Source organism: Macrosteles quadrilineatus, unplaced genomic scaffold, assembly GCF_028750875.1.
Source record: "Macrosteles quadrilineatus isolate MER2022 unplaced genomic scaffold, UCM_ALF_1.0 Scaffold_9__3_contigs__length_116548681, whole genome shotgun sequence".
Classification (NCBI taxonomy): domain Eukaryota; kingdom Metazoa; phylum Arthropoda; class Insecta; order Hemiptera; family Cicadellidae; genus Macrosteles; species Macrosteles quadrilineatus.
In genome coordinates this window covers 46,282,923-46,427,101 of record NW_026542602.1, presented here as the reverse complement: position 1 = coordinate 46,427,101, position 144,179 = coordinate 46,282,923, and the positions used below count along the sequence as shown (strand labels likewise).

The window sequence follows — 144,179 nt, the reverse complement described above, 5'->3', positions numbered from 1 at the left end:
GTCGCTAATCATAATTATTGTAATGATTTATTGATAGAACTTAATGACTCACTTATCTCCAACAATACTTGGTTCAACACCAGAGAAAAAAAAATTAAACATTTTTTTCAATTTTCAGTATACTAAATACAAGATACATCCCTTCAAGAGAAGAAAATACATCAGTAATATTATTAGCACACTCTATTAAGCATAGTTAAGTGAATCAGTCTTACACCCTGCTGCAAAATCTGACACACTTCTGCGTTGGAATGAAATGTGTAATTCGTAAAACTAAACTAAAAAAACTCAAATTGTAAAATATCGTTCACAAAGGTGTTTTATGTCGAAGCACAATATGTGACTGTAGGTTACTCTTCTGTTTCGCTCGATAGTCACAAAAGGAACATTTGTATCTCGGTTCCTTTCCACACTCCAGACGAACATGGCGCAAAAGATTCTCTCGATATTTATATTGACGTCCACAGTTCTGACAGGGAAATTTGTCAGCATCGACACCTGGAAAAGAAATAAGTTTGTTTGTATTGTTAACAGTAAACAAAAGAAACTCTTTGAAATCCCAAAATTATTGAGTGATTAAATTAGATCTATTTTACTAAGGATCTATTTTATCCTAATATTATGTACTCAAAATTACAAATTCTTTGAAACAAGTTTTTGGTTGACACAAAGTTAAGGAAATCTAAACAGAATTTCTGATTTGAAGTGCTACTTAAAAACTACTTGTCGTTCAAAATTCACCTTGAAAGTTGCAAAGCAGGCTGACTCAGGACTCAAACTGTGTTAGTATCTTCTGGTAACAATTACTCTATGCTCAGACGTGGTTGATCGAAACTAATTCTATGTCCCACAAACAATACTGAAAAACCAACATTCCAGTTATGTTCTAAAATTACCCACAGCTTGCTAAATGCGTCAGGTAAAGTTTTTACAGTTTTTGTTGATCTATAGCAGTTGCCAACGAATAGAAATCTATTCTATCCGCAAACAATACAATCAATTTATTTTGTAAACAAAAACAACTACCCAAATAAAAAAGAATATTGGGTACCGGTACCTATCTAATAAAATTGTGGGATAAGAGATTTCCAAGATCAGAGGGATGTTCACCAAAGAGTGAACTGTGAGGATCTTATTAAAGTTTTTCAGACTTTTTAGAATAATATCACAGAACTCTAATAATTCATATTAACTAGATTTGGCCGAATTACCTACATGATAATAAAATTGTAAACACATCTTATACTTACCGGTACTGATATTTTATACTTGTTGGATAATTTATTTGTAAATGGTATCCTATTATTGTATCCTATACTGTAATATGAGCAATGTTTGCTTGTATGCTTGCTTGCTTACTTGCACAAAGATCTCGAAAACGTCTTTGGCAATTTCCTTAAGATGTTGTAAATGGCCTGAAAACTTGTTTACTGCAGTTAAAACTGCCAACAAGAATCTAAATTTGAAATTGAATGTCAAACTGTTTTAACATTGGCCTTATGGGCTGCCAAGTAACCAAGCTGGTTGAACAAAATAACAAGGAAAAAGTAAACAAAAGACATGTAACATGTGTTCAAAAAGCCATCTACAAGATAATAGCAAATTACAAAATAAAGTGTAAAGGGGAAAACATCAGTAGTTGTGTTGCAACTATTAAGCAAATATTACACTGAAGATTACTCGATATAGCGGTACAATGGTAATAAACTATCAAGCCATGGCTTGGTCCCCAGGTACTATTATATAATGGTTGATCTTTTGGTACTCACGATACCCCAATAAAAAATACTAACTGAAATTAAATCAATACTCCAAAATATTCATAACATTTCATATATTAATCAACTTAACAATGGTATACACCAGAGCAATTTTAATGTGTCTACAACTGTTCAACAAACAGCTGTTTATGTTTGGTCATAACATGTATTTTGAGGTTACTCTTCTGTTTACACTTGTATTCACAGTAGGTGCAGTGAAACTGGGGAGATTTGTTACACTCGTAACGTATGTGCCGCATCAGATGTTCTTTACGTTTGTATCGTCGTAGACATGTCGGGCATTGGTGCATTTCTATATCTAAATATACGGCCACTGGGCCTGAAAACAGAACCAAATTATGAATATTTATTTAAAAATACAACAATAAAAATAGGATCAGCTGATAGTAAATATTATAATACAGACTTCCCATCTATATGGACCTGCTGTAGCAAATTTTTGACTAAAAAAGAATGTAGTTGTGTGAGCCAGTCACAGGAATCGATTGTCCACCTTATTTTTCGTTATAGGTCATAACAGTTGCTATAGCTCATAATAAGTCGTTTCATCAGTTTGACTTGGTAAAAAACGTTCATTTAAAAGAAATTGGTAATTTAGATCAGCGCAATCTGTCGGTGGCTCACATAAACTACGAAAATTTTGATTACAAAACCGTCTACAACATGGGGATGGAATGTCTAGTTCTAGTTGTATCAATAGTCAAAGATAACACCCAATAACTCATTGTCAATTACTAGTTTGTAAAAAGAGTTTGCATTTAAGTATGAAAGATACTTTGTATACTGGCAGTTGACATCTATTTATACTGTAAAATCTGCCTTGGTGTTTATTCAATGCCATGAAAAAGCTAAATTTAAAAGTTGTTAACTAAAAAGTTTCTCTCTTACTTAACACTGTGCTTAGTAGTGGTAGAAGAGAGTCTTTAAATCTTGCCAGTCCAAATTAGATTCAGTTTTGTTCAATTTATTGAGAACTATTTGAGATGTTTTTAAAAACGTCTATGCCTCTATCAAACAAAAGAACTAACCTTCTTCAACCTTGGGAAGACACAGAGGGAAATCCTTCTGCTACTGAGTGTAAACAAAATTTTAAAAAGGTAAGCCTTTGAAGCTCATCCTAACTTGGTGCAGAAAAATGCAATCCTCAGGAAAACCACAGTACTCTAATTGAGACTATGTGCTCCTTTGCTTCTGAGGAGGTTTGTTCAATTTACTTCTGATGTGAAGAAAGTCACCAATAATATATTCCCTTTAAAGCAAAAATAAGATATAGTGGAAAAATATCTGTGCTCAAAGCAGAAATATACCGGTAGCACATATTGACTTTCTTCATATTTTCAGATTCTGCACCCTTCCCAGAATGCTGAAATATTGATCACCAGTGTGTTCCAATGAAATCGTCTAATAATTACACCTACTAACCTAAAAATAAATAAATAAATAAAATAAAAACGTCTTTATTAGCCAGCGTTTCTCTGATACATGTCAGTTTTTCAGAACAACTTTTGTCATTAACCTATTGCACTTACAACTAAACATTCATATCTTTTAAAAACTTTTTAATCTTAATCTTAAAGGTATTGTTGGATGCAACGGTTTTTAGGCTCTCGGGTAATCCGTTGTACAATGTGGGTCCGAAATATGAGAAACTTTTCTTTCCCAATTCCAAGGTGACCCTTGGAAAGTGAAGCCTCCCACCATGACGTGTCCTACGTTGTATGACCTCATCCCGGACAGAAAGCCTCTCGCAAAGATAGTCGGGCTCACGGAGAGTCAGTACCCTGTGAGTCATGCAGCACGTCAAAAACCTGCACATGGCTTCCATGGGCAACATCCCGGCTGCTTCACGGAAAGGGGAAACATGATCAAATTTTTTTAAGCAGAATACAAATCTGATTGTTGAGCTTTGAATTCGCTGTATTCTGCACATGTCTTCCTTAGTGATACTATTGCCATATGCAGGGAAGCAGTAGTAGACTACTGACAATATCAGTGACTGCATGAGTTGAAGCTTTGCAGCCTCAGGCAGCATACCTCTGAACCTGTACAGACCTCTCAGTCTTCCTATTGCTCGTTGGGAGACATGCGTGATGTGATCTTTAAAATTCAAATTTCTGTCAATAATGACGCCAAGAGTTTTGGCTTTGTCACAGACTGCCAGACTCCTGCCATCAAGATTGATGCTCAAGCCATTATCTCTCAGTGTCTGTACTAGGTTCACAGGGGCAGTATGAAGTACAGTGCACTTGTCTGGATTTAGCCTAAGCCCATTAATGCTAGACCATTTGGAGATGTTCTCCAGATCAGTGTTGATCTTGTCGATGGCCTCACTCATGTAACCAGGCTCATAAGACAAGTGCAACTGGGAATCATCTGCATACAAGTGTGCAGTACAATGTTTTACACAGCTGGGAAAGTCAGCTGTGTAAAGCGTGTAAAGTACAGGCCCCAAACAGCTACCTTGAGGAACGCCCCGTTTTTTGACGAGGGGATACGATGTTTCACTACCCAATCTGGTAACCTGCATTCGGTCAATAAGGTAAGAGCGAATCCAGGTAGTGATTCTATCACTAAAACCCATATATTTCATTTTTGCAATCAGCATACTATGGTCCATAGAATCAAATGCTTTGGAGTAATCAAGCATGACAAGTGAGCTATGTTTCCCTTTGTCCTTGGCATCAATCATGTCACAGAATAAATTGGTCAAAGCTGTACATGTGCTGTGGTTTTTTCTAAAACCTGACTGTAGTTTAGGTAGCAGCCTATTGTCATTCATAAATTGGGATATCTGGTCAATCACTATTTTCTCTAATATTTTAGATATTGCTGGAAGTATTGATATTGGTCTAAGATCTTCTACCTTAGTTGGTGCAGCTGTTTTTGGCAATGGCCTGACAATACTTTGCTTCCATGCATTCGGGAATACTCCACTGATGAGTGACTCATTTACAAGATGTGTGATTGCTTCAATAGCAAACGGACTCACAGCTTTTAACATGTCTATTGATATCTCATCACTGCCTACAGCTTTAGACTTTATTTGATTCATCTCTAGTTTTACAGTTGCTTCGGTGACAGCACTAAATCGACATTCGTTTCTTGTTTCATCTTGTTTATTAGTCATATAAAATTTAATAACTTCTTCATCAGCCTTGATACCAGACCCCATTTTTGTAAAATATTCATTAATGTCATTAGCTTCAAAACCGTCAATAGTTTCTATACAATTGTTCTTATAAACTTCGCAATTCTTTATACATTTCCAGAAATCTTTGCTGTTGTTTGTTGTCGACAGTTTGTTGGTAAAAAACTTTTTTTTCGCATGCCAGACCATTGAATTCAATCTGTTTCTTATTTCCTTATACTTATGCCAATCAGGATCACTTCTTGACTTCCAATATCTATTCCTTAATTTATTTTTTTCCCTCGTCAGTTTCTTAATTATATAATTTCTCCACGGAGCTACTTTCTTGGTTACCCTTTTACACACTATAGGTGCGTGGTTATCATATACTTTTCTAATTTCATTGGTCAATGCATTTTCAATATTATTTACTCCTTGTAAGATCGTTATCTTTTTCCAATCTATTTCAGAAAGTTCTCTTACCGCTTGGTCAACATTGAATTTTGAAAAATCCCTATATCTGATCATCTTTGGTTTCTTTTGTTCTTTTCTTAGGATCAATTCACAAAAAATAAGCTTGTGGTCCGTGATTGACTTCCCTCTGTGATCTAATATGCTAGGTGCATTTATAACGCCGATCCTCTTGACTTCAACCGACCTGTCCACGAATATGTGGTCTAACAAGGTGGCTGAAGTTGCTGTCACCCTCGTAGGCTCGTTTATTAACTGGATTGTATTTGATTCTCTCAAGAGTCGGCATAAATATTTAGAATCACTACTTGTTTTTGACATAAGATCAACGTTTGTGTCACCCAGACAGATCACAGAGTCGACTTCAACTGCTAAGTCAACAAATAGGGAGTGAAACAAAGAATCAAGGTTAGTGTATCGTACATTGGGAGGCCTGTATACTACACACAGACCCAGTCTCTGGCTTTTTAGCCTGAGGACAACAGAAAGTGTTTCTATACCAGGTGGAAGGTTGGCTGGAAAAATATGTTGGTCATACATAATTCCTTCCCTGATGTATAAAGCAATGCCCCCACCGGCTTCCTCCTCCTCAAATAAGCCAGAAATGTGGTGGCGATCAGAGCGCAACAAACTGTATCCTGGTATATTGAAGTTGTCTGAGGGAGTGTCAGGGTGAAGCCAGGTCTCTGTCACACCAAAAATGTCAAAATTCGAATCAAGGACAAGTTCACACATTTCAGTGAATCCAGTGTTCAAAGAGCGTATGTTTAGGTGACCAATTCTGACATTGCCCACACCTCCCCCTCCGACTAGTTTTCCGACACAGTGACAACACTCTGACTGCCGCCATGGCCACAGTCAGTTGCAGCCACCGCGTCATGGCCCAGTACAGGAGAAAGCGGGGTAGGCAGTAAGTTGACATCACCCTGACCAGAGACATGTGGGTCATTCTGAGACTGCAAAAGGGTCCCAATCACATCCATGAGCAAATGCCCGAGGCGAGAAACAGCTCGTCGGCTGAAGTGCACTCCATCACGGGCGAGATCCCCTCTGCCAACACACGTGTTAGCCTCCACGAATGTAACACCGAAGTTGTTACACACCAGCTCAACCTGGGTGTTAAAGTCGTGGAGTGCTCTATAACTAACGTCTCGCCTAATCAGAACACTGTTCAGAACTAATTTTGAATTTGGAAAGTGTGTTCTGGCAGAGTACAAAAGGTCAGCCATGCTGTGGAGAGCCTCACGTTTCCCATGACCCCCATTGTACCCCGGGCCCCCCCGATAGCCACGTCTGAGATTGTTGCATCCAACATGAAAATATATCACAGACAAACTTACACCTAAATAACCTAACAATACATTCTTAATGTCTAAAATCTTTCCCCCTGGACAGCATTCAACATATGCCCCCTTCTCTTTGCACATATTTGTTGAGTACCTTAAGTGTGAGTCCCCAATTACAAGTACATTTCTTAATGTCTTGTGTTGTCCGTCCGGCTTCTCCTCCGACCTAGGTGCAGGTGAAGTGTCACAGTGTGGAGTCGTAGGCCGAGGAGGTGTGCAGGGAGCAGCAGAGCAAGCAGGGGTAACAGTGCGGAGTGAAGCTGGGGTAACAGTGTGGAGTGAAGGCTCTTGTTTCTCCGCAGCTGATAGCTCCGCTAGCAGGCTCATGTGGGATGAAGATCTTCTCTGCCTTGCACGACTCTCAGCTCTTCTCAGTTCTCCCCTCAAGCATTTTATCTCTGCCTCCAACACTTCTATTGAAGTCATCAAGCGCTGGCGGTCAGCGGTCAGGTCAGCTACTTTCTGTTGACTTTCCAGCAAGATGCCTTCATGGTCCACATTTGACTCTGCCCTCTTCTTCAGCTGTTTATTTTCGGCCTTGATCTTCTCCAGGTCAGCGGTCAGACTACCGATGTCAGCATCAAGTTGATCCTCCAACTCACAACAAACCATGGATTTTTCTTTAAAACTTTTGTTTAAGTCCATACAACGACTTTCAGCCATGCTCAGTTGATCTTGTAGCTGATTAATTTCTCTGAGAGCTTCTTCGTTGGACTTACACACGTTGTTGAGTTTTTCCATTAAGCTGGTCACATGCGGAATCAATTTTTCTACCGAGTCCTCACCAAAAGTAGCAATGGTTGATCTCAGCTCAGCATAAAAACCTGAAGCAAGGTCAATAACTTCCTGATCGATAAAAAATAATCCATCTGTGAGATTCAACAAGTCTTTAGAACGTGTGATTACAGGCATTTTACTTTTGGTTTTGTTTTTAAATTAGAATAGTGAGAATAATAAGTAACAAGTATAAGTAATGGATAACTTGGAAATAAATAAATAAATAATACATGAATAAATTACTAATAACTAATACAATAATAACTAATACCTAATAAATAAAAACGTATACCAATTTAATCAACAGTAACAATCACAATAAATAGCATAACAATTAATAATAAACAATTTTTTAATTTACAGTAAAAATTTTAAATAGGCTATATAAAAAAAATTCTAGCAATATTTTAACCTAATGATTTATAACCTAATAATATAGACCAATAAATATATAATAACCAAACTAACTATCTTTTTACACCTAAAAATCAATACAATAATTTTATTTGCCAAAAATGAACCTTAACAATGAGTTTTCTTGAACAAAAAGTATTAGCCCTCACTAGGATTCGAACTTGGATTTTCAGGTGGGTTGATTACTGAAACAGTCACTTAGACCACTCGACCACCACACAGCTGATAAGGTAGAGTTCAGTAGAACAACAAGAAGTTCTGAGCGTGTCCAACAATGAAGCGTGCGTCTTGTTATCAGACAGTATGTTGCAGCTTGTTAGTCCATTAGTTAGGTTATGTGTTTGTCCACATCACATTAACATCTACTTACGATGCTCAGCTACACACAATGAGTTCGTAGTGTCCGTAAAATATAAACTTGGACGTCCCAATAATACTAGTTATCACGTTGTAAATACAAGTCCTACCCAAGTCCAAAACGGTTGAGTATAGTAAAATTGATTAAAAAAAGGTTTGTTCATCTACTTTTACATTTTAAGCATGAAACTTTTGAAGTCTCTCATGGATATTATTAACTTATTATCAAGGATGATTCATATCGAGGTTTGAAAAAGATGTGATTAGGAGTAGCACAAAATCAAGGATAATTTAAAAAGCACATTTGTTATCAAGAGTGACCTTTTTTAGGGCCCTGCTATAGAGGTTCCACTATCGATTTTGACCTTAAAAGGAGTCCTATCTTGAATGAAGTAGTGAACAAATCTCTCTATGACTCTGTGTTTCAAACAGAAATACACTACCTATATGTACTCGATATTTTGAGACTGATCCCACCCACAAGAACGATCGTACCCATCCAACCCTCTCACATCGACATCCCAGTCCAAAAACGATCGAGTAAAGTCCAGTACCAAAATGCTAAGAGGAGAAACAAACCCATAAGTAACATAAACATTTATTGCGACTAGAGATTGAGATATGCCCGTGAAGGCTGAACTTCTCCGTGTTTACAGTACAGGTGGTACTTGAGTTTACTCTTCTGCTTGGCTCGGTAAGGACACAAGTGGCAGGAGAACTGCGGCTCTTTGTTACACTCTAGTCGCTGGTGTCTCGTCAGGTTGTGCTTCAGAGTGTAAACTTTCCCACAGTCCGGACACATGTGCTGGCCTGCAAACAAACTGGCGATCAGCAGAATAATATCCTCAAGTAAAAGATGGGTGCCCTAAATATTTACTTTGAAAATATTTTGGTTTCAAAAAAGATTGGAAGAATGAATGGATGAGTTTTTTTAATAACACTAGTCACACAGTATTTTTTTTCATAGATTTTTTATATTCTAACTTTAATTACTTGATATTGATATACGTGCTGGATAGATATAATGTTTAAAAATGAAAATGATAAAATGGGTATGTATACTACAATGATAACACACCAGAGTTTAATGTGATTTAAGACCTAATGAAGATGAAAGTTTAATTCATGAATCATATCATCGAATATAAATATTAAATCAATGATGATAATATGTTACTGAGATCAGTTGGCTCTTCAGAGAGAATGATTTATCCATGTTTGCCTCCTGGATTGAATAATAATAATAATAATAGGGTAAATACCTTGTATACGTCCTCAATCCAAGTAGTCTTTTATAATGACTATAGTTTCGGGGCCAACAAAAAACAAAACAAAACAAAACAAAACAAAAAATTCAACGGTGACCAATGCTTTAAACAGTAATTAACAAGACAGAAAATTTGACAATGGGGCCCCTAAACTATAGTCATTATAAAAGACTACTTGGATTGAGGACGTATACAAGGTATTTAACCTATTATTATTAGAATGATTTATTAAATGCTTAATAATCAAAGTCAGCTGGGTCTAGAGTTAAACAATCGTTCTAAGGATTGATCCGGGTAAGTTTTAGTATTCTAAGAGTGGTATAGCCACACAGATACCCAAAAAGACTACCATCAACTATTGAAGGTCACAGTTATGATTTTGCTGTTCAATAACATAATACAGTAGACTCCCTCTTATCCAGACACCATTTAACCGGACTACACTCAACGGAAATGACATCTCTTAAACCGGACAATTTTTATCAGCACAGTTTAACCGGATTAGATCGGCAGGAAGTGGGCGGCACTGAAACTATACTTTTCTCGTAAGAAAGATTTGAGACCAGTGATCACGTATCTAAATACAATGCTCTCCTAAATTTCAATCAAATACTGTATACAGTATTCATTTAAACGGTTCGTTTTAACCAGTGTTTGGGGACGTCGGTTTAACCGGAAAACCCGTTATCAGGACTGACCTCGGTCCCGAGGAGCCGGACAAGAGGGAGTATACAGTAAGGAATTTGACTATGGGTGTTGAAGTTATGTTTCAAAATGAGATTAGTCGCATAAAATTCCACATAACTTGGTTGTAATAAAAATTTGTTAAGGGTTTAATAAAAATCTTACTTTATTTAAAAGAAAATGTTATTACAAATTCAAGAAACATAAGATTACAGTAATAATTTTTAAATCAAATAAAATTTATCTAACATGTAAAAATATGTATGTAGTGTAATTAAACACAAGTTGTTGTGTAATGAAGGAGTATAATTCCTTCAATTGAGAAATGATTCTAAATTTTCTTCCACAACTCTGACTCATCCTAATAGTGAACGACCTTTTTGGTTTCCATCAAGCCTATGTCCTTCTGAGTGCACTGTTGCCAACCGTGTAACGTTATTGTTCGACTAATAATCCAAGTTTAGTATTCGTTATGTCAAGTAGAGTTTTATGTGTTCTTCGTGAATGCACTTGACGACATGAATTATTTTATGGCCGTGCAGAAGGATGCATGGCTTGATAGAAGTTAAATCCTGGGACAAATCAATTATATAAGGACTAGCAAAGTTGTGACGTAACATTTGGTACCCACATAAACAAAAGCTAGTCCTTATACACAGTATTGTGTTTGGTGAACACATGTAGTTTGAGTGTACTTTTGTGTCTAGTCCTGTAGGAACACTGCGTACAACTGAACTGCGGAGGAACACCACATTCTAGTCTGATGTGGCGAGTGAGGTTATGTTTCAGCGTGTACTCTCGTCCACACTTCGGGCACATGTGACGGCCTAGACAAAAAACACATAGTTAGCACTTAAAAAATACATAGTTTAGGGGGCAAAAGAAAACCTTGGCTAATTCATATGTAACTTTAACATCCCTGAGTGATAAACTCATCAAATTGTTGTTTACAGAGGGTTTCTTGTGACATCCTACAAAAAATATGGTTAAGTGCATAAGCAAAAAAGTCTTGACTATACTATTTATCTTACTTATTCAAATTCCATTAGCTGCCCTCCAAACCAGTTTTTTAACAAGATTTTACAAATATTTTGTAAAACAATGTAAAATGAAGATACAATAAAGTAAATCAATGAGAAATTAGGAATGCTGTACTTAATTTCTGATCTTAAAATTTGACGACAAAATTTACAAAAGATACAAAAATATAACAGCTTAGGTCTCTCAGAAATACGAAGTGAAAAAGAAACCAAACCCACTGTATTGTTCTTTGTGAAAAGATATATTTATAAAAACAAATTATGGTAAAGAATTACAAATACCACAAAATACAATCAATGATTTTTAATTCACTCGAAGCCAAGTATAAATTAACACCAAAGATAACAATATTTTAACATTTTGTTTTTAACGAATTACTTTTAAAATATTTCAACCACAGAGATGTAAAAAATAAAGAGGAAACACGCTTGAATTAAAGCTTTTCGGCTAAATTGTAAACAAGATGTATACCATGTGAAGTGGTACCAGTTACTAAACACAGAAAAATATCTGTTGGCAAGTTGTCTGTGCTTTCTGTTAAAAATGAATAAAGAATTGATTGCAAAATTTTTACCGGACAAGAAAGCGAGCTAATAAAAACGTTTTAAAATATTGAAGTATTGGTCCTGTTGTATAAACCCATCTCTCTGACCCAAGTTAGGCTGCTTCACAATTGTGAAGTTGCGATACCACATATTAATGCTTGCATAGGACAGTTATATACCAACCTCACAGTCATATGATAGATCTGGGGGTTCTAAAAACCTATCACATACTCAAATTGGTACAAAACAGTTTAACAAAACCTACTCCTCACAAGGGTACTGCGTATCTTCCGTGTCCTCTGAATTTTTTACCTCTAAGTTTCAACTAGATTTTAGATCCATTTGGAAGAAGATGTTTCATATACATGTGAGTCTTGAGGGTTCCTTTCCGTTTAGCCTTATATGGACAGAGAGTACACGCGAACTTCGGAGGTTGGCCGCACTCCAAATTCACATGACGACAAAGATTTGTCTTTAACGTGTAAACTTTCCCGCACTTCTGGCACTTGTAGCAACCTGGACAGAGACGGAAAATCAGTGGACAGCAAAGTATTCATGGTAGAAACTTTGATAATGATATAGACATTAGATTTCAATGCTGCTAAGTAATTTTTGTTGCAAGTTTTAACAATGCAATGAAAGTAGTTGAATTTGGCCGCCAACAGGACTGTGGATGTAAATTAGTAAGGAATTTTTTGCAAAGGAATATAGTTCAGCTAGCTTACCTAAGAACATTAGAGTCCAGGGCTAATAGATGCACAGTAAAGAACACTGACCACAATATTGGTATTTTCTCCTGATGTAGGACTTCCAAGAATTAAAATTATATTACTTTTCAAAATTCCTTACTAGCCAACTGTCTTTTCTTTAAATTATGATGTAAATTACTGAATTCTACCTCATCAACCGCCACAGTAACCAGAACTAAGTGAGAAAGAAAAATTGTAGACTGTATTACATTCTACGTAGCTGATTTAAGTATGTTCTTTTTGAATAAAAAATTAGCCAATAGCTGGTCCGTATGAATCAAATGTTTAACTGTAGAAGGCCTATCCAAAATTCAATGAAGTAGCCTAATGGCAGTGCTAATGATCTCACAGTTAAAATCCTTTTGAAGCCCCTTTGTATGGTATGTAAATATATGTAATACATAAATCATAGCATCTGCATAATCTTAATAAACCAAAATTTGTTATGAGAGTGTAGAATAAATTGTTAAAGTTGAAGCTTTAACAGTTATTTAATTCTTCTGATATTTTATTAGTGGCTGGGCAACCCACATTATTTAAACACCAAATACAGGCTCGGTTTTTGGTAGTTTGATACTGTAGACAATCTATAGGAAAATCATTACAACCACTTTCAATTACTTGAGAACTTTATTGCTAGAACTTTTATAACAAAACAACGAAATATTTAACTAGACGACATCACAGCAATAGGAAATGCAGTAGAATAAGATTATAGTTCGGCCGCTTAGAAAACGACCTGCGCGCTAATGCTAAACCAATGCTGGAGGAGGTCGCTTTCTACGCGGCCGAACTATAGTATCAGTATCACATCAATTATATTTAACATATTTGACCCTGTGTTTTGGCACACTATTTTAAAGGTCAAACAAAATCAATATTTATAATAGTTAAAATTATTTAATTTCTAATATCTCAAATTAATTATTGATTGTTATAACCTACATGAGTTAAACAAATGGTATTTAAGTGGTAACTTTTGGGGTAAAATTGTTCAGGAGGCCCTTCTCTATAGGCAAGACTGCAAAATTGCCAAAAATTATAGGCATACACTTACATACATTTACTTATTTTCTATCATTAAAACTAACGTTCTATTTTAAAATTTATAACAAAACAATTAATTATTTCGATGTTACCATTTATACAGTAAAAGGTAAGGCTCGAGATTTCTATAAAGTACAGCTAGATAGTCTGAATCTGTTCTTTTCAACAAATTCTAAGCATTGACAACATTGTAACATCGAACACATTAATCTCATTTCATATAAAAACACAAAACTAACAAGGTTTAATGAAATATTTATTAAACTCTTTCAGTTTTATACAATAGGAAAAATTCCAAAATGTAAGAGGGAGTGAAATTGGTATGTATAATATAACAACATCAAATAATCCCGCCTCCTTTTGTATAAAAGCGCAAGTAAAAAGTTTTCTTTATTATAACAGTAAAAACACATGAGGACAAATGATTACACAATAGATTAGTAAAATCTTGTAAGAACTATGAGGTATTTTGAAGTACTATAAGGTTGATTTTATACTTATTACTTCACAGAGAAAAACTTCTTTGAATGTTAAAACTATTTGTAAAGCAAAATAAGGGACCATGAAGTTGAATTCTGGGATAATAGCTTATACTTCATAGCTATGAAGTGATATATGAGCTTGCTAAAAATGGAGTAAATGGTAATCCTTGATTTACACCACTTTAAATGCCCATTGGTAATCCAAAGATTAAAACAAACGGAGCTTAAAAATGTTGATGACGGCTAAGTAGATGGGTTTTCAAAGTGCATTTCTGTTTGGCGCGATATGGACAAAAGGTACACTGAAACTGCGGAGTCTTTCCACATTCCCAGCGGAGATGTCGTGTCAGATGATCCTTCCGTTTGTACGATCTTCCGCACTTGAAGCAAGGGTGCTTCTGGGACGAGAGAAGAGAGACGGACGCCATCCATGGAGCTGTGGGTCCTCCCACGGGGTGTGGTGGGTAATCTGAAAAATTTAGGAGATCTACATAACAATGGAGTATACAAGGGTAATACAATGAAGGAGACCCTTGGAAGATTCACTGAGGTAGTTTAGCATGTGTGGTCACCCAAAAAAAAAAAAAAAAAAAAAAAAAATTCTAAAGATTTTGAAAACTGCACTTGATTAGTTTCTACGATAAACCAGCAAAATCAGTTATCTTGATTGAGCTCTTTGGTTTTCAAGTTTTATGGGTGTGTACATGATGTACTTTTTTAAGAATGAGAATACTTTAGCAGAAACATGCCAACATTTTTGACAAATCCCTACATTTGTCCAAGTACAGCCTAAGGATCATGTGTTGATACCAGAGTGCAATTTATGTACCTTTTTCCATCTAAGCAGGTATTTAAAACATTTGTTATATTTATTGATAATCTGCAGGTTGTTATACCATCATGAATGCATAACTATACTCCGTTAAAACAATTTAGGCTGTTTTAGGGGAAGAAATCCATCCCTCTACTTAATCATCCTACCATGAACTAAAACGTCAATCAGCTGCTGCAATAAGAAAAAAAGTAGTGGGGGAACTTACCCTCAAACCGTCTAAATTTTGTGAATGGAGTTCAATTACATTAACATTTATTAATAAAAAATCAACTTACAAAATCATTGGGAGTGACACAGTTTCAATAAGATAGTCAAATAAATAATGCATCTTAAATGCCTTGGTAATAAGGTTTCTTGTGCCAAAGGAAAAAAGCCTTTAAAACATGTGTTACTTAATATTTTTAAACTAAGGATTTATGAAAGCAATGAGACACCAATTAAAATCAAAGTAATGAGAAAGCACGATTCCAAAAACATTGAGAATATGTAAGTTTTTAATAGTTTCAGTAACAAATATTTAAAATCATGCCACAGTTATAACCATGGAACAGCTTCAAAGCAACTTATCTTTTATACAAAGTGAATTTGAGGAACATTTTGAATAAAACACTTACCATTGTTTGAGTTGAGTTAAGTAGATTAAGAATATTGTGCTCCGGAAAAGAGATTGGTAAAAACATCAATCTATAAAACATTATTAAAGAACATGCCAAATACAAATAATGCTGAGTGTTTTGTAGGGTTCTGACACAAAAGCTACATGCACAAATAAATTGTAAATGAATGATGAATATACAAAAATTCTGCTTTATGTTTAGTGAAACAAACCTTTCTTAGAAGAAAAAACAGACCAAATTAAACAAGTTTTGTTATTTTTTTAAATTTTTGCTGTTGTGTTATTTAAACAAAGTTTTTTAGGTGTTTTAAAGTATTCACATGGAAAGGGAACCAATGCTATATTCTACTGATACAATCCTTCCAACAGAACCTCCCCCAGTAAAGATACCACTTTTGGTTTAAAAATATCTAGATAACACTTAATCTTTATATGTTGTTACATCTAGATGTCACCAAGCAATAATACTACTTTATGTGGATTAAAACAATGAATAACACAACTATAAGTCAATTGGTAGAATTTATTGTCTTAGAATAGAATAGAATAGAAACATTGTCTCTTGTTTTTGTAATTGAATTTAGGGTAAATCAAACAGTGTCTTTTTAGTTGGTATTAAAAGTGTATAAAAATATGTATTGCATGAATAACAAATTTTAATTACTGCTTCTTATAGAATTCTATGAAAAATTACAGTTTTAGAAAGAAAAAAAAACCTTGGGGAGGGTAAAATTCAAGATTAAACACATAAATTTACATATTTTTATTGATGAAAAATCAAAATTAAAGAATACTTGAATACACAAGAAAAAAAATACTCTACATACAAGAGTCTAGTGTTCTAGTCTTAGTGTAGTGATTAGAATGTTTAACAAAAAGAGTAGACGTTATACTTTTAATAGTAAAATATAACTAGCAAAACCTAAAATAAGGTCTCCTTAAACAAGAGTAGTGTATGATCAAACTTGTCTAAGAAGTAAAAAAATATTCAAACAAAATTACATAGCAAAAGCTTAAATTGTAAGGAAGACTTGAAAGTCACTTGGTCAATTTTTATTTTTGATGAGTTCACTGAACTATTGACTATAAGGTATATATAGTCAATGACTGAACATTAAGCTAATAATCCAGGATCTTTTTCAGGACGTTTATATCTCGCCACGTCTCTCATCACTTAAGTTTGATATTTCAACAAGACATTGATATATCATTGATCTGTTGATGTTTAAGCGCCATGTGTGTTCGCAAGTTTCCCTTTTGTTTGGCTTTATAGTCACAATAAAGACATTGAAATCTCGGATCCACGCCACATTCATACTTCAAATGCCTTTGAAGGTTGTCTTTCCTGTTGTATTTTCTACCGCAGTTTGGACACACAAATACCGACGGATTTTTTATTCCTTGTATACTCTTCATGAACTCTGAAACTAAGACCGAACCAAATTAGGTTTTGTATAATATTGTATAATCCATTTAGTACCTTTTTGTTTGCCTTTGTTTTTGAGTGGTAGTTGTTTATTTGAGCTATATTTGAGCCAGGATGAAAAAAGTCAGTAAACTTATTTACTCTATACAACAATGAAAAAACTGCTTAGTTGGCTTGCGTCTTCTTCATAAGAAGTAACCTTTGTTAAAGTATTAATTAAAAAATATCTGTTTATAGAACAAACAAACAAAAGTTTAACAAATCAAATTTATTTGTGACTAAAAAACAGATTTCCAATATTAACTCTTAAAAAAAACCCTGAAATATTATTTTTCATGGATCCATAGACAATCCGGTACTTACGTATTAAACGGAGGCCACATTTTGTCAGCGCGCTGCGGCGGTTATGTTAGGTTGGGTTATCATAATAGAAAGTATAACTCGTCTGGTATCGTTCGATTCATAACGAAGCGAGAAAAGTCCTACACACATAATATTTACGATAACCCAACCTAACATAACCGCCGCAGCGCGCTGACAAAATGTGGCCTCCGTTTAATACGTAAGTACCGACAATCCTAGCAAAAAAATCATAGATGCACTCAATGTCACAAGATTTATTTCGTGAGTGTTAAGCTGTGTTGTTGCCAGTACTCGGGATGTATCAGACTAATATGTGTATTCCGAGTCCCTTTCCGTTTGGCTCTGTATGCGCAGACTGGGCACGCAAACTGACGTTCAGTGTTGCACTCGTATCGTTGGTGTTGACGCAGATTGGGTTTGCGGCTGTACGATCGTCCGCAGGACACGCAAACAAACCTTTCCTTGCCATCCTTCAAGACCACTTCGTATCCAGAGTCTGTAATTTGTAACAGGGGTTAAAATTATTAGTGAACCGTAAATCTAATTATATCTGATGGTAACAAACTAGTAACAATAAGGACTAAGTGAAGGTTGGAGAAACATGATGTAATATTTTTGATTTAGGTTGTGTATAGAAAAAAACTACCTAACATAAATGTAAAAAATATTTATTAGTTCATAACAGCAAAGTATTTTTAAATACATATAAATCATGTACAAGTATGCACAAATATGATTTTTTAGTTCATAAAGTAATGAATTAACAATTTAAATTTTCATCGCCTAACCCAACAATAAGACCATAAAAATTGTCAAAAAAGTTAAATTACTGCTAGCTAACCTTATTGAAAATTGAATTAATGATATTCGAAAATGTTTTACACCGGTAAAACACAAAATTTAATTAATTTGAGTAAACAGTTTGGTCTCTTATATGAACAAGTGGGAGATATTTTGCATCCCTAAATAAAAAAATTATTAGTTTTAGCATATTCTACGTGTCTTAGGCAAACATGTTTGCGCAGGCTACTCTTGTGTTTGGTCTTATAAGGACAAACCGGACAAAAGAAGCCTGGATCTTGTCCACACTCCAATTTCTGATGTCGCTGTAAGTTGTCTTTCCGGTTGTAAGATCTTCCACATTTCTCACAAGAGAATTTGTCTTTGATCTTGAAGGATGTGTAGCCAATCACTGGAAAACAATTAAAGGTTGGATAAACATTCAATACTGGAGTAAGTGCTAAAAATATACAAAAAATTTATTAATACCCCCGCCGCAGCAAACCTGCAGTATAAGCAAATTTCTATTTGCCTGATTGGATTTACAATGAAATATCTCCAAAAAAAATATCCTATTTATTCCCTATCTAAATAGCATTATTTTAATGAGTACTTAGGTTTGCTGCAACAGGGAGGGCAAAAAGTATTTCTATTTGTGAAAAGTTAATGGTTTAGCATAAAATAAATGAACTTTCCAAATTTGATCAAAATATGTCCATAAACAGTCAAACTACAACAGTTTATTTATTCTCCATAATAATAACATGGGAATTTTATAATTACAATTTTTTGGAATTTTCTCTGTAAGCATTAGGCGCATTATAACACTTCAACATGGGGACTGTGACTGCCTATCTTATATAATGTTATCTATATGTCACATAGGCTATCTAGAGAACTATGACAGGTAGAGCCTTAATTTTTTTTTTATTTTAAAGGCCATATGTTTATCTAGTTCCTCCTAGAAGATTAAAAAAAAATATTTACACCAAGGGTTTTTTTTTTAGTTTTCAAAAAATTACAATTTTTTTCATAGAAATTTAGTACAAAAAAATTTTTTTTGTGACTCGTGGGTGTAATAAATCAAAATCCTTCTGGGAGGAACTAGTATATTAAGTATAAAATATGTGGTAAAAATTTGGATACTCTAGTCCTACAGATAGCTGAGAAAAGTGACATCAAAGTTATAAAAAGCTAACTTACGGGAATCGCAGAAAACGTAGGCCCATGTGAAAGAGTCTGAGCAGTTAGTAGTTCCCAGCACAATACGAGGGATTGTCTGGGTCTTCATTTTCCTCAAATAATTCTTCTAGCTGCTTCCTTTTTAGAGCTCTGCTATTTCTTATTTTCTTCGCTATTTCTTGTACTTTTTTTTCTGCTTCTTTGATCCGAATAATATCAATTTTTTTCATAGCGTTCACAAAATGCTTTCCCGGACGAAGGCCCAAAGCTTCCACCACTCGAATTTTACTTGATGAGCCATCATTGAAACTACTCACTGCTGAGTATACACCATATTTGAGTGTAGGTAGGGTAACAAATGACCTCTTGGGGATTATGGACCATATGACGTTGTTTAGCGACTCATTTTGGTTTTGAGTTTTGCCTGCCAAGCATCGTTCGAGCAACTTTGGGTCAGACAAATCTGTGAATATAGGTTTTATGTAGGTCATAACTTCTTCAGGAAGGTGAAAGTGGTCTTTATGATGGTAACTTTGCTTTGTGAGAACACTCAAGTTATATTTACACCACGTGTCTTTATCGCGAGGGCAAAGATGGTGCATAGGATTCTTATCCGAGGACATAGTGTGATAAAAAACGGCCCATATAGCATTACTCATGGCTTCCACGCTTTGAACATTCCTCCTGATAGCCAAGCCATAATATGTTTGCAGTTTTTGCATATTACTCTGGCTAAGGCGACCCTTACCACCTAAACCCTTGCCATCCGGTAGCGCTGTTTTCGCAGTTTTAATTTTTAGATTCATAAGCCGCTTGCCCATCCTCTTCTGCACATGTCCTATGCACTCTAGTTTATTAAAATCAACATCATCACCATACACTTTATCTTCCTTCACAGTATCAAACGCTTTAGAATCGCCGTCCCCCAAAAAGTTCACGTACCTGGCTCCATTCACTTCTTCAGACCGGCGAAAAATTTCCAACGCCCCATGCACCTCCATACCTCCGCTTGTGCCAAGGTAGTTTGCTGCACAGGATGTCTCATGATTGTTTATTTCTCTATTTTTACAAATACAGAACTTAGACATCACTGAAACATCAAGGACTTTGCTAGTGTCAGCCGACGTTACCGACAAAACCCCATTTAGCGAGGTATGTCCCCTCTTTTGCCACGTTCCGTCCACGGCCACAGTCAAATCAGGCCCACCATTTAGTAAAATAGCTTCCTTAGCAGCATTTCTCATACTCTTCTTGGTAACTTCTTCAACTTTACTCAACAATAAAGCTCCATGCTTTTGGTACCTACTTGGTAGGTGGAGGGGGCAAATTCATACATCCAAGGAAAGTTAGCCCTGCCGTATAACCTTTGCCTATTTGTCGTAAACCATGTACGAGACGAAGGTTTAGGTCATAATAGGACACTGTCTTTTCATTTATTGTTTCTTCTACCTTTATACAGTTCAAAATGTCTTTATTTGTTTCACAATTAGTGCAAAAAACTTTCAGTCGCATAGCTAAGCCTTCAATGGCACTCTTTTTCATCGACAGACTGTGGAAACACTTTTTACAGACAGCAATTTCACTGATTTCATTAAAAACTTGTTGTACATCGACTATATCAAATTCCATTTCTTCTCCAGACCATAATTTGTAGTAATCTAAGTGGCTACTAACCTTAAACTTCCTATTTGAACTTGGAGGAGTCATAGGCCTAGGACTAGATACTAAATCTTCAGAGGTTACAGTTTCCATTGAAGGCCTACCTTCTGATGCTTTATGAGGAATACTTCTCTTCTGTTGTGGTATCCTTTTATACACTCGATGTCTAGAACCTATTTTCTTTTTATTTCCCATATTATATAAAGAAAACAAACTACAATCACTAAAACGAACAATCTCTACTGAATCTTATACTACCTATTCAAAATGTTTACAAACACATTATTCAAAATGTTTACAAACACAGCATGTAATCACTGAAAGCAGAAGACATATGATTTTCACACAGCCAAAGCAGCAAACACAATAAAACAGGTTAGCCAACCCTCAAAGTAAAATCACTGCTTGAGATTAATATTACCCATACATATAAAAGTGTTTGGCTAGCTTTCAAGATAACTAAACAATTTTTTGTTGCTATGAGACCGGGTAAAAACATTTTCTTTTATTTTTTTTACTAACTTCCAGTCAAGCTGGAAAAAAAATAATTATACCGTTGTAATCAGAAGATTTTAATTAATAATAAAAGACCAAAAAATAAAAATGGCAATTTTTGATAATTTTTACGGTCACAGTCCCCTTAAGTTTGATATTTCAACAAGACATTGATATATCATTGATCTGTTGATGTTTAAGCGCCATGTGTGTTCGCAAGTTTCCCTTTTGTTTGGCTTTATAGTCACAATAAAGACATTGAAATCTCGGATCCACGCCACATTCATACTTCAAATGCCTTTGAAGGTTGTCTTTCCTGTTGTATTTTCTACCGCAGTTTGGACACACAAATACCGACGGATTTTTTATTCCTTGTATACTCTTCATGAACTCTGAAACTAAGACCGAACCAAATTAGGTTTTGTATAATATTGTATAATCCATTTAGTACCTTTTTGTTTGCCTTTGTTTTTGAGTGGTAGTTGTTTATTTGAGCTATATTTGAGCCAGGATGAAAAAAGTCAGTAAACTTATTTACTCTATACAACAATGAAAAAACTGCTTAGTTGGCTTGCGTCTTCTTCATAAGAAGTAACCTTTGTTAAAGTATTAATTAAAAAATATCTGTTTATAGAACAAACAAACAAAAGTTTAACAAATCAAATTTATTTGTGACTAAAAAACAGATTTCCAATATTAACTCTTAAAAAAAACCCTGAAATATTATTTTTCATGGATCCATAGACAATCCGGTACTTACGTATTAAACGGAGGCCACATTTTGTCAGCGCGCTGCGGCGGTTATGTTAGGTTGGGTTATCATAATAGAAAGTATAACTCGTCTGGTATCGTTCGATTCATAACGAAGCGAGAAAAGTCCTACACACATAATATTTACGATAACCCAACCTAACATAACCGCCGCAGCGCGCTGACAAAATGTGGCCTCCGTTTAATACGTAAGTACCGACAATCCTAGCAAAAAAATCATAGATGCACTCAATGTCACAAGATTTATTTCGTGAGTGTTAAGCTGTGTTGTTGCCAGTACTCGGGATGTATCAGACTAATATGTGTATTCCGAGTCCCTTTCCGTTTGGCTCTGTATGCGCAGACTGGGCACGCAAACTGACGTTCAGTGTTGCACTCGTATCGTTGGTGTTGACGCAGATTGGGTTTGCGGCTGTACGATCGTCCGCAGGACACGCAAACAAACCTTTCCTTGCCATCCTTCAAGACCACTTCGTATCCAGAGTCTGTAATTTGTAACAGGGGTTAAAATTATTAGTGAACCGTAAATCTAATTATATCTGATGGTAACAAACTAGTAACAATAAGGACTAAGTGAAGGTTGGAGAAACATGATGTAATATTTTTGATTTAGGTTGTGTATAGAAAAAAACTACCTAACATAAATGTAAAAAATATTTATTAGTTCATAACAGCAAAGTATTTTTAAATACATATAAATCATGTACAAGTATGCACAAATATGATTTTTTAGTTCATAAAGTAATGAATTAACAATTTAAATTTTCATCGCCTAACCCAACAATAAGACCATAAAAATTGTCAAAAAAGTTAAATTACTGCTAGCTAACCTTATTGAAAATTGAATTAATGATATTCGAAAATGTTTTACACCGGTAAAACACAAAATTTAATTAATTTGAGTAAACAGTTTGGTCTCTTATATGAACAAGTGGGAGATATTTTGCATCCCTAAATAAAAAAATTATTAGTTTTAGCATATTCTACGTGTCTTAGGCAAACATGTTTGCGCAGGCTACTCTTGTGTTTGGTCTTATAAGGACAAACCGGACAAAAGAAGCCTGGATCTTGTCCACACTCCAATTTCTGATGTCGCTGTAAGTTGTCTTTCCGGTTGTAAGATCTTCCACATTTCTCACAAGAGAATTTGTCTTTGATCTTGAAGGATGTGTAGCCAATCACTGGAAAACAATTAAAGGTTGGATAAACATTCAATACTGGAGTAAGTGCTAAAAATATACAAAAAATTTATTAATACCCCCGCCGCAGCAAACCTGCAGTATAAGCAAATTTCTATTTGCCTGATTGGATTTACAATGAAATATCTCCAAAAAAAATATCCTATTTATTCCCTATCTAAATAGCATTATTTTAATGAGTACTTAGGTTTGCTGCAACAGGGAGGGCAAAAAGTATTTCTATTTGTGAAAAGTTAATGGTTTAGCATAAAATAAATGAACTTTCCAAATTTGATCAAAATATGTCCATAAACAGTCAAACTACAACAGTTTATTTATTCTCCATAATAATAACATGGGAATTTTATAATTACAATTTTTTGGAATTTTCTCTGTAAGCATTAGGCGCATTATAACACTTCAACATAACAAGTTATTTGTTTTTTCAAGCTCTACAAAATGGTTGTAAAAACATTGCAAAATTTTATGTTTTTATAGGGTGAATATGGGAAAACCCCCATTTGTACCCGATAAAACCCCGTTCCTATAGTCCGATCAAGCTGGTTTGCGAACCTGTTAAGTAAATGTGGGTTTACACGTTCATACCAAATTTCATCGAAATCGGATAAATTTTGCTCGAGTTATCGTGCTAACGGACACATATATATATAAGAATTTGAATGGATGGTGATTTTGGCCTCTAGGGACCTCGAAACAAAACATTAAATTAGTCGCAAAATGTAGCAAAAAAATAAAAACTATGCACAAATGTAAATATGGTTGTGAAATTATGGAACTAAAACCATTGTCTTTAGCTAGCAATTTAGCCATCGCGTAATATATATTATTCCTACAGTCACCTGACAAAGTGGGCTTCCTTGCACTGATTAGTACAGAAAGTTGCTAATTGATGCATTCACTTACTTTTGCCGCACAGTTTTTTTTTCCGCACACCAGTATTCCAACCAAACAACACAAAACAGCGCGCTTTTATCATGCACATAATCCGTGTACGCTTGGAAATAGGTTGGCAGCATTTAAAGATACTACAACTACGATCAGATGGTGCATTTGTTTCCCATTTCGTTCAAACGCTTGGATTTATAACCTAAGCATAAACACGATATTTACTGTTTGAAAAACTAATTATTTCGATGCTTTATAGTAACTGTAGGAAAATATCATTTGTAACAAGAGTGCAAAGTGCCATTGGTGTACTCGAGAAAACTTTCCACACTCGCCTGTGGCTGGTACGTAAACGTTTCTCTCGTGTGCAGCAAAGTCCTGCTTCGCACACGAGTTACACAAATAACAATTTTAGGTTGTGTATCTGTAACTAAGCAAAACACAATGCTAAATATAACAAATGTTTATTTGTTCACAAAATTTAATTATTTAAAATGAATGCTAATCAAGTGCCAAAATAAGTTTTTTTTTTAGTTTCTAATTGCATAAACTAACAATAAGGCCATCAAGAAATCCTCCAAAAAGATCAATTTTCGGTCAAGCTTTTTTAAAGTTGAATGAATGATAGTAACAAATGTTTTACACAGCTTAAATACAAAACTTAAACAATTTGTGCTCACAAACATTTTTATAGTACACAGAATAATTCTTTTAGTCTCTTATGTACAAGTCTGATACATTTTGCATCCCTAAATCACAAAATTAATAGTTTTAGCATATTCCACGTGTCTTAGGCAAACATGTTTGCGCAGGCTACTCTTGTGTTTGGTCTTATAAGGACAAACCGGACAAAAGAAGCCTGGATCTTGTCCACACTCCAATTTCTGATGTCGCTGTAAGTTGTCTTTCCGGTTGTAAGATCTTCCACATTTCTCACAAGAGAATTTGTCTGTGACCTTGAAGGATGTGTAGCTAATAGCTGGAAAACAATTACCATTTTGTATGAATGTACATTTAGATTTAAAAAAATATATACAGTTCAAAGGATAAACTTACGTAGGTACCTAAATTCATTATTAAATTGTGAAGAAGAAATTTATTCATTATTTTGCCTCCTGAACTGTTATTCAAAGTATTATCTAGGTTACGTACCTTATACAGTCAAAACAGTTCTGATACAGTCACTAAAGGACGATGCGCATTTCAGAGCTTTTAAGCTCTATCTTCAGGTCCGTGGATACATTTGTCAATTCATCTTGCAGATTCGTCAAAATATTTAAACATTAAAAACACATAACACAAACACATAATTCATTACGTTTATACAGGTACTGTACATGTGCCGGCCGGCTATAGATCCCGACTCTCATTCGGGATCTATAGCCGGCCGGCACATGTACAGTACCTGTATTAACGTAATGAATTATGTGTTTGTGTTATGTGTTTTTAATGTTTAAATATTTTGACGAATCTGCAAGATGAATTGACAAATGTATCCACGGACCTGAAGATAGAGCTTAAAAGCTCTGAAATGCGCATCGTCCTTTAGTGACTGTATCAGAACTGTTTTGACTGTATAAGGTACGTAACCTAGATAATAAGAAGAAATTTAGCTTAAACAACAATTAGGTTACTCTAAAAGCAATAAACGTTGAAACAGTCTATACCACTAACAGTGGATCAAGGAAATTGAAATTAAGGTATAATTTGATTTACAATTATAACAATTATTTAAGATGGGGACGCCACTATGTGCATATTTTAACCCAAATAGTGAAGATCGAGTGTAGGATGAGATTTGTAGTTTTGTTTGTGACTAAGGCTGAAGTTTTCCTTAGACACAGCTGTTAATTAATAGCCCATACAGCCAATGACAACTAAGGGACTTACAGTTTAGAGTGGAATCCGACCAGATTTTTTCCTTGTAATTAACGAATTGGTCTAATTATCAGGATAGCACTGTGTATAGTCGTAGTACTCACTAGTGCGGATGTTAATCCACACCAGGGAGCATCACATCCACAGTGCATGTCTATAAATATCCCAACATACTGGGTTTCTCCCGGAGTAAAATGTTAATTTAATACTTATTAGTGCATACCAGTTCAGTATATTATTGACCAAAGTTGGGAGTGGATTAAAAAATCAACAGCAGTATATAACATATATTTACATTATAATAATTATGTAAAAAAAACTATATATATTTGTCACGTTTTTGTTTTAAAAAGAAAGAAAGAAAGAAATAATAGTACAAATGTAAAAAAAAATATTAACATATCAATAGTTAATTTTTATTTCATTTTCCTCAGTTCTTATATTTTTCTTACCATGACAATTATTCTTAGAGACTTTTGTGACAGAAAAATCTAGGTACAAGACTCGAAGGTTTAATAGGATTTTAATGTTGGCCATATATACACTGTGAAAATAGGCACATACATGTAAAAATAAAGTGAGGGTTTTCACCTGTTTAGCTAAAAACCTCAATTTAACCACTTGATGATTGAATGAGTTAAAAATTGCCTCAAGATATATCTTACAAGTTTCCAGAAAATTTACACAAACAAGCCCGGTAAACTTACAACAATTTATTCCCAAAATCACTATGATAACCAACCTAAGTACCATCTTTGACTATTAATGGAACGTTAGTATCCAAAAGTGAATGTTTAATAACAGTACATTGATTCTTCCCAATGACAACAAATCCATATAAATATTTATTACAAACAAATTAGTGACACAAAGGCAGGTTTGCATCCAAAATCAAGTACTAAACTTCAGTAGTTAGAGCGACGTCCATGTGTTTACGACGAATATGTGCCATTAGGTTCGCCTTGTGTTTGGAGTTGTAAGGACAAACGTGACAGAAAAACTTGGGATCTTGACCGCACTCAAATTTCTGGTGACGAAGAAGATTGTCTTTGCGGTTGTACGATCTTCCACACTCAACACACGGAAACTCTTTGGATACAGCAAAGTGGTGAGCTGAAAAATAATGATGGATTAAGTTGATAAAAATATTCAAAGAAAATTAGTTACTAGTAAAATGTGTGTGTTCGATGTTCTTCGAGATATTGGTTGAAGAATTGAAGATAATTGATCGAATTCAGTAGAAAGGCGTTTTTATACTCCATCACAAAAAAAAAAAAAAAAAAAAAATCAGAAATTCCTTTGCTTAGATTAATAAAGTTAACATCCTGATCAAACGTATTATTAGCCAATATGTTATGGATAACATTTCCATAATTTATGAAGATTAAAATATTAGTAACTACTCAGTATCAGACGCTTGAGTTCCTTCTTTAAAAAAAAATCAAACGCAAGATCAAAATTGTATAGAAAAAAATTTTAATAAGTTCAAAATTATATGACAACAGAATAGTATCTTATTAACAAGACCCACTGTATTTCATAAGATAATTGTGCTGGGCCTAGCCCATAGATGATAGAATTATATTTTTGTTTTATTTCCTGTATATATTATTTGACACTTGTCTCCTATAATAAATTAGCAATACTGATCTATGGCTATTGAGATAACTATAGACATTCCACCCCAATGTAAAAATTGTGCCAGTAAAAAAAATCAAAATGGACGAAGTTGAATTGATCCACCGATAGATTGCTCTGATGTAAATTACAGATTTTTGAAGAATACCCAAACATTTTAACCAAGTCAAACTTAAGACGACCTATAGTAAGCTAAACCAACTAAGTCACATCAACAATCTCATTAACAAAGAATAAAGTTTAAAACAAAAATATTGACACTAGTGCATTCTGTGACTGGATGATTAAATTATTTTTAATATAAAAATTGAGACTGGTCTATTTAGATGGGATGCCTACTTCAGATCAAACAATCCATGGTATCATGTATTGAAAATAAAATATTATTGTCACCTTAAAATACCTTAAATAGTGTGTTTGCGTGGATGAAAAAATAAATAAATAACTGTGTAACTTACGTGTTGCTGTTACTTAAGTTATAAAGGACAGCTGGGCCCAATTGTGAACCATCAAAAAGCTACTGTCTTTTCTTTTAGGACCTGGTGACAAAGCGAGCACTATCCAACTAGATAACTAGCTACTCAGTTAAAAGTTCATCTATCATAAGAAAAAAATACCATCCAACTCTTTTAAACAGGAAAGGAACGACTACATCGAGAGGAACTAAAAGAAGAAACCGTTGTTGTAAATCTTGTTTTATTGATACTGCAACAGATATTATTTCGATACGTGTTTGAAAAGCATATGGCTTTGTAGATTTGACTTCCACTTGGTGTGGTATGGACAGAAGGGGCAAGGAAATTGGCCTGCTGTCCGTTGACACTCGTAGCGTTTGTGGCGCAACATGCTGCGACGGTATTTGTACGACTTGCCACACACGTCGCAGGTAGATGCTGCAAAATAGGAAATAAAGAAATAATATTCTAAGGCTACCATTGGTGAGAAGATTATTCTAAGGATATTTTACATAAAAAATTCTTCATAGGTTTTTGCCGGAAACAAATTTTGTAAAAAATGGCCTGCACATGTTTTCCTAGGTAAAAACAAATTAGGGATCTGTCCTAATCATATGTTCTGCAACAAAATGTCTGAAATTTGTATTTATGGATATGAATCGTAGGGGATGCACTGTATTTTTGAGATTTAAATTGTGAAATTGAACTTGTGTAATGTGGTTAATTTTTGTTTAACCTAAGCGAACATCATTGCTTTAAAGTCCTATACTGGGCAAGATAGTTTCTTTTTGAAATGCAGAGGTGTGTTTGATGGGATAAAGAATGTAGCAGGGGGTGGTAGTGTTGGTAGGAATAAATTTGAGTAAATTTCTGGCGTGGTGTTTTGTGCAGGTATCTTTTTTATCTGTGGGTTAAAGATTAATTCACAGATATATATAATTTGACTTTTCTGGGAACTGAGACCTGCGAGAAATTTTAAATCCCTTTTCTGCTCAACTAATATTTTTTCCAAGGTGAGTCCCTCCCACGGTGGAAAACCATAGGTGAGGTGGTATTTAAAATAAGATATCCGTTTTTACTCTGCTAACAGGTTTATACACTTTATAAACAAATAAAATAAATAAATAAAATAAATAATTTTTTATTGTGACATCAACGTTTTAAATCATAGCACAGCTAAAAAACAGATGACATTGTCAAAATTATTACTAACTTAACCTAATGTACAACAATATGTCTTATGCATAAAAAATGTTTGTAAACAAGTTGGCAAAATTAGTTAAACGATGACAGAAAAAAAAATTAGTTTCTATGTCATACAAAATAGAGTCATATTGATTGGTTAGTTTCATTGAGGTAATCATTAACACTGTAATACGTTTTGCTAATCAGAAAATCAGCAAGGCTGCTTTTAAAAGATTTATTATTAATTACATTTTTTAGAGTTGAGGGTAGTTTATTAAAAAGTTTTTTTCCCATGTATTTAGGTGTTTTTTCTACAAGCTTCAGTCGGTGTCTCGGATATTGGAAATTATTTTTAAATCTAGTGTTATATATGTGGTCAAAGTTTTCGCTAATGTAGTCATCAAAATTTGAATGCACCGCTAACAATGTTTTGTAAATAATCAAATTTGGAATAGTCATAATATTCAATTCTTTAAAAACTGTTTTGCACGAAGATTTCCATGGTAAAAAAGTCATAATTCTTATAAACTTTTTTTGAATTTTAAAAACTTTTTCAATTTCAGAGGCGAACCCCCAAAATTCAATTCCATACTGAACTATTGAATAAAAGTAAGCATAATAGAGCATGACAGAAGTTTTCAGGTCTATAGAATTTCTTAAGCATAACATTTGAAAACAGGCTGAATTTAATTTTCCAATTACCGACTGAATGCACTTACTCCAGGTCAAGTGTTTATCAATATATAGCCCTAAAAATTTTACATTATCATCAGTTGGTTGAGATTGATCAGTGAGTGCCATTGATTGAGGTGTACAAAATCTTACAAATTTGGTTTTCTCTTCATTCATTTTCAATCCATTGATCTCAAACCACTTCCCCAATTCGGTTAGGCTTTCTTCAATTTTATGTTTTAATCCCTCATTGTTTTTTGTTTTAACTACTGCAGTAGTATCATCTGCATACAGAATTAGATTATTTGAAACATTTTTTGGAAGATCATTGATATATATAAGAAATAGAAGAGGTCCCAAAATCGAACCTTGAGGCACACCTATTTTAATTTTTTGCCATTCTGACTTTACTTTTAAATTATCTTTACAAATGACTGTTCTCTGATAGCGATTATTTAAGTAAGATTTCAACCATGACACTGAATTTCCAGAAAAGGGATACGACTCTAGTTTTTTAATGAGGATATCATGATTGACACAGTCAAACGCCTTGGATAAGTCACAAAACACCCCCATTGTGCTATGCGACTCATCCAAGGCCCATGACACTTCCTCAACAAAGTCTGAGAGCGCTCTCAAACAAACTCAAACAAACACATTATTATCCTATGTTGTTAAGAGTACCGGTACGTCAAATAAAAAGTTTGAAACTAAGTACCTACATAAATAAACGTTCTGAAGTGATACCAATATATCACCGTGGATAGGGTATGTTGGTACTACTTTCAATCCACCTAAATTGCAAATCCAGCTGATTCACTGATCAGAGGATTTAATGAGCCCTAAAGAGGTAAGGAACCACCCAAATAACTTCAGAACATACATTAAATTTGTACATTCTTTTGTAGAGACATACCACAGGGAAATGAATACAAGCATATTAGAAGATTCATTTAACTATTCAAGTTGCACTTTTACAATGCCTGAGAGCAATATGACTCATCAAGTGAGCCTTCTGCTTCGCTTTGTAGGTACAGAAGCTGCATGGAAACAACCACTCGGCTCCGCATTCATACCTCAGATGACGAGTCATGCTTCGCTTGTATTTGTATCTACGGCCGCACTTGTGACAGCAATGTTCTGAAACTGGACATAAGATTAGTACCTGCACCGAGTAACAAATCGTTCCACATGCCATAGCTTCGAATTTATATACTGAAAAAGTGCTTTTATCCTGTTGTAGAATATGAAGCCTTATTTTTGTTTTTCTTGCAGTTTTACGGTGTTCCATGTTTGGTTATGTTTGACTGTGCTATTGTCAACAAAATCCTTAAGGTTATCTGAGGAAAGTACTGCTATGAGCGCTTTAATCCAGGCCCGCAGTTGTGGGGGATCTCTTCATTGCAACACCAACAAACCTAAAACCTCTTGCACCCTTGGGCTCGGGCCCATTTATTAAAGTGGCCCTGATTTAATAAATTAGCTACCAAATATACTCACCCCTTAGAAGCAGAGGAGTGTGACTGTCGGTAGGGAACGTGTTAATCTTTGATTAAAATACCAGAGAAACGATGATAATTGTATTAAAAGTTGCAAAAATAACTATAAATAAAGTAAAAATCAAAACATGCTCTACATAATGGTCCGAGACATACCTTAAGATTGTGTACATATTATCTATCCAGTACCTGGGGACCGAGCTTTGCTCGGGGAAAATCATTAGTCCACTCTGAAAGCAGTCTTAGTACTGTATTGGAGACACATAGATCCATTCCCAAACTCCAAACGGCTCGCCTTTACTACGTCCTACACCATTTCCTACGTCATGGACCTGTTTCCCTCCATTTCCATAGCACTTTAGGATTGTAGATACCTTAATCTAATCGTTATTAACAGTTCCCACACTCCGGACAGCTCGTCTTTACTACGTCCTACACCATTTCCTACGTCATTGACCTGTTTCCCTCCCTTCCCATAGCATTTCAGAATTGCAGATACCTTAACCTAATCGTCATAAACAGTTCCCACACTACGGACAGCTCGCCTTGACTACTTCCTTCGCCACTTCCTACGTCGCGGACCTGTTTTCCTCCCTTCCCATAGCATTTTAGGATTGTAGAAACCTTAATCTAATCATCATAAACAGTTCCCACACTCCGGACTACTCGCCTTGACTACTTCCTTCACCACTTCCTACGTCGCGGACCTGTTTTCCTCCCTTTCCATAGCATTCTTGGATTGCAAATACCTTAATCCAATCATCATAAACAGTTCCCACGCTCCAGACAGCTCACCTTGACTACGTCCTTCACCACTTCCTTCGTCACGGACCTGTTTCCCTCCCTTCCCATAGCATTTTAGGATTGCCCATACCCTTATCTAATCGTCATAAACAGTTCCCACGCTCCGGACTACTCGCCTTGACTACTTCCTTCACCACTTCCTACGTCGCGGACCTGTTTTCCTCCCTTCCCATAGCATTTTAGGATTGTAGAAACCTTAATCTAATCGTCATAAACAGTTCCCACACTCCGGACAGCTCGCCTTGACTACTTCCTTCACCACTTCCTACGTCACGGACCTGTTTCCCTCCCTTCCCATAGCATTTTAGGATTGCCCATACCTTTATCTAATCGTCATAAACAGTTCCCACACTCTGGACAGCTCGCCTTGACTACTTCCTTAACACCTTCCTACGTCGTGGACCTGTTTTCCTTCCTTCCCATAGCACTTTAGGATTGCAGATACCTTAATCTAATCGTCATAAACAGTTCCCACACTCCGGATTACTCGCCTTGACTACTTCCTTCACCACTTCCTACGTCGCGGACCTGTTTCCCTCCCTTCCCATAGCATTTTAGGATTGCAGATACCCTGATCTTATCGTAATAAACAGTCCCCACACTCCGGACTGCTCGCCTTGACTAATTCCTTAACACCTTCCTTCGTCACGGACCTGTTTCCCTCCCTTCCCATAGCATTTTAGGATTGCCCATACCCTTATCTAATCGTCATGAACAGTTCCCACGCTCCGGACTACTCGCCTTGACTACTTCCTTCACCACTTCCTACGTCACGGACCTGATTCCCTCCCTTTCCATAGCATTTTAGGATTGCCCATACCCTTATCTAATCGTCATAAACAGATCCCAGACTTCTCACTGCTACCCTTGACTACAATGTATCGAGTAATCTTCAGTATAATCTTTGCTAAATGATGTTTTTCCTTTTGTACTGTATTTGTAATTTGCTAGTATACTGTGGGTAGTTGGCTTATTATGAACACATGCTACAACTTCAAGTCTTTTGTTTACTTTTTCCTTGTTATTTAATTCAGCCAACAAGGTTACCTAGCAACCCATAAGACTAATGTTAAAAAAATGTGATTTTCAGTTTCATTTTTCTACGTAATTAGATTTTTGTTGGCAGTTCTAACTGCAGTAAACTCGTTTTTAGGCCAGAATTAAACTATTTACAACATTTGAAGAAAATCGTCGGAACCGTTTTCGAGATCTTTGTGCAAGCAAGCATACATACATACATACATACATACAAGCAAACATTGCTCGTATTAGAGTATAGGATTAAGGTGACAAATTATCTATGACAATGGAAAAATTTAGATTTACTCGGTTTCAGATCAAATTTAGATTACGTAATGCAAATACAGGTTTTTTTACAACTTAAATTTTATTCGGTAAATGACTGAATAGTCCATACAATATTCCACAGTGATCATATTTAAACATGATCCTCAAACTGAGAACTTTAGTACTAATATATATATATATATATATGTATATATATATATAAACAATATTTGAGGATCAATGCTGAATAAACTCATGGGTCTTAATATTACTTTATGATACAAAGGGCACAAATAATCCATAAAGTTCAAAACCAATAAGTAAATTTTATTTTCAACCGAGATATATAAAACTATATACAAAACGCAGACAGTATGAGAGATATACAACCAAAAACTTATTTTCAGACTAAAATGGTGCTGTGTTTTTTGTTCAAGTGAAGCACCAAATGTTCTTTACGTTTTGCCCTGTAGTGGCAAAGTGTGCAGGGGAATTGTCGCTGGTTGTGGCATTCGTAACGAGCATGACGCACCAACGTATCCTTGTATTTGTACTTTTTTCCGCAGGAAATACATTCGTACATCAGCAGACCTGAAGAATATTAGCATTATGTAAAATAACACAGCATAATTGACCCTTTGCAATCGGAAGGAGTATCTTTCAAGTTGTCTTTATCGGTTGGCCAGATGTATTTGTCACGGTCTTCAGAAACAATTTTTTTCACCAAATTATCTCCGCCCACCCCTTAGCCAAGACCTGACCAGTTCTGGCCTCACGTACAGAATTTGGGGCATTTTGGCCTATCTGTACTTTGGGTGCTTCAAGATTGAATATTTTCTCATTCTTGCTTATTAAAGGGAAGAAGTAATAGCTTAATATTTTGTAGGATTCAGTAAGATATAGACCAGTAGAAACCAAAACCTCCTATGCATTTAAGGTTGAAATACTAATTGTGAAAATAAGCAAAAATATGAGTCAGAATTACACAATTGTGTTAAACGAGTAGAATCCTAAACTGGACCTTAGGATACAGTTTTCCAACAGTTAATACTCTTGAGTTCCCCAGACTGGGGAACTCATAATTTTTTACATATTTAGCATAATTTACGTTTATGCTAGGTTAAAATTCAACAAAACAGTTATTTGTTTCTGATTGTGTTATATTTTAGTTGTATTGCAACAGAGAGATATAATAATGAGGTAACATTCCACATAAACCATTTTGGTAAATTACAATAATATAAAAACTATGAACTAAAATTGTGGGGCTGGAGAAAACTCATCACTTAAATATAAAATAAGGTGAATAATACTTTTAAGGTAATTATAGAAATAATAGAAAATATTAAAATTATTAAAAATTAAAAATTTATAAATGACATAGACTGAAGAATCTCAAGTGTTTCCTAAAGTGTGATGTTTGAAAGCCGTATGTGCCAGGAGGTGTTCTTTTCTCTTGGCTTTATAAGGGCAAAGTCCGCACGCAAACTTCGGCTCTTGTCCACATTCTAGCCGACAGTGCCGCAACATGTTGCACCTAAGGGTGTAGGTACGACCGCAACGATCACATGCGAAACCTCCTGCAAACGACACATGAACATTGATGAATCAGAGCAAGTGACTTGCATGAACAATATTGTTCAATATGCATTGATGAGGTTTGTTACGTAACCTTTCGCAAGAGAGTGAAGTTGGATATTTCATTGCCCTAATCATATACATTCATCGTTTGTGAAATCATATACAATTATACAGAGTCATATTTTGTGTTGCAACTCCAACCAAGGCCCCTAGAAAAAAAGGCCATGCAGCACTGCAACACTATGTCACAGTGGTGGTTGTACAAAGTTGTCAGACGTAATAACGTTAGAATCTGACAAACAGCGAGCTATTTTACCTAAAACATATAGGATATGGCAGTGAATCTATCTACAAGTGTGACGTCATGGATCCTGCAGCATGGCCTTTTTCTAGTGGGGCTTTGCTCCAACTGATTCCTGGTTGACCCTTCAAATAACAAAGGAACATTAGGGGCTTAGATTGATCCGTATTGTGTCCTTAAAATAATGATGTTGTCTAACACAAGGTCGAAAGATATTATCAAACCCAGTGTTTGGATGTTTTCCCTTACACAAACCATAAAAAATACCAAAGGTGTTTAGAATACAATAAAAAAGTGGATGGCACAAATAAAAATCTAATCTACTAAAACATTATTACTTTATACAGTAAGACAAAGTCTTCATTGAAATCCGTGTACATTATCTATGTTATAGCTGTGCCATTCGATATACAATATATGTTCTCTAGCTTTCAAAAATGTGATAAATGATTGATCTTTACACTGCAAAAATTTACTGTTTGAAATTGAATATTTTCAGTTGGGGATAAGCAATGTAAAAACAAATTTTTAGAAGCATCTTCTATCGTTGGCTCGGTTAAATAAGTTACCACCTTCAGTTTAGGGATCTTTAAAAACTAACCATTGATAAAAAATCACAATGTGGGAAATGTATATTTCAAAATAAAATAAATTATCCACAAGTGTTGTAATTTTTGTTCAACTAGAAGATGTAACTTAAACTAAAAAAAAAAACAAAAAACTTACCGGTATTTTAGATTGTGTATTTAACTAGTTACACAGTATTACACCATATTGTGATGGTAAAAAATAAAAAAAACAGTTTTTTTTTTCATTTGAAGGTTTGCAGGACTCATACAAAACGCCACAGATTTAATTGACAGTCTTTTTTATCCAACAATAAGACAATATAACAAATACAGAGTGAACATGAATATATTAACAAATATCAAACACCTAACATAACCTTTTAAATACTCTAGTAAGAAGACATAAAAAGGGTTCAAAACCGCATTACAAATAAAGAAATTATTAAAACAATACCAACCAGTATTTGATACAGTTTACATATCACAGAAATAGTTATTTGATTCTTGAGATAAGTTAGTAAAATTAATGATTCTTTAAGTATGTACAAATATTTGGCTTGTGTATATAAATGTCAACAAAGCTTAAATTTGTAAAAACATAATTTATAAAATCTGATCTTTTATCTTACTTTTCAAAAGTATTCAAATAAATAATAAACAAACTATTTACAATTTTGAAGTTTGAAACCTCGTAAGTCCGTTGAATGGTGAACACAGAGATATTGCTTTATAGTAAATATTTTACTAACTAAATACACTAAGAATACATAATTCAATTTTTCTCATTGAACCATAACAATTTTTCTCATTGAACCATAACAATATTGTTTCGTTTATTTGATAAACATTAATATTTATTGTATATATTTTTTTTTTAATTAGTCACAATAATTCTAGCGTTTATGGTAAATGGAGTAAAAAAACGTATAGATTAAGGGTATATAAAACCATTATGAGCTATGAGGTTAAATATAAACAGTCAAAAGTTGAGTATACTGACTTCAGTATTTGTACATGAAAGACACCAAAATTTGTATTGTTACCACACTATTAAATGTGTTTTAAGTATATAAAGTAAACAAAGAAGTCATTCAATAGAGTATCTCCATTTGTATATCCCATTAAACTGTTTTAAGAGAAAATGTTATATATATTTTTTAGGTGAAATCTCTAATAAAAAGATTTAGCCAACCACAGACAATTTGTTTTGTTACGTTATACAAAGGCTATACTTACTTTAACTGAAAAAAATCTGAATTATAAATCTTTGCGTGTTCTTAGTTTAATTATGTGCCTTTTAGATTATTAATTTTATAAATGTGATGTTTTCTTTCTTATCACAGTTGGTAAGCCTGATTTCTTTCTTAACATCAGGTTTGTTTATCAAATGGTTTGCAGGTTTTTGTTGTGGGGTGATTTTGTCAAGGGCGGAATTCAGTTTAGTTATGTTTGGGCTATGCTCAAATCAGAACCATAAACCGTATAGAAACATTTTATGAGTTTGAAAATACTTGGAGGGTTCCTTGGAACCCTCCAAGTATTTTCAAACTCATAAAATGTTTCTATCAGTGCTTTACTGTGCTTTACTAAGAGGAAATTTTATTTGACCTCCACAGCTATGGTGTTTTGCCACTAAATATGGTTTTAGAATAAATAATTTTTTTATTTAGGTTTCTTTTATTTATCCTGGAAGCACTCCCCAGCTTTATCCAGACAAAAGTTGCTTTAAAAGCCTTTTTTTAGAATTATAAAGAACACTACGTAATTTATTCCTTGTTGGTACCACTGTTTCCTCCTGTTTACTTGCTATATTTGTTGATAAAATGTCTCTGCAGATGCTCCATGATGTCTTTCTTCCTGCAGTTGATATCACTGTTTCCTCCTGTTTACTTTCTATTTTTGTTGATAAAATGTCTCTGCAGATGAAAAATCTCTGAAAAATCCTGTCTCTGCAGATGTCTCCTGGCTCTGGAGCATCCATGATGTCTTTCTTCCTGCAGTTGGTATCACTGTTTCCTCCTGTTTACTTGCTATGTTTGTTGGTCAGAAGTCTCTACAAATGCTCATGATGTATTTCTCCCCACAGTTGGTACCACTGTTTCCTCCTGTTTACTTGCTATGTTTGTTGATCATATGTGTCTGCAAATGTTCCTTTCTCTTGGCTCGGTAGCTGCAGTGAGGACACAGGAACCGAGGAGGTTGTTGACACTCGTATCTCCGATGTCTGTGGAGATGAGTCTTGTAGCGGTAAGCTCTGCCACAAGTCTCACACGGAAACAACGACCCCATCCATGGATAAGCTGGAAAGAAACACTACTGTGAATTTTGGGTTTCACAAAAATATATGTTACTTAGAATATATTTTCTTTTGACTGCAGGCTCTATGAGTTAATTTTTGTTTTAAAATTAGTTTAAGAGTAAAAATATTGTTTTTTTATGTTAGTCGGAAAATCAACAATGAATAGTTAGTTTTTCTTATACTCACTTTAATTATTTGCTTAATTTTTTAGGATTGTACAACCCAAAGTAAACTAAAAATTGGTACTCACTGGTAAAAGTAGAATCCTAGTTGGTAATAAATGTTGGTTATTCCTGCTAGAAACAGTTTGTTAAGAGTGAGGTTCTAAGATTATAAACAAAATTTAATTACTGTGTTTCCTAAAAAATCAGCTTATACAATGATTTAGGATTATTAATATTATTTTTTCTGATATTCCAATAACAATTTAAATATCCCATCCTATAAGCAATGAAAATTAACTTAGGGATTTTCATGAAGGTATATCTCCTTACAAAGACATTTCTCTATACAAATATATATATATTTTTTACTAGCTTATCACAAAGCAAAATATACTTGGAAAAATGCTTAACACATAGTCATTGGCAATTTTTGAAATTCGAACTTGGACCTTGGACTTCTAGGACAGAGAACTTAAACTCTATAAAAACAATTAAGTAAAATAATTTAGATAATTTTATAAAAAAAAAAAAAAAAAATAAACGGAGGAAAGTTAAAAACCAAACTGAGAAAAACACAATGTTTATTGAATAAAGCACATTTTAGGATATAAGGATTATGAATATGCACTTAAGGTTGCAATGTACCCCAGTTAAGAAATTTAAAGACAATGTTTGTAAAGCTTAAGTTTAAAAATTGTACATTCAGGTTCAGTAATTAAGGTGAAAATTTGTAAAAGTGTAATTAATTGTCTGAGAGTATTTGTTTACTAATTTTGTACCCAAGTCTTAAAATACTCCAACAATCCATTAAAAATAAAAATCTAAAACAAAAAAAAACTCTTATAATTTTATTTTTAAGTGACACTGTAGTGTTATCAAATAATAAGATTTTATATGATGGATTGCAGCAAAGGTACATTGCATTTTCAAGGAAAATTATAAATGTGTATTAATTAAACACTAATAGCTAGGATAAGGCACACATTTAATAAAGGAATACATGATGAAGCTACATAAGCAAGATAATAAAGTCATTTGTCTAAACAGTGATAGACTTGTTGGTTTGTGAATTGGTGGTGGTTTTATACTAGAACAACAAAGATTTGTATCACAAAGTAAAAGCTAAAGTAAATATAGCTTTGGAATGTTTCAAAGTCTCTTTGTTCATTGACTACAAAATATATTTGGTAAAGCTACAAAATCAACTACTTAACCACCACTAAAACAACTTTCCCTCAACAAAAACTTCTCATACAAAACAATAAGGCTCAACACAAAAACTAGCCTATAACATAAGTGAAAAAAACATTTTAAACCCCAAATATCTATTTGGCGTTTTCACTTTTGTTAATAAAATAGCAAATAGAATGGAGTAAAATAAAGACAAAAGCATTTTAGCGTAACAAAATAATAAAATAAAATCTATGAAATTACATATTTATTTTTTGTTATCTTAGATTCAAAATTTTATTACCTTTGTTGTTGTTGACTTTAAAGAACAGGTAAGATGTTGTTTGGATGACACAACCACCTTACGTAATCAAGAGCAGGAAACAACAACAAAAGCAATTTAATTTAATTTTTTTTCTAGGGGTTACGACAATATCACTTAGATAAAATCCATTGGTGATTTGGCGGGGTTTGAACCCGGGACAACAGGAACCGGTCAGTAACCTCTTTTCTCCAATTAATATTTTTAAATTAAACATTTTTATCATATAAGACACAATGGTTATTGAGCTCAAAATCAGTATCTTGAAACTGCTAACAAAACTATGCTTAAGTACTATGCATTGAGTACAACATTAATAAGCACAATTAGTTGCACCCCTAAGTTACTTATGTATAAGGCAAGTCAAAATGGCAGTATTAATAAGGCAGTAAGTAGTGCTTTAATATTTAATGCAATACTCAAAGTTGTTTTAAAGCCTTCCTCACTTCATAAGCTGGCAGTGGTTGATATGAGAGGCTGAGAAACAACTGAGTTTTGAAATGCCCTAGCAATAAGTAACAATATGCTATACTTAACTAATATATACTATAAAGTGAATTAAACAATATGACTTAAACTCTTAAAGTTTTCGTCGTTTGGATAAGTATGTAATAATTTGTAAGTAACTAAAAGCAAACACTAATACTACTACTAAAAGCTAAACATAGTACAAGTATTATAACAAAAATCGGCCTAAAGAACTCTCCCAAACTCATAGATTTTATTAACCTAGATAACTTAATAATTATACATGTAATGTTTTGTGTTAAATTTTGTATTGTAGTTTTTTACCTTGAACTACTGATATTAGTAGCCTTGGTATATATTAACCAATTTTAATATGAGTTTACAATAAAAATAGCTTTCGTTCACATTAATATACTAATTAAAATGTGAAGCAACATTCTGTATATATAAGGATACTTATCATTTCGCTCTTACAGGTGTGCATTCTCTAAACCACCAAATTTAACTTATGGTGTTAAACAAGGTATTATTTTGGATACAACACTGTTTTTAAAAGTGTTATCCTTGGCTGTGTTAAAAGATTATTTATTAAGGAAATACCACTTTAAACTAAAGATTATAAGAAGAATCTGTGTGTGGTCACCAAGAATCAATTCAATTCAAGTTACTAAGATGATTATTAGAACCAAAAGTATGTATTGTGCAAACTTCTCTATTTCCACCCCACACTGTAACTAAAACATGTGATAGGAAATTAATCCATTTGTTTTGATTTTCTGTTTATATTTTGTTGTTATTTTGTCACCAACATGGGAACCCATAAGGCCCATGTTAATTTTTTTTAAATTTTAAATACATTTTTTGTGCTTATTTTTGAGCCTTTTTTAATTTATAAAGGGATTCTGCACATCTACAGGCAAATATCTTTCTAACAGTATGTAGATTTTCCCTGCCATGCACAGGAGCTGAAAAAAGGTTTTCAATAAACATGCTTGTCTATAAATATATAGAATTAGCCCCATGTTAAATCTCCATGAGAAAAGTTTAATTTCTATTTTAGACCAAATTAACTTAAATATTTTCAAAATACAAATAAAACCTGCACATAGGACCGATAACCTTTCTTTTGGTACAGCTCGTGTGTAATTCGGTCCAGTAGTATGGTCTGGCTAGCTGTCATAAGTTTTGCAAAAGTTTTTAATATACAAGATTGTTCCAGCCAGAGTTGGGAGAGCATTGGCCATTTTGAAAATAATACAAAGAACAAAGGACTATAGCATTTTGAACACTTTTAACAAAATATTATACTAATGTTTAATCTCTAAAACACTAAGTGCAATATTTGGTTTTACTCAAGGATGTATTTTGGGTTCGTTGCTGTTTTCAGAAATGTTGTTCGAGACAGTGTTGGGAAAGTTCATTCTTGTCGTAACTTGAGAAGTCACAGATTCCACATAGAATCAGTTGAGGAGCGGCAGTACACTCACGAGCGTGTCGATTGGCTGAGGTTTTGTGTTTGTAAACACGAAAGCAGTAGGGGCAGCAAAAGTTCTCTGAAAGCAGAACTTTCAAAAGTTTTTCAAAATTACATTCAACCAAATAACTTGAAACACAGGAGGATTGTGATGGATTAGTGTTGTCCAAAGAGTAAATAGAAGTGCCACAAGGTGCAGAAGAACATTGTTGCTTTAGAATTTGACTTATGGACAGACAAATTGGATATAGTTCAAACTATGTTATTTTGCTTTCTGGCACTTCTTATTTTTGGTGAAACAATCCTTTGGGGTCCAATACAATAATTAGAAAACTATTTCAAAAATTAGTTTTTCTCATTAATCTCAATCAATTTATCACTCAACTGAATCTTGATCAAATTTGAAAGTACTTAAAACAATAATGAGACTTTTTAAGTTCTGTACAATTTTTTTGGATATAAAGCCTAACACAAATCCCACATGCAAATTTCATACCCCCAAGCGTTTTACCCACACATAACCTTTTCATACAATTTATAATTTTCTAAAAAATGTATAGGATTTTCTCATAAAGTAGATTTCCCTTTTTACATCATCACATACAAGCTGTTTGCCTTACAAAACATGAACACACACAATAAGCCCACACATTTGGAAAAATGAGTACATTTTCAAGTAAATGATAGAAATGTGATATCATTGACTTTAGATAGTAAAATAGATGTTCCATGCATAGAGCCAAGATGAGCCAGTATTTACTCGGAGAGAAGGGTGTTAAATAAGTCTCTTACAGAATGTGGTAATTATTTTGTAGATTTTGATTTTTTTCATCCCATAGTACTGAGAGGGGAAACAGAGAGATGCTATGGTTTATATATTCCACTAATTCCTTGTAAATTTGGCATGGTTAAAAAGTTGCTTCGCTCAAAAACTGGCTACAACTTAGCATGGAATATATACTTCACAGGAGAAATATCTACAGTCAATGGTGCAATGAAAATTATGAAACAAAGTGAATAGACACAAATGAACATTTAATAAATGAAATAATTTTACACACAGATTAAGTTATAGATGATTTGTAGATTGAGAAAAGTTTGGGAAATATCTTTTATCCCCATTAAAAAAATACCATAAAAAAATATTTCTTATATTTTATTCCTTTTCCCACTCTTATCCTCAAAACCAGTAAGTCATCAGTGTCAGGCTTGCGGTTTTCAAGTGACACGCAATAGGGCCAGGAGATAATTGCGCTCTTCCTTTTTCCTTGGGAGGGAATCTTTCCCTTCCTTGCGTTTCCAGCAAACCTAAAACCCCTTGTGCCCCCGGGCTCCAGCCCAGCGAGCCCATTTACTTAATCAGTCCTGATCTGTGTGTAATCAAAAAGATTATGGCAAAACAGTAGGGAAAGAAAAATTCACAATGTTACTGTATTTAAAAGCTGTGTTGTATTTATTACAAATACAGTACATTATTTTAAACAGACTCAAGTACACATTTTAAATTTGCTGCTGGCAAGTAAAATAAAATTATAATTGAAATTAAAGGAAGAATAACACTTCAAACCTTAAAAATAAACCTAAATACACTTTACTCTAAATGTTATAACATAAAAATTGTTTACTGAATAAAAAAAAATATTACACTTGTACAATATACTAACTGGAAGATAATGATAACATTGGTAAAAATAAGTACAGTATAAATAAAATTTACTTAACAAAAATCATAAAAATAAGTATTTACACTGAGTGGGATCAAATATATTTGTTAAGAACTATAAATTGGTTGTACGTGGTTAGTAGAAATATCAAAATTCAAGTCCAGTGATCTGTCAAAAAGCGTTATGAAGTAAATTATGTCAAAACAAAATCATTTCATATTTTTGTATTTTTGCCTACGGAAAAAATGGAACGTTTAACAAAGCATGAACATGTTTTTATATATTCAGCGCTAAAAATACATTAGGCCTAAAGCTTAAAATTTTGTATCATTTCAACATAAAAATCCCAATCAGATTAATCTAAAATTGTTAAGGCACTTTGCACAAGTAAACTACTAAACAAAAATACTGTAACTCCTAATAAGAAACATAAAAAAATAATAGTAAGATATTTTTTAGCTTTTATTATAGTACTATTCGTTTGGTGGTATAGTTTGAAATAACTTAACAAGATGTTTTATAATTTAAAACGTCAACTCACATAAAAAATTATTCAATCACAGGCATATTAGTAGTTGTAAATTGGGATTTCTGCTACAAAACACTTAAACTATATTTAGATATTTGATTTGTAGCAGATACCTCACTTTAATACTTATAAAAATATTCAATGATCTTCAAACCGAAGACTTCACCATTTCCGAGTGTTTGCAGACTATATGAGCTCGTAAACTGCTGCGATACTTCGCCTTGTAGGAACAAAAGTCGCAAGCGAACTTGGGCTCTTTAAGACACTCTTGTCGCTTGTGACGCAGCAGGTTGTCCCGATACTTGTAACTTCGGCCGCAAACATCACACACATGTGGGTGTAACTGGCGTCTATCATGCAGCCACGGGATGTCTGCGCCTGGACGGTAAATCACAATTAGTTTGTGTTTCAGACAAGGACCGGAGTGTTAAGAGGTTTAGTGTAGCTGAAATTTTGCCTGTTTAAATTTAACTGAAAAATGTATACATTGTTGAATTCAGGAGAAAAAATCTTTCTCACTACTAAACCCAAAACCTTGAAAATACAAAAACAAACAAGTCCCCTTGTTGGAGCAACGCTGCACACTTACAGGACTTCTAGTTGTGTTATTGAAATAGTCATTGTTTGTATTAAGTAGAGAGCTAGTATCATGTCTTATTTATTCTCTAATAAGCTTAACACAACAATAGCTATTTTATTATAGAGAAACTCATTTTTGAAAAATATAATTATATTAAAAAGTTTATTTATCTGTTAATATTAACTTCTAACTAGTTATAGTGCTCGCCTAGTAATCAAAAGGTTACCGGTTCGATCCTGAGAAAAGTTAGTAGCTTATTGATGGTTCGAACATTGGGCTTTTTACTAATGGTCCTAGCTAATGAAACAGCTGATTATAGTCAGTAACAAAGCTATTGTCGGGACCACGTAAGTTTGCAGTTGGTGACAGCCAATAAAAAGACAAGGCTAGTGTGACGTTGCCACATCGCCTGTTGACAACACAAATTAAAATATACTAAGCATTTTCAAATCAGCTGGTATTATTAGATTTGGCAACACCGCACGGTTCTCATTGGTCCATTCAAAACCATATGGTAAATAGGCTCCTCCCTCAACTGCAAACTTAAGTGGTCTCGACAATACACAAGGCTACTACACTGTGGGGCACCTAGGTGGCCACCATCTCAACTGGTAATAAGTAATAATAATAATATTAAATAATAAATAAATGTTATTAGTTGGACTTATTTTTATATTTATTACTAGCAGTTACCAGGCGCGCCTTACTGCGTTAACAACTATTATTTTAAATGGTGATTTATTCTTTACGATAATTAATAAAAATGTATCCAAAAAACAAAAATATAATATTTATTTTACTTAATTGCTAGTGGATAAACAATGTTTTTTGTTTTTCCATTAGGTGTATAATATAATTGAAGCAGCAATGTCCAAATAAATCTTTATTAGCCAAAAAACAAGGATTTTTTATATTTGTTATAGGATAAACCAACAGCATTTTAAATTTCAAAAGCGGAAATTATCCTTGTAAAACTCAAAACCAATTAAGTCAATCAGTTAAACCATTATACTAAATAGTTTTTCTTCCAACATAAGAAAAAATTCTTCGCCTTGACCGTCTCCTCACAGTTATGTTTTTTAACGCTTCGCACATTTTTCTTTGGTGCTGCTTGAGACGGACTTGATTGAAGAATAGCAAGTTACAACTCAGACACTGATATCTTTTTTTCCCACCACTCCATAGGATGGTGAACTGACCTGAAAACTTTCAATCATAACTATTTCAATTTAAGGACATGGTTCATGGTAAATGTGTAATAATTATTAACATTACAATCTATAGAAATACTAGAGTACACATTTTTACCAAAAACGGTTAAGGACAATAGCATTAGCACATTGATAAATATGATTTTTTCAATTCTCATCGCACTTATGCACAAACCAAATACAATTTCACTACCCTTTCAGACTTTTGGTTGCTAAGAATATTATTTATAGAGGTGCCTAAGAAATGTGATACTGCAGACATTATTTGATACCTTAGAAGAGATGTTTTATTTTAGTAAGAAAATGTATTTAAATGCTCATCAACTTAGCCCTTCGGTTCAGGGAGTCATTTTATTTTATTAATAAAGAAATTATGAGTTTGAAATTTTCAGTTACAGTTCACATTTTGACTGTAGGGATAAAAAAAATTAAAAACTCATAAATTCATAAATATTTTTTATTTTTTTGTATTTTCACACACTCTATTCTTGTAAAAAAAACAAACAACAATCATACAAAATTGATAAAAATGCAACTAAAACATTATTTTATAGTTCAACACTAATATGAAATAATGAACACATCACTTATTAGACTTATTAGACCTTATTATACTCAGAAAGCACAATAATACTTAAATATTAAACAAGTTAAAAATTTAACAATTAAATAAATAAAATATGCTTTAATTGAAAGCTTACAAAAAAATTAAGATATTGTATAAGAACTGTAAAAATGCCTATTTGACCAGAAATTGTTTACCAAGTTATGGATGTTTATTGCACAGTAAGCCTTCATGTTTTTGGACATCACAAACTCAAAAATGATGTCCTTCCCTGATGATGAGACGTTTCACAATTGAGACCAAGTATGTCCAGGATGTTTCAAGACAATGTGCCTCTTAAGATTGCCTTTCTGTGATGCTTTATAGTTGCAGATATTGCAAGAAAATCTCCTTTGACCATCACACTCCAGTTTTTGATGCTTATGTAGACTCGACTTGAGAAGATATTCTCTGTCACAGTTGGCACACCTGAATCTCTCGCTGCCGTCCGGTTGAGCCACAAAAATCACCGAATCTCCTGCGACGCAAAGGCGTAAATATTGAAAAAAGTGAGAATACCACAAGAATAATTTACAAAAACTATAGCTTTCTTTTTAAATTTAGTTAATAAATTATAAAGAATAATAAATTGGTTTTAGAATGCATTTATGTAAGATAGCGTTTACAATGTCTTGCAAGTTTTTTTCTGAGAGAATTATATTGAAAGTAAAGTTTGATTAAGACTAAATTATTGGATACCACCTATAAGCTGTGACACTCACATTTGAAATTATACTTGCAAGGTTTAAATTGCTACACATTTGTAGAACAGTTTGTTCCTTTTATAACAGAGAAAGAAGGCAAGTCTTCAACTTTATTTATATTAGAAGTAGCTAAAATGAGGATACTAAGATAAGATTCCGACTTTGGTGACATTTGTTTTATAATAAGCTTGTTTCTTAGATTCTTTTATTGGATTAGTTAAACAGTTATATTTTCTGTATAAAGGCCGAAGTAATTTTTTTTGTTTCGTCTTTTTGTTGTTGTTTGTAGGTGATTGTAGGTAACCTTGTTCAAATAAATACAATCAATTAGGGGATCAATTATTTCAAGCAGTAATTAAATGTTTGAGAGAGCACATTCAGTAAATTTAGTAGTTCAAATTATATATTGTACCGGTACGTAAAGAAAATGTATTTTTTAAGTATGGTATGTAAGAAATGTGATCACTATAACTAAACACTGTAACAGTTTGCAGTTAATATCCTGTCACTTTACAAAAATAATACCCTCTTAAAAACGGTATTCAGAAATAAATTAAAAAAACAAATGCTTAACTTTAAAAGATAAAATTGTCAATTGTAGGTTAGAATTGGACAGTAATACCAGATTCAAAAAGTGAATAAATTTAATACATTGCAAGATCATGAAGATTTTAAACAAATTATTATTTAAAAACTAAGTGAACATTAGACTTTTGTGTTTTATAACCACATGACTCTTGAGAGTTCCCTTTTGCGACGCTTTATAAGGACAATGTGGACAGGAGAATGGTCTTTTGTTTCCGCATTCGAACCTCATGTGCTTATAGAGATTACGTTTATGTCTGTAGGTCTTCTGACACATTAAACAATTAAACTGGGCCTGCTCTTCAGTTTCATCGGGGAACACTGGAATTAAACATTGCATTAGGACAATTGTTGTATTGTTTGTTAAGAACAGAAGAGTTTTGGAGGGAAATTAGGAGGATGATGAAGAATGTAGAGGAGTCATTTAAGTCATAACTCCTGCTAAGATTTAATTGTGGTACCTTCATATTTACAAATCAAACACATGGTACAGTCATAGTAAGATAGAGATTATCCCTATTGGTATTGCAAAAATTGCTACCAATTTGTAGCAACCCCCCTGGCACAGTATAGCTTTCTTTCACCAAAATGTAAATTATAGTTTGAATTTGATTTAAAATAAGTGTCTTTTCTGACTTGTAATAAAAAGGTTCTGATTAATTATAAATAACTTCTTGATTAATTATAATGTGTGAATAGTGAGAAATGTAATACTTTGATTCAACAATGGAAAATACAATAAATTTAAATCTTTACTCTTTAAACGTACATATTTGTTAGTGATTTCATGAACACAAGCCCATGAATGAAACTTCCATGGCAAATAACCAAGATTAAGTAAATCTTTTGTGAAATTATATTGATTAAAGACATCTCTCATCTTGTAAAGTAGAGAAATCAAGGGCAAATAAGACCAAACATATAACCATTGCATATCTATTTTCAATCTACATCACCGTTATAAGCGTCATTGTTGTGTTTGGCAAGAGCAGTCCTTACGACTTTCTCCGAAATGTTTAGAGTATTGATAAACATATTTTGACACACATTTATCTGTTCCCCGTCTTTGGGCAGGTAGTAGTAGTTGGTTTGGCGTTGGAAAGGGTTCTGCCGTTTTGAAGTGGTCTGACGGATATGTTGAACAATGAAGGATCTTTGACGGTCTTTGTCGGCCAATCCGTGGAAGATTAGGCAGATTTGTAGTCTTTCTTCGTCACTTATCCGACTACACTGACGTGATAATTTGTTGCAGTTTGTACCACAATTTCTCTGTGGGAAGAAGGTTTCCCGTGCTGGTATAGTTCTCTTTGGTACGGTGTCAAACAGAACTGAAAAGAAAGAGTTAGGTAAAAGATACAATAAGATCTGTAAAGTAATAAGAAAATCAAATGCATCTTTGCTGCGATGCTTTGATTTTCAGTTTATAGAAGAAACCTGTTAAGGTATGTTCTAACAGTACCTCTTCAACTGTCTAAACAACTGTTACACTACACAAGGACAAGAAACCTATCATTTTACTATTTAAAGCTACATGATAAGGGTAAAAATCGCTAAAGACTGTGCAAACAAAGCGAAGTTTTACATAATATCTGTGTAATTTTATAAAGAAATCAACATGTGTTTTGAGTTTAAAATTATAATACTTACAATATAATCTGTGTGGGTTCATTTCAGTTGATTGAATGCAAATTGTTCAACATTTTACGAGTACAGCTATTTTGAAATAAAAGACAATATCAAATTTGAATAAGGAGAACCTTTACAGTATTTGCGTAGCCTTAGCTAACAAGGCTGTACTTAAGTAACACATTTCATTGAAATGATAACAATATAGGTGATACAACCTAGAAAGTATTAAACAACTGCAGCAATAAAAATTATATGAATACAGATTATTTTATTTTTTAAAGCAAAATCTGCAAGAAAGAGCAAATGTGATCTATGATTGATCATTTTCTTAACATTAACCTGGGGATTCTTACCTTGATTATAAGTGGAGTACTCATTATAATGTGATGCATAAAATATTGTCGAAGTTTGATTTTATGGTTGGCTAAAATCAATACTTTTGCACTCATAATACGGTAATAGTAAAATAATTTACCAACGGTTCTTAAATGTTAGTAAAAGGACTAACATTCCAACATAGCAGCATACAATGATTCTTAAAACAATGGTATTCATTGTTTAAAGCTGAAAAGTATATTGTAGTAGGTATGTATAAATTAACCATTTGACTTGGAAAATATAAACAAAATGATCATCTTGATAATAGTGGATCTCTATATTACTAAACAAGATATTTACTTGTTCCAATATCTCAATAGAGATAAATAAAGCTAATGAAGATAGTGTTTTCATAGCAGTATATAAATAAAAATGATAGAAAATGTGTTAGTTGTGTACGGTACCATAGATAAAACACTCCCTTAGTAGATTTCTCATCCTTATGGAACAGCTGAAGACAATTTTATTGTTAGTCGTGTTTTGTTTACAATTTGTTTCCCATTATTGCAGCCATTTAAAACCTCATTTAACCAAATAATACGATCTAATCATAAACAATAACTTGTCCCCTAGTTATATAACCAAACAGTAAAGCACAAATCAAGAAATTAACTCTAAAATAATAGAAACAAAGTTTCGTCGACACTAGCGCCCATGTGTCACGTACATGAACTAGACACGAAAAACGTGCTTCAAAATTTACAATGGGATGAGAAGTTTACTTGTGTTGGTTAGTCTATGACGGTACTAAAAATTCTTTTATCGTGGTTAAAATCAAATCAAAAACAAATAAAATAATCCTACCAGCAACTAAACTCATTTTGTGTTTTGCATTTATAAATAAAAGTGGCAACGTTTAAGTCTCTAGGAAAACAAGATTTTTAGATCTGTCTCAGAAACATTGACAGTAAATTTAACTATTTGTTTTATCTTTCTTATAAACATACTTGCCAGTACCATAAATTTTCAAGTAGTAAAAGTCTAGATAGGTATTTGTTAATTTTTTATACAGTATAGATTTAAGTGCCTAAAACCTGCTAAGAATTCGAGGAAATTATGATCGATACTGACACCTATTATCAAAAGAAAGATACGGAATTGAAAAATATGAAATTAATTAGATAATTACAGTTTGATACTTAGCTGGTGTTGTATGGATTTACTGGGTTAGTTAACTCCATAATAAAATAATGGCATTAATTTTACATACAATATCTACATTACGTTAGGTTAGGTTGGGTTTGTATACGGCCAAAAAAATATTTCAGAAACGTTGAAATACATGGTTAGATTATACAAATAATAATAATTTCCAATGACATATAGCCTAAAACATAACATGAATGTATGAAGCGAAGTATGGTTTTTAGCTGTTTTTGATTGAGTAACACCTTTGGCTACTAGAAGTACACCCCCACTTCCATAACAAAGCCTTAAATAGTTTTAGGATAAAAATTGAATTAGTTGAATTACACTTAGGCCTACTACTAATATAGTGCAATGAAGTAATTTACTGTCTTCTAGTGAACAGGAAACCATCGAAGTAAAATAAAATACAACTGTTGTATGTTTACTTCGATGCAGGAAACACACTATAAAAATACCATCTTTTATTGTCTTAGGACGTTAGGTATTGTTTTTCACATTACTTCAGACTAGATCTAGGGGTTGGAGCATTATCACTTAAGTCCACTGGTGATTTGGTGGGATGTGAACCCAGGACCTCAGGGACCGAAATCCCGCTCTGTACCACTAAACAAGTTTGCTCCTCAAAATAAATTGAAAAGGCATCTTACAGTAATCTGTAGCATCTAACTTAAATGTCAGTTCAAATACCATAGAACTAAAAACTGAATAAGAAATTGCATTTTAAAACAACAACTCACACTGTGAAAGATATTCTATTTGAGTAAAAGATTTGCTACAACTCGCCCATATACTATACTCCGTTCAAATAGCCGTGGTACCTGAGGGATTAGGAGGCCCCAAGGGTTTCCATGTGGTCTCCTAATCCATCAGGTGCCACGGCTGTTTGAACGGAGTATAGTAGATAGGACATACTTCAGTATTCAAACGTCAAAACGTATACTCACATAGGTGGTTGTAAGTATAAGTTTGGTTATTCCCGATAACCAATCTATCTTTAATAAGTTACTCAAATGCTTCAAAATTTACCACAGCAACTAAAGGTCTGGTGTAAACTCCTATATTCCTAAGGGGAACTTCTACATTCTAAAGGGAAAAGGAATAGTGAAACCTTAATCGATAATTAAAATCCATATTCACATCACTTAATAGTACTCATACTTACATAAATTCCCAACGTGATACCGGTAGTAGCTGTACTTAATGTCAACTCAGTTCACTGAATATTTTGAAACTACATTAGTCAATTTTTACAAAAACATTTTTGAAGTAAAGAAGTGAAAATATTGTGCACAAATAATAAGTGAGAACAAAAACACAATACCGTTCTTCTGTCACCACCGACCTCATATACAGATACTTCTCGTGATACCAATCATGAGCTTGTCGAACTTTATAATACATTTGCTTGCACTTCTCCCAAGCTAAATCCTGCAGCTCGTCATCTGTTGGGAAACTGAACATTTTGTAAATAAAGCAACACACAACTAAACAAACTCCAAGACTTGAGATAACAAAACTGTAGAAAATGCATGAATAATAACCTATCTTTAACTCTAAACATTATCAAATTGATTTATGTTTACCATCTGATTAAATCGACAGCTGTTATGGATATTACTCAATCATTTTAGTAAGGGGAATTAGAAAACGGTTTTAAATAAACTTAATTGTTCATTATAATAATATTGAATCAGAAATAGGGGAATTAAAATTTAATTATACAAAAATATACCCTGGAAAATAAAAAGACACTGTTCTAGGAAATTAACATAAAAATTACCTATACATATTGCAAATTTATAATTATCATTATTAAACGTTTGTATTTATAAGGAAAACAAAACAGATATTCTGGAGTAGAAAATTATGTTTTGGCTCAATTAACTGAAATGTTTTTATTCTAAATTGGATTTTACTAAAACATGGGAATGAAATGTGTTGAACAGTAGTGTATGAATAGTCAAAAGTTGTAAATAATAGTTCTCTTTGTAAGTTAAAGATGGACCAAATCATCTAATCTGAAACTGTGCTACAAATTAGTCATTTCCCAATCAAGAATAAGCTAATCTAAATAACATCATCACCTTTCTTTTTATGAAGGAAAGAAAAAAGTACTGCATTCAAACTGAATAAAGATATTTAATAAAAATATATTGTCTACAATTGTAGCTTATCTGGTGAGGTTATTTTTTCTCGTGTTTTATGTACATATGCGTCTTCAAATTGCCCTTCTGTTTAGATTTATAAGGGCAAATCGGACAGCAAAACTGCGGCTCTTTACCACATTCGTATCTCATGTGCTTCAGGAGATTCTTCCTGTAGCGGTAAGTCTGTCCGCAGTCGGCACACTTGAACCATTCAGGGACAAATCCTATGAAAGATTATGTGTTGTTCAGACAAATTCATAAAAGAATCCTCTTAGGAACAAGAATATAAGGTAGAGACGGTATTAGATAATCAGGGGGCAAGATTTGTTGCATTTAGGACTTGATTACTCAACGTTTGTTTAGAAATTCATTTACTCAATATCGATTGTGGTATGATATTTTAAGAACTATTGGCTTTTGGATCAATTATAGCTGAATTTGCTGTTTCCCAAAGATTCTTTAGTTGATTTTTAAATTCCTAATTTACAAAGTGCTCATAAAAATTGTACACTTACTATATTAATTTTATTTCACAATATTTTTCTAAAATTAAACATCTTGAATCGTAAGACGGGAAACTTTTATAGCCTAACTGGAATGTTCCAGAAATAGATTAGTAAAAAAAAAACAAAAAATCAAAAGGAGGAAATTTGTAGTAATCTAATTCTTTGAACTTGAATAGTAAAATGACAGATTTTAGGTGCAATTCACAAAGAGTTCACACACTGTCAATTCCAAACCTGAGCCAGCCACCGTTACAGTGGGCCTACCCACCAAGCGTTGCTACAGACGTGAACTCCTCATAAATTGCACAACAATCCTGAGATGGGATTCAAACCTACGACCCAAGGAGACAACACGTGTTAAACCGCTCAGCTAATTATGAGACCTAATGGTATACTATGATGAAAAATAACCATAATACTTATAAAATTGACTTCCAGATTGCAGCACTAGTCAGTTATAGATTTTAACCGTTTTGATACACCCCATGGGTAGTTGCGAGAGCAAGTTCTGTCATATATTTGCCAGAACTGATATATTTGCTTGATATATTTGAGGCTGATATATTTGCCTTTGAGTCTCGAAAGGTAAAAACTGCAAATAAAATAGAGGAATTTTATGTCAAAGTAGAAATTATTTTCTAATTGGATAAATTAGTTATTGAAATATTTAGCTGAATTTATTACCCTCTACAAAATATATAGGGTGCTAACCCCCCCCCCCCCAGAAAAAAAAACAGCCACTGATTTAAGAGATGTGATAAAAAAATATTTACATTGTTGTGAGTTTGATCGGTTAATTGATTCATGCTCGTTAAAACATGCACAAATTAATTATTAAACCTTTCCGGTTATTGTTGTTATGGAAGAGGAAAAATGAAAACAAACAATTTCATGGTAGTTAAACTAGATTATAAAATAATTTGTACAAGCTACATCCAGCAAACTCACTATTATTACAAATAAAGAATGAAATAATGAACTATATTGAAAATGAGTTGCAAATTTTCATTTAATTATTATAATTAGACGTATATATTTTTGTTTTTTTCAGATAAATTATTTAACATGAAATGTACAAGAGCCACAACCTAACTGAGTCAATAATTAAAACTGTAACAATTAACTGAATTACAGCTGATTACTTAAAATTAAGGGAAACCACAAATAAAAAACACACTTTTTTACTGTATTTTAAACACTTTTTTAGATTCCTTATTTCTCTTTACACTTTATTTTTCTTATGTGTATTTTTTTCTTTTGATTCTTGTGAATTTCAAACATTTTTCTTTCGGTTTATGCATTTTAGCAGTCAAAGGGTGGTGTCCATGTAGTTTTTTCATGTGAGCAAGCAACTGATACTTATATTTTACTTTAAAACCACAAAGTTTGCAAACAAAATTCATTTTGTCTCCGCAATAGTACTTTTGATGACTCTTCAAGCTGTCTATTCTGTGATAGGTCTTGTTACAGTCTGGGCATTGATAATTTAATCCTTTTGATTCTTCTATGATTACTTCCAACGGCATCAACATGGCTATAACAAAACAATGGTTAACCATTTCAAAACTATCAACTTTCCAGATTACTACTACATTTATCACAAAAATGAAAATAAGGATAATGTCTTAAATAGTGCAATGTTTGTAATGCCTTCTAAGGACAAAGCATTAGAATATGGGGTTAGTTAATTTTATTTACCTACTATAGTTACAATTTTGATTACAATGTCAGCAAATGACGGGAATAGCACACATGTGTATTTTCCTTCCACCATGATTTCAACTAAGTCAGAAAATGTTTGTGGCACACGTTTCCTTATGCAACTAAAATATTAACAGCAATTAAATTATCTAGCACTGGTACTGGTGTCTAGGACAACTCCTACACCACCCCCCTTGCCATCATTTTCAACGTTAATGTGGAGGAAGTCCCTGTGCCCTGTGCGATAGAAATTTTCATGCAGCGCTCGCAATCTGATTCTTCCTTGCTTGTCACAAGTATATTTCCGGCCTAACATACCAGAGCTGAAAGCGCACCGTCGTCCCATAAGCGTTTTTCTTCTGTACCTTACTTCTTTGTGAGTACCCTTAGTTGTGCAGGTAAAAATAAGAAAAATACACTCTGAGCTCAAATTGTGGAGAATAAAACAAGAAACAGGAGTATCACGTATATTTCACATAAAAAATATATTTTCCAAATTTGGCAAAACTGGTTGCTGGGGAACTGTGTCCTTATGTCTATGAAACATGTGTTTCTTGAGATGGCTCTTGTGTTTGGCTCTGTATGGACACATGAGGCAAGGAAACAGTCGCAGGTCGCTGCATTCGTAACGAAGGTGGCGGTTCAGCAAGAAACCCTGGATGTACGACTTTCCACATATTAAACACTTATGTCTACGAGTCATATCTCCAGGCTTGGATATACCTAGAAATAAAATGTTGGTAAGTTTATTAACTTCAATTTCTAATACAGTAGAGTCTTAACTGGCCGCAGCAAGGTTCGTACCCACTTCAATGTACGTACATGGAAATAACACAATTTTTCGGTACTGGACCCTCCGAATGGTCGATGACAAGGAAGGCCGAATAAATTTAAATCAGATAATCGAGTATAATGAAAACGTTTGACGATCCCTCCTATAGGCTACCTTGTTCAAAATTAATATCGCTAATAAAATACTTATCACTTTTTGTCCACCAGTTCCAGATCTTAGATGTACGGGATAAAACTTGGGGATAAAAAAAAAAATAAAACTTAGGGAAAGAACTAAATAGCTGGTTTACTTGAGCATTACCAGTGTAAAAACGAATCAATAATAGGTAACTAGTTGTCAAATTAAAATTATGTAAAGGGAAACTTGGTTTAATAGACATTTTATCTATAAAAGTTGTTTATTAAACAAATTACTGTACAATGGTAAGAAAATATCTTTGTAGTTTATTCTTAAATTGTATATTGTACTCTCTAGTAGAATTTTTCATCTTTGTCTGGGCTAACTAATGTGCCAGTGTTCGTTGAGGATCAAGATTTATTTAAGAATTCTCTACTTTTAAATGTTTGAATCAAAGAAACAATCCATCATAATGGATTGATTATTTAAAAAAATCAGTTTATCATAAACTAACATTTTCTTATAAATTTAGGAACAAGAACAAAACCTATAAAATACCATATAAACTGTAAAACAAATATACCTTATACAAAAACTGAGCTTGATCTGTTAGAATGACAATGTATAGCCTAGTTTTTAAATATAATTTAAATGAATATCACTTAAGTATTTCCATTTTTTTTTATTCCTTGTCCTCCAAGATAGAAGTTTTTCCATCACTTCACTAGCCATGATCCATTCAACACATGTCATTACTCAACATAATTAATCAATTTTGAGATTATCATGTTTGTTCAAGACGTGAAGTTTCAGATTCCCTTTCTGGTTTGATTTGTAAGGGCAAATTGGGCACGAGAAAGGTCTGATATTCCCGCATTCATATTTCTTGTGTCTGTTGAGAAGAAATCTTCGCTTGTACATCTTTCCACATGATGTACATCTGAATTTCCGATCCCCTTGTTCATCAAGAATTCCGTATACCTCTGGAAAAATACGTTCTGGGTTAAATTAGTCAGTAAATATAGTACATTAATTTCATCACATGTCACTATTATGGTTGTGGACTGGCAATTGTTCACAGGATCTGCAGCTACTCACTTATTATAACTGCTTGACTGACAAATCAGTTAAAAATTTCATATCCTTTTCCTGTACTTTGTGCCAGTTCACTTGAGCAGCAATTGAACATTTGTCAGTTCAGGGCATGGACCCAATCCCTGAATCCATGTTTAAAAGCTCAAAGAGGTAGAGAAGTGAATCTCTTTCGACACCTAGTAGCATCGGTCCTCCCTCGTCTTGTTCATGAATATAACATGCTGTTCTAACGTTCCAGCTTTGTTGAAGATGGTCTCATTCAGGACAGCAGAGCAAATACTATTGAGATTACAAGACAGAAGTTAGTATAGTTTGGCATGACTGTTACACCACAGGGTGGTCACATTCCGCTGAGTGGGTTAGGGGCTGAGGGTTAGGGGGGATAGGAGCAAATTTTGTAGCTTCATGTTAATGGTGTGCCCATAGTGTCGTTTGAAATTTTCTAGGGGTGTTGTTGACCTCAGTAACTCAAACAAAATTGCTAGCAACAACTTCCTAGAAACAACAACCCAGGGAACAATATATCTAGAAACAATTTCGTAGCAACAACGACCCTATCAATACCCACCAGCCCCCAACACTACTAACACAACGCTCCTATCCAACAGAACCACCTAATTAATAATACTCCTATTGCCATAACAGCAATGAAATTCCCAGCAATACAATCCCCACCAAAACTCTAGCAACAATACTCCTTTTAAGAATAAAATACAATACCTCCAGCAGCACAACACCGCGTCTCATAGCAGAATGTGGACCACCGTGAAGAGCTTCATGCTAATATAATCTGTCCTCTTGTAGCCATCCCTAGTAGTGCTTCATTACTGTTCTGAAGATGGTCATCTGCAACAAGGCTGACACATTGGTAGACCATGGTAGACATTGCTTGATGTGACACGGTTATACTGCAGAGACCAAATGTTAAGAAATAATTTGTCTACAGCTTTTCTCATATTAAAAGACAGTTTGTAACAAACTATGTTTCCATTGCAGGGAGATCTTCTTTCAGAGTGGCTTACATGCTCGCCAAGACTTCTTTTTGACTAAAGCAACTGAAAATGCTAATTGGTTAAATATTTGTTAAGTACTAATGAGAAAACTTAAGTCAGGAAGTATCTAATAAAAAGCGTAAAATGTAAAATACATGTTTTATTTGTAGTTAGTAAAAAAGTTAGTAGTCAATCCACTAAAATTAGTTAGTACATTGTATAAAATAATACTCTAAATGTAATACTTTTGTTATCACAAGATACTTGATAAAAAAAACCTATAATAAGTTTTTTTATGACCTACTTTGGACGATGAACATAGGCTCTTGCATTGCAATGTTTTACACATCACTTCAGGCAAGTCCTTGAGGATTGTGCCATATTATCACTTGGATAAAACTCATTGGCAGGATTTGAACCCGGAATTTTGGGGACCGAAAACATTTCCCTCAATTTGTTACTAATCCGTATTTTTATATTTTCCAAGGGAGCAATACAAACAAAAATGGTATTGTTATAAAAAATGAATAAAAAACAAATACAAATATTTTGTTTTGAGTAATAAATTTATATGATTTATGACAGAATGCTATGGTGGTTTGAAATTCCGGGGGTAGGTTAGTTCCGCATTTGCTACCTACACTAATCCGGGTCCCGTAGGGTGGGTTATAATCCGGTAGGTTAGTTCCGCATTTGACGGCTTGAACAATAGATCTCTTGAAATTCTAAAGAGCAGTGAAGCATACAAAAAAGCCAGTCAACCGAAATAATCCATAAAAATAAGCAAGTTCTGGATGAGTTAAAGTTGAAGTAGCATGTTTCAGTTGTAGCGATGTCTCTAGTTTTGTACCAAAGCTGATGCAGATATTTCTTTCACCGATCCCAGCCAGTCAAATCATTATCAACTCGGTATTAAACTATGTATTTCCAGCAACCTGTCTTGTGAAGCCGCAATCTTAAAACTAAAAAAATTACACTACACCAGCTGTTGCTTAAATACGTATATGTTACAAAATGCTAATATCTCAAATGGTAAACTAAACCTGTCACAGGAAAAAAACTTTAAACTTTGTAGGCATCTTATAAATAATTAAAAATATAAAACAAAACTAGTGCACCTGTTGCTCGAAATCGAGCAGTTTTCTAGTACCGGTACTACAGAAGCTATATTAAAACTAGTAGTCATAATTTTCTATGAGTTTAAAAGACCCTACTAAAAGCGTATGCAACTCATGGAAATACCTACGCTCCTACGCTGATAGTACGGCCGCTTAGAAAGCGACCTCCTCCAGCATTGGTTTAGCATTAGCGCGCAGGTCGTTTTCTAAGCGGCCGAACTATAGTTTATTTACTCTGAGATTGTGTCATTGATTATAGGAAATCAGGAAGATTCTATAACCATTGCTGTATACGAATCGAAGCTCACGAATCTTAAAAAAAAACCTTATGAGAATTATTTTACTATTAGCCATTTTGAGGAAAGGTTGGGGAAATAATAATGATCACATTTTTTAACTCATCTTGGAAGCTTTTTCTTTACTATCAATTTCGAACTGCTTAAACTATGCCTGAATTAGTAATAGACACACTATATACAGTTTTAATGGACTGCTCGATTCCCGTACGTAGGACGGGCCAACAACTCGTTATTAATAAAAATTCAAATTATTATTATTACTAAGGTCATTTTTGTTAACATTCATGAAAGAGGTGAATTTCCTTACATCCCAAACCTAAAATTTGTAGAGTTTTTATTATTAATATTCCGAATTACTTATCGGATACAAGCGTGTCCAATCTTTGGATATTTAACTTCAATATCTTCAATATTCATTCTACGTCGGCTTTTAGTGAGGCTAATTACGCTTGTCTAATGAAGTGTAACCCACCATTTTCAATATAAATGCGGAACTAACCTACCTACTTAAGGGGCCCACCAGATTCAAATGCGGAACTAACCTCCCCTTTTATGGCCCTAGGGTCATTATCTGCGCAACTAACCTACCACCGAAATTCCAATGTCCTTAGTTTACATACCTAGTAAGGGTCAAAATAATATAAACAACAATAATTAAACCCTGAAATGATAGAAATTTGAGTTCACTAACACTATAAAAAAATTCCTAAAAAACATAAATTCAATTTTAAAAACTCATTTATTTGCTCTTAATCTATATCATAAGGTGGGCTTTTAAAAATGTGTACAGTAATACTAATCATAAGTTAATACGGCTTATCAAAAATATTAAAGCATTGACATTCATGATGAGGAACTGAAATTTCTCTATATTGACAAGAGGCAAAAACACTTTTACCCATGACCATTTTTAAAACTAGCCTTTTCAATTCAGTTTTTAGAATTGAAAAGATCCACTGAATGAGTGGTGCAATGAGTTTTTAGTACAATGATTCGTAGCATCACTGACAGAGGCAATGAGGGGTTATTAAAGAAAACATAAACTACTGTATACAAAAAAACATACGTTATGAGTAGTGATTGTTAGTAACTATAGGTCGGCCGTTTAGAAAACGACCTGCGCGAAATTTTTAGCGCATGTAGGGGAGGTAACGGCGAGGGAGGGTACGTTCCCCCTCTCCGCCAATTGCTGTTTTCACAAAATGTGTGCATTCACGTGCTAGCTGAACGTGTTTTATTTTACCAAATCATATGTTTTCTTGTAGTTTCCCAAAGACTTTCGAATGACAATCATTACGAATTAGCATTGAATATATAAAACTATTTAGCGTTTTATATCCAATATATAGTGTTGTATTCAATATTGAATATAGTCATAGTGTTATAAAGTACAGGGTGTGGCAAAAAACCGATCCATTTTCTGCAGAGCACTGTTTAGTGACAGGTTGTCTGAAAGTGGTGGAAGTAAGCTCGTTGGAAAGTCTACACAATGCCATTTTTTATAGTCACAGAGCAGTGGTCGCCTGAGCTACGTGAGGTTGTTATGGAGTTGTTTTTAAAAAGTATTGAATTCATTCATTGCAACTCAGCAGCATAAGCAGTTTCATGCGTTCTTTCAATTAACACTACTATACACTAGTATACCAACTATACTCATCCCTCAGTAACAGAGTAGTGTGACGGTCGGTAGGGAACGTAAGGCGACATGGAGAAGTTCCGTTGCGTATAACAATTAACGCGGTGGGTTACTAACTTTAGAACAACGGCTTCTGCGTTGAAAAGGAAGCTGAAAGGCCGACCAAAGTCAGATCGGATGCCAGACAATGAACATTCGACAGAGTTCGTACTGCTGTGGAAAACAGCCCCTCGCAGGCCCGCCCGAAAACAAGAGGCTTGCCGAAAATGTCTGACTGCTCAGTTACACGAATTTTAAGGTTAATTTTCATCCCTACAGATTAGTTAGAATAATAATCTGTTTAATGGTGTTATCCATACAGATAATCACGACGGAACCTTTTTTGCAGCTCCTACTTATGTTTTATATAATTGAAAATCTCTCATTTAAGTAGCCTTAGTGGAAAATAAATAGTTACAAATAAATTGACAAGGTTCTTTTTACATATATTTAACAAAAACAGCACAAAACGACATATAGCGTAAGTTGTCGAGATTTTATTACACTAAAATGACATACACTAAACCCAAGCACTAAACCACTTAACCCGTAGGATCCCCTCGGACTATGGTTTTTCTTAATAACTTCAAAGATTTACTAGACGCTTACCGAATGGCCTCTCTCGTTTTAAGAAGTAGAAAATCATGACCACAGCAAACAATCATGAATACAGGACCCACCGCAATGGCTGTTGCCGCGATAGGGACAATCATCACGAATCTCGCCGCGATTAAGATATGGCCGCAATCACAAAGAGTCATGAAAGCTGAGATAATCTCAGGAGATTATCGCTGATGTTGCCACGATTGTGTAAGACGCATAGTTACCATAATTACCATAATTACCATCCTCTTGACCGTTGACCATTTCTGGATAGGTCGCGTCAGTAATGATACAAATATCATAAAACTTACAAAAATAAAAAAATACTTCAACATATAATTATCATTAATTACTTGAGTGTCAGGCGGCATAAAAAATATTAAAAAACTAACTGGGCTTTGAAGTAATCCTCCAAGGAGTAAAAGCTTTGTTGGCAACACCACGACTTTAACATATAACGTGATTGCAATTATAATGGCGTTGCCACCAACGATCACACATCTTAGTGACGGCCTTTTAGTGAATTTCCTATAAAGGGTATAAACTATTACCGTAGAACTCATGGTAATACCTCTGGATCCAGGATGGCTAGGCGTATAAAAGAAGGTGTGTGCACGCACATCCCCCACCCGTCCAATCAGCCAATCAAGTATTTACTGCTTTCCTGTTTTTCGGTTAAATGGTACCATATAACTGTACAATATAACTAACTGTAGTAGTGTTATATTGTATAACACTACTACAGTATATTCATTCAATGTTGAATACAACGCTATATTGGATATATAAAACTAAATAGTGTTATATATTCAATGCTGATTCCTAATGATTATCATTCGAAAGTCTTTGGAAAATTACAAGAAAACATTGTGGGGTGGTAGTGGAGTGGGGGAAGAGCCATATTCTGTCTCACTCCCACAGCTCGGTATCTCTCTCTCGCACCAATGCTACGAGGAGGACGCTTTCTAAGCGGCCGACCTATAAAAGACGGTTGTAGGTAAAGTAATGTACACAACTTGCGTAAATAGTCTTTACGCAATCGTTGCGTAAATTACTAATTTTAGTTTAATTTTGTTTTGATAAAAACAAAATTAAACTGTTCACTAAGGCTAATGCCACACGAGGCGGTTTTTACAGCCAACGATAGCTGTTTTTGTAGCTGAAAGAAAAAAAATAGAACAGATGTGAATGGTGTATGCCACATTGAGCGCTAAAAGCCGCCGAGCGGAAATTTTAGCTGGCGACTGTCGCGGCAGCTGACTTTACCCTTGGCTAACCTGCTACACTGGTGGTGTTCAGTCGCAACAACGTAAGTACGGCTGTTTTAAACGCTTGATGTGTGATATCCTGCAACGAGTATTTTAGTCGCGATAAATTCCGAGCTGAGAAAATTGCCTCGTGTGGCATTACCCTAAGGTAAAGTAAAATTCTATAAAATAAAATATTAATACACTATAAATTAATATACTTAAAACTAATTATAAATAAAAGTATTCACAAACATAGACAACCAGTTATCACAACAGCATCAGAGACTCTTATAATTTATCAGGCAAATGAAAAATCACAGCTGGGGTTTTTTGTATGATAAAAAATACTGACTTTTGTCATAATCGGTTCTGCGTCCTCCAATTTAATAGAGGAGCATGATAACGAATCAGCTATCCAGCTTAATCCTTCTTAAAAAGCTAACAACTAAGACACTATGAGTATTGACAAACCAAGAGAGCTAGGCACTTGTCTACATGAAATACCCTTTTACATGTTGGCAACCCTGAACGTAATGGAAAGTAATACATTGATTTAACATATACAGGACATAAAATTATTGGCGAGACTCTAGCCAAAAATAATAAAACTATTATTAGTAATCAAAATAATGATTTAACAGATAGCCTTCTTGTTCGTAAATCCCTCAAAATTCATTAAGCTAGTAGTTGCTGCACCAAATTGGTGTAATCATGCTGCATTATTACCATTTGGGGTGGGGACGCCTCCTACGTGCGTATTTTAACCCAAATATGAACGAGGGATGAGTGTAGAATGGAGTGTGATGCCTTGTGTACTGTGTAGCGTTGTTACTGACCAGCTGTTTCATTAGTCAGGACCATTTATTGAAATCCCAATGATCAAGGACAGCTGGGTCTAGTTTCGAACCATCAAAAAGCTACACACCTTTCTCAGGATCTGAATCTTTTGATTCATTTCTGGATCTTTTGATTGCTAGGCAAGCACTATCACCACTGATCTACCCAGCCATTAATAACATAGTATGTACAGACATTTTTTTGTCCTAGGATGCTAGGCAAGACGATTGTTTTTCACATTAGGCCTACTTCAGGCTAAACATAGGGGTTGTGGCATTATCATTTAGATAAAATCCATTGGTGATTTGGCGGGATTTGAACCCAGGACCTCTTGGACCAAAGTCCCAAGCTCTAACCACTAGACCAGCTTGCTCCCCATGTACAGAACATAGATATACTGTAGATATTTGTCATCCATTAGATGGACAAGGATAAATTAGTTAAAAATCAATTTTAAGAAACTAACAGTTATTAAAAAATTACCTTAAGCGGGCTACTGTATTTACATGGTTTTCAATATCCTAAAATCTAATAATACCATGATGAATAAAATAATCATATTAAGGCGTAGAACTTTCCACTTCAGTGTAGTGTAGTGGGGTCTTGCTTCAGTGTGATATTTTAAAAAATCTACTACTGTACAGATAAAAAAATACTGATACAATACAAAACAACCCTTTGATAAAGACTTGAATTTTTTGTTTACTAACTCATTCAACTTATCTAAAAAGTATAAAAAAACAAAAAAAATATATATACTGTATACAATTTTAAAGCTGCAAAGAATTTTTTAAATATTCATAATTTATCTGGGACGACTTGATGCTTTAACATAATATGACTCTTCAAATTCCCTTTTTGTTTGCTTCTAAATCCACAGAAGCTACACTTAAAGAGTCGTTTGTCCCCACATTCATATCTTTGATGTTTGACCAAGTTTCCTCTGTGGAAGTAAACTCTATGGCATGTCGGGCATTGAAACTTCAGTCCCTCTGAGTCTTCTATAATTAGTATTCCTGGGTCTGAAAAAAAAACACTTGTTAGTATGTGTTAACGATCGTGAGTAAAATTTCAGAGATGTATTGTGATAAACTTTAAACCTAATTCAGCCATTTTATACCTGTATATAGTCTCTTTTTACTTATATATAGTAGGGCTGGCCATCTACTAAGGAAAGAGGACGACTCCTTAGTCAAGAACGTCCTTTTGAACAATCCGGAGGTTAGAAGACCACCAGGAAGGCCCAAGTTGAGATGGCGAGACCAGGTTAGAAAAGACCTAAGAAGACTGGGAAGAAGGGAAGATGAGGCAATGGATAGAAAAATCTGGAGGCAGTGTGTTGGCGAGGCAAAGTACCACCTTGGGTACCAAGAGCCACGGCAGTAAGTAAGTAAGTAAGTATATAGTCTCTTTTAGTTTTTTTCAGGGTCAAAGTATCTAAATTACCTTTTCTTACTCAAAACATTGATGGATTTGTAACTATGAAAGGGGATGAAAGAAAATAACTTTCCTATTACAAATACTTTATTAGTTTTTACCTGATGAGGGTGTTTTTATGTTACAAATTTCTTACTTACCCTCTTTCCCTTCCAAATTGAAAAATGATAATGGCTATGTATTACAATTAGGTAGATAACAACATGATAAATGGTACAGTAAAATGTAAATTAAAGTAGGTAGTAGGTGTAGCATAATCATTTTGTAGTATCACAATAAATTAAAGAGCGCAACGTGTCCTTATTTTGTATTTATTCAACATTGCCTCCACGCATGAATACAAATCTTGACAAGAGGCTTGAAAACTAGATTAAACTAGGATTGACGACGTTCATAAGCCTATTTTTTATTGTCTTATATTTAAGTTTATTTAAATAAATACTCTTTTAAAGTTTTTGACAAAAACATTATTGGAGGTGCTTATACCAAAAATAATAGAAAATAAGTTTCCACAATGACTTGAAACCTTATTCTTGATCCCAAAACCTCTCAAACTTTTGAAACAGTAGTGTATACCATGAGGAGGCCAGAATTTCCGCAGGAATTCCCCTGCTTAGCATCACTAAGAGCTACAACACCAAAGTTAGTCACAGTTTTAACACATATAACATAAAAAACAGCATAACAGAAACATTCAAAAAGTTGATTAACATGATAACACTCCTAACCTCCCTAAGCACACTGCTTTTTATTGCAACTCTGCATGAAACTTGTCAAAACAAGCCAAAGCACACAAGTGCGGTTCTTCTTTACACTGGGCACACATAAATACGGTATGTTTGCGTCTTCCTTCTCTAAGGCACTGAAGGCATCTTTTCCCTAGAAGGCGTCCTCTCTTGTCTAGTTTTGTTGTCTTTGCCAGAACATGATTTAGTTTGCGCATCGGTGGAAGTGCTGATTTGTTTCCTGAAGAACTGTGGCATGTCGGACATTGAAACTTTAGACCTTCTGAATCTTCAATAATCCCTATTTCTGGTTCTGAAAAAAACTCGTTATTTTACCATGTATTCACAATCTCAGTTTTAAGGTGGATTTGAGCCAGGTTGTAGTATTGTGATAAACTTAACCTAACCCAGCCCATACCGGTAAAGCTTCAAAAAATATACCTATTCTTGTTTGTTTTCTTTATTAAATACAAGTTTTGTAGCTATATCTTATTTGACGAAAAAGAAGGCAATATTATAAGTAGATAATAGCACAAAAAGGTAATATCATAAATGAGTAAGTAGTATTAAACAAAAAGGTACTGGTAAACGGATCACAATATATAAAAAAACATATTTTTTTATTTTGAATGTTTCTATTTAAATCAGAAATATAAATGTTTATATCACATCATATGTCCTAATATATTTATCAGAAACATTCTGAATGTTAAACCTAAGTTGGTTTATTATTTTAAAAGTATTTTACATTTGATACAAATTTAGTTAGGCATTTGTATTAATTTAGTTTGTAGAGTCAGAGTGAAATGGGAGTTAATGAATCATAAGTATCCTTAAATATGTACAATGGTTACAAAATAAGGAATTTGGTACAGTAATAAATGTATATCAAATTGTTAACTTATTTATTTGTATACTTATGATGAAGTATGAAGCTCAACAATCAACTCATTGATGAGTAAAATCAAAACAACAGTGAGAAAACATAAAATGAAATACAAACAATTCAATTTATTTGTACTTTTCAATTACCGTATTAAAAGCTTATAAATATAAGAAATTCAACACAAATCAAAATAATTTTATTTGATAATGCTCAACACAAACACAATGAAAACAATATGTCCAAACACACAAAAAAACAACATAATAATAATACTTAACATTTTGATCAAACTGCAAACATATAAAGTGTATATGGTTGAAAAACATTATAAAACTGAAAACTTTTTCTATTGATGCACTTATAAGTTGAGGATTTGGATACTCCAACAAGGTGCCCTATTCCAAAACTTTATTTGATCTCTTTTCGTTTAAGTTATGTTTTTAATAAATCCTCAAAACTTAATTCAACAAACAAACACTTGAAAAGAAAACTTAATTGGTTCTTTGTCCTATAGCCAACACCTAAATCCATCACTGAAATTTATTAATGCATAAAATAAATGTATATTAAACAATAAGTCAATGAACTTTTACTTAAAGTTGGCAATTTGATGCTTATTGAACATGTGAAGCTTCAAATTGTTCTTTTGTTTGGCCGAATAGCTGCAGAGAGTACATGCAAATGGACGTTTATCCCCACATTCATATCTGGAACAAGCAAAACATAGAAAATATAGATGCATACTAGGTTTTTACTGGTTCTCTTACATTCTAATATTAATTGTCCATTCAACATAGACGGATTTTCAATCTTTGTAAATTTAATAAACTTCTTATCACTTTCGCACCACTAGATGAATACTCAAATTTTGGTATTATACAGTAATTACTGAAGTGAACTTTCTTTAAACATCATAATTTTTTTCATCCAAACAAAAATTGTGTTCATTTTGTATTAACAGTAGTCTCCGGTAGAGAGGTTATCTGACAAAGAAACTAGAAATTGAATTTGGATGTAAAAAATTTTTGTACATGCAATTCTGAAAAAAAGGTTCTTAAACACTTTTGATGCTCAGTAATTACATTTGTAATTTTAATTTTCTAATACGGATTGTGCTGTCATGTTTTTTAAGTATTTTTAATCACGTTTTAATCCTAACAGTTTGTTGTTTATGGTTTATTTTTATATCCTGCCAAGTTTTGTTTTAATATACCCTGTATGATGGAACCAATCTCCTGATCGCAGGTCTATCTGGGGAATGCACAACGATTGGAAGGACTGGGCTAGTCCCAGGTAGACAAAGGATCAGGAGACGGTTCCAGACTGTAGCATTCAATTTGAAAGAAAAAATCTTTAGTCAAGTAATTTTCTTACACTTATCATAGACATGATATGTCTGAAACCACTTTTGGCCATTCTTTACCAGATTATGTGTGTTTGCCTTTACATGGAAAATTAAATGACAAAAGTGATCTGTAGGTAACAGAAGCAACACTAGATATAATCAAATGAATGTACCTCTGATGCTTAATCAAGTTGCCTTTCCCTTTGTAAATTTTGTTGCAAGCAAGACATTGAAATCTGTCAGTCTCTTTACCCTCTACCACAATGTAACCTGGAAAAAAGTTGATGTATCAGTTGTAAGCACTAATATTATCACACTTTTTGGTGTGCACTAAAGAGGAGGTGGCTAAAGAACATAATAAACATGCTGCCTGTAAAACACCGTATTTTTAATTTTAAAAACCGTCCCAGCGACTATTAAGAATAAAATCACTTTCAGTTTTTTGTGAATAGATTGCAAACTTTGTAGACAATGGACTACAAATCCATGGCCGCAAAGATGTAGGCTCGCAAACCAGTGCCACAACTAATATTTCCCAGGCTAGACAATTGTTAAAATGTATCTAGAAAAGTCCTTCCATATCTAGCTCTAGAACTTCTTTGAACTGGTCAGCTATATAATCTTCTTTGTTACTTACTTCTGCAGAACTCCATTTTGAACCTGACCCATCCTGTCTTGACTGTCATCTAGTCCTCACACACCTTCCTACCAACTCATATACAGGTGAGAGAAATTCATATTGAAGAAGGAAATTACCTTCAGAGGAAAACAATTTTTTCGACACTTAGTCACTATAAATTAAAATTGATTGTTTATAAAAAAATAGAAAACATATAACATTAAAACATTTGCAACACAAAGGAACAAATAAATAATCATAACCCTCCATAGGACCCAACTATTGATGGTTGCTAGTGACAATTTCAGGTGTTTTTGTTTGGAAGAATAATAAAGGAAATTTATCATAAGTATTCTAAAGAAAAAAAAAAGTCAGATGAGATTCTATTAAATAACGTTTAACAATTTCTTGACACTAACGGTTACCATCAACTGCCAAAAATCTTATCAGACCATCTTGGCGCTTTCCTGCTTTCTTTTATAGCTATTGTCAAGGCCCAAACTATTACGGTAATTAAGATGGGTGATTTTGAACAAAAATATATTTCTAATAACTTTTTAAACATATCCACCTTTTTATGTCCACCTTCACATCCTAGGATGGCAGGCTCTAGCCCTGTTACACACATTACTTATACTAAAGGGTCACAGGATTATCACTTATAAGTCCATTGGTGGTTGAAGGGATTTAAACCTGGGACCTTGGGAACCAAAGTCGCGTGCTCTACTACTAGACCAACTCACTCACACTGTGTCTACACTAACACAATAATATGTTGAGTAAATAAATAAAATTTATGTTTATTTCTCACACAGAATTTACAAAGGAAAGAGCTTTTATTACTACTTTGTAAACAAACTTTGGTTTTTATTCAAGGTCCAGAAGAATTAACAGTCTATGGACATTTACGTTTTTATTTATTAACTGGTGACACGGTGTTTGGTGAAAAGATGTGCTCGAAGGTGAACCTTCTGCTTGGCGCTGTACGGGCACAAGTCGCACACAAATGGCCTCTGGTTCCCACACTCGTACTTCATATGTTTGTTGAGGTTTTTCTTGTGCTTGTAAGACTTTGAACAAATGGAGCACTGGTAGATTAGATCAATGTCTGAAGAAAAAAAAGGAATTCATGAAAACAGTGTCAAGAGATGTTGGAACAATTATTTGGTACAACATATTCCCTGAGTTACCGGTATTATCAATCTAACTTTATAGCATTCTTGTATTTGTGGAAGATTTATGTTAAATAACCGGTAAGCTATGTAGTTTTTGAGTAGATTATTACTTTAGTCAACTTACATCCATAATAATTGTAAGCATACCAACAACTTAACGTCGACTTAAAAATGGGTCCAAACATTATTATAAGACTTAAGCCATTGGTGTTAGGCTGGATTTGAACTAAGGCCTTAAGGACCAAATTACTATACCTAATCATACAATAAGCCTTATCCCAGCTAAAGTAATCGTCATTGATAATGACAACACAATGAATGTTAAGGTCATAGAATTAAATCTCTTTAAAGTCGAGGCTTTGATGGCTAAGTTTATTTTCAACTATTTATCTTATCTTGAAAATTTAAATGAACATTTTTGCATGTGTTCATAAGTTTGTATGAGATCTAGTTGTATACAAAATAAAGTTTGTAAATGGTATGAGAGAAGGAATTGAGGATAAAACATAAAACACATTTATGTATGAAATATTTTTTACAGTCATAACTCTGTACGTGCATTTTTAACAAAAACAAAACAATTATAACACGACAATATATTAGTAATTCTTTCTTTTTCGATTTTTACAAGAAAAAGAAGTAGTATACATCTGAAACTATTCACATCCCTTAAACGTCTCAATTTATTCTCTATGCTTGTTGAAAATGTGTAGTTTCAAGGCATGTTTTTGGTTTGTATTATAAGAACACAAATTACAACAAAACGGTTTTTGGCCTCCACAGACATATTTTTCATGTTTCGTCAAGTTGTATTTGTACTTGAAAGTTGTACTGCATTTCAAACATACAAATATTGCAGGACTTTCTCCTTTGCCATTCTCATATTCTGGAAAATAATAAAAAATTATTGTTATGTTTACCTACTTATTTACTTCCTAATAGCTACTTTATCTACTTTTAGTGACTTTAATAGCTAAATACATATTATTAAATTTTTTTAAGGCTACCAACTCTGCTACTCTACTTATTTAAAATAATAAATAACTGGTTTTTAATAATAACAACTTTAACCCTGGAATTATAAAGCTCTTTCAAGGCAGCTAGAAAACCAATGTGATTGTAAATGTTCAATAAAATTTGCCACAGACATAAATAAACATATAATTTAATTTTGCAATAGTATATTTCGTACCTAGGGCCGAAAATGAGGTTTTGACGGCCCGAGATAGTTTTTAACCCTCCAAGTGTCCATAGTAATGGTATTAATGTCCGCCCATTTATTGCACAATTGCAGGGTTTTATTAAAATGTATCTTAGAAACTTAAAAACAATGTAAAGTATACTGTTTTACATATCATTTTGTTGGGAAATTATGGGCTTCAATGTAATATATAAAACATTACAAAAATAATTTTCAACAATTTTTGTGGGGTTAAAAATTCTCAAAAATTATAAAATAAATTAAAAAATTTATGTTTGCGCTCAATAAATTTTTATAGTTTATAAGTCTACAAATATTTTAAAATAGCCAATTTGTTCTAAATTTTATAAGGATTACAAAAATATAATAATATAAGGAAGTAAATTTGCAAATAAATAAGTTATGGGTGAAAAACAGATTTTGTACATTTAGCGTTAGCTAAGAATGCATAGCCTAACCATAGCTAGGAATCTGGCTGATAAATAAATCAATATCACTACCTACTTCTTCAGGATCATCAACCAGCCCTTCAAAATCACTTAAATCTTCTTATAATGCACCACGTATATCACTACTTTTGATTTTTAACACTAAAACAATGATAAACGTAATAAAACACATCAGTCATCGGTGCGAGGTTAACCAAGTTGTTTACAAATACGCACGTCAGCTGTCTGCTACAATATTTTCGGAACTAAAATGAAAAGCGTCTAGAAACAAACATCAGGAGAAAGCTTAGAATCTGCCGAAAACAACGATACCAATCTCGATCCAGTTCAATCTGATTATGTCAGTTCCAGAGCCTTCGCCGTAAACGACGTTTGTGTGTCGCAAAAGCGACGCATAACACCACGGCGGGTGTGTTGTGCGTCGATTACGCGACGCTTAACACTCGGAGGGTTAAGTTCGAGACAAAGTCGAGAACTTAAAACTATCGGGAGCTGCCAGACCATTTCGGTCCGTGGTACGAACGCTATTTTTCACCACACTATATCCTATTTATTCCACCATTCACCACAATGCACACTGATAGTCAACACAACTAGAACTTTAAGGTTATGTGAAGAATTATTTTGAGTAATCAGCAAAAAAAATAATAAATAGTTGCTAGGCAGTGGTGACAATAAAACAGTTCTATTGCAATGCTATGGATACTGATTGTGTAATATGCATTCATATTTTTAATAAAGTAAGCGGGCCAGCTGATTTTGCGGCTCTGTATGTAAAAACCTGCTCGGTCCCCAAATGACGATGACATCTGGCATGGCCAGCAAAACGTAACTTTCAGCCACCAATTAGCGTATGTAAAACAGCTAAAAACATCATAGTGTGGTGAAAAATATTTTATTTCATTTGTTTAAATGAGCAGTGTAAACTAAATAATCAATGTTTTTTTAAACATCTCAAGTTTTTAAGTTGTTTTTCATGTAAAAAAGTCATATAAAATCTTTCAATGGTAACATTGTTAAGCCACTGGGGCAGAGCCCTGAGTAATTAAATATCATAATGAGAAAAGGGCAAAAACTTTCACAGTCCTAAAAAGAACAATATCTCAAAGTTTTGCTGGGATTGGATGGACAATTAAATAATGTAAAGGATGCAAAGAAAAACAATGGTAGATTATATGTAAGTAGATTTATTAATAAAGTACAATAGTCTTGCAAAAGTGTGGCTTAAATAATCGATTAACTGCACCCCTATTTGAACAAAATTAAACATGAGATTCACAAATGAAAAAGTAATCAGTACACATTTCATTCTGAAGATTTGGCTTCTAAAACTTTTTTTAACCACAGTTCATAGAATAATTACTGAACTGCACTTTTTTGAGAAAAGAGATCCACAACTTAGTTTTAATAAGGTTAGGAAACTATAAATATTTTGGACTGTCAAAACACTAGGATTTTCTATCAACTAGTGGTTTTGGTGAGTGTTTATAATGAAAATCTTCAAATCCAATGGCTGATTCATTCCTGGTGGTAGCCACTTAGATGCTAATTTTGGACAGTCCTCTAGCAAAAAACATAAAAACACAAAAAGAAAAACAGACGAATTCATTAAGTAAAGTAAACTTTATTTGATCTAGTAATAAAAAACAAAAATGTTTATTTTACATAAAGATTTGTATTTTCACAACAATATGTAATGTATTGATTTATATAATGTTTTATTCAAATATAATTAATTCAACACTGTACAAAGGCTTGAATCCAAAATATTAAATTTCCTTGTGTAACTAATCAATACAATTTTTGTTATATAAACTCCTTTTAAAAATTTTGTAAATTTTGAATTGAATACTTTACTATAAAATAAACATAAAAAAATTAATTTTCCGCGGTAATATTTTGATTAGTTTTTAATGTGGAACTAAATATTTTCTCCCACACCTAAAATTACCTGTAACCTATACAAACGCAAACCTATAAATTAAGGACATATTTTATGTTTATTGATTAGATGTGTTTTCAGGCTGTATTTTGTTTTAGTTGTAAAAGAACAAAGATGGCAGGTGAACGGCCTTAAATTGCCACACTCATATTTCTCATGTTTTGTAAGGTTGTACTTATATTTGAAAGTCTTCTTGCATTGTGAACATTGGAAATGATTCTCAGAAGTAGTTAGATGTGGGAATAAATTACCTGGAAAAAATAAAATAAAATGAGTTAACATGAACAAAATGTTTTAGTTATAAAATAAAATATTACTGGTAATTATTTAAAATCAGAGAAATAAAATAAAATAAACAAATTAAAATTAATCATAGTATATGGTTCCGAATGTGTTATAGTAATTTTATATATTATGTATGTGTATGTTATGTAGGCCTCCAATTATACTGGTGTTGTATGAGTCTTAGTGTTACTTGGAATTTATTGGGAAAAAGACTCAACATGGTGTTTTCACAAGATCAAAGAGTGTGTTTTATTCTACAAAAAGTAAATAATTGGTTTTATACCAAGAAAGGTTTAATATTAGATTTCGTGGTGGAATTCAAGTACCTAATAAGACATCTATTTATTGAATACTTAGGAATTTTTAATTAAGGGAACTGAATCTTTAAATCTTATTATCTTAATTTTTAAATCTATAAAAATAAAAAATAACCGTAGACATACTTGAATACTCTATTATGCTTGTGAAAATGCTATGTTGAGTCTTATTCACAATACATTCTCAAACTCTCAGATAACTATGCAAGCTTCTTTTGTTGTTAAAATGTATCTTATGGTACACCTGTAATTTGGATTGTGTAAAAAAACCTTTAGTTACCATTCAATCCTGACCTCACTGAAAACGGTGAGAGGTATTACCTGCATGGCCCCCACATTAAATTGTGGGCCCTGTAACCAGAATCGAGCTCGGGCCCCCTTCCACTATGTTGGTGTAGTATGCTATGTTACATGGCAATTTTTCAACCATTTATAATTTTTTCAATGTAAGTAAGGAACAAGACTATCAAATCAATAAAAATACCCCCGCTCCAGCAAACCTGCCGACGAAGCAAATTAATATCAAATTGCATCAAAATCGGATGATTTTTGCTTGAGTTATCGTGCTAACAGATATTAGACGTATATATTGTAAGAAAGGGGATTAACCCCGTACCCACGGTGCTCATCTATGCAGACACTCTGTTCACATTACACTTAGTCGACCAGTTGGTGTGAACAGAGTTGAACAGTAGCATGAGCATCGATTTACAAATTCCTTTCCCAGCTGATGTGAGCTAGGCAATGACCGTTAGGGCTGACTTCCAAGAAACATTGTTAACCTATAAGCCACACACCCTATCGGTAATCAGCCAATGAGAAGGGCTAATGAAGAAGATGGAGGGGTGACGAGTCTTGGAGCTGGAGGACCTGGAGAGGACAATCGAGGAGATCACCACGGGCCACCGGAGAAAGAAGATCGGGAGTTTGGGAGTGCGTGTATCGGTGCGTGTGCTTCTGGGACAATTAACAGTATGTAAAAGGAATAAAATATATAACTAAAGTTTTGTCAAACATACAAGTCATGTAATTTGTCAGTAACTAATTCTTTTAAATTTTTAATTGATTTTCTTTTCTTGTAAATTTAACGTTGTAAATTAATTTATCTTATTATTGTTGATTTTTGCCTTTTCTAAGTTTTCTTTTGCTGTCGTAACACTTTGTTACTTTTGTTGTTTTTCTAAATTTAAATTTTTTGTTCATTACACGTTGAGTAACACCCTTAAGCAGTCTTATGTCTCATTAACCTAACACCTCTTCACTAAGCTAAGCGAGTGTGAAACCTTTAGGAAACTTAATTTTTGAAGTGAGGCATGGGACTCGCAATATATATATATATATATGCATATGAATTAGAACAGATGGTGTTTTTAGTCTCTAGGGACCTCAAAACAAAAAAGTAAATCAGTCTCGGGTCCAGGTCTTACCATGAGTACCACGGTAATAGCTTATTCCCTATATTGGAAATTAGCTAAAACAAAATTATGAAACATTAAAAATCTCAAACCCACTTTATAGTTCGTGAACTTGATTCAAGATCATACAGCTATACACATTCAAATTCAAGCTAAAATTTGATAAAGGTTAGGAAACTATAAATCTTTTGGGCTGTAAAAACACAAGGATTTGCTATCAACTGGTGGTTTTGTTGAGTGTTTATATTGATAAATTTTAAATCCAATGTCTGATTTATTGGTGGTCACTTATAAACCTAGATGCTAATTTTGGACAGTTCTCTCACAAAAACATAAAAACACAAAAAAAACACAACAAAACACACAATAAGTAAAGTGACAATTTTATTTTATCTAGTTGTAAAAAACATAAATGTTTATTTTACATCAAAATGTGTATTTTCAAAACAATATAGACTATAGAGTATAACAAGTTCAAAACTGCACAAACGTTATTATTCCAAAGTATTGAATGTGCTTGTGTAACTAATCCATGAAATATTTGTTATATAAACTCGTACTTTAAACTCTGTTAAATTTTTATTTGAATACTTTACTATCAAATAAACACAAAATCAATTTGCTGCGGTAATATTGATTAGCTTTTAAGGTAGAACTAAATATTTTCTCCCACACCTAAAATTACCTGTAATCTATACAAACTCAAACGTATAAATTAAGGACATATTTGATGTATATAGCTTAAATGTCTTTTAAGGCTGAATTTTTGCTTTGTTTTAAAAGAACAAAGATGGCAGGCGAATGACCTTAAATTGCCACACTCATATTTCTCATGTTTTGTAAGGTTGTACTTATATTTGAAAGTCTTCTTGCATTGTAAACATTGGAAATGATTCTCGGAAGTAGTTAGATGCGGGAATAAATTACCTGGAAAAAATAAAATAAAATGAGTTAACACGAACTGAACAAAATGTTTTAGTTATAACATAAAATATTACGGATAATTTAAAATCAGAGAAATAAAATAAAATAAAAAATTAAAATAAATCATAGTATATGGTTCTGAATGTGTTATAGTAATTTTGTGTATGTTATGTAGACCTTCAATTATTCTGGTGTTGTATAAGTCTTAGTGTTACCTACTTGGAATTTATTGTAAAGAAGACTAAACATGGTGTTTTCACAAGATCAAAGAGTATTTTGTATTGTACATTAAAAGTAAATAATTGGTTTTATGCCAAGAAAGGTTAAAAATTAGATTTCGTGATGGAATTCAACTACCTAAAAAGACATCTACGGTATTTATAGTAAGGAATTTTCGGGAACTGAATCTTTCAATCTTACTAACTTATCTTAATTTTAAAATCTTTAAAAATAAAAAATAACTCTAGACATACTTGATTACTCTATTATAGCGTGTAAAAATGCTATGTTGGGTCTTATTCACAATACATTTTCAAACTCACAGATAACTATGCAATAATGGATAAAAGCTGATTGGTAATGAAGTAAAGAAAATAGGAATACCAACATATGAGCTTGTTTTGCTGTTAAAATGCATCTTATGTACTTGTAATTTGGATTGTGTAAAAAAACCTTTAGTTACCATTGAACCCTGACCTCACTGAAAACGGTGAGAGGTATTACCTGCATGGCCCCCACATTAAATTGTGGGCCCTGTAACCAGAATCGAGCTCGGGCCCCCTTCCACTATGTTCGTGTAGTATGCTATGTTATATGGCAATTTTTCAACCATTTGTAATTTTTTCAGTACCTAGCTTTGATGCTACAAGGAAACGAATAAAATGTGTTTGGAAAGAAATTGTAAAATTTTGTCTTTTTAGGGTCAAAAATAGGAAAAACCTATTTTTACCCGATAAAACCCACCATAAACCCCCGTTCCCATGCTGGTTCGCGAACTCGTTCGTATAAATGTAGGCTTACACGTTTATACCAAATTTTATCAAAATCGGATCATTTTTGCTCGAGTTATCGTGCTAACGGACACATATACATGAATTTGAACGGATGGTGTTTTTGGCCTCTAGGGACCTCAAAACGAAAAAGTAAATCGGTCCCGGGTCCAGGTCTTACCATGAATACTACGGTAAGGTAATAGACTATTTCCTACATGGGAAATTCGCTAAAAACACAAAAAAAACACACATTCATTAAGTAAAGTGACAATTTTATTTGATCTAGTTATAAAAACATAAATGTTTATTTTACATCAAAATGTGTATTTTCAAAACAATATAGGCTATAGAGTATAAAAAGTTCAAAACTGTACAAGCGTTTTTATTCCAAAATATTGAATGTGCTTGTGCAACTAATCCATGAAATATTTGTTATATAAACTCCTACTTTATAAATTTATTTAGAACAGAAGCATACAATATTAATTAAAGGGGTTATTATGTTTCCTGTCATAAAATACATTAGTGAAAATAAACTAAAGCTATTTTGTGCTGGGGAAAATGGAGCACATTTTCAGAATTATGAATATTACTAGACATTCCAAATTGAAGATGTGCTCTATTTTACGCAGCACGAAACAACTGTAGTTGATAAACACTACAGCGGATTGTTCCGTTAACAGCGACACAGGTAACATAAACCTTTTGCAAAGTGTCCATCAAAGTTTGGAATTCATTTCTCGTTAGTTTAACAAGTGTCTTCTTCTGAAAATCCCACAGGATTCTTCTGACCCATCAGTCTCTCGGTTTAGATATTTATAGTTTCCTGGTGTTTGTTGATCATATGTAGCTTGAGGTGACACTTCTGTTTAGCTTTGTAAGAACATCGGGGACAAGTGAAGGGTCGTTGGTCTCCACATTCGTATTTCTCGTGTTTATGAAGGTTACCTTTGTGTTTGTAAAGCTTCAGACAACGTTTGCATTGAAACTGCCCATGCTCTTGGCCCTCCGTTAGATAACCTGAAAAAAACGCTTTTTATTACATTTAAATTTTTCAATGAAGAAAACTGATTTTAGTCTGTGGGACTGACATGTGGACTCAAATGTAAAACTATTTCCCTATGTACATTATTAGGTGAATTAAATTAACTCAAGAATATATAATAAGAAATAAGTAGCCGTAATTTGAATCATTGAGTTAGTCGGCTTTATGACAACATTAGATTCCAAACAATTGAAATATACCACTACATCTTGTATATTTTAAATTTTAATGTGGTTAAAACAACTACTTGTACCTTTCGCTTAGTTTAGAAAAAGCATAATATCTAGATTACACTTTGTACAGGATCTTCTACTTGTTCAACAATGATGAAGGTTTAAGTACCATGAGATTAAACTAAAGTGCTGTTTCAGCAAAAGTCTTACCTTAAAATGTGTTTTAAAATACTTTAGTTGCCTTTGATTTTTAGTATAATACCTGTCTGCTAAAACAGCTAAAATGATATACACCCCTGTTACAAAATACAAATAACAACTATTTTAAGGTAGGTAATTAAATTAATAAAAATAAAAGTGTAGGTATAAATAAATAACATGTACAGTGTATGGATAACATTTTTATTTTGCAACGCACTCCAAGTTAACAAAATATAGTGCTTGATATCAAAATCTATACACACCAAACAATGAAACAAAATATTTACAGAGTAAATTGAAATCTTGATTGGTTTTCAGTTAAAATAATTTTTAACAAACCGACATATTTACACAACTTACTGCTACATAAGGCAAAATCTTTTGGTTTGAAGAGATCTCAACCATACGGTACGCTTCAACTAATAAAATTAAAATAATTAAAGAAATTTGGGAGGAATTTTTAATCAGCTGGAGATTTATATGCCTTTGGCTTTATTTGCCTTTGACTTTAGACCTTAGACTTAAAATTAGATGTTCCCTCGTTTACCTTTTATTGGTTTTGGGGATAAAAACAACACTCAATTTAATTAAGACCCATTTTTGTACTTACACACGACTAGTGTATATTTAAGTTCATAGTAGATAGAAACGTAAATAGAACATGAGTGGTTAATTGGACTATGTTATTTTTGTGCCAAAAAATAGCAATATCTGGATCATATAGTTGAGTAGGTCTATTTATAATTCAAAGTTAAGGATAATACTGACTAGGTCATTACAATTTAGAAAACATCTAACTAAATACTGAGGAAAAAGTAGAATTTGAATTATGAGTGTACCTTATGTTACAGTTGTAAGAAAGAGTAACAATAATTTCTGCAAATTGGAATCACAAACAATGCAGAATATTACAAGTGTTAAAACAATTAACATTTTGAGCTATAAAAGTGGTAAAACTTCATTGCATCCAGTCTCCTACATTTGGTTTGACAGCTATTTGGGAATGCTTGAGAAACATGTGCCTCTTGAGGTTATTTTTCTGTTTGCAACTGTACGAACACATTGTACAGCTAAACGGTCGTTGGTTTCCACACTCATAACGGACATGTTTGTTCACGTTTCCCTTGCCTTTGTAAATCTTCTTACAGGACAAACATTGATATCGGTCGAAATCACCTCCGTTGACAGGAACAAAGCCTAAAATTGAACTTGTTCGGTTAATTTTTTTACAATAGATTATTATAATAGCAGTGAATTATTGGTATATACTCAATAAATGAGTATAAGATGCAAAAAGATGATGATTATAAAACAATTTAATAGAAGTATTTTGTTCAAAATATTTCTCAGGTTCATGAACATGAGGATGTGGCAGTTGCCACAAAACATGTAGTTCATTAACTACAAACAAGGATTTTGTAAAGGTGACAAAACATTTCTATTAATTTAAATCAATATCCAGAAGTGGGGCAATGAATTCTAAAATAATTTAGGTTGGAGCTATAAAAAAAATTGGTATAAAGTAAAATAAGTTGGGCAGATGTATTTTCAAATCAAGATTGAAGATTTTACTACAGTTGTTTGATAAGGACATACTGGATCAACATGATTGCCAAATATGTTACATATTGTTGAGGCAATGATCAAGAAATTGACTGGAACGCTCTTGTTACACTGAATGTTTAAAGCATAATTGAGATGTTCTGCTTTGTTCTTGTATTAGGCAAATACCTTTTTGGAGAAGAATAGTTCACTTAATCAATTGAGTTATTCATCTATATAAATAAATCACCATTAAACTTTTAAGATTTGACCTGATTCCATGCTAAAACAAAAAAGTTTTAATATTATGAAGTGTACTATGATGAGAGAAAGTAGATTTTTTTTTCACAATAAGATCTAGATTGTAGTTTTATTAGCTTACGTACAAGTAATTTGACTTTTTTTAAACAATAACATTAAAGATTGTTAGGTTACAGAAATGATTGGTCAAAAACTACTTGAAAAATAAACACCACAACTTAACACAACATTATTTATTTACAAATGCCACATACACAGAAAATAGCCCTGTACTTATTAAAATTAAGTATTCAACAAATTAACTTTTTTTCCAATTAAAATAAGTCAAATCAAACAAAAGGAAAACACAGCTATGAAATGGAGATAATAAAAAATATAAATATAAATAAACTAGTTTTACTGATAATTTTGCAATTTTATTGAAAGGCTCTGATAAAAAGATAGACACATAGAATAGAACGCAGAATTTTAACCAATGAAAAAAAGTTGATACTTCTTTGGTAATAAAAAAAAAATTGTAGGAGCCAAAAATCAGGGAGAAAATATTTATTGTTTTAAGTACTGGCCACATTTTGATGTCTGTTGAATACGTGAAGCTTAAGACCAGCCTTCTGCTTGGAGCTGAACGGACAGAACGAACAAGCAAACGGACGCTGATCTCCGCACTCATAACGAACATGTTTGATCAAGTTTCTCTTGTGTCTGTAGGTTTTGTTGCAGATCAAGCATTGGAAAATATCACCCTCGGAGTCCTTGGAGATCCTGAAATCTGCAAAGATTGATACAAATTTAGCAATAGTTGCTGCACTGATAAGACAAAGTATATAAAAAGTCTCAAATAAACACATCAAGTTATCCTAGCATATTAAAGCTTAAGATATTTTTAAAGGAGGAACCATGAAAAGTATTCAAACACAGTAATTCAATTTTCCAGTTTTTACATTTTGTTAACTCTAATCAAAATAGTTTGTAATGTCTTAATATTATGGTTTTCCAAATTGAAGATTTATGATATAAGTGAGTAATTATTAAGTTACCAGATCAAATGCATTCCTTATCAATAAATTACACAAGAGCTACATAGTTTAAGTTTCCCAAAAGTGCATTGTTCACTACAGTAGGAATAAGAAGAACAACCACATTTTACACAATGTCAATTTTATTAACATAACAAATTCATCTGAAACTACTTTAAATGATTGTACATTATGAAATAAAAAACGTATTGTTAATTTGATTGTTTTATGTTGTAATCAACAAATCGGCAAACATTAGTATTAAGTAAAATTGTAAACAACAGAACTAAGAGCTGTGATAAACTTTATTCAAAGAGATTTTCAAGTATGTTTATAATCAGTAACAAATTATTATCCTTAATCTGACAAGTACAAAATCCAAAAACATTTAACGTTAAAAATAATTGATAACCTTATATGCGTGATTTATTGAGTAACTCATTCCTCAACACTTAGGTAATCATTTTACCACTTCTAGAATCTTGGCAAAAGGATCAATAAAAAAGATATCGGGTGAAAATGAAATTGTAAAACAAAATAATCTTGAACAGAGTTCTAGCTTATGACTTGGTTGTGTATTTTGAACATATGAATTCTGACGTTAGATTTTTGACTGGAGCGATAAGGGCAGATTGTACAACCAAAAGGTTTCTGTCCCATGCACTCATATCTCGAGTGTTTAGTCAGATTTCTCTTATACCTATAAACCTTCAGGCAAACCTGACATTGATACTTCTCTCCTTCATTGGTGTTGAATTTTACATCTGTAAGCAAAATATTTACGATTATTAAGTAACATTTCCGTAACAGAATTTTCCAAATTATAATCAGGACAGGCCCAGAGGTTGCGACATTATCACTTAGATAATTGGTGCTTGGCAGGATTTGAACCCGGGACCTCAGGGATTGAAGGTCTGCGCACTACCTCTAGATCAGCTTGCTCCCCCTCTTTACTCTTTACTCTTTATACATAGTCGTTATACTAATCACAAATTGTTCATAGGATTTCTAAAAAAGCAATTTGAAAATAAATATACAATACACTTATTTTATTTTATTAACTAATTCATAGAGACTGACAAAATTATCAGTAGATTGACATTTCCAATTCCAACACTCATAAATATTGCAAAGTCACTCTTGAATAAAAAGTTCAAGATTTCTTCAGTTACCGTCCCTTGAAAAGTATGACGACTGTTACACTAAAGAAAACAAAGTCAAATTCTGTCAATTACAACACACAGCAGTAAATATAGTAAAATATGTGCTTTAATTGAAATAATACTTCAGTGAACTGTAACATGATTTATTTTAAAGGAACTAAACAATAATTTTAAAATATATTCATTAACATGAATCACATAGGAAAAAAGTACTACCGTACTGAAAACATACTCCTAAAAAATTTATATTTATGTTTAACATATTAATCAAGTAGGCCTATCTTGTGTTTCAGCAGCATGTGTGTTTTTAGGTTGCCGTTTTGCTTGGTTGAAAACGGACACAGAGCACAGATGAATGGTCGACGATCGCCACATTCGTACTTCATGTGTTTGCTTAGCGAACACCTGTGTTTGTAGATTTTATTGCATTTTGGACATGAAAACTGCTTAGAATCGTCATCTTGCAGTGAAAGATCTGAGAACAAAAAACATCAGATAATCAAAAATACATATAGTTCAGTAGGATCAATGTCAAACTAATTTAAGGAGTATTTTGGTAAATTGTTGGATTGAACTTAGTGTACCATGTCTTAAAACATGTAGTAAGCTCATAAAAGTAGCTTGTTGAGATGTTTAAAAAATCCCATACTATTTACTGAAAATTTGTTGTTTTAATTTAATCCAATTATACAATACGAGGGGACCCTTTCATTGGGTTAAAAATGCAGGACAAAGCCCTAGGAATGAATGTTTAGTTACCATTTATCATTACACTATATCATAAGCTTTATAACACACTAAATAAAACACAATTCTGTCATGACACTTATACTGTATTGAATTTGAAGATAATAAATTTCGGAATTAACTATAATATTATAAAAAATACTAAAGTTTTGTATAGCATAATATTTGTTTTATTTAGTGCATATTAACAACATGTTGTGCAATTTTTGTTAAGATGTTAATAGAGTAAAATTAATGTTTAACTGAAGATTTTACACAGAAATGTAACAAATCACTTTAATTTCAACAATTCGCAATAAAATCTGTATAACATTGCACTTCGATGCATTAAATGTCTTCAGAAATGTTCAAGAAATATTCTCGGACTCAACAATCTGATGCTGGTGCTTGTTATAGATGTGAAGTTTGAGGTTGCCCTTCTGCTTGGACCTGTATGGACAGAACGTGCAGACAAACGGTCGTCGGTCGCCACACTCGTAGTTCAGATGTTTGCTGAGGCTGCCCCGGTGTAGGTAGATTTTGTCACAACGCAGACACTGGTATTTCACTGAGCCGCCTGGGACTTGGAGAGTCCTGAATGCTAAAGGTAAATAAATATTAGTAATTACATTTTTTTTTATATTATAGCTATAGTTATACTGTATTAGTTTTTTAACACGTTCCCCAAGTAGCACACATCGTTGGCCCAACGTTGGGAAATGGTCGGCATGGTTGGGAAATGGTTGGCAGAAATTTTAACGATTTGCCAACGTTGGCCCAACGGAAACTGGTATTCGTTGGCCCTACAAAGGAAAGAATCGTTGGGCCTTCGTTGGGCATTCGTTGGGCATTCGTTGGGTTTAAGTATAAAACATTCTAAAATGAAATTTTAACAATTTGATTTATTTAAAAGTACATAAATGTTACGGCAGCAGAATAAAAGACAAATATTGTAAAAATTTGGATCAATAATTAATGTAGTCAGATGATGCTATAATAGACACAGTGGGGAACACCTGCTTAACATATAATAATTATTATAATTAATTTTTTATATATTCTTTAACTTATTTAAACAAGTTTTTAATAGTTATAGAGAAAAGATTAATTAATTACCGTATATAACAATCAATTATAGTGTAGCCTACTAATCTAATGGTAATTAAAATAATCTATATTCAAATACTAGTATCCTCTCCAACTACCAGAAAAACAATTCAACTACTTGAGGCCTAAACAGATTAACAGAATCATATTATACTGTAGCATCAAAAATATTTTAAGTATTAATTGTGACCATTGCACCTGTCGGCTACTCTTTCACCACTTGAAAACACTACTAACCAACAAGCACAGTTAGCTCAGAGGTAAGGCGTGAGGCTCACATGTCGAAAGTACCGGGTTCGAGACCCGTCCTGGCCGAATAATTTTATTTCGTTTTATTTTCAAAATAAGTTTTTATGAACTATTTAATCAATTTACTCAACTCATAATTATGCTTTGCAAACAAAATCTTTATTATTTTGTATTTTTTATGTTTATGCCCAATGGGATGGTTGGCCCTTCCGCAAAAATTGGTTGGTTGGCCAACCGTAAGACTGAGTGCCAAAACATACCGTTGGCCAACGATCGACCGAAACGTTGGGCCAACGATTTGCCAACGATTTTTGCTACTTGGGTCGCTGCCGATCACCACATATATGCGACGCTATGGTCACTGCCACGAACCGGCAGACTGAGGTATACATTTTAATATTACACATCTAGACCGAGTGTCCCTTGGATCACAGTACCTGCAGACCACGGGCCAGTGATGCAGCAAAGTAAAAAACAGTTTTGCTAACTATCATATGACAACACTAATCATCATATCCACAGACTAAGTGACGCACATACGTGACAGACATATCTGTAGACCACTGCAGAGAATTCAGGGCTTTCAAATAGACCGTTTTTGAAGATATAAGCTTTTTAATAACATTGGGACATCGACGCAAATATGTGACATCAGTCTATTTTAATGTGACCAGCTGTCGCATATATGTGACGGCTGTCTATGAGAAGAATCCAGCCGGCGCATATGTGCGTCGCTGGTCCATATAAATGAAAAATTCAGTACCTACTATTGCGGTAGCGAACGTTTGAAATTGAAGTTTTGACTGTTGGTAGAGATAGACATTTCATTCCCATTATTATAAAAAAAAAAATTTAAACTCGCATAGAGTGTTCTACTGTAATTTTTAAAAATCTATCAGTTTTTGATACTTTGTTCGTTTATGTAACGTAAAAAGGTGCTAGTTTGTACTAAGTTGTCCTTTCAGATAGTCTTGGTTCTAAAATCAGTGTACATGAAATCAATCAGAAATGCAGCAGCATGGCCTCAATTCAACCATGTATTTTTTAATAAAAAAACCTGTAATTACTTTATTCAATTCAATTCAAAAACTTTTATTTCATGCAACATCATTCTAAATATTTTACATCCTCTTGTGCACACGCACGTGCGAGGAAATCTTTAGGTACATACAATTTTACAATGTTGTTACTGGCAGAGTCTTTATCATGGGTGGGATATTCTACTTACTATGGTTAAAGTCTAAAGTAGCCTTTTTGGGTATTTTCATCCTTAAAACGTTGTTCTGAATTATCTCTACCGAGACAGTCAAAGATTCAGAGATTACTTATACTAAAACAAATTTTATGAGGATATTGAGAAGTCGTTATGATATGGGTGTGACAGAGAAATTTTTCAGGTTAGTATAAATGTGAACAGAGAGACCTGGCGATTTTATAATGTTAGTAAGTATTAAAGTAATATTGTCATATAATTTTTTACTATAGAAACAAAAAAATCTAGGAAATATAGTTTTTTGTTATAAATTACGGTATTTGAAAATACATGTCAATTCATTGGAGTTAGCTAAGACTTGCGACCGGTGGCCTTAATATGGTTGGACCATAGGACATTCTCAATGATACAATAGCTAATAGAGGACCAGGATAAAAAATACTATTCATAGGAGCAAAAGCATTAATTTACTTTTATTTACATATCTTAAATTAGTAGTTAAATCATAATCTACATGGCACCAAATATATTCCAAATTATAGCCTATGTTGTACAAGTTTATTACAGAAATAAAATTCAAATTAAAACTCTCCGATATTGGTATTGACTATTGACACCAAAGTGTAACTGATTTACAATTTGATTATAAAGTACGGTATGTTTTTGTTTTAATGTGTATTGATTTACAGAAATATTCTAGTGATATCTGTACACAATTAACTTTGTTCTTGCTAGTTTTAGTTTTTTAAGCACAATTTATTATAGTTACCCCAACACTTCTTGAAACAGTACATAAAGAGGTAAGGTACCTAAATAATTATACTAGGTTTTAGCAATGAGAATCACATCTTGATACAAAAATGTCTGTGGTGGATTTCATAATAATTCAAACCTCAAGTATATTGTTGAAAACAGAATTGTAGGCTCAGTAATGAATACTTAATACAAATCATTACAATTATACTCCATTCAGAAAATTTAGGTGGTTTAAGGGGAAGGTTTTCTGAGTTCCCTCGCCATTTTTTTTTTATTAATGTATATATCAGCGGCTGTCAGTTGTTTCAATGGTAGGGTGAGGTGGAGGGGATGACAACACGTCCCCTCAACCCGCCTAAATTTTGGGAACAAAGTACAGTTAATAAAGTATACTAGTGCACCTGGTGCTCGAATTCGAGCAATTGCAAGGTATTACATAATTATGTAGATTGTCATAATTTCCGATGACTTAAAAGAGTCAACTCAAAGATAGCGTAATCAATCACTCCACTCCAGTCATAGAAACTGAAAACAAACTCACTCTGAAAGCGAACGCTCACTCCACTCCAGTTATTGAAACTGAAAACTCACTCTGAAAACAAACCTCTTGTGTGTATCATGTGTTTTTACTATGAACAGCTGTAATAGTACAAATTATTTGTCTGTTTAAGTGAACAAAATCTGTTCATCATAAGAAAAATATTGGGATTTGATGGCCTGTGGGGCAAAGCCCGAGGACTTCTATTACAGGAATTGGTTTAATTGGTCTACACAAAAAATACTAAATTTTGACACATCTTGTAAAAACCTGTTCGTTATTAACAGAGGAGTAGTGTGTCGTAGAAATTTCCTTCTTGTGTAATTAGGATTGCATGGTTTGGGAAGATTTAAAGAAGTTACAATATATTGCTTGGAATACAGCTGTTTCGAACAGCTGTGAATAGGCCTACGTTAAATTTCAGACAATTACCTCTAAATAAATTCATTCCAAATAGTTAGTAACTAAATTATAAATTATCAGCTAATATCTACTTAAAATACTCATTATACACTTACATAAATAATACTGTTAATATTACTGACTAATTTACAATGTCATGTTTGTTATTCCCTGAGATAGTATTAACCTAAAAGACATCTCGAACCACATACGGTTATTAACCTTAACTGCAGTGTGTTGTATCTCTGTGTTCCCTACAATCTGTACCAACTGCTATGCTTTTGTTTGTCACCTGATTGAGTATTAATATCTTCTCTGGGTTGAAGGCTGATTTCTGCATTTTCCAGATCATTATCCTTAAATGTCACGTCCCATTGTTGAGAACTGGTATTTTCTTTTATAGGAGATGAGCTGGAGTGTGTGCTGTCTGGTGTTTCTGGCACTGATGTTCTCTTCAATCGATCGATTTCTCTCTTGCCAATGTAACCATTGTCCAGTTTGACTTTGTAGTGCAGAGCTCCAAGTTAAAAGATAACTTTTCCGAACTTCCAACTGTCTATGGAACGTACCAAAGTTTCTATTATGTATTAAACGAATATTAAAAATACTGTAGTTGAATAAATACAAGTTAACATGAGCCTAATTGTATCTCTGGTTTATTTACATTATTTTAAACACATTAGAACAATGATAATAACATATGATTGAAAATAACTAAAAAAACATAGCAGTTGGTACAGATTGTTGGGAACACAGAGATACAACATAGGAATACGTTTAATCCTTTTAAGAACTACAAAATATGACTGAAAGCCATGATCAAGATACTCAATGATATTGTCATGGGATAAGAAGTGGTCTGTTTGCATTTTCTACAGTTTTAAGTTTACCAATGGAAATTACCAAGTAAACTAAAGTACCTTTGCTGCACTCAAGAAACTTTTCACACTCGCCTGCGGCTTGTGCGTTTACATTTCTCTCATGTGCAGCAAAGTGCCACTTCGCACACTAATTTTACAAGTAACTATTCTTGGCCCTAAACAATCCTCCAATTTGATGTCTTCCTGCACTTTCCCTCAAACTGATTTTCACCCAAACTGCACACTGGGCTCTGCACTTTCCAACAATTCCTTGTGTTTCTTGACAATGTGTAGTTTGATCTGAAACTTCTGCTTGGTCCTGTATTCACACAAAGGACAAGCGAAAGGTCGTCTATCACCACACTCGTATCTCATATGTCTTGTTAGCGTAATTTTATTCTTGTAGAGCTTCTTGCACGACGGACATTCTAATTTAGGCCCCAGAGACATACCTGGACACAAAAACATTGTAAATGTTTAACTCTGGTCATATCTCATTGTCAATGTAAAAGCTAATTTAGAAGTGGCACCATTTCCATACTTTTGTAAGATACAGGAATATGGTTGATAATATATCCCCCCTGAAAGTAAGGTTTTGTATTTTAAAGTTAATTACAGTAAAAAGTAAATTATAGTAAAGTTAATTGATACTTGTGATACAAAAATGAAAAAATTGGAACAATTTAAGGTTTACTAAAATTAACCTTAAAACCTCCTAACCATCAAAAACTCTAAAATTTAAGGTTATTGGATTTAAGGAAAATAGTACGATCAGCTGTTCTGGGTTAAAGAAAAATAATGCAATCGGCTATTCTGTAACTCAAAATCTATGTCAGTAAACACATTTTTGGCTTGAGCTGAATCTAAACTACTACATCAGAAATACTTGCGTTGGTGTCTTTTTATCCAAACTTTTCAAATTTCCGTGCATCCTACTGGGGATTGAGCCTGTTCACACCATCGACATATAAAACTAACTGGATCGGCTGCTAGGCTCCGCGACCCGAGCCAACGACCGGGGTTGCGTTTTAGATTTTGCAGGCGTCATGTGGGATTAAGCGTCTCGCTGCGCCACATCTTAGCATTGTCGCGGCCAGGACGATGCACTTTATCCAGCCCTTTACTCTCTACTAAAACGATGTAAGGCATTTTAATAATCAATTTACATGAACTTTTGTACTAGTAATAAAAGTGTAAAAATAACCCTGTAAATAACCGAGTTTTTTTAGTTAATAATTACAACAATTAATAAATATTAACTGACGGTGGATATTTCACACTGAGGTTCCTTAACAAATATAATTTAAATTCCGATTTTAATTTTTTATGATGGAATCTATATAAATATAGATTAGATACAAATAAGTTATAGTTGGTGTTGCACCTTATTACAGCCGTATTCAATTTAATTGATGTCTTAACTGTATAAGTTTTGCTTTTTCTGTCTGGATTCCAAAATGTTCGTTTATGCTAAGACAATGATAACTCATTTTAGTAAAACATTTGTTCAGCAAACCATCATGAATCGTTACGATTTACGTTGTTCATGTATCAATAGTTCGTGGCCTATTTTGGTAATTTGTATTATAAATTACCAATCTAAATCGTCTAATAGTACTTCATTTCATATTGTAAGCCGTCATTTTGACAGCATTTCGGGTCATCTTCGGTCTAAGCAAATATAAATTGTTATGATAAAATTGTATGATTTTGAGAAAGATTTCAAATACTAATTTTATATGTACTTGTTATGCTTGAAGCGTTGCAAATTCCTTAATTAAGTTCTGTATTTTTGTGTGTATGTCTATTGCTAACGCATTAGTGTCCTTTTTCTCAATGTCACGAAAAAAAGGTAATGAAAATGTCAACCCGAATAAAGTGTTAAATGGTGAGGTTGAGGCAATACTTTAAATACTTTTAGCCATTGTGGAACTAACTTTCAACTATAGACTTGCCTAAGTGATATGCCTCATAGATCTAGGCCTATAAAGCTCTTTTTAGTTTAATCATTGGATTTAACATATGGACCAACACGAGCCGCGTGACATTTAATTGCGAAGCATTTGTTTTGGCTTGAAACTGTCAGATACTGTATTTGCGAAGGTTTATTAGGTAATAGTTTTGCCATAATCTGAAAATATGCAAACCAACTGCTGTTCTTAATATAAGAAGGTTTCAACTGACTACTATAAGAGCCCCGTGCGTAAAACGGGCACACAGCTGGTAAAAGTAATAAAATATTACAATTAAGAAACCTTTACGACTTTGTTCTTTCTTCACTTACTACTCTAACGAAACCAATTATGTTTCAATGTTACAATACAAAATAGTTTATGTTAAAATGGGTTTTATCAGTTTCTCGTAAAATACCAAATATTCTGGGGTAAGGTATTAGGTATTAGTAAGAACGAGGTTAGATTGTATAAGAACATTTTATTTAGGAAACTTTGTAAAACAAAGAAACATATTTAGCCTAAACATTGCTAAAAAGAATAAGCTTATTTAATTTCTGCCGCATACCAAGCTTTGACAGAGAAGCTTCTGCTGTTTTACGCTTAGAAATGCTGTGGCATATAATTTTGTTAAACATAATACCAATTAATTTGATTAATTTCATGTCATGGCTTTCCTCGCCAAATTCATTATTACCTTTATGATTAAGAAAAACGTTACCAGCAAAGGTTCTACATGCTAACAAAATAGTTTTTGAGGGAGGTTTTTGTAACACGCACGTGCGCCCAAGGTCAAGTGTCGAAGACACGGTTTCGCGCGCTATATCCCACATGCTGCCTTCAATTTGCTCATGCGGCAACCCCGATACACTCCTGTATTGGCTCGGAAAGTTCTACACGACCCTTACGGCCTGCGCGCAATCCAGTTAGTTTTATATGTCGATGGTTCACACCGAAGTCTTACTAGTCTAAGACACTAAACGCTTAACTAGTCTCAGACCAGAGCTTCTTTTAAGATGTAATGAAATTAATTCCTTAGACTACCGACTACTACCTGTAAATCTCAATCATTGTTATATATATAGATATATAACTATATTATATTGAATGTTTTTTTTTCATAAACAACTTTTGAATCGGAAATATAGACTCTGTTTCAGTAATACATTGAGTGAAAAATTAATAAAATATTTAATTTTGTGTGGGGAAAATAATTTACATTAAGCAAAGCTTAGTCAATTACTATTATATTGAAGTCCAAAAATTCACTATGTGGAAATGATGCCAACTTATGTTCTTGTCAGTTGAAAATTAGTAACATTTGAGGTTTCATTAACATCATGCAATTAGTAAAGGAAAAGACTAATTTTAATGTTTACAGTAAATGAACGATGCTATGTTTGGTAAAGCAGGATGCGCACATATTATTTGTTTTACTTCTTGGGAATAGAGGAAGACTACTTAAAAGATGACACTTACATCTACACATGTTCAAAACGGAGATCGGCTGTTACGTGAAGACATCTTTAGTCACTGAGCTATAATAATATAACTGGAGTAACCACTCTGTGTTTTAAAAACGTACCACTGTTTTTGCTGGTTTTGTTTCAGAGTTTCGTTTTGTTAGGTTGGCCGGGTGATCGGGTTGGTGGGACTTGTCAAATTAGAGAGGCAAAATCAAGATGGCGTCATCCTGTTTTGTTGATGATAGTAAACAAAAATCTGCCAACTCAACATTATGATTGCAATATAAGTGTATTTGTCTATTTTACGAGCAAGAGCAACCCATTTTAACAAGATCATAAACTGATGGTCGTTATTTAATCAAATGCTATAAGGCTATTGGCCTAAACCAATATCTCCAAACCAGGAAACTTGACTAGCCTATTTTCACCACATAGCTTTAAAAGAGGTAAATAAGTTAGTATTTATTTACCATCAAACAAAAACAATTTATAATGTTTCAAAATAACTTTAAATACAGCGGTTTTAACGTGCAATAACTTAAATAAGTTTTTGATACAAGTCCCTGAAATAACGGATAACATAACCCCAAATAAATAGTATGGTTAGGTTTGAATGAATTGGAATTATTTGATAGCATCCCACCAACCGATCACACGGCCAACCTAACAACACGAAACACCAAAAACAAACCAGCCAAAACAGTGGCACGTTTTTCTCTAACGTTTAACCAGAGAGTAGTGACTCCAGTTATAATCTATATCTCAATGTCGTTAGTAAGTAGCACAACCTTAAAAGTTAGACATAAAAAAGGTCTGCCTTCAAAATGAGATCAAAATGTAAATTCACAAAATTGTTGTTTTAAAGTAGGTCTCTTGAAGTAAACTGTGCCCAATAAAAAAAATCATCAATATACTCGTAGATTTTAAGTTCCTCAAAACATGAGTAAGAATGATAAATCAAAATATTAAATATGACATTGCTTTAGTGAGAATAAACCACAGCGGCTATCGTAGTTAATTTTGACACATGTACTGAATATATCTGGGGAGCGAGCTGGTCTAGTGGTAGAAACGTTGGAGTCCGAAGTTCAAGTCCTGAGTTTATCCTCCCTGGGTTTAAATCCCGCCAATCCCCAATGGATTTTATCCAAGTGATAATGCTGCAACCCCCTCAAGACCTAGCCAGAAGTAATGTGGAAAAGAATTCCGGGCTATAAACCTAGAGGATAAAAAACAACTCTACAGATCTATACTCTTTATTCTGATATAAGTTCTCCATGGAAGGAACCAAACTTTTCCTTTTCCTCTACTTCCCCCAACCCAAAAACAGGATTATGTACCAGCTTCCCACAGCCAAAACATGGCAACTTAATTTAATGTTTGATTTTTCTTATAATCCTCCAAATCCTTCAGATCTTTGATACATCCAAAAATATAATTGTTGAAGCTCCATTAGGATGTGCTTTGCTGTCTCGCATTTTTAATAACACGGTCTGGTCTAGTACATCCTTAAATTACTTAACAATGGAGGCTAATTAAAAATAAGTAATATAACTAGAAGTTTGAATAAAGAAAGGGATTATTATATTTTTAAGTTATACACTTGGTCATCTTAAGTACTATTTGGTAACAAATGGTTTCAATAAAGTCAAAAGACATCATTTGTTATAGAATTTTATTTTGAGTTTATAAAACATAAAAATCAATTTAAAACATGCGTCACATCAAGAATATTTCTGTGCAGGGTTGCCACATGTCTTTGCAGATGCACTTTCTGTTTAGCCGAGTAACTACAGTGCTGGCAACTGAACAATCTGCGATTCTGGCACTCGTACTTCTGATGTTTGTTCAGATTGAACTTATGCTGGTAAACCTTGCTACATTGAAGACATTGGAATTTTTGTCCACTTTCAAGCAGAAGAAGCCTGTAGCCTACAACGCACAATGTTAATTAATTGTGGGAAATCTTTGTAAACATGAAAATGAATTAAATAGAAAAAAAATTAACAGGAACCTACAACAGTTAACAGATTAATTACGGTGAAGAGGACATTTAATTTTTGGTCCTACACTCATCCCTTTTCTCACATTTGGGTTAAAATATGCACATAGTGGCGCCCCATCTTAAATTATTGATATAATTGGTTTTAAAGCAGCCAGTTGCTTCAGAATGAGAAATAACCTAGTTCAATTATTGATCCACTGAGTATGCTGCTATAAAACAGGTGATTTCATAAACCAACATTGATTTATATTGTTATGTGAAACACTGACAGAAGTATATTTTATAACTACATCAACAATCGTGGTAACTATAAGTGAACATGCCAAACAGAACAGAAACAGAACACATTCTATAGTGGCTCGTTTAACTATGCTCCCTAACAATGGCTATATTTGTGTAAAAGAATTTGTGTTTAAGAGAGAAAATTTGAAAAGAAATTGTTATTAGGTTTACAAAATAAACTAACTGGGTAGCTGAGTAGTTATAACGCTCGCCTAAACAATCAAAAACATGCCGGTTCGATCCTGAAAACAGTCGCAGTAGCTTTTTGAACGTTCAAAACTGGACCCAGCTGTTCCTGATAATGGGTTATAAATAGATTATCCTTGCTAATGAAACACCTGATCTTAGTAACAAAGCTGCTAGATCGTTACACTTCATGGGCACCTAGGAAATATCATCTCAATTGGTATTAATAATAATAATAAAAAACCAGTGAATACTTAGTTACAAATCAAATAAAGATGAACAATAAATTGATAGGATTAAAATCCTTCAAAGCGGTTTGATTGTCTCAAAATTGTCTAAAATTGTATTTGGATGTGTATTTACGACAAAGCCCTGTTCTAGGAACAAATCAAGGAAAGCAAGGGGTGAGCTAGTATAGTACAAGAATGTACTAACTGTACTCATATACGAGTAATCAGGGCTCACCCCAGAAATACAGCTGCCTTGGAAGTTTGGGAGTTTGTGGTCCATGGCACTACTGAGCCACCTACTCACCTAAAAATTTAGGATATAATTTACTAAGGATAAAGAATCCACGTCCAAACTCATATATTATACATTTTAATTATCATATATAACTTGTCTACAAAACTAGATGGTGTTTAGAGTGCATGTGAGATTTGAGGTTTTGCTTTTGTTTAGCCTTGTAGTCACAAAGAGTACAGCAGAAGAGTCGGAGATTTCCACATTCGTACTTCATATGTCTTGAAAGTATAAACTTGTGTTTGTAAACCTTGTTACAAGTCAGGCATCTGTACTTCCCATCTTCACTAACATCTAGGAGAAAGATACCTGTGAAAACAACTAACAATATAATTTAGTTCATTAATATTTTAACTTTATTAATGTTTTTAATTTTTTTATGGATATTGTTATCTCCTTAATTGTAAAACCCCAGAAAATTAAATTGCTATTTTTAGATTCACACAAAAAACGGATTTTGTTTTTATCTTACTACATCGTTTAAAAAAAAGGCTAATGGTTTGGTACAAAGTATTAAAAATGAAAGCTGAATTAAGAAGTGCTTCTATGTTATTCTTATCATTATTTGTTCCTGTCATAGAGCGGCTGAGGGTGTATTAATATCCAGAAATTGTCTTAGACATACTGTTAAATCCTCCATAAAATATGAGGGATAACATTAAGTGAAAATCAACACATTTAATCGTTACCGACATCAAACACACAAAACTAGACTTGAGAGTTTAGAAACAGCAGGAGAAGTCTATACTTGCATTATTCAAAATCAATGAGTATAGTTACCTACAGTATGTCCAATAAGAATGGTTTTCAAAAATGTCTGTGTGGGAAAAATTGTTAAAATCTATAACAATTAATCTTACAATTAATCTCTTCGATGACAAGGGCTTTTTTTTAGAACACCTGTTTTAAACATTTTGTCCCACACTTTGGTCTAAGCAAGGCTTAACTATGACCATTTCAAATAAATTCACAAAACCATGGTATAATTAAAAACACCACTCTAAAGTCAAAGGGTTTAACATTGGTGAACACATACTTTACAAAGTACACATTTATTTGTAAATCACACACTACATCATGAAAACTCTCATGAAACTCTCATTGAGCGTTACTGTAGGGTTGACATCCTTGTCCTCAACCACGGAATTGTGTTTGTTGAACATGTGAGCCTTCAGCGTGTTCTTCTGTTTAGCACTGTACGGACACATCGTACAAGCGAAGGGACGCAGGTTGCCGCACTCATAACGAATGTGACGGTTCAGAATGAACTTGTGTTTGTACGCCTTCTTGCAAGACGGACATTTGTATTTACCATCTGTAACTGGCAGACGCCTCGTCAGAGCTCGGACTGTGGAAAAATTATATGTTAATATCAATATTGATTTTGAATATGACAAATACTTACACTATAGTAGGCCCTAAATCAAAAGTGTTTACAAAAATTCCTTGTAAATTGATCATTTACATAAATCCAATATAATGCAAGTTAAAAACATGCATAAATATTATAAATTGGACGAAGAGTCTACTACACTATTTTAAGTCAACAATAGTAAGGCTAATATATTTCATGTGTTTCAGTTGGTTTAAAATCCTGTATGCTGATGCGGTATGCCGACTGAACTTTTCTTTCTTATTTTTAGAGTAAATTCTACAATTTGTGTTCAAATTTTTGATTTATTTTCAGAGGATGAAATAGTTCTCTATATACTGGTATTTAGTTTAAATAGTTTTACATGGTAAATAACAAGAAATAGTAGTAAACAAAAAACTGTCTATTAACTACCTATAGGGAAACATACTTCAAGAAGATTTTTTATAAACATACTTTAAAATCGCATTCATAACTTATATAAAAGGATGATACAAATATGAGAAAGTATGTGTATTGTTTTTATTCATAAAAAGTAGTGGAATGCTGCACTTAAATATTTTGTGTTCAATTCACTTATGAAGCTTTTTTTGTGATTTTTGTCATACATAATTAAAATTTACTGGAAAAGACATAAAAAATATCATCAAAGACAATTAAGTAATCAATTATTGCATTGTAAATACAAATACATGTCAGTTATCTTGTAGTAGGTATGTATAATTGGTTAAATACAAATTTATTACTAAGAATTGGTTGGAATATTAATAATTATAAATAATAAACAAATTATGCCTTTTCTATATGTGTTTTTTGTCAAGGGCTAGTTGTCACAATGTTTTTTAAGTGATATGATTCAGGAGTCATGTAAAAAGAATAAGCTTGCACAATCAAATTAAAAACCTTTATTTAAATTATTATCGGATTGTATACAAACTGTAATAATGTAAATAATGTCTTTTTACTACTTATAGTAATTAGGTAAATAATGTTTTTTTACTACTTATAACTTAAGACCGATCTCAAATATATAAACAGGTTGTATTCAAATTATTTGTTTTAATTTTAAGGCTTAAAAAAGCTAAATTGTAAATTGTGTTAAAACTAAACCAAGAAAATGTTTATTTAACAAAATATTATCAAAATTACAAACTAATGACAAACACCACTGTAATAATCCACCTATTGATGTAAAACCTTGGAAAAAAGTAAAAACCAAACTAAAATTTCATCTTGAGACATTTGTCACTCAGAACCCTGACTATCTGCCATGAGCCTCTGGATGTTTCTTCATATGAAGCTGAAGACTGCATTTGTGCTTAGTCCTGAAGTCACAGAAGGAACAACCGAAAGGCCACTTGTCTCCACACTGGTACCTCTGATGTTTTCTCAAGTTTTGCTTGTGTTTGTAAACCTTCTCGCAGTTCTCACACTGAAACTCTTCCTGAGTGTAAGATCCTGTTATAAACAGTAATTGATTAACTGTGGGAAAAAAGGATGTAAAAAGACTTTGGCATTTCCAAAATGCACAACTCAAAACTCTGGCAGCACTGTGAATCTCAAGTATATAACTATTATACTGTAGACATTGTTAATTAGATTGGCAAGAAGGATGCGCATGCATACAAGAAACCCTTCCCCTTCTACCGTTGATTTTGTTAATATTTTGTACAGTAATAAACATTAAGTGATTACCGTTGGATTAATTTAATACAATTAATGGTGTGACTCTTAGTGCCTTTGGAAGCTTTTTCCTTACCCTACATGCCACCCTAATTGCCGTGATCTAAGTTTTCTTAAATTACAGTTAACCCTTAATCCAGATTATGGTTAATACAAATTGCCGTTTTATTTGTAAAAATATCATAGTTTTGCGGATCCCAATCACTCTCAATTTAATTAGGGTTTACTGCATATCAATTTATATAATTTTTTAAAATCTCTATTTAATACCTTTTAAGTGAAATTAATTCTCTAATTTGTGTCTTTGTGACACATTTTTCTATAGAGTTTTAGTTACAAAACCCATGCTTAAGCCGCATTTATACACGGCCAGTTGGCTGACAGGCTACTTGCTACAGATAACTTGAAATAAATTAGGCAAGTATCCTAAAATCTAAAAATGTACTTTTTAACTCTACCCTTTACTCAAGGAATGAATATTTCCTTTTACATAATATATTAGAATAAGAACATCTTCAATAGTGATTATATCTTGTACTTTTTTAGGATTAGGCATTATGATTTTGATCCAATGTAATGACACCATTCGTGCACATGTTTGCAAATTATGAATAAAGTTGATCTCATTTCATTTCATCCTGACCCGGAACCTGCCTGCTCTACTGCCTCGTGTAAACACGGCTTTAGGGTCTAAAGATAAAAAGCAGGTTTTCTCAGTTAGATGAAATATAGTTGTTTGGAAGCTGAAAAAAGGATTAGTCGAAAAGTCCAAGCATAGTTAGAAGAAAAGAAAAATTTTTAACTGATTATAATAGCTTGGAGGAACCAAACGTTGGTAATAATGTAAGTTGCTAAAAAATGCAAATTTTATCTCCTTGTAATATTTTTTTCTTGATGAAAAAAGACCGCAACTATTAAAGACTATACTGATATGTGCAATGATTCAGTCAAGTACAGCATAGGGACCGTAACTGCAGAGATTATAGTGCAAAAAGCTGGTCTTGAACCGGCAACCGTTACAAGCTATAACTAATCAGCAGTAGATTATACCACTGAGCTACAATTAACTATGTTTGGTAAGCTAGATTGACTAGATGGATCTTGAAATATTAAAACTTTTATGGTTAAATGAAAATTGTAAAATCGCTATTTATTGAAAATTCAATGTAAGCAAGTTTTTCACAAGCATTGTCACACAACTAAAATAAAAGTTCATACACGCACAAAGAAATTGACAAAATATACACCTATAAACTTTGCTTGATAAGTTCAACGCACAGGCTAAATGGCAGGTTGTCAAACTCTTATTTAAACAAGGAAAAAATAAATACTATACAAATACTATACAAATATCACAAACATTTATTTAAACAGCTATTCTTTGGTTTAGAACAATGACTTGTCCGTGGACATTCCTGAGATGCTTGGTTAAGTTGTTCTTTTCCGAAAATCTTCTTTGGCAGAAGCCACAGACAAACGAAGGCTCTTTTCCACAAACATATCTTTGGTGTTGCTTCAGGTTTCGGAGGTAACGATAGGTTCGCTCACACAGAAGACATTGAAATTTCGGACCAAGAGATGTCGTCAGTTCTGTGTAGGCAAATTCTGAAAAGAGGCTTTTGGTGATTGTTTGTTCTGGAAAAGTGATTACTTATCTTGTAAAGTCATCCAACTGGTTTATGGTAATTCGTCTTTGGAAGTTATTTATATTTTATATTTAGACTATATTTTTGCAGTTAATTAGTTTTCCTTTCTTTTAAAATTTTTTTATGAATATTCTTCATTGTGTTAAAATACTAAAATTACTTTAATAAAACAGATTTAAAAAGTTGTCAGCATTAAATATATTTTCTCATAATCCTAATGTCTTTATGGTACGTCTTCAATAACTAGTTAATTTACTACTAACCATTAACCACAAACCATCCAGGTTGGGCAGTTAAAGATGGGCGATAGGAGTTCCAGCATTCTTTAGAGACTAGAGTAGCTCAAAACAGGAAATTTTCAAACTTATAATAACAGTTGAAATTGAACCAACTACCTTCAGAATACAACGTAAGCTCTTTTAACACCCATAATCCAGCTAACTCTAGAGCCAAAGGTATACCAAATAATGTACCTATTAGAAATGTATTTTAAAATCTTTTCTATATAAAACTCTCAATTGTGTGTTGCTCTATGTTGAATAACTTAATACCAACTTATCTCAGAAATTTAATTTGTTAATTTCTCTATAGGTAAGTATTACACTAAATTAAGTGACCTTATTTTTGTTGAGTGCGTTCTTGAGATAGAAGGTTGTGTAACCTACATACACCTTCACTGATATTACAATCAGGTAATAAAGCGAAGAACGTGACAATGGCATCATCATGTTGGCAGAAGTTCTTTCTTCCTTCGTTTCATTTCTTGGACTGGTGGTGTTGGAATTTATGGTGTTTGACCAGTGACGATAGTTGCCACATAAGCTGGCAAAACGTACGCATGGTAGTACACAAACTTCTAGCTCAAGAAAACAATATATAAATATAACACTATAGAAAAAAACAAGGCCTAGAAAGTTTAATAAAATGAAAAATATAATGATTTATAAAAGACTACCATTAAAAAACATCTCAGGCACTCTTATAACCATTACCTATACTACCATTGCTGATTTAATCAAGTAGACCAATAATAAAGCATCAGGTGAGTCCAAATCTCAGTGGGTGGGTGCAACAGATTATAAAACGATGGCAGCGATGTCTTAAATTCATGTTCAGGTAAAACCACTAAAAGTTTCATGTATAGTTCATTCTTGTGCTTAACTGGCTCACCCCTTACTTTGCTGGATACCTTCCACGCACAGGCCTTGAGGCCCAAACGAATAGGTTAAAAGAGGCCGCCAACCTCTTATTTGAAAAAAGGTAGAAATCAAATTAACATAATAAATTTTACAAAACTGTATTCAGAAAACTATACTTTGGTATAATGAATAATATTCTCTAACAACCCCTTTTCTGAACGTGGACATTTCTGATGTGCTTTGTTAAGTTGTTCTTTTCTGCAAATCTTCTTTGGCAGAAGCTGCAGACAAACGAAGGCTCTTTTCCGCAAACGTATCTTTGGTGTTGACGCAGGTTGTAGAGGTAACTGTAGGTTCGGTCACAAAGGAGACATTGAAACTTCAGACCGTCTGGCGTTATCAGTTCTGTGTATTTAAATTCTGCAAAAAAGGGGTTTAAAAGATTGTTATTTCAAAAAAATTTTGTTACGTTTCTAGTGAAAGAAAGTTTGAAAGAACCGAAAATGCCTCAATTTGAAAGAAGAAATGTTGAAAACAGGAGGGGACAATTAATAAGAGTTCTTATACAGTAAGATTATTAGAGTTGTCTGAAAAATGTATATAAATTGGGTCAACATATCTCTAATTGTGTCGTGAAGGTTCACGTAAATTTCTGATCTCAGTGTTGAATGATTACTTCTAATTGAGTGCTAAACGTTCTCCTCAATTCAAATGAACATGTCTGTAATACCTGTAGATTGGAAGAGTCATAAAATATACAGACGAATACAAACACAAGTGACACGGTTACTCCTTATTATGTAACCATAACTCATTATTATGTGTTTGTGTAAGTCATAACAAACCATTATGTCTTTGAGTAAAATATGGTAAGAGGATTTAAAATTTAGTGAGCAATTTGAAAACCTTTATGTTAGTAACCAGAACTTGTCCAAAGGAAATAACAGAATCACCTGACCAAACACAGGTATCATAACCATTTACAAACCTCTTCTAAGGAAACTACATCAAAATATACTTCAGTTGATGTATTAACAGTTTTTATTTACAAGCCTTTGATCATGTTGACATGGAGCTGTGCCACTTGTATAGGCCTTTGACACACTCAAACCTCTGGTGGTCTATGAGATTCTCCTTGTGCAGGTAGATACGTGTACACGCAAGACACTGGTATTGACTGTTGCTTCCGCTTTTGTCTTGGAGCACTTCAAAAGTTACACCTGCAGATATAACAGGTTGAGTACTTCCTAATTATGTTTTAACTATAAAATTGTGACAGTAATTGTGTCAATGAATATCTTAAAATATATGTATAACTATATCCACAAACATAACTATATAACCCACTAGTATAATACGGACAATAATTTTTTTTTCAGATATCAATATAACACATAAAAAAATGGTTTGTGAAAGTTTTTCAATAATAAAATGTACTTCTTATTCACTAATGTGAGACGGGATACAACTAAGGCTATTCTAACTCAAATACAAATTAAATATGAGAGAAGGATGAATGTATTACTGTAATACTCTCAAACAAGGATTTGCAATTAGGACAACTGTAAAAAAGTTACACTTCCACACAAGTAAATTTATTTAGAAAGGATAAACAAATTATTATTCCTTCTATAAGTTTAATGATATACAACTTGATTCTTCAATGAAATAGTTTTTCCTATAGTCACCTGACAAAGTGGCCTTTCTTGCACTGATTATAGCACAGAAAGTTGCTAATTGCTGCATATTAAATCAAAATCTATCTGCTACCAAAATGGTCACACAATTCCTAACCGTCAGTCATCAATTGATTATGCTTCAAACACAGGTGGCGTTTTAGCGACCCTTTCTGAGTAGCCTTGTAAGAGCAATGAGGACACGGAAACTGAGCTCCTTTGCCGCAGTAGTGCTGAAGATGCTGAATCAAGTTGTGTTTGTGCTGATACACTCGCTGACACCATGTACACTTGTGACATTCGGCTGCGGACAAGGTCAAGTTAGTTATATAACATGCATTAGATAATAATTTTGCGTACCAGACCAACACCTAGTAGGAAACAATGGCGGATCTAAAACAGTCATAAGGGGGGCGAACCAGGGGGTCTGGGGTTACCCCCCCCCCCCACGAAAAATTAATGTAATCTAGTCTCCAAAATGGCAGTTTTATACAATTCTTTACCCAAAGTTAGGACAAATTATTTTACCCAATTTGTATGCACTACTGTATTACATGCAGTAAAAAATATATGTATATACATGCCCGAGGGGGGGGGGCGGTCGCTGGATCCGCCACTGGTAGGAAACGCTGAATACACTCTATTTTGCGGGAGATTGTGCTCAATTGTTGTGAAATTTTCATTTTGTTTTGCCCATATCTCTTTATCTTTCGTATTTTATCATATTTTTCCAAAGGAATAGTCAGAACCCTGGTCTTTATTTTATCTAATGTCAATGTCAACCTTTTTGTTGGGTAGATTTATTAATTGATGGCCCAATGAATGGGATCTGGAGCCACTAGACCAGCTTGCTCCCCCAAACGCCATCCTGGCTCTATGGTAACTGCACTTAAAACCAAATAATACCCCTTTAGATTTGAGGAGGACCATTACCACTTGGCTACCCAGGCAATTAAAATATAACTATGTACTGGTGTAGGCAACTAAGAAAAAAAAGGAACTGTTAGGAATAGGATATTTAAAGAAGCAGTAACCAGTAACCGAAGTAAAATAAGATTTATTTCAAACAGGAATAAACCCTAAAAATTTCTAAAATCACAAACCTAAAAACCCCAAAACATATTTTAATTTAGACATAAAATATATCAAACGTAAGACACAAACATCTTGTGTATCAGTCGTTAAACAAGTAATTAATTGATAATTTTCAAGCTAAAAATAACATCAGTTATCCAGTTTTCATTCGTGCGCCATCGTGTTTAAACATCAAATGTTTCTTGAGGCAGACTTTTTGAGTGGCTCTGTAAGGACAAAGAGGACAAGGGAATTGTGGTGGTTTTCCGCAAGACAAACGCTGATGTTGCAGAAGATTCTTCTTGTAGGCGTAGGTTCGATGACAAGACGAACATTCAAACTTCTCTCCGCCTAGGACTGCATGCCCGAAGATACTGTACTGTCCTACGACACAAACTGGTGTAAGTGAAAAATAATAATGTGTGGCGAATAGTGCTGAAGCTTTAATTGAAAATATTATTAGATCTTTAACTGGGTTTATATTACATTGGAGTTTATAACAAGTTGTTAAAAACTTTTATTGACAATTGTTGCCAAAAATATTGTACACATTTCTTTTGTAAATTTAGGTGTAAAACAAATGCTGCAAACATATGTTTTCAACTTAGTGTAAAAAACATGCCTGTTGTTAACATTAAAAAACTATTTAAAATAATTGACATACAAAAATGGTGTTCTTTGGATGAATTGTTTGAAACTGTTGTTTAAACCATATGGGTTTGCAGCACCAGTGTAATGGTGGTTTAACATCTCACTGCAGAATTAGAAAACATAAAAAACATTCCAATTTGTTTACTATTTTAAGGTCACAAATTGAAACACTAAGGGCCATTGAGAATAAAGTATTTACTCATTTGACAATCCAAACTTTCAAGTCAATTTAATGAAGTTATCTTTTGGTATCAACTATCAAGTTAACTGATTGCCAAATATAAAACTGTCACATATAGATACCTATTCTTTGTTTGAAGTTCTGTTGGTGATGGTGAGTTAATGTTGTTCAAAGGTTTATTGTGGACATTTTCCGATGTTTCAGATGTTTTTTTTTTACAATTGTGATGGAAAATGTCCGCAATAAATCTTTGAACAACATATATACCTATGATATACAAAATAAAGTTGTAGGCCAGTAGGCCTATTTTAACTTTAGTTTCCTCCAAGAATTATACCAATAAATAATTCAAGATTGTAAATGACAGCTTGACTATGATTGTAATTTTATGAATGTACTGACAACAAGCAACTAGTTTTTTAATTTTTTTATTTTAAACTGGCTTAGAATTAGGTAAATAAAACTTTTTTTTGCAACAATTATTTATTAACGATTTTAGTATGACAAAAGATTGAGCTATTGAAGGTTTAGAGTGATTTACAAATAAAACAGTCTGCAGATATGGAAGACAATCTTCATCAGATTTTAAGAATGTACATGAGGGTGTTTCTTGTGGCAAAGCTGATTATTAAAATTTTATTAAAATCAATTATCTGAGCTGATTTAATTTATCTGTCTTTTGAATCAAAGTTCCTCGTAGAAAATCTGCATTAGTATATTGTTTTCAGCATGAAGAGTTAAAAAAATGAATAAAGAAACGATGATAAGCTTCTGGAAAAACAAAGAAATATTTCAAATGGTATAAATACCAATAACTTATGGTAATCTCTAAATCAAAATAGTAAACAACTAGGTATTCTCGACAGTCGAAACCAAAGTAATCCTAAATTCTCAGGCTGTATTTATTTTTTTTTTTTATTTCCCACCTAGTTTTTATGCCCAGACATCCTATGTCACTAGGAACTAGCCCAGAACTTCTGTACACATGACTTCAGATTGGCATTATAAAATAGATAAAATCATTGATGTTTGCAGGGATATGATCTAGAGACCTCGAAGACCGAAGCCCATAGGCTTTATCTCACTTTATTACACATGATTATGTGGATGAGGACGTCAAATGTACCTTAAAAGTGACAATGCTCAACAGAAGATGACTAAATAAACATGTCCAAGTACAGCCTAAAAATAACAACACTAGTGTCTCAGTTCAATTGATGGATTATCACAAGAAGGTACATATCAATTTTAAATAGTACAAAATAGTTTCAAAAAATCAAATACTATAACAAATCATCAGGTAGAACCAAAGAAGAGTGTTTAAGGGCAATATGATTAGTTAAGTGTCCTTTGCGTTTGCCCCTGTAGGGACAAAACCAACAGGCAAAAGTGGGAGCTTTGTTGCATTCAAGCTTCTGGTGACGATGGAGGTTGTCCTTACGAGAATACGATCTTCCACAGTCCTCGCAGATATACGGACGTGGGACCGATCCTGCAAGTTGCAGAAACATTTTAGTGGGAATCACACACTGAGGAAAAATATGTGAGGTAAACTGTACATTTTTTTAGTAGAGGGTGTTTTATTTTTGTATGTGCAATTTTGTATATTTTGGCTATTGTTAATTAGGCGAAGGAATAATGCGAGACTTTAGGTATGTATTTGATGTCATTTTTAGTCCGAAACAAGATACACGGTATTGTTGAAGTAAGTGAATGAGTTCTGAGCTCTCTTTCGATAGTTTTTTTTATATTGTGGGTTTGTCTTCAGAAAATCTGTCTTAACTTGGTGGTCACCAATTTAAAACTAAATATTACTCTAATAGTAGTTGCTTGGTATTGTTGAAGTAAGTGAATGAGTTCTGAGCTCTCTTTCGTTGGTTTTTTATATTGTGGGATTGTCTTAAGAAAATCTGTCTTAACTTGGTGGTCACCAATTTAAAACTAATTCTTACTCTAATAGTAGTTGTTTGAATATTTTTTAACTACACTTCAGATATTGCAGAATTAACTTTTCATAAAGGCTAAAATGATTACATGATTAGCCGTTGATGCGTTTATTACATGTTGTTATCTAGGTATTTGCCATGCTTGATGGCCAAGTGCGATTTGAGGTGAACCTTCTGTCGAGCACGGTACGGGCACTCGGTGCAAGCAAACTGCGGCTCAGTGAGGCACTCGAACTTCTGATGACGAGTGAGATTGTCCCTTCGAGTGTATGAGCGACCGCACAGTAGGCATCTGAAGGGAAGCTTTCCACCTAGACACAGAGGATGATGTAATCTGACTAGTAGAAAATTGTCCTAAAATATCGATGATCGGAAATAGTGGTTAAACAATCCTTGTCAGGTGGTTAAGTAGCTTTTGATAAAACTTGCTACAAACTTTTTGACGGTTACGTCAAACTCCGCCATCATCAGGATACAAAAGTATCAAGTTTTGAAGGTTATTTGGATAACCTAAAACTTATTCTGATGACACCTTAAGAAGTAGATAATTTTGTATTCTGATGATAGTGGGGTCCTAAATAACTGCCAAAATAGATGTAGCACGTTTTACCTATTACTATAAATCAGTGGCGGTTCTAGAAACTTGTCGAGGGGAGGGGGTTTAGGGGTGTTAAAGAAAAGGAGGGGGTCCGGAGTTCCTCAATAAAAAAACATTTGTATTTTTAAAGTCAAATCTAAAAAAAACCTCAAATATTTGGTGACTTTCTAAATTTATTTTAAGGTCAAGAACTGTATCCAAAAACATTCATAACATTTTTGCGATATATGTTTAAATTTATCTTTCCAGGGTCCAATGGGGTGGTGAAGCCCCTATAGACCTCGCTGTTGACCTGTGAACCGCCACTGCTATATAAAATGTCAAGTAATGTCTTACAAGTATGTTTTGGCCATTGTCCAATCACACAACCTTGGGGCAATAAAGATAATCATAATTTTAGAATTCCATATGAGGATTCAAAGTAAATGATGTGTACCTATTTTGCAGTAAGAGTGATAGAAGCTAACAGAGATGCCAAACTTTCTTCATGTAGATAGCAGTCAGCTAATTATAAAATAAGTAAAAAAATTAAAAAAATAAGTTTAAAAACAGAAACTCTTTAAAACATTAAAGCCTCTTTTAACGAAAAAATAAAAAACATTAGTTAAAGTACTTTGAAATAGACCTTTAGTTTACAAAGTTAAGTATCGTTCCTCTAATTAAAATAACCTGACAGTACTCCAGTTAGTTTAATCTAAAATTAAAATTGTAACTAACCGCTGGGACTTCAAAACGACAAAATACAGAAATTACTAAGTTTATTAAAAAGTTTCACAAACTTATTACATTTCAAAAAATTAACGGTTGTCCGACGTGTTTGTTGATAAAGTGGCTCTTGAGACTACTCTTCTGCTTGGCTTTGTATGGACACAAAGTACACGAGAACCGGGGTTCCCGACCACACTCGAGTCTCTTGTGTTGGGATAGGTTCTTCTGGTACTTGTACTGTCGTCCGCAGTCACAGGTGAACGGACCGAGGCCACCTTTGCCTGTGAAATAGAGGTTGTAAGTAGGGACTTGGATTTCAATATAGAAACATGCAATACTTTATCGGTATAGAAAGATAAACACAATATATTAAAAATTAGTCTTTTCTAGAACGTATATGTACTGTATATTTCTAAATGTTGAAATAACCAAACTTATTTGTCTCTCAAACTGATATTTTATTGATTTAGACATATCATTTCACTGGCGTTGATTATATATTCTTCAGGATTTCATTTCATTCTTGTAAAGAAAATGCATTTAAAAATAGTTTTTTTTTTCAATACGAAAAAGTTTTACTCAGTAAATAATTAAATGAACACTGATGCAAACACACAAGATATTGTTCTTAAATTTAAAAAATAATATTTATTACCTCTGATAACAAAAAGACAAAAATGGAAATAAAAACTTAAAATTCAAATAAAAAAGGCAACTTTGTCAAAGATACAGTTTTTATGTAGGTTTACTAGAATACTCTTTTAGAGCATTAAAGTAAAATAGTTTAGGTTAAACAATTAAAAAATCCATTCTTATGACAAATTACTATTATTTTAACTCTGTACAGTACTCTATTGGTTATATTTTACTAATCGTGCCACTGATTCACAGTTTTACAAGAAAGCTACCTTCAAAGTGTGAAACATCAGTTCACAGGTCCTAACAATCATTCATAAGCTTTCAGGTTTTCTTTGAAATAGTAAACATTTGCAATACTTAATTTTGTTGTGAATGACCATCCAAGCCTGGAATTCCCATTCTTATTTTCCTAAGTATTGTGAGGGAATATACGTCCATGGGAAAATAATGTGTATGATAACAATTATTTCAAAATCGATTCAAACATGTTTAATAATATCAAAAAATACAAACACTTACTAAAATAAGGTAATATGTTCAGATCTTACAAAAGCTAAACAATTTCTGCAGAAATTTTAAGTTATTGTTTCGTTTTGTCACAAGGTCATCGCTTGAAAGGGTGTGGTTTGTGTTTATGTTTACTGGAGTAGTGTGTTTTTAAGTGATTCTTCCGTTTACTTCGGAATTCACAGTATATACATGAAAACTTAGGTTCGATTCCACATTCATTCCTCTTGTGTTGGTTCAGGTTGTATTTGTATTTATATTTTCTTCCGCAGTCTTCACAAGGAAATGTCCCTGGGGTTCCTCCTACGAAAAATAAATAAATAATAAGCTTCATATGTAACAATTTCTTGACAATTCAAATTAGCTGGATTAAATTTAGTGCATGTCACCATTCAGTTACTATAATCATGGAACTATGTTAAACATATGTGGCAAAGGGGCCAAAATCTATATTAATTCTTTAAAGAATAAAATAAAGGGTAATAGAAATCTGACACATACTTGGTCAGGTGGGAGTAAGGCCTTTTCACACCTGCGTACTGGACGTACTGTACGTTTGGTACGTATTTTTTTCAACAAATCGCTGCCCATGTTATCATATGAGATTGTTCACACCGCGCGTACAGAACGTACTGATCGTCCAGTACGTATGCGATGGTTTTGTGTAAATCGCTCTCAGAGCGATTTTTCTAAAACGTATGTGGCATACATGGGCTTTCGCTTTTCGCATGCGAAGTGAACACTTCAAAACTACGTGCTCAGCCAGTGTTACTTGTCTGACTGCAAACGAACAAGTGTACGTTTTGGAAGTTTCGGTGCGGTGTGAAAGGGCCGCGTACTGGCCATACCAAACGTACAGTACGTCCAGTACGCCGGTGTGAAAAGGCCTTAACTATGATATTTTATGGGAAAAATCACAAAAGTTGCAATAGCTTTTCAGCCATAATCTACAGCAGTAAGCATTTTCCTGTTTTGCTTAAAGTTTGAGTATGTATGTATAGGTGGAGAAAGTAAAAATAAAAAAAAAATGTTTTGAAAACATTGGTTATTCCACACTTTGTTCGATTTCTTTTCTTTTTTAGTTTTTACGAGGTGAAAAAGGTAAAAGATATTTTGTCTGCTTGCTGACTCCTGCGGATGAGTGTGTAACAAAAAAAAATCCGTCTGCCTGCCGGAGTTTGTCCTCATGAGTCCCTATGTCTCTGTGTGCACCGGCCTTAAAAAACAGAACTGAACTTTGTTGAAGATTCAGATTTGATAGTATACTCTTTTAGAAATTTATAGGAAAATAGTTTAGGTGAAACAATTTTAAAAATCCATTCTTATGACAAATTACTATTATTTTAACACTGTTCGGTACTCTATTGGTTATATTTTACTAATCGTGCCACTGATTCACAGTTTTACAAGAAAGCTACCTCCAAAGTGTGAAACATCAGTTCACAGTTCCTAAAAATCATTCATATGCTTTCAGGTTTTCTTTTAAATTGTAAACATTTGCAATACCTCTTTTTGTTGTGAATGACCACCCAAGCCTGGAATTCCCATTCTTATATTCCTAAGTAGTGAGGGAATGTACGTCCATGGGAAAATAATGTGTATGATAACAATTATTTCAAAATCGATTCAAACATGTTTAATACAATCAACAAATACAAACATTTAAAATAAGGCCATATGTTCAGGTCATACAAAAGCTAAAACTTTCTGCAGAAATTTTAAGTGTTTGATTTGTTTTTGTCACAGGGTCATCACTAGTAAGTGAACGGTTTGTCCTTATGTTTGTTGAAGTGGTGGGCTTTTAAGTTATTCTTCCGTTTAGTTTTGAATTCACAGTATATACATGAAAACTTAGGTTCGATTCCACATTCATTCCTCTTGTGTTGGTTCAGGTTGTATTTGTATTTATATTTTCTTCCGCAGTCCTCACAAGTAAATGTCTCCGGGGTTCCTCCTACAAAAAATAAATAAATAAGCTTCATATTTAACAATTTCTTGACAATTTAAATTTATGGATTAAATTGAATGGATTAAATTGAGTATATGTCACTATACAGTTACTAATCATACAACTATGTAAAATACAAGTAGCCAAAGTCTTTACTAAGTTTTTAAGAATAAAATAAACGGTATCAGAAATCTGACACATACTTGTGTCAGGTGAGAGAAACTGATATTTTATGGGACAAATAAAAAGTTTGCTATAACTTTTGAACCGTAATTTACAGCAATGGACGTTTTACTGTTTTGTTTAATGTGAAAAAGACTGTGACATACTAGAATTCAAACAAAATGGTTCGGGACGTTTTTGAAAATTATATTTTACAGTTATTTGATGGGTTTTTATAAGTAAATCACAATAATAAGAATAATTAAAAAACGCCAGGAGGTACTCATCCCAAATCTAATCAAGATCGAACCACAGTGTTGTAGTGTATAGCTTCGTAAATTTCCAAGCACAGACATCACTTTGAAAACCACTTTTTTTGGTTCAGGGGAACCCATATAACCCAAATAATGGATCTATCCACCTAAAACTCAAATTTTTTTGACAAAAATAACATTTTCTCCACATGTACTGGTGGAGGAAGTAAAAATATAAATATGACAAAATTGGTCAAAAGACAACCAAACCCCAAGAAACATTGCAAAAACAATTTTTGCAAACAAAATCTAGCTCCCTTGTTAAAGGTGGAGCTGCTTCATCTGTATTTTCGATTTTTTTTAGATAGAGCCCATTTGGTAATGCATATAGAGGGCAATCATTCACCAAATCACTCATTGTCAGCATTTCAATGCAAGTTCAAATGAGTTATTTGTTATTGTCCGCCTTGGATTTCTCGGTAGTCAGTACAATATAGGTTGAACTAAAACAATAAAATTGGTTTAGTATTTCTTTATTAATTTTATAAAAAGCTTTGCTTGCAATAAACAAAAGTATTGATTGATTGTATTAATCATGTATTAACAGAGGATTCTCGGGCAGCAAAATGTCTAAAAATGGTATTAAAAGTAAATATATGTCCAAACTAATTTGTTCTGAGTTACCTGATAAAAATGTTTTAACACTGCAGCTATACTATATATTTTTATTGAAATAACTGAATACAACCAACAAAAATAATAACAATATTTAAATGTTTAATTAGGTCAAATCCAAACACAAAGAGAAAACCATAGTAAACTGGAGTAAAGAACTACTACTTAAGTAATGAATTGTAATAATATGCTCAGAGGGAGGGATGTCAATTTCTGGTCTGTAAACTCATAAACAAATTTACACTGGCTTTTAGAATGTCAATATAACCCTTAGAGCTTAAGGAATTATAATTTGATTTAACTACTTAGTTTACAATATTTTACTTTACCATTAGACACAAAAATCCAAAGCTTAACCGAGTTTTTAGTGGTAACGTTACGGTAAATAGTAAAATGGCCAGTAAAAAGTAGTAAAATACATAGAGCACCTTTCGGTTTTGGTGAACTAATAATACTCAGTTAAGTTAGGCAAGATAAAAATTACAAATGCCTGATTTTATTCAGTGTCAATTCTCACCCAAATCATAAATGATCAATTTTAGGTGGGTCTCTATACCTTACAGTGGTGTCCCCTGGTTAGGAAGACATTTTGAACTCTGCCATTGATCAAACATAATGGTTTGTGGCACCAACAATGCTTGTAGTGTATGCAAATAAAGTATAAATAAAGCATACATAATCATAAATACATAAGGCATAAAATATACAAATCTAGACTTATCATTGTAACATTTTTAAGTTTTGGTTTTCAGCTCTTTCGTCAATGAGTTTGCATAAATAGTTTTTAAAGAGAGGATTTGATAATGTTTCTCAAGATAGCCGCTGTTTGGACAACCCCTAAAGAGTTGACTGCCCATTGTTACTACTCATTGCGTCACAGGTGGACCGCGTCTTGAAGGGAAACGGTTGGTCGTTGTGGCGGTACACGTAATGACTCTTCAGGTTACTCTTCCACTTGGCCTTGTAGTCACACAAATGGCAGGAGAACTGCGGCGTTTTGCCGCACTCCAGTTTCTGATGTTGTGTCAAATTGTATTTGTACTTGTACTTTTTGCTGCAAGCCCCACACTCCCATACAGCACCATCTGGAAATAATGATGACTGTTGTTAGAATGATAATAATTGTGGATAGAATATATTAATCATTATGGTCAAAATATAATGACTGTGGTCATGATATGATAACAAATGTGGCACAATAATGGCAGTAATCGCACGATAATTAATGACTTCAGTTAGAATTTAACAAATGATTGTTGTCAAAATATAATATTTACTGAGATAATAGGTATAGTTTTTTCTCTATACATTCAAATTGTTTAATGTTTTGAAAGTGAACGTTTCCCTCCATGGAAAGCTTTTGGAATTTAAGTTTGCAGGAGAAAACAAGTTTTAACTTTATTTAGAGCTTAAAATATTGATTGCAATTTATATGTTTTTCACATTATTATTCAAAAAAATAAATTTTCTTTAAATTTTGGAAATTTTGTGACGCTAAAAATGTTACGTTCTGGGATTTATCCTAGTCAGCCCACATACACAAAGTGAGGTCTTCTGTATACAAAAACTTAACAACTTAAACCTGTCCTTAAAATAAGTTATTGACTCTGCTCTAGTAATGTACAAGTGCATATGAGTATATCATTCTTGATTTGATTATAACTTAACAATAACTTAATCCAGCTCAATATGCAAAATCTGTTGATAGCCGACTACTGACTAGGCAGGGTGTTCATGGTCAGGATGGAGCTTCAAGAAATGTCTCTTCAGAGTCCCTTTCCGCTTGGCCCTGTAGCTGCACACAGAACAAGGAAACTTGGGCTCCAAGTTGCACTCGAACCTCTGATGGTTTTTGAGATTCCTCATGTACTTGTATATCTTCCCACAGTCCTGGCAGTCGAACATCTCAAAATCTACAGAAACAGAGTTTACATGAATTGGTAAAAACGTTTAAAACAAGAAGACAGCTAAAAAAATCATATGAGGTTGTTTGTCAACAACAGAATTATATTAAATTTGTTAATGAGAAACTCAAATGGAAGAGAATAAGCATAACCTGCTCATATTGTTTTGAATATGCCAGGAGAAATCAATAACCTCTTCAAACAAAGTTCAAAACGTTAACCACTAGGCACACATTTAGGTCTAGTTTTGAAAAAAAAGTATTGCATGTATTTGAAAAAAAACTACCCCACGAGCATAAAATGTGTGTTGTCAGCTAATCGACTAAGATGATCGTAAAAAAATTAAAAAATTGTATTAACATATACATAACATCCTTAGCATAAAATGCATTGCTACTTAATTATAATATTTTAACATCTGCATTACTCAAAAAAAAAAGTGTGGTAATACACAGATTGACACAAGGGGTGGCTAATTCAGTGCAAGAATGAACTATAAAAACAAAAAATATTAACGGCAATGGGACGTAAATGCAATACATTGCAGCCTTGGATTCCCAGTAGTGCTACCTACGACTGACCATTCATTTCTTAGAACAAACAAAACAAACTGAAGGAAATAAACTGAGTCAACCACTTTAGAAAATAAATTTTACTAGAAAGAAAAATGTTTGTCAGATATTATTTTGCCGACGAGTTGTTCCGAGTGACGGGTAGCGTAGTGAGCCTTCAAGTTGCTCTTGACGTTTGTCTTATATGGGCATATCGGACAGCATAGGCTCGCCTCTTTGCCACACTCGATACGTTTGTGCTGTACCAGGTTCCGTCTGTACTTGTAGCTGCGTCCACACTCGTCACAGGAGAACGGTTTGATACCGTAACCTGTTACAAAATCACATTATTTTATAAAAATGTGATAATCGTAAAAGTATACTTCATTGCTAGTCTACAGTGACTCTTTTTGATAGGTCTAGTTTGGAAACCGAAGTGAGCACAAACTGTTGGCCTTAGTGAACAAAATAATAAACGGTATCAGCAATCTGACACATACTTTCTCCCATTAGCTTGTCAACAATCCATATCAAGACACTTGGGTAAGCGGTAAGAGTAACTTAGATTATATATAGGGAAATTCACAAACGATGCAGTAACTTTCAAACCATAATTTGTACAGTTTAGAGTTAAAAGTACTATATATAACATACTAAATTTTAATTAAAAACGTTCGGGCCATTTTGAGAAAATTTAGTTTTTCTTATTTCATTTTTGTTGTGAAATTCACCTTTAAAAATCTAAATTTCAAAAAATTTGAAAAACACCCTGGAGATACCATGGATTAGTAGTATCCACACACCACATTTCTTCAAAATCGGAACCTTTTTGAATATATTTTACCTTTTGAAGGTAAATTAATAAAATATAAATTTTCTTCCATGCCTATTCTTAGTGCTTAAATAAAATGTATTACAGTCAAATAACTAATACAAAAAGCTCCATAATTGTAAATCTTAATAAAACAATTATAAATTGTATTTTTTTTATATTTAAATTGATAAATACAGTAGATTCTTTTCCCCGCTCCAATTCAAGTGGATTTTTAGACTAAAACGAGGTAGACCTTAATGCTTTTTTAGAGCATTATGGTTTAGGAGAAGCAATAAAAAAATTAATTCTTATGACAAATTACTATTATTTTAACTCTGTACAGTACTCTACTGGTTATATTTGACTAATCGTGCCACTGATTCACAGTTTTACAAGAAAGCTACATACAAAGTGTGAAACATCAGTTCACAGTTCCTAAAAATCATTCATATGCTTTCAGGTTTTCTTTTAAATTGTAAACATTTGCAATACCTCTTTTGTTGTGAATGACCACCCAAGCCTGGAATTCCCATTCTTATATTCCTAAGTATTGTGAGGGAATATATACGTCCATGGGATAATAGCGTGTGTGATAAAAATTATATCAAAATCGATTCAAACATGTTTAATAACATAAACACGAACACTAAGATAATTATGTTCAGATCATACAAAAACTAAAAACTTTCTGCAGAAATTTTTAATTATTGGCTTATTTTGTCACAGGGCCATCGCTAGAAAGGGTATGGTTTGTCCTTATGTTTGTTGAAGTAGTGGGATTTTAAGTTACTTTTCTGTTTACTTCGGAATTCACAGTATATACATGGAAACCTAGGTTCCATTCCACATTCATTCCTCTTGTGTTGGTTCAGGTTGTATTTGTATTTATATTTTCTTCCGCAGTCTTCACAAGTAAATGTCCCGGGTGTTCCTCCTACGAAAAAATAAACAAGCTTCATATTTAACAATTTCTTGCCAATTCAAATTACTTGCATGTGAAATTCACCATTAAAAATCAAAATTTCAAAAAATTAAAAAAAACCCTGGAGATACCACGGGTTAGGATCCACACACCACCCATAAATGTAAAACCTTATGAAACAATTATTAATTGTATATTTTTGTAATGTAAATTGATAAATATAGTAGATTCTTTTCCCCGCTCCATTTCAGGTTGATTTTTAGACTAAAACAAAGTAGACCTTAATGCTTTTTTTCTTAAAAATAAGTAACTTGACACAGGATTTTGAGAACTATACAGAAAGTAAGTAAGTGTTTTTTATTCTGTAAAAAAACTAATACTCTACCTTACATGTAAAATAATTAGTATTTTAAAAATACATAAAACGATCAACAACTTATTTTTTTAAATGGGATTTTTTGAGTTTGAAGCCTCTCCAATGGAATTAAATTCCTGTTTACTGAAGAAAATCTCGTTGTGTTTATGGGCCCAGTGTGCCTTCAGATGACTCTTCTGTTTCGCCTTATACTCGCACCATTCGCAAGGGTATTGTCTCTCTACGCCACATTCACGAAGGACGTGATGCTTTAAGTTTCTCATGTATTTGTAGCTTCTTCCACAAGCGGTACAAATGAACGGTGGATTCCCTCCAGAAAAAGCTGAAATAAAGCCAAATCATCTTTATAGACTACCTTTGGTTGGGTCAAAACGTAGGAATCTAGTTCTTTAAAGCCTTTGTAACAAAAGTTAATGGACATTTACTGAGTAGAATTTATTAGATAATCAAAATTTTACCCGTTTCCAAATTTTACAATTTGGAACCTTATTTAAAATCAGCTGATTTGCAGAATAAAATCAGCATTGTTTATTATTGTAAATGGGAACATTATTCTTTGTTGAGAAAACTAGACATTCCATCAACGTATTAGAGTTGTCGCCTGATGTTTTATCTGAACGGACCGCGTTAAATAGAGCCACTGACAGATTGAGCTGGTAATTTACTAATTTCAATCTTTATTGAATATGCTGACTTTAAGTCAAACTGATAGGAAAGAATACAATGGGAAAACCCATTGTAATCCATAGCATATTTTATTAAACTTCAACAACGTCAGTAACAAAAATGGAGGTAGAGAACAGAATTTAAAAATAGTCATAATGAAAAATCTTTATTCAAAAATTTTTATGGTACAATGTATAGAGTCAATAGTTTAAGTAACCTAAAACTACGGATCTGAATATAGTAAAATATTCATAAAACTTAGAGAGAGAAAAAAACCTGTACAAAAGGTGCTTGGATTAAAACATTAAATAAAAACTACAACAGATTTCTCACTATTATTCACTATTCACAAATAGGTAGCACATTCTTCTGTTGAATACAAATGCTTATTTATTAAATATTCTTTAGAAATCTTTTCTTGTCTTGGAATATCAGAGATTTTTTTTATTGTTTGCACCTCTTGCAACAAAAATGGCCTCAAATTTATATTTAGCTGTAGCCAGTAAATATTTAAAACCGTTAAATTTAAAATGTTCTTTAACTGAATTATCAGAATTTTAACTTGAGAAATATTTGTGTAGTTTTTTGTTGTTGTTCTGAAATATCATCCAGTGATTTTATAGTAGATATGTCCCAGGGAAAAACAAAAAGAAATGTAAAAGTGTGCATAAACAAAAATATATATTTTTAAAATTGTATAAATTTGTAAGTTGTGGTAATAACTTGATTCATGTTAAATCATACATTCCTGAGTTTATTGAGGTTAAAGTTTTATGGACATGACCATCCCAATCAAATGTTAATCCAAGCCAAGAAAAATTTACACTACCGTGTATTTTCTTTACAGTGTAATTGTTTTTATATGTTGTCAATGGGTGTTTTATTAATAGATTTTAATATTTTTTTAGTCTTTACACTTGACATTTCTATGAACTGAAACAGTCTTTAAATTCCAGCTATTGAATAAACGAAAAATTGTTTCTATAACTTTCGGCTTTGCCTTTTAATTTAGGTTACCGATTATCGGAGTTTCACTGCAACTAAATCTGAAGCATCCTTGAAGCCCCAGGATCTTCATGTTTGGTCAGCATGTGAAACCGGAGTCTATTCCTTCTGTGACATCTGTAAGGACACCTCTGACATGCAAACGCAGGAGTTTTACCACATTCGTGTGTTAAGTGCCTCATCAGGTTACGTTTGTGTTTGTAGGCTGCACCACACTGGATACAAGCGAACGGACGACCAGAGGACATTAGGCCTGGCAGATTCCAAACTGCTGGAAAGTTAACAAAATGTTTGTAACTGTAAAGAACATTCTACAATTACAATCGTTTTTGGAATAGTGAAGAAGATTTTCAGAACAGAATTGAAATTTGAATAGAATTAAAATATGTATGCATCCATGGTCAAAGTCGATGGTCAAAGACCTTGTTGTTGAACCAGCCTAGAGTATGTGCTGCAGCATCTGAAACTTCAACCAGTATTTTTGCTCGTTCGATGACGTTGTGGCCTTCTGAAGACCAAAAATCAAAGTCAGGTTTATTATGATCAGAGTTTTTAAAACATTACTATTTTGTCATACTGTGCAAAACCTTCGGAATACAGAAATACAGAGTGTTTGAATTACCTTTTAAGTATTACTTGAACAAATGTTTTGAATGTAATGATGTTTGATATCATAGACAAACAGAATTAAATATAGACTGTCAGCAGTGCGGTGGTTACCATGGTTACTATAGGTTCTGGCGCACAACGCTGGGAGCGCTGTATAGTTACGTGTAGCGCGTAGGCTGTAACTACAGGTTTCTTTTGTGCGCCAGAACCTATGGTAACCGCAGCACAGCTGACGGTCTATATTTAACTATTTTTGTCTATGTTGCCACTTGAAACTGATGTTCTTAAAATGATTATTTGAAACAAAAATATGGATAAATTGACACTCACTGCTAGTTAAACAAAAAATGTATTGAGTACTACAACTGTTTACAAAATTAATATTGAAAAATAACATGTGGTTCATAAAATAACATATGGTAAACAGAGTACTACAGGTAAGTACAGACCAAAAGAGAAAAATGTAATTCTTTTAACAAATAGCACATTATGAAATGTATATCAAAGTGCTATTAACTGTTCAGGATTTTCTCATTGTTTTATCAGTTTTTTTTATTTTTCATGTTTGTTGTTAGGTCATACCTACTTTAACATTTTATGAAAACAGTAAAAAAAATTAAATTTTTGATACTACATATGAGTGTTGTGGATACAACAGAGTTTTTAGTATACAGCAGAGTTTTGTGGATACAAAGGAGTTTTATGGATATATGTCAGACTTTTGTGGATACGCTAAAGTTGTATATACTGAATCCAGTATCTCACCACTTTACTAATACTCCCATTTAACATTTACATTGATACCGGTTTTATTTTTGTCTAAATTTTTAAGACTTTATTTTGAGGTTACTCGAGAAGCAATGCATCTTGAGGGTGTTTCATTATGAAGTGAGACTTTAAGTTGTTTCTCCGTTTAGCTCTGTACGGACATAACGCACACTGATGAGCCGGAGGCTTCCCACACTCTATCTTGATGTGTCTGGTTAGGTTCCTCTGGTGTTTGTACTTGGCCCCACACTGGTCGCAGATGTAGGGATTGTTGAACAGACCTAAAAAGGCAAGCTTTCATTACCATTTAAATTTTTGTTTAACACATTCTAAGAATAGACTAGAAAAGAAACAAGTTTTTTGTTTAATTGTAGTAGCAAATGGGAAGGTTATCAGTGAAATAATGAAATTTTTTATAATTTTTATAGTTTGGAACTGAGTTAGCTGTTTTTGATGGTTTGGGATGAATAATTCTCACAATAAAACCAGAAACAACTGATCTTAGTAAACTCTATGATCTCTCTAATTCTAAACTATTTTTTTTTCTTTAAATTTTCACCGTGGTGTGTAGGTGTTGTTTTATGATCTAAACTTTTGGACACTAAAGTATACATTCAATATACCAACTGTAACCAAATTTGTAGTAAAATTTAACTTAGTTTATTAAGGCTCTCACAGAGGGTGCTATTGTCAAAATTGTATTTTCCCCAGCAAGTTATTGTTACAACCATAGTTGATGTGACATAGCTACAAAGATTAATTTTTGAAAATAAATATTATTAGATACTCACCCACATAAGGTTGCTCAATATTTAATGGACCTGTTTATTAGGATATGTGTGTCACAAATTTAGTAATTTAATTTGAAATTAGTGGTCCAGTGGTCCAATTCAATACTTAAGCTTTCGTGCACAAAGGTTCCTTAAAACAATCATCTACTAAACCGAATAAAGTGAAAAGAATAAACTACTTAAGTAAATCAACACAATATAATTATTTAATTGTGACAAATAACTAAAGAACATGATGTTTCAAAGCCATATGTGTTTTTAGGTTGAAATTGTGTTTCGTTTTGAAGGGACACAGTTCACAGAGGTACTTCGGTTCTTTCCCGCATTCGTTCCTCTTATGTCTCGCTAAACTCTCCGGCCGTTTGTAGATCTTGTTGCATACATCGCAGGGGAAACAGACTCCAACGCTGGACACTGGAAGCATATTTACTGTTATGGTTAACTGGTTGAGGAGTAACAAAAAATGCTACAAGAGAGCCTGTGCTCAATCTGCACATTTTAATATGGTTTAAAACTCGTTTCCAAAGAAAAAACTAGTTATCTAATTACTCTTTTACCTTTCAAAAATTAATTTGTAACTGAACATTTTTAACAAGAGGAAACCACATCATAGAATAATAAAACGTTTGCTTTAGATAGTTAGATGAATATAACTACTAATTTACCATATTTAAAATCTGTCTGTTGAAGATGTTTAACCTAAAGAGTGATTTACTTTAAAAAATATTTTAAAAATATGTAAAATAAAAAATTAGTTTAATAAAAAAATTAACAAATACATTTAAAGTTATTTACCAGCATCCTGGGCTGCATGTAATTGGAAGTATTCAAAACTTGTGAAAGACAACATGAAAGTATTAAATAATAATATTTCTTATGTTCTTAGTATATTTCTTAAGTTCAAAGTTTGGTAATTAAATGATCAAACCACAATTAATTGTAATCAAAATTTAAATCATATAAAAAAAACAGTAAACTTCTTGAGTTCCTTCATGGCAGTTGTTCAGAACAAAAAACAGATGCATGGTTTTTTTTTGTTTATTTATTGTACAATGAAGTCAGACATGTCTAAGAAGGTGAGCTTTCAAGTTGCTTCGCCTCTTAGTGCGGAAATTGCAGATCGTGCATTGGAACTGAGGCGCTTTCCCACACTCGTAACGGAGATGGAACGTCAGGGTTCCTTTGTTTTTGTACTGTCGTCCGCACTGGTCACAAGGGAACACCCCACAGCCTAATAACAAAGAATTTTGAGCAAACGGGTATACTATAAAAATGTGCTACAAGTGCTATGGCATAGCCTCCTTGATTACAAGACGTTGGCGTTGTGTGTGGGGCAATGCCTGTTGTGACAAGGCCTGTTGTGGCAAGGCCTGTTGTGGCCATGGTAATAACAGAAGTAACAAACAAGTAAACAGAATGTTAATGCAACAGATGTTCTGGTTTGCCGGGACAGTGGTGTTGACACTTTTGTCTTGCCGTGGCCTTGTGTTAGAGGAGGCTGTGGCTATGGCCATGGAAAATCCAAATGTGAAATATTAGAATATTTCATATTCATGTAAACGTCTTCCTGACTGCAAAGATGGATCAAAACCTTTTGAATAAAAATTTCAAAGGTCTCAGAAACCCTTTTTGTTTATGTTTATCTAAATAATCTTTTACATCTTTATTCTGTGTAGGTAAGTGAGTACTCACCCATTAAGTTGCTGAATTGATCCTAAGCAAAGTTATTAGCTTTTGATTGTTCAAAAACATCAAATAATTGTGTCAAAATAACCAACTGCCCTTGAATAGCACTGCAATTAACTTAAAAAATGTAAAATATTTTTTCTGTTAAATATGTGAGAGTCTATGCAGAGGAGGAAAAGATCTTTTCACACATAGAATCACCTGCAGTAGGCCTAATACCTTTATATCCACCAGTTTACTACCAACTGAGTCCCCAGTTCACTAGAAACTGAGTCCCCAATTTTTATAGCAATTGAAGTTATACCATTTTGTTCAGAATCTAAAGGGCTGTAACATAAAGTTTAATCAAAATCGTTTGGGCCGTTTTTGAGAAAATCTAATTTTTCTGTTATTTTAAGAGTTTTTTATAGGAAAATCTCCATTAAAAATCAAAATTTCAATAAAGTGAAAAAAGGCCTGGAGATTCCATGGATTAGAACTTACCTACCAAATTTCATCAAAATAGGACCACAGGTGCGGTCTGTAGCTCTGTACACATCCACACACACACAGACATCACTTCGAAAACCAGTTTTTTTGGGTTCAGGAGGACCCAAATAAACGGATATATCCACTCAAAACTCAAACTCGAAAATTTTGACGAAAACAATACTTTCTCCATATACTATGGTATAGGGGGATAAAGTAAAAGGAGGACTGAACATTTTCATTTATTAAAAAAATCACCAAAATTAAAATGTTTCTTAAATAAACCTTCGCTAAACATAGCTATAAAAACATAAAGGAGTATTTTAAGGACAGAAATGAAGGACGGTGAAGCTATTTTTTGCAAAAAAAGGACTTTTAAGGAGAGGACAGTGAAGAGACAATAAACTCTCTAGTTTCTATGGTGTGGTAACAGGATCGTGTGTCTTGAAGCCATGTGGGTTCGCAGATGTGTCCTTCGCTTGGCTTTGTAAGGACACATGGAGCAAGGAAACATCGGCTCTTTCCCACACTCGTAGCGTATGTGAGCTTTCAGATGATCCTTGTGTTTATAGGATTTGCCGCAAGTTTCACAACCAAATCTGAGTTCTGGACAGAAAATAATAAGTATTTAGTAAATGTAGTCGTAGTGTATTAAACTTGGAGGGTGTTTGAAAATCATGTAAGTATAACTTATGGATTAATTTAAGGTATGTTTGTAAAGACAAGAAGTTTTCAAAGAGAAAAATTTTAAATCCTAAATTTAGAGTGAAGCTATAGAATAAAGACCTAACCAAGAACTTTCTCTGAGCCAAAAGATTTTACGTTTGAATCTGATAGCGTCAAAACCAGAATTTAAGAGCGCTTTGGCTGTTGGTCTTGGCCAGACGTTGGCGCGGTAGGCGAGAGGACGGACTTCTTTACAGCGTTGCTATCAGCTAGTAAATATACAAGGGAAATTTATACTTTAAAAGTCACGGCAGCAGCACAGCACTCCTAGATTCTGGCGTGGTCACTAGAAGACTCAAACCCAAGGTTTTTATAGGCTCAGTGAGATTTACGGTAGGTCTTTATTCAATGGTGAAACCTATCAAGAGACATAGATTACGGTAATTTGGTAATTGATGACAAACAAAAATTTACAAGTATTTTAAATACTCGTATAAGAAGAATATTATACTTTCAATAATGTCAAAATAAGTAAGGTAATGTCCATATTCTAATCAGGCAATAGCCATTTGAACTTAACTACCAAATTTCATCAAAATCGGACCACAGGTGCGGTCTGTAGCTCTGTACACATCCACACGCACAGACATCACTTCGAAAACCACTTTTTTTGGGTTCAGGGGGACCCAAATAAACGGATATATCCAATCAAAACTCAAACTCAAAAATTTTGACAAAAACAATACTTTGTCCATATACTATGGTATAGGGGGGAAAAGTAAAAGGAGGACTGAACATTTTTATTTATTAAAAAATAACCAAAATTAAAATGTTTCTTAAATAAACCTTGGCTAAACATAGCTATAAAAACATAAAGGAGTATTTTAAGGACAGAAATGAAGGACAGTGAAGCAATTTTTTGCAAAAAAGAAGGACTTTTAAGGAGAGGACAGTGAAGAGACAATCAACTCTCTAGTTTCTATGGTGTGGCAACAGGATCGTGTGTCTTGAAGCCATGTGGGTTCGCAGATGTGTCCTTCGCTTGGCTTTGTAAGGACACATGGAGCAAGGAAACATCGGCTCTTTCCCACACTCGTAGCGTATGTGAGCTTTCAGATTATCCTTTTGTTTATAGGATTTGCCGCAAGTTTCACAACCAAATCTGAGTTCTGGACAGAAAATAAGTATTTATTTAATATAAAGTATTAAACAAGGAGGGTGTTTAAAAAATCTAGTAAGTATAACTTTTGGATTAATTTAAGGTATGTTTGTAAAGACAAGAAGTTTTCACAGAGAAAAATTTTAAATCCTAAATTTAGAGTGAAGCTATAGAATAAAGACCTAACCAAGAACTTTCTCTGAGCCAAAAGATGTTACATTTGAATCTGATAGCGTCCAAACCAGAATTTAAGAGCGCTTCGGCTGTTGGTCTTGGCCAGACGTTGGCGTGGTAGGCGAGAGAACGGACTTCTTTACAGCGTTGCTATCAGCTAGTAAATATACAAGGGAAATTTATACTTTAAAAGTCACAGCAGCAGCGCAGCACTCCTAGATTCTGGCGTAGATACTAGCAGACTCAAACCCAAGGTTGTTACTGGCCCAGTGAGATTTACAGTAGGTCTTTATTCAATGGTGAAACCTATCAAGAGACACAGATTACAGTAATTTGGTAATTGATGACAAACAAAAATTTACAAGTATTTTAAATACTCGTATAAGAAGAATATTATACTTTCAATAATGTAAAAATAAGTAAGGTAATATCCATCTTCTAATCAGGCAATAACCATTTAAACAGTATAGTTTAAATAACACATAAAATTTTTAACTAAGAAGAGTGATACAAAAGCTTCTTTAATTAAAAGTAACTTCTGAGAATTATTAATTTTTCTATTGAAAAGTAAATTTGGTTATACTGTAGTTGTTTTATAGGATACAAAATACCAAACATGTGAAATAAATGTAATGCAGCTAGTTTAGTGGTTGGATTGTAAGCTTTTCGTCCTGGAGATCTGGGTCCAAGTCTCACCATTCACCAATAGGGGTTGCTATGTGATAATTCCATGACTTGTGGTTCAAAGGTCGCATATGCTTTCTTAAAGGTTCACCCATTTGGAAAAAAATAAAATATAGGTCTCTATTATTTTCTTAAATATCTTTATTCAATATTTAATAACAACTAATCTATCATACTACGACTCCTAGCCTCTTTATTTAATTAATAAAATATTCCTATATCCCGATATTACATATATTTCTTTCCAATTAAACATCAATCAACAAATAAATAGCTATTCTAAAAAGAAGTCAAGAGAACTTCAAAAATTGTTGTATAGATAACTTGTTACAATGGTAAAAAATCAATTTTATAAATTAAATGTTAAAAGTTGCTGAGAAAAAATGTTAAAAAATAAAAGTTTTTTGTGTTTAGACTTTTAATATTTTTTTAAATGACACATTAAATTGTGGTAACTTACAGATATGTACTGTAGTATTATAATTTCAAACAACACTTTTCTAATACAATATTTCTATCTGGTAACTTACAGACATGAACAGAAGTACTAAACACAAACTAAACAATTGTTAAGGGACTTGAGTAAACAATTACTGTACAATGAATCACTCCATGCTCAAATCAACTGGTTACAGGGTTCAGACTGTTCTGACATAAAACACATAAATAATGCCAATAATGTCCAATCACAAATAGAAGAGCAAATTTAAATCTGGACCACATTGGATCCATCATGCTAACATTTTTAGCCAAAATGTGTTAGTAATTGTAATGTTGGTAAAAAAAGTAAGTAACTCCAATTAAATACCTAAAGCAAATGAATGAAAAAATCTGGGGACTTATGAATCTAACACTTGTGCCAGATCGGTTCCATTCTAACTGAAATGCTGAGTCAACACGTGGCGCTTAACGCGACGTCTTGTGTGACACTTGTAGGGACATAGACTGCAGGAAAACTGAGGCTCTTTGTTGCAGATTAGGGTCGTATGCTCCAGTAAAGTTCCCTTCCGCTTGTAAGTGCGGCCACACTGATCACACATATAGCGTTGCGGATCTGTGAAAAAATGTTGTGTTAATGTTAAAATTGATTTGTAGTAAGCATAACATTGTTATATATACTTTAGTGTACAACGAGTTGAATAAAACATAGTCAAGACAGAGACAAATTTGTGAACAAAACTATGCAGTAAATGACAGAAAACTCTTTATGATAATGGTTATAACACAATTATTTGGTGAGAATAAGGCATTAACATTAATATTATCATTACCATTTAAGATGGGGACACCACCTATGTGCATATTTTAACCCAAATATGAGTGAAGGATGAGTGTAAAATGATGTGAAATGATCTGTATAGCTATGTTACTGAATAAGACCAGGTTTCATCATTCAAGCCTGGTTTACACAAGTCGAGTACGAAGGGCGAGTCAGTCGAGTTGTCACTCGCTCTCTGACACGCTTGTTGTAGACATGCAGGCGAGTTGGTAAAAATAGGTAAGTTGAGAGCAAGTCGAGTGATTTAGTTGAAAACCGGATTGCTCGGCCCAGTAACTACCCCCTTCCACCATGATTTGCCCGCAAAACATCTGTATACTGCTGTCAAGTGAGTCCAGCGACCACAGAATTAAATATAATTTTTTTCCATGTTCGCTGGGTGAGTCAGTATTGATGTTAGTTCAGTATAGGCCTACTCACTCAACACTTAAAGCTCAATGATTCAGTTGAACAGTTGATCCTGTATTGCATTGTCTGGCTGTACGTAAATCTACTCTTATAAAGTTCAGTTTTAAAAATCTTTGTACAACTAAAGATCTACAGTTCTACTGGACCGGATCTATTAATCAATGGGTCATTAGAAAGCTCACTCCCTAAACATGTTTTCGATCAGATTTACATTGAAAACAGTGTTTTCACATTTTTTATTTGGAGGCAACTTTTGGCTGCCATTATTGAGTATTTTCAAGACATACATTATAGTAATTTGTAGCAAATTTAATTCTCTTTCGGAATATCACCTTTCACTTTGGTTGTTTTCTTCACCATTTAAAAGCTATTTGCAAAAAAGCTTTTAAGCAACCTCTGAATTTAAGTGGTGATTCAGTTTTAATTTGAATAATCTAATTCCGTGATTTAAGTTCTAAGTTCAGCATTTAACTCTCAACGTGACATTTTAAACTCAAACAACATTAAACACGAATGCTACGGTATTGGAATACCCTACACCACAGAGAAGTAATAAAGATTACTCCTCTGTGCCTAAGTTACATGTTCCCAGTCAGAAATAGGGACGCGTATGGACAGTCTAGTCAAGTATTAGGCGAGTTAAACAAATCAACAACTGGGCCGAACAACTCGCTTGCTATACTCGACCCGAGTAAACCAGGCTTCAGGATCATTTATTTAAAGTCCAGTGATCAAGAACAGCTGGGTCCAGTTTTAAACCATCAAAAAGCTACTGACTTTTCTCATGCTCGAACCGGTGACCTTTTGATTGTTGTGAGCATTATAACCGCTCAGCTACCCTGGTGAATTATACCAGACATATCATAACACAGGTATGATTTTGTATTGTTTTGTATTGCAGTGGTGTTGTCGCAAACTCTTCCAGTGCAGGAACGCTCTTCGTTGTCTCAAAAGAAATACTGGTCACCTATTATTAAAGTGTTGATAAAGTGACGTTTTGTTTGAATGCAGAGAAGGATAATTTCCACCCACTTCACCATTGTTCATTGGTGACTTAAAAATTATACAGTTTATCACTTTTGCCACAGACATGTAAGGTACAGAGGATACAATCCATGGTACACTTAAGTGGTGTCTAGCACTAGTTCTGGTGTCTAGGGCGCCACAGACAAGTAAGATACAGAGGATACACTCCATGGTACACTTAAGTGGTGTCTAGCACTACTTCTGGTGTCTAGGGCAAATTCCAACGACGCCCCCTTGCCCTCATGTACTACAAAGCTTACATAAAGGAGGAACCTATGCCCTGTGCGAAAGGAATTTCCGCACAGTGCTGGCCATTCGGGCTCTTCCTTGCTTGATACAAGTATATTTCCGCCACAACATACCAGAGTTGAAAGCTCATGGTTTAAAAGTTAATCTTTTCAAAACAATCTCAAGTTGGCAAAACTTTGTGTTTTAACTCCATTGTTCCATATTAAAAAATACCCCTGAAACCTGTAAAAATATTCAACTGAAAACTATCAGTATTTTCAATTATATCAAATGTTAATGTTATTATATACTGTAAATCATACCTAAAAAGGAGAGTGAGTTAAATAATTTGCATTTCGTAATGTTTTGGAGCTACCTTCAGTACTTCCCTCGACAGAAACCAGTTTTGACGTTACCTGGTATTGATTACTACCTGGGGAACAAAGGATGAAAAAATCACTCAAAACATTTTATCCCTCTTTGTATTTATTCACTAAAATAAAAAAAAAATAGGTTGCAGTTTTGTAAAATTGATGATATGAAAATTTTAAAATGCAATGACTGGAAGTGTTCCAACGTAAAACACGTATCCAAACCTCTATTTATAAGCATTTTAAAGTTTAAAACAGCAACAAATACAATTTTTTGTGAGTGTATTGAGGATGGGCCGATAAAAACATTATTCAAATATCACAAAAAAAATACTTTTAATATCTTACATCTAAATATCAGATGTATAACAATTACAATAATTGTATTCTAATTTACTTGTTAAAATTAATTAAACCAAATTTTGTTTCAATTTTATTGAAACAAAACAAGTCTTCTATATCACAATTTTAAAATAGCCAACTCTTCTCACGTTGAATTGTAAAGCTGTGAAACACTTTATTGTACATTTATTGAAGAGTTGCCTGAATATCTTTGAACTACTTGCTTTTTCTGGGATGAAAAAAGTTAAAAAGTAGGGTTAACCTTTGTCAATTAGCTTTTAAAGTTTCTATCAAACTTTTGAGCCGATTGACGAAGGTAAGGCCTCCTTTTTTAGTTACGTTACAGCTCAGGGGCAAAAAAACATGGATTTTAATGGAAAAAGTTATATAAATCATGAAACTGTTTAACTAGACCACAGATTAAAAGAGTAGATCCTACTCTTAAATCTATTACTAGACTAGCAAGAAAAAAGTGTTATTTGAATATCTATTCAAAAGCTAAGTTTAAACAATTTTATGAACCATGAAAGATTGGCTCTCTCTGAATGAGCAATTTTAATTGTTAACAGATACAATCATTGTATTTTGAATTTTATAAAATTTGTACTACTTAAAATTTCTAATTATATATCATAATAGTGTTTACAAGAAAACCTTTATTTATTGACTAGATTTTTTAAACAGTTCAAATTCTCGCATCGAGTCAATGTGCATGTTTCGTATATGTGTGTGAAGTGTGGTCTTCTGCTTAGCGCGATAAGGACAAAACTGACACGCAAACATTGGTTCGATTCCACATTCCTGCCTTAAATGCCTCGCAAGATTCTCTCTGTATTTGTACGTTCTTCCGCAGTTTGTACACTTGTGGGGATTGGGAGGTTTGAAAGCCTGTGTAGAATTCATCGTTAGCAGCACTTGCGAAGTCAACAGCGTGTTCATAACTATAAATGAAAAGAGGTGTTAGAATATTTAATGCCATAATTCTGTGACACTTAGAATATACCCCTCGTAAAAGAGCATTCTATGGGATGGGGTAGTAGGGTTTTTGACTAAAAATTGAATTTTATAAAGTTTTATCGTACAACAATAGTGTTTGACGGGGTCTACGTTACATTTAAAGCCATTTTCTACAGTGTTAACACGTTCGCTACTGAGCGTCGCATATATGCGACGCCGCGGTCATTGCCACAGACCGAGTTATACATTTGAATCTTACACATAGACCGACTGTCACTTGGATAACAGTACACACAGACCACGGGCGAAAACCTGTAAAACAGTGATCATTTACATTGTAATGTGCTACAATCGTGTTTGTAAATAAATTATTCTTGTTTATTTGTATTTTTTATAACCTTTTGTAATGTCGCATATTTGCGACGCCCGGTCTACAGCGAAGACAATAGTGAAAATTATCATAGTTTTCTTGAAATAGACTAAACGTCGCATATATGCGACAGTTCATTTTTTTGTGTTTTAAGGTGAAAGTAAGTAAAGAAATAAACAGATTATTCAAGAACAGTTTATAACTGAACAAATATAAAAGCTACATAGGATAATGCAGCATACATACATACAGTGATGCAGAAAAGTAAAGACCAGTTTTTCCAACTATTATATGACGTCACTAATCATCATATCCACAGACCAAGCGACGCAGTTGTGCGTCAGACATCTCTGTAGACCACTGCAGGGAATTCAGTGCCTTCAAATAGACCGTTACAAAAATATAAGCATTTTAATAACATTAGAACCCCGACGCAAATATACGTCATCAGTCTATTTTAATGTGACTAGCCGTCGCATATATGCGTCGGCAGTCTATGGGTGGAAACCGGCCGTCGCATATGTGCGTCGCTGGTCCATGTGAATGGAAAATTTCGTACTATTGCAGTAGCGAACGTGTTAAAGATAGGGGACATAAAAAAATCCTAAATGGATTTAAAATTGAATATACTAGTAATATGGAATACTTTATAATATGTACTGATACAAAAAAAGAGATGAAAAGGAAGTTTTTCCATACTCTAAAAAAAACTGTGGAACTTTAAAAATTTTTTGATTTGTTAACAGACATAACAATGTTTTTAAGTTGTCATGATTTTAACATATTTTACTTTCAGACAAAACTTTTGATTGTTTTCAATTGACAGGTTATTATTTAGTACCTTAAATTTAGAGGTTAGGTAAATATGAACAAATTATTTATTTTAAAACAACATTATTTTATAACACAATATTATTGACAAGAAAAATATGAGTAACAATAACTCTTTTATACAATTAGTGGTCGCTGTATGTAAACTGTGCATAAGAAACTAAAAATATTAGTTAATAATTTAATTTATAATATGATTAACTACAAAAGCCAGTTGGTTTGCCGAGACCCTTTCATACACTTGACTGTTCAAATGATAAAAAGTGATGAGTCGCTATTTACCAAAGGGAGTGGTCACCAAATGTTATGGAACTTCAAGATGGACTTTCTGTTAGTTTATATGTGCTGTAGAAGAATCTGTCCAGTGCAACACTACTTTACAGTTTCTGTTGTCTACTTCTGCTTTCACAGATTAAGTGTCATCAGAGGTGACTTGAACAGGTGGTCTGAGTGACGACAAATGATGTGACTCTCCAAATGGATCATCCGTTAGACTCAGTAGTTGCTTTAAGTTGAGTGCTACATTACAGTGTATGGTGTCTACTTCTTCTTTCACAGATTAAGTGTCATCAGAGGTGACTTGAACAGGTGGTCTGAGTGACGACAAATGATGTGACTCTCCAAATGGATCATCCGTTAGACTCAGTAGTTGCTTTAAGTTGAGTGCTACATTACAGTGTATGGTGTCTACTTCTTCTTTCACAGATTAAGTGTCATCAGAGGTGACTTGAACAGGTGTTCTGAGTGACGACAAATGATGTGACTCTCCAAATGGATCATCCATTAGACTCAGAAGTTGCTGTAGAAGAATCAGTCGAGTGCTACACTACAGTTTCTGGTGTCTACTTCTTCTTTCACAGATTAAGCGTCATCAGAGGTGACTTGGACAGGTGGTCCGAGTGACGACAAATTATGTGACTCTCCAAATGGACCATCCGTTAGACTCAGTAGTTGCTTTAAGTTGAGTGCTACATTACAGTTTCTGGTGTCTACTTCTTCTTTCACAGATTAAGTGTCATCAAAGGTGACTTGGACAGGTGGTCCGAGTGGCGACAAATGATGTGACTCTCCAAATGGACCTTTTGTTTCCCTCTATAGCTGCAGTATGGGCAGGAGAACTGTCCTGTTTGTCCACACTCTAGTTTCTGATGTCGATTAAGCGTTTTTTGATGGCAGTACTGCCTCGGACAAGAAGGACACTTGTACCTCGGCATTGCTGTAACAGATTTACAAATTAGAGAAGAAACTAATTTTTGATAGATAAGTCATCTAAATTATTATGTTTTTTGCTGTTGTGGAAGTAAATCAAGAGGTAAACTTGGGGTAAATTCACAAAAACTTTTTTTATGTTGATTTTACAGTTGTTTTGTAATGGAAAAAATACTTAATTCCTCCAGTAGGTTAACGTATCTTTCACATCCACAACCAGGTGACTCAAGATCCCTCAAACTGAGAAGTGAGACAGCTGGTGTGCAACATGTGAAGGATATAAGAACATAATTTAAAGTAAAGAGTTTTCACAACTTTTTTGTTTATTTATTTTTTTGCAGCATCTTTTTTCTCCTAAATCAGCCCCTCCAAATGAGCCTTAAAGGCCTGTGCATGAAGTGTATCAAGTAAGATAAGGATTGAGACAATACAGTACATGAATGAACTTAACAACTGATAATTGTTTAATAATGGCACCAAGACGCCAACTCAAGACATGACCATGGGTCCATAGTTTATTATCAACTGAGTCACTATCAAAAGTATAAGAAACAGGTATAAAACTGCGACATCTGTTGAAGAATTAAAAAATTCTCACTTTACTAAACATTAAGTTTATCTAAATGTAGTTTGTACATGTGTAGCTTGACGTTGTTACGTTGTTTGGCTCGGTAAGGGCAGTGCGGACAAGAAAATTGTGCCTCTTGGCCACATTCTAGACGAAGATGGCGAACAAGGGACCTGTGGTGGTTGTAGATCTTGGGACATTTGAGACAGGCAAATACTTCTTGACCTGAAACAACAGTCAACTTTACCATTCACCAGATATTACTATAAACCTGTTAAGAGCGACTTGGGAAATCGCTTTGATTATAGACACAAAGCCATGAATGACACTGTCATTTTTTGGCACCTCAACACCAACTAGGAGCGCATTTCAAAGCCTGCTGTTCAATTCAGCTTGTCAATTTGATATGAATAAGCTGACATGACATCGTTTGACCGTGTTATGCAAAAGTTTGTTTGAAAGGTGTGACTTTAGGCAGAAATGTGTGTGTTGGAGTCAGCTGAGTTACAAAAATCAGCTGTTCTGAACAAGCCAAACTGTATTTTTATTTTTATTTTTTTGTCCTAGAATGCTAGGCACGAGCCCGGAATTGTTTTTTACATTACTTCAGGCTACACCTAGGGGTTACGGCATTATCACTCAGAAAAATCCATTGGTGATTTGGCGGGATTTGAACCCAGGAACCAGAGTCCCGCGCTCTAACCACTAGATCAGCTCGCTCCCCCAGCCAAACTGTCTTAGGCTGAAAATATAATTGCAAGTTGAGTGTAAAATAGAGGGAGATGATTCGTGTGATTGGAAAGCCCAAAGATCAAGAACAGCTGGGCCCAGTCTAAAAAAAAAAAAATAAAACCAGTGACTGAGACAGGATTAAACAGTGACCATTTGAATGTCAAATGAGCACTACGAGTATTTAAATTATTTGCAAATAACTGAGATGGGGACCTATGTGCATATTTTAACCCAAATATGAGTGGAGGATGAGTGTAGAATGGAGTGAGATGATTTGTGTGGCTTTCTTACTGACTAAGATTCATCTACCATGTTTTTTTTCCATCATCCAGCTACCATCCAAATTTCTACATATTAAATTTCCATGTTAACGTTTTACCATTATCAGAATACGGTAGAAAAGAATCATTATGAATAAATTCTTCTTCTATATTGAGCTTCAGGAACGTGTTGTATTCAAAGATCACTTGCCTCAATTATTATAAAATCGTTTTTTTATTATGAATTTTTGATCAGTTATGAAAAACTGAAAAAGAAAAACTTATATAATAGTGCTGCCAATATTTAATTTTTATTTGTTTAATTTAGACCTTATAAAATAACTATGAATTGTAATTTTATGAATTGATTCTCTATATTTTGTTCAGGATTTTACTACTAAAATAACTTATTTATACTATTTTGTATAGTTAAATTCTCTCAATTGAGTGCCAGTAAGTAAATCTGTAATTTAACATTTTATTTCAAGTTTATGGTAATTTTTCAAAGCAAGAACTCATGATTCCAAAACAAAGTTTATGCAAAAAGAAATTACACAGAAAAATACACAATTTACTACAAAGCAAAATGTATTTACATTAAAAGTTTATCACAGATTTTTAACTCCATGTTTAAGAACAACATGTGTGTCCAAATTATCTTTTCGCTTGGACTTGAATGGACAATGAGGACAGTTGAACTTGGGCTCTTTCCCACATTCAAATCTTACGTGTCTTGCTAGACTGTCCTGGTATTTGTAGATGCGGAGACACGTCGGACAAACAAAGGCTCCAGCTCGAGAACGACGGAACGATGTTTCTAGAAAATAAGCAGCATATGTAACTAGGTTTTAAACTCAATTATTATAGTTCTTCAAAATCAACATAATGAATATTTTCCCTAACGCTATAGTCCATTCACAAAATTTAGGCAGTTTGCCCACCTTTTTTTATTTGTTGTTTGTTGCAACTGATTGACGTTTTGGCAAACCCCAGCTGTTAATCCATTCAAGTGGAGGAGGTAGACTTGCTCCCCCAAACAGCCTAAATGTTGAGAACTAAGTATAACACTAAATACTATGTCTTAGGTACGACCGCCTCGCAGACAGGAAAGAGTGAGTTGGTGTTTCAGTTAATAGCGTGACAGAATACAAACCCGATAAGTGCATAGTTAACTGTCAGTATTGTATATTCATCAAATTCTTATAACTTACAGTATTTGAGCTAAAACTTTGTAATATGAAATAAAAAATTAAACACGTTCAAAACAATCCCTTAAACTCTATAAACTCAACATCATGAATGAACTTAAAAGAAACTAATAACCTCTGATGCAAAATACAGTATAATCCAGTGTTATTAATAGACATATAGAATCTATTGGAATCAAAGGACTGCTTTAAAGATGGAGTAGTTCATTTTTTAAATTGATTTTTTAACTGCTTCCAGCAACAACTAGCTGTATACTTCAAGAATGTTTTTCTAAAGACACTGTGACTTCCTCGCTACAACTTACCTCCTGCAGGACTGAAGTTTCATACTACTAGTTAGTAGTATGAAATGTAGAAAGTCGTTTGAAGTGAAAAAAGCATAAAATGAATGAGATGATTATATCAAACTACACTTAAACAGTTGTGTTCTGAGTGGTATATAGGATAGGAACAACCAGAGCTTGATTTGAGTAACAGGAAATAGTGGTCTACAATACTCTGAATACCACTACAGAATACATGTTGTTGTATTCCTAACAAAATTCTAAAATTATACTGATGGTGCACAGTTTTATTGTTTTTCTTAACATGGTTGTACTATAGCATTATTTTCTATGAGAAATGAAAGGTATGATGGTGGTTGGAATAAAAATAAAAGTTCCTGATAGTTTTAAATTCAAGTAGCTAAGTGGATTTAGTAAAACTAAGTACTAAGAGGATCTTAGTAATCACAATATTGTGGATTTGATTCAGAGAACATTTTATAGCTTTTTATGTTTTGAGACTGGACCCAGCTATCCATCCTTAATTGTTGGTCTTTTATTAGTCCTGGCTAAACATGATTTCTCTAATTTATTATTCATACAGTCATTCTTCCACCTTAACGTTGTATAAATCTGATTAAACTCTAGGAATCAAGTACTAGGGACAAAGAAAAACGGTTATTGAAAATCAAAAAAGTTGTAAATAAAAATTTTACTGTGTGAATACAAAAAAATTCAAACTGTGTCTGAATGTTAGGGCGGATGTTTCATCACCATGTGGCACTTAAGGTTGTGATTATGTTTGGTTCGGAAGGTGCACAAGTCGCAGCCAAACTGTGGTTCTCGGCCGCACTCTAGCCGCAGGTGACGTCCAAGACTGTCATGGCGTTTGTACTTCCTTGGACAGTTGGGGCACGTGTATATCCTCGGAGCATCTGGACAACACGTTGGGAAGTTACTTGTGTGTTGAACAAATTATATTAGGTACCAGCTAAGTGTATAAAACCAGGTATTCTATAGCAGTGTTTACCCAATCTTTTTCCTAGGCGTACAGTTTGGAAGACAAAAATATTTGCTTACTACTTAGTCCTGAAGATGATTGTGGATGGAATATGTTTATTGTTCATTAGTTCCCCAATCTTACTAACCTATTTTCCAACTATGAGTAGAATATTAAATAAATGTCTGTTTTATAGTATTTTATTTATTGACATGAATAGGAAATCCATAGCATAAGTTGAAAAAAATAAAACTTAAAAGTAATAAAAATTTAATGGGAATGCTAAGCATGAAGAGTAGAAGCCAACTTGTAAACTTCTGGATCAAGATTTATTCCAAGCGGGCCCAATTATTTCCACATAGGGACAGTGTTTTCCTAAAAAGGGGATATTTTCACAATTGGTGACCAGATTGAAAAACTGATCACTGAGCATATAACTTTACATTTAAATCCTATTACTGGAATACCATTAATTATTTAATCTGTCACAGAATTGTCCTACTTCTTACAATCCTGTTGACTATTAACTGTTATGATAAGCCATGAACTAATGGTGGCATCCTGAGATATAAAGATTTTAAGTAATGTAATCATGTAACAAATCAGCAGTATCAGCGTACCACAGGATGAGAATCACTGTTCTATAGGTGTTTAGGTGACCAACAAATAAATGAATCAAAGTATTAAATTAAGTCTTTCTATAGAGTGTTTATTGGCACACTACTATTATGTACTCTGCCTAGTCATTCTATAAAATTGATTATTAACACTGCCATGTTCACATGATGAGGCCAGTAAAACAGGCAGGCTAGGGGTTGGTTATCTACTCTATTGTGTACTTCAAGTTACCTGAAGCAGATAGCCTGTCAACTGGCTTTGTAAACGCGGCTTATTGGTAAAGATATACTGTTGTATGACTTGTTCAAACTGTTTCTTTGTTTTGAATTCTATAGTAAAGCAGATATCCCATTTATATGGACCTGCTAAAGTAATTTTTTCCCAAAAGAGTTGAACGAGATTCTCATAGAGTACTAGAGTAGGCTGCATTTTAAAACTCTACTTTATCTAAAGTGACACAAAATATGCTATTGCTTACAATCAGCCATCCTATTAGTTTGGTTAAAAATTTGGTGTGTTCAACAGAAATCGGTAATTTAGCATCAGTAAACTCTGTTGATTACTCGATTCAATGGCTAAATTTCTGAGCTGTTTGGTAGTTTGATTTGACTGCTTGGTTATCAATACCTTCATTCATTCTTTAAAGCATCTCAAAGATTTTTCTCTTTGTCAAATACATAGTTTAGGAAATATTTTGCAATTGTAGATTTGATGAGTTCTCTTCAGCCAACTGGTAACACTGCAGAGTCAAGAAAGTTTTTAATGTAAGAATAGAAATCTTCTGAAACCCCCTAAACAACTCAAATTGTGTCAACAGATCTCTAATGATCTAGATCTAATAAATAACTGTCACACGTTATAGAATTAGCAAAGTTAACAGGTACAACTTACAATTGAAACATGAACTACTACATGATATCAAGAACACATAGAAATGTTTTATTTTTATTAATTAGCAAACATTTACCAGTTTATTATTCAAGATCTTAACCGGTAAAATAAAATGAAAGGAAAAATTAAACATTAAACAAAAGTATAAATAATTTTATATAAATACAATCTTAAGTCTCAAAATCTTTCAAACAAGCTTGATGTTTGGATATCATGTGATGAGAAAGATGAATCTTTTGTCTAGCTTTGTATTCACATAGAGGACATTGGAACTGAGGTTGTATGTTACATTCTAGCCTTAAGTGTCTTGCTAGACTGTCAGAGTACTTGTATACTCTCTGGCATTGTTGACAAGGAAACAAACCAGCACGGAACTTACGGATACTGCTGAAATCTGCAACAAGGGACATAAATATGAGAGCTTAATCTGAGGATTTTGTGAGTCTTTAATAGAAAGTCTAAAGAGCTCGCCTTCAAAATAGATGGTTGCTGGTTTGATTTGAAGGGAGATAGTTTCTGAACCCAGATGCAGTTGGCATTGGGTTAACAAATTAATTAAGTTTTCTAACAAAGTTGATTTTAAGGTTCGGCTACACTGGACAGGGAAGGAATTGGACGGAAACAAATTCTTTCTGGGTATCCACACGCAACTGTTTCCCGACTGGGCCCGCATCGCATATCAGAAAGTTGCTGCCTGTGTCTTTTATTCCCTCTTGCCTAGTGTAGTCCAAACACAAAGAAAAAGGTAGCAATAAGCTAGAGGAAAAAGGACCCTCCGCAAGCCCAAGAATTGGAAAATGCCTTTAAAAAATTGGTGTCAGGGAGACAAGCTTGAGCTTAAGACCACCTGCTTCTATATTAGGTGACAATCACCGTCCTGTACAAGTCACAGCCACGTTTGTCCCTTCCTACTGATGGGTCCATTGGTTTGTGCACGTGGCTGGCTATGCCGCGGGAGGAGAGGGGGTTGGATAGCAGGTGGGGGGTCTGAGCCGCGCACAGACTAATGGTCCCAACTGAACATCGTGGCTGTCACCTTCCTGCTAAAAAGTACTCTGTTTCGTGCCGTATGATGCATTAGTCATGGTGGTGTCGAGTTCCTTGCTTTTTTCCTCGTCGTAGACTTACCATTTCTTCTTTGGTGTACCAACAGATTCAGTAGACCTACCTACTTCTAATAAAACACTTTTGTGAAATGAAGATTTTAGAAGTCACTTAGTGTGGCTTTTTTATAATGTATTTTAAATTGCAGTATAAAATTTAAAATGAATGTAAAGGAACATCAACACACCTATAGCTGCATAGCTACTACAGTATATAAAAATGCCTTTTGGATAGATTTTCTTGATGAATATAGAAATAATTGATGATAATATTCTATGAGCTCTTTTATGATTTCTCAAAAATGTTAAGTTCAATTTAGTAATTTGAGAACAAAATGTTTTTTGTTAAAGTTTTTTATCCACCTATGATCAATAACAAGACAAATTGAATAAATATATTAACAACAAACTAATAAAATTACAAAAAGTATAACCTCATTCATATGTGAATGAGCGCAAAAACCATCTTCATTTCTAAAGGTTTTTCCAGGAATTCATACACTGTTCGATCTTACTGTAGTTTGATCATACTCCCCCGAAGTGTTTTGAAGTAGAAAACACTGTCCACATTATTTTAGACAGCCCATTTCTTCTACTTAAGACTTATTGTCTTTTTACTCTGTGAGGCCAATTAGTTTAAATTGATGTCATGTACAAGTGGATGAAGTTCACACAGAGCTTTCACTTGAATATTACAAGTAGTCAGGTAGTATAATTTTCATCTTATCACATTGTATTTTAAAAGCAAAACTTGATAGAAATAGATTTTAAAAATAATTCAGAAATGTAAACCAAGTCTGAAATTGATTTTATGTTTATGAATTAGTATGAAGAATGGCCAAAATACTGGCCAAAGTGTCTTTTTGACCCTCGATCTTTCAGTTAAGCTTGAGCTTAAAAAAGACATTTGAGCCCTAGTTGATCACTATTTACTATTAAGCCATTAATGTATTCAATTTAATAAAAACCTCAATTCCAACAAAAATCACACAGTCTATAATACCACAAGTCAGGAGATTCATTCAATTTTAAATTAGTTTCCCCGTTTCAAGGTTTCATGTGACTCACTGAAAATGTTATTCTTGAATGGTGATTGAAGATTACAACACGTCAAATTATACAAATTATACATTTGTACAAATTATATTGTACTATATGAGTGACTGTATGCAGTGCCATTGATAAAACAATAGAAACAAAATTTCTTCTACACAAGCGATCAGTGTCACCGGACATGAACTACACATGAAAAACAAGCTTCAAAATTTACAATGGGATGAGAAGTCTACTTGTGTTGGTTATATATGGCTGTATTAATTAATTGTTGTATTCAATAAATCACATGGTTTATTTATTTATATTTTTATATTATTATTATTTATAAACCAGCTGACATACTTGTGTTAAAACAAGTTATTTCCTTACCTGCGTTTTTTATCATCATCTTGCGTTTTTTATCATCATCTACTTAAGCAACACATAATAAAAAAAAAATAATTATTTGATTTTTACCAGGTTCTTGTTGGCTGTCTATCCTCTTAGATAACATTGATAAAAATTTAAGAGACCAATATGTTGAAACAATGACTGTTGCATAAGTGTGTTCTGCAGACCCATTCATGTTGCAGTTTTCTGTATTATGTTACAGATCTTCAGATTCTGCATTATTTTGTGAACCTCAAATCAGCCTTGAACAAAGTTCATTGTTAGGAACTCCATCCTCCAGTCCAATGAAGCAATCTTTTGATGATCTCTCTTTCAAACTGTCATAAAAAGTTAAAGTAGGACTTTTTCTACTCATTGACTTCGATACTAAAGAACATCCCATCTGCAGCTATTCTTCTTTTACTGAAAGAGACCATAGTTTATTGGGCCTCTAACAAAGTTCTGCTATTGATGATAGGTTTCTCTTTTAGGTTTTGTACAATGATCTCTTAAAATATAATAAAATTTGCAGTAAGTTTTTGTTCAGCCTGTTGGGCATTAATGGTTAGTGTAGCTCATAAAATGGTATATTACAGTGATACAGTTTTTAGCTAAATTGGAGTCACTTTTCATTATGAAACTGGCAACAACTCTTGAAAAGTGGAATGCCTTCTTTGTAAAAAATCACAAACATTGGTTATCTAAAAGTTATTAATTTTGAAGATTCTTGATTATATTTTAGCATTCACAAAGATTACATATTAAAATCTGTTTTAAATTTTACCATTAGAGAATGTGTTCAAATTTATTCGTCTGAAAAAAAAAGGGTCGGATGGTGTTAAATAAGATTAGAATTTCACATAACTTGAGGTGTGCGCATTATACACATCATGTAATTATGTAGCGCTACTTATAATGTGTAAGTAAGCTCATTATTGGTAATTTGTTATTTTGATTTGATTTTAAATTAGCTGAAAATAGTAACATAAAAGTAACAGTAACACAAATACACTTTTCACAAAAGCTCAAATATGAGAAACAGAACAATTTTTATAAATGGAGCGAAAAAGGAAAAATAACAAAGAAAAGTGTATAATAATAGTAATTTATTTTATAATAAAATTTATTTGCAGAACAAAATATATTTTATAGTATTTGATCTTATTAGAAATAAGTCTAAGTCTCTAAGCTTAATCTTAAAGTTGGAGATAAAAGAATAATTGTTATAATTTATTGCAATATTTTGGGTGGATTTTGAAAGCTATTCTGAAATTATAAAATACCTGCCAAGAAGTTGGAATGACACATTGAATATACTAAATTGATAATACCATAATTTCACTTTAAACATATATGACATATTTTGTTACTGTAAATAAATACCCCCGCCGCAGCAAACCTGCCAACTAAGCAAATTTCCATTTGCCTTAATTGATTTTCAATTAAATATATTTTAATAACATTAGGTTTAACGAGTACCTAGGTTTGCTGCTACAAGGAAGCTAATAAAGTGTGTTTTTTTGTAAAATATCGATAGCTTAGTACAAAATAAATAAATTTGATCAAAATACAAAATATATCCATAAACAAGCAAACTACAACATTTGACAATATTTTCTATAAGAATAACATGGGAGTTTTAAATTTACATTTTTTTAAATTTTCTCCGTTACTATTAACCAAACAAAAATACTTTTATATACTAAATTAATTGTTTTTTAAGCTCTTTAAAAAGGTCTAAAGAGGAATTGGGAAATTATGTGTTTTGAGGGTCAAAAGTGAGAAAAACCAATTTTTACCCCATAAAACCCCCCGTAAAGCCCCGTTCCCATGGTCCGCTCATGCTGGTTCGTGAACTCATTCAAGTTTATCCCGCTTTACATTTTTAAACCAAATTTCATCAAAATCGGACAAAAATTACTCAAGCTATCGCGTTCACGGACGTATATATATATATATATAAGTCTATATATATATATATACATACATAACAATTTGAACGAATGGTGTTTTTGGCCTCTGGGGACATCAAAATGAAAAAGTAAATCGGTCCCGGGTCTAGGTCTTACCGTGCCACCTACGGTAATAACTACTTCCCTATAGGGAAATTCGCTAAAACCCGTTTTTCGGTTTGAAAAGCAATAAAAAAGATAATATTTGTTCAAGTTAACAATTACAAGTTTGGTAACATATAACACATATCTATTTTCCAGTCGTTAGCTTAAAACTCTGCTAATGTGTGATAGAAGTTAGTATGTGGTTTTCTACATAACTGTTAGGTTGTTTACCTTCTTCAGATTTCACTTTTAAAAACATGAAAGCAGTAATAGAAAAATATACATAGTGAAAAAACATATTCTTAAATAGAAACACATAATCACTTTTAATCACTTTTTTTCAGGAACTTGAGAATATAAAATGTCAAAAATACCATTAAGGGTACATAAAGATTTATCCAGATCACCATAGTATGAATAGTTAAACAAACAGTTCATACATAAGTTGTCCTCCAATAATCCGAAACTGTACTTTGAAATACGATTTACTCGAGTGAGTGTCTGACTATTGCCAGCAGTCTTATCAATGGACAAACATTTCCAATCCTCCGCACTACATACTGCACTAAGTACCATCATTATGTAGGTTACTATGTCCTAGTTTTGACATAACATAACAAGTCCTGTTTGAAATTTGTTTCTAGCTTTATCAAGTTTTTACACAACAGAAAACCAATAATGATAACACTTTTAGTAATACCACACCCTCCCAAACCCTTACCCTCAGACTATCAAGGAACAAGTATTAATTCACAACCTCAAATTACTCTAAAATCACAAAATCCACAAATTAAAATTACATGTTTTGGAAGACAGGAGTTGAATATTGGGAAGATTGGTGTTTAAACAACACATGAGCATTGAGATGAACTTTCTGCTTGGCTCGATACGGACAGTGAGGACAAAGAAATCTCGCTTCTTGTCCACACTCGTAGACAACGTGTCTGGACAGGTTACGAGCGTGTTTGTACTCGCGTCCACACTTGGCACATGGAAATGTCCTGCCAAATCCTGCAACAGTTGTTTGTTAATGGTTTGTATTAATTGTGTTCTCTTTGACAAGGAACCATTGACTTTGGATGACTGTAAGTAGACTCATTATGAAGTGTGCGTGATGGTGTTTCTTTGCCTGATAATGCTAAAATGTGAGGGTGTTGACCTAATTGTTTTAAAATTTTTATTTCAAGGTATATTTTACAATCTGCCATTCATTCTTAGATTATAACACCGGCCAAGACAAAATAATCAAAAAATATATCGTTCAATTTGGTGGTAATAATTTTCAAGCTAACCATAATTAGGTGCTCTAAAATACCTGTATT

The 144,179-nt window shown here is 33.4% G+C and overlaps 12 protein-coding genes and 1 pseudogene across 12 annotated transcripts; all 13 read right to left on the bottom strand.

The window, feature by feature from the left end:
- Positions 1-8,855: 8,855 nt before the first annotated feature.
- LOC129003920 (longitudinals lacking protein, isoforms A/B/D/L-like) lies at positions 8,856-10,933 on the bottom strand. The gene is made up of 2 exons (XM_054432264.1): positions 10,857-10,933; positions 8,856-9,083 (listed from the first exon to the last, which is right to left on the bottom strand). Exons 1-2 carry the CDS (start codon positions 10,903-10,905, stop codon positions 8,881-8,883), a joined length of 252 nt encoding a protein of 83 aa, XP_054288239.1. The 5' UTR covers positions 10,906-10,933; the 3' UTR covers positions 8,856-8,880.
- Positions 10,934-11,003: 70 nt separating this feature from the next.
- Positions 11,004-31,221, bottom strand: LOC129003404 (zinc finger protein 425-like). The gene is made up of 12 exons (XM_054431695.1): positions 31,107-31,221; positions 28,546-28,709; positions 27,180-27,291; positions 25,118-25,279; positions 23,236-23,397; positions 22,579-22,701; positions 20,040-20,318; positions 18,360-18,521; positions 17,703-17,825; positions 14,391-14,558; positions 12,177-12,327; positions 11,004-11,052 (listed from the first exon to the last, which is right to left on the bottom strand). Exons 1-12 carry the CDS (start codon positions 31,219-31,221, stop codon positions 11,004-11,006), a joined length of 1,770 nt encoding a protein of 589 aa, XP_054287670.1.
- A 3,892-nt stretch (positions 31,222-35,113) lies between these two features.
- LOC129003403 (zinc finger protein 775-like) lies at positions 35,114-38,458 on the bottom strand. The gene is made up of 3 exons (XM_054431694.1): positions 38,283-38,458; positions 37,973-38,163; positions 35,114-35,298 (listed from the first exon to the last, which is right to left on the bottom strand). Exons 1-3 carry the CDS (start codon positions 38,456-38,458, stop codon positions 35,114-35,116), a joined length of 552 nt encoding a protein of 183 aa, XP_054287669.1.
- Positions 38,459-44,296: 5,838 nt separating this feature from the next.
- On the bottom strand, positions 44,297-52,610 carry LOC129003401 (zinc finger protein 782-like). Its single transcript, XM_054431693.1, has 4 exons — positions 52,262-52,610; positions 48,054-48,264; positions 45,872-45,960; positions 44,297-44,637 (listed from the first exon to the last, which is right to left on the bottom strand). Exons 2-4 carry the CDS (start codon positions 48,218-48,220, stop codon positions 44,408-44,410), a joined length of 486 nt encoding a protein of 161 aa, XP_054287668.1. The 5' UTR covers positions 48,221-48,264; positions 52,262-52,610; the 3' UTR covers positions 44,297-44,407.
- Positions 52,611-67,472: 14,862 nt separating this feature from the next.
- On the bottom strand, positions 67,473-69,311 carry LOC129003400 (zinc finger protein 32-like). Its single transcript, XM_054431692.1, has 3 exons — positions 69,263-69,311; positions 68,799-68,895; positions 67,473-67,987 (listed from the first exon to the last, which is right to left on the bottom strand). The coding sequence occupies exons 1-3, from the start codon at positions 69,309-69,311 to the stop codon at positions 67,870-67,872; spliced, it is 264 nt and encodes an 87-aa protein (XP_054287667.1). The 3' UTR covers positions 67,473-67,869.
- Positions 69,312-70,164: 853 nt separating this feature from the next.
- LOC129003399 (zinc finger protein 32-like) lies at positions 70,165-82,909 on the bottom strand. Its single transcript, XM_054431691.1, has 3 exons — positions 82,903-82,909; positions 81,729-81,935; positions 70,165-70,352 (listed from the first exon to the last, which is right to left on the bottom strand). Exons 1-3 carry the CDS (start codon positions 82,907-82,909, stop codon positions 70,165-70,167), a joined length of 402 nt encoding a protein of 133 aa, XP_054287666.1.
- A 1,515-nt stretch (positions 82,910-84,424) lies between these two features.
- Positions 84,425-90,244, bottom strand: LOC129003398 (zinc finger Y-chromosomal protein-like). Its single transcript, XM_054431690.1, has 4 exons — positions 90,175-90,244; positions 89,442-89,648; positions 88,629-88,853; positions 84,425-84,672 (listed from the first exon to the last, which is right to left on the bottom strand). The coding sequence occupies exons 1-4, from the start codon at positions 90,242-90,244 to the stop codon at positions 84,440-84,442; spliced, it is 735 nt and encodes a 244-aa protein (XP_054287665.1). The 3' UTR covers positions 84,425-84,439.
- A 6,435-nt stretch (positions 90,245-96,679) lies between these two features.
- Positions 96,680-99,010, bottom strand: LOC129003397 (zinc finger E-box-binding homeobox protein zag-1-like). Its single transcript, XM_054431689.1, has 3 exons — positions 99,007-99,010; positions 98,251-98,439; positions 96,680-96,957 (listed from the first exon to the last, which is right to left on the bottom strand). The coding sequence occupies exons 1-3, from the start codon at positions 99,008-99,010 to the stop codon at positions 96,680-96,682; spliced, it is 471 nt and encodes a 156-aa protein (XP_054287664.1).
- Positions 99,011-102,508: 3,498 nt separating this feature from the next.
- LOC129003396 (gastrula zinc finger protein XlCGF7.1-like) lies at positions 102,509-110,275 on the bottom strand. The gene is made up of 7 exons (XM_054431688.1): positions 110,269-110,275; positions 108,421-108,564; positions 107,115-107,288; positions 106,413-106,523; positions 104,479-104,595; positions 103,244-103,429; positions 102,509-102,669 (listed from the first exon to the last, which is right to left on the bottom strand). The coding sequence occupies exons 1-7, from the start codon at positions 110,273-110,275 to the stop codon at positions 102,509-102,511; spliced, it is 900 nt and encodes a 299-aa protein (XP_054287663.1).
- Positions 110,276-112,364: 2,089 nt separating this feature from the next.
- LOC129002344 (longitudinals lacking protein-like) lies at positions 112,365-114,348 on the bottom strand. The gene is made up of 2 exons (XM_054430080.1): positions 114,189-114,348; positions 112,365-113,553 (listed from the first exon to the last, which is right to left on the bottom strand). The coding sequence occupies exons 1-2, from the start codon at positions 114,202-114,204 to the stop codon at positions 113,306-113,308; spliced, it is 264 nt and encodes an 87-aa protein (XP_054286055.1). The 5' UTR covers positions 114,205-114,348; the 3' UTR covers positions 112,365-113,305.
- A 589-nt stretch (positions 114,349-114,937) lies between these two features.
- On the bottom strand, positions 114,938-116,750 carry LOC129002342 (zinc finger protein 875-like). Its single transcript, XM_054430078.1, has 2 exons — positions 116,540-116,750; positions 114,938-115,254 (listed from the first exon to the last, which is right to left on the bottom strand). The coding sequence occupies exons 1-2, from the start codon at positions 116,694-116,696 to the stop codon at positions 115,028-115,030; spliced, it is 384 nt and encodes a 127-aa protein (XP_054286053.1). The 5' UTR covers positions 116,697-116,750; the 3' UTR covers positions 114,938-115,027.
- On the bottom strand, positions 116,596-125,806 carry LOC129003395 (zinc finger protein 616-like; annotated as a pseudogene).
- Positions 125,807-125,894: 88 nt separating this feature from the next.
- Positions 125,895-135,828, bottom strand: LOC129003394 (zinc finger protein 37-like). The gene is made up of 6 exons (XM_054431686.1): positions 135,806-135,828; positions 135,021-135,109; positions 133,369-133,525; positions 132,681-132,739; positions 130,139-130,306; positions 125,895-126,765 (listed from the first exon to the last, which is right to left on the bottom strand). Exons 1-6 carry the CDS (start codon positions 135,826-135,828, stop codon positions 126,587-126,589), a joined length of 675 nt encoding a protein of 224 aa, XP_054287661.1. The 3' UTR covers positions 125,895-126,586.
- Between the last annotated feature and the right edge of the window lie 8,351 nt (positions 135,829-144,179).

Coding starts and splice junctions, on each gene's coding strand:
- LOC129003920 (XM_054432264.1), bottom strand. CDS start 10,905: ATGTGTTCACCAAACACAATACTGTGTATAAGGACTAGCTTTTGTTTA. Junction 9,084..10,856: donor AAGGACTAGCTTTTGTTTAT/GTGGGTACCAAA, acceptor GTTTGTTTGCAG/GCCAGCACATGTGTCCGGAC.
- LOC129003404 (XM_054431695.1), bottom strand. CDS start 31,221: ATGACTCGTCATCTGAGGTATGAATGCGGAGCCGAGTGGTTGTTTCCA. Junction 18,522..20,039: donor GGATGGCAAGGGTTTAGGTG/GTAAGGGTCGCC, acceptor ATTGTTTTCCAG/TGATTGGCTACACATCCTTC. Junction 17,826..18,359: donor TTATAAGACCAAACACAAGA/GTAGCCTGCGCA, acceptor TACAAATTACAG/ACTCTGGATACGAAGTGGTC.
- LOC129003403 (XM_054431694.1), bottom strand. CDS start 38,458: ATGGGGTCGTTGTTTCCGTGTGAGACTTGTGGCAGAGCTTACCGCTAC. Junction 38,164..38,282: donor ATGATCAACAAACATAGCAA/GTAAACAGGAGG, acceptor TACCAACTGCAG/GAAGAAAGACATCATGGATG. Junction 35,299..37,972: donor TTTATCAACAAATATAGCAA/GTAAACAGGAGG, acceptor TGTCGTTTGCAG/GAGGTTTCGCATGTGATCGT.
- LOC129003401 (XM_054431693.1), bottom strand. CDS start 48,220: ATGTGTCAGAAGACCTACAGACATAAACGTAATCTCTATAAGCACATG. Junction 45,961..48,053: donor AAAAGTCTAATGTTCACTTA/GTTTTTAAATAA, acceptor TCTTCAATCAAG/TCCGTCTCAAGCAGCACCAA. Junction 44,638..45,871: donor GGCGAAGAATTTTTTCTTAT/GTTGGAAGAAAA, acceptor TTTACCGTCCAG/GCGCAGACATCCCGTGGCTG.
- LOC129003400 (XM_054431692.1), bottom strand. CDS start 69,311: ATGACAGTCAAGACAGGATGGGTCAGGTTCAAAATGGAGTTCTGCAGA. Junction 68,896..69,262: donor CAAAATGGAGTTCTGCAGAA/GTAAGTAACAAA, acceptor ACTTTTTTCCAG/GTTACATTGTGGTAGAGGGT. Junction 67,988..68,798: donor AACTTGATTAAGCATCAGAG/GTACATTCATTT, acceptor TGCTTGTTCCAG/ATATGAATGTGGGGATAAAC.
- LOC129003399 (XM_054431691.1), bottom strand. Junction 70,353..81,728: donor CAGACATCAAAATGTGGCCA/GTACTTAAAACA, acceptor TTTTTTCTTCAG/ACATTGATCTAATCTACCAG.
- LOC129003398 (XM_054431690.1), bottom strand. CDS start 90,244: ATGACGCCTGCAAAATCTAAAACGCAACCCCGGTCGTTGGCTCGGGTC. Junction 88,854..89,441: donor GTTGGAAAGTGCAGAGCCCA/GTGTGCAGTTTG, acceptor TTTAACTTGGAG/CTCTGCACTACAAAGTCAAA. Junction 84,673..88,628: donor AGATATTAATACTCAATCAG/GTGACAAACAAA, acceptor ATTTACCTTTAG/CATTCAGGACTCTCCAAGTC.
- LOC129003397 (XM_054431689.1), bottom strand. Junction 96,958..98,250: donor GAAACATCCAGAGGCTCATG/GCAGATAGTCAG, acceptor ATTTTTCCACAG/TCCGAGCTCTGACGAGGCGT.
- LOC129003396 (XM_054431688.1), bottom strand. Junction 107,289..108,420: donor ATACAAAGCCAAGCAGAAGA/GTAGTCTCAAGA, acceptor CTCTGTGTCTAG/GTGGAAAGCTTCCCTTCAGA. Junction 104,596..106,412: donor CAAAGCTCCCACTTTTGCCT/GTTGGTTTTGTC, acceptor CACTTACACCAG/TTTGTGTCGTAGGACAGTAC.
- LOC129002342 (XM_054430078.1), bottom strand. CDS start 116,696: ATGAAGCTTGTTTATTTTTTCGTAGGAGGAACACCCGGGACATTTACT. Junction 115,255..116,539: donor TATATACTGTGAATTCCGAA/GTAAACAGAAAA, acceptor ATTTTGTAACAG/GTTACGGTATCAAACCGTTC.
- LOC129003394 (XM_054431686.1), bottom strand. CDS start 135,828: ATGAAACTTCAGTCCTGCAGGAG. Junction 135,110..135,805: donor AAACTTCAGTCCTGCAGGAG/GTAAGTTGTAGC, acceptor CTTATTTTCTAG/AAACATCGTTCCGTCGTTCT. Junction 130,307..132,680: donor ACTGCCATCAAAAAACGCTT/AATCGACATCAG, acceptor TTTCATTTATAG/TTATGAACACGCTGTTGACT.